Below are 122,091 nucleotides of genomic sequence, written 5' to 3'. Positions count from 1 at the left end.
CTCAACATTTAGTTTCCTCATTGAATTCATGATTAGTCATTATATATGTAAAAGCTTGAATTAAATGAAGAATAATGTAAGAGCCTTACTTGTTCCTTTCTTCACAGCCACTTGCTGAAACAAACTTTTAGTTTAAAACCCTTTTCAGAAGATGGTTTGTCTGTTTTGTCATTTTAAAGAGCATCCAAACACAAAGTACTGGTATAAGGGCTGAAGTGAATGCATCTTCCAAAAGGTGTTTGGGCAGTAGACTGTGTTTATATAGGAGGGAAACAAGTTTGTTTTTGTAGCCTTGAAATGCTGCCTCACCAAGGCTATGATACATGTTTTAGTCCATTTCAGTGTTTTCCTGTTTGTCAATGTGTCTGTAATGAAGACAGCACAAGGATAGTCAGTGCACTGACCCTCCCTATCACTCTCGTTTATTCTAAATCTCTGTTTAGACAGTTACCTAATTTTGTTAGTTTTCAACTTCATTCTAGCGATATCAGTAAATCATACAGTGGAACAAAATTGCATTTCTTAGGAACCATGTGCGATCACAGTTAAAAGACAATATTTAAAATAAGCAGCAGCTTTAAAAGATATGCAATGATTCAATCAAGTACCTGAGTCAAAATGATTTATGTAAATATGAAAATTTCAGAGAAATAAATGATGTATCTTCTAATCATGTGTGTAATGGAATATGTATATGTGGGACCCAGATGCAGAATAATACACAGCAGAGTTAGTTGGAATTGACCTTTAATGCAGCTTTCACTAGCATGGACCAGACCACAGCAGTGTATCATTTGAATGTGTTCTTGGTGGCTCCCTGTCCGAATCTGCTCCAGTGTGTAGACGTCTGTGGTGTGTAGCTGTGAGATTCAGTGTAGATTTTCATCTTATTTGAAGTGTGGCACACAGGTCGGTGAGTTCCTGGCTGTGGAAGGATTGATCCATCTCATCTGACCTTCTTCAATCAGCAGTTCAATGACAATATTCACCTATACATGTAACTGTAAAATGATCTAATGTCAATGCTGCTGCAAGAGCTGTAAGGTCCGGTTAGATGTACCGGAAGTTCCTTCATACTGGCCCATAGTATGTCTTAGTATGTCATGGTACGTCTTACAGGTAGCTGGAAAACAACATTAGTAATATGAGTTTATTATTAATAAACGGATAAAGCCGTGCTACATCACCGTTGGAAGATCAACAGTAGAAAGACACAATTACTTAACAGTTACTTACATACAATGTCGTCATTTTCCAAACTGTAAATCCGGACTTGCAGCTAGAGTCTTGGCCTAATGTGCAGTGACCACCTCCTTGTAGAGATGGCTCAGGCTGTAAAAACACAATGATGAAATGGATCAGATAATGTTAACGTAGAGAATGTATTTTATACAGCACAGTGCTTCTCTTCTTTTTATACTTGCTCCGGTTCATGGCGCTGGCTATTTGCCTCAGAGGTGTGAAGAGACGGGTAGTTTCCTATACAATACAACCGGACAAAAAGTCACGTTTATGAAAAAACTTAACAGGATAAACTCTTAAGTTTAAGCAGTTCGTACATTTTTAAACATGCACTAGTTCTGCTCAAGCACGCGATGCTGTCTTCTTTACGACTTTCCCGCTAATATCACAGTTGTTAACACGCTGACACAAGTGTGTTAATCCCTAGCGCGCCAGCGCTTGGCTGTTCACACCGGACGCGGAAGCAACGCCGAAGCGTGGCGTAAGCGCTAATACTATCACATTCTTTTGCTGTTATCAGCCTGCAGTAAAAACGGCATTTAATCATATTTTTCAAGCATATACTTACTTGTTGCTCCAAAATTAACTGCAACAGCGTCCCAACATGTGTCCTTTTTAGTGTTGTCTTTATAAAACATGTTCCGAGGATCAAACAACTCACTGTACTTCTCCACTTCAACCATGTTGAAGAACTTCGCTGTGCTCCGGTAAATGTCGGGTGTCGAGGGTAAATTACCTAGTCTCCACTCAAACCTATGTGGAGAATACGTAGCCCGCCCTCTCTCTCTCTCTTTTTATTTTATGACTGCTTGTGTGGCTGTAGTGGATGGGCAGAGGGGGACATTTAATAAAATGTGGTTGGTAAAAGTGGTAAAATTAAAACTCCTGGACAACAGAAGGTGAATACAAAGTGTGGGATGCATATTTGATAATTTATATCATATAAAATATGTCGTAAATATCGTTTAAAATCATTTTTTTGTGTGTTTCCTGTCGCGATGCGCTCGCGTCAAGCGGAAAAAATAGACTCGACACCGAAACGATCGCTGCACGGCGCTAGGCAGCCGCGGTGCAACGCTACGCTTCAGCGTCCGGTGTGTTCAGCACAACAATTTAACATGGGAATGGATGGGAGCCAGAGGCTTGGAGCTGCGCTTACACCTAGTTTCGGCGTCGCTTACGCATCCGGTGTGAACCCTGCGTTAGGTTAACTAGATTGATAGTTTGTACTGTTTGGTCTTACCTTGAATTGTATGAGCTAGGATTTTGTTTATAATTTCACTCAAGTGATTGAGAGTTAAAGGGGAACCAGCTAAGGTTATTCTGTTAAGGACTAGGCTCTTTCTTTCTTTCTGCCTTTTGATGTAAATAGAGTTTGTCTATTATTAGTTTTTGACAATTTAGGAGATTTTGTGAAACTCACCTGATCACTGAGTAAAGTGACAAGTTTCTCCTGTGCTGAGCTCTGCTGAGATTCTATTGCGCGGCTATTACCACCTTGTGCCTGATTGACTCATGAGAAGGGGGTGTGGTCAGCACAGCTGTAGCCAACCATCACCAACTCTGTTTTAAAAACCAGGAATCTTTTGAAGCATCAGCTTCAGCGTCTGTGAAGACTCTTCATCTTCATACGACTTTGAAGATAAAGACAAAGGAGACTTTCAAAGGTGGCTGAGTATTAAGCTGCTGTTTTTCCTTATATTTTAATATGTGTACAATTTCCGTGTGCATTTCTACTTGTAGATACTATAGGCCTTGCACTTGTTCACACCAATACTGAAACCTTTCCTCTCTTATCTATCCCGACTGTTCCACACATACCAAACATCTAGTCACAGGGGGCTTATAGAACGGCCAGTCAGCTACCTGCAAGACAGACTTCATCTCTGGCTTTGCTACCCAGCAATTAGAGACGCCTTCTTTGTGTGTGGCAGTCGCCGTCAACTGTTTATTTACATCGCACCTGCTTCTCCTCATTGCCTTTTTCTGGCAGACAAATCCGTCAGTCAGTGACAGGCTATACAAGTGGTCATACTTTCGTAACTCTTCCACCAAGGGTTGCAACGGACAGGTAACTCTGTACCTGTCCGTTGCAACATTCGTTCCCTCTCTCCCGCCTCTCTAGCCTCCTCTGTATTATCAGCTCTCCCTTCCACTGACTCTCTCTCACTCATGCATACTAACTCTGTCACGGACATTCTCCTTTCTACTTTGTCCTCCTCTCTTGACTCTCTCTGTCCTCTTACGTTATGATAGGTCAACAAGTCCTCCCAAGCGCCGTGGTTTTCTGACTCGGTGCGTGCCGAAAGAGCCACTATGCCAGCATCAGAAAGGAAATGGTCAAAGACTAAACACCCCCGGACTACCTGCTCACTTATCAGTCTCTTCTCTCCTCTTTCCGGGCGGCGGGGGCTTAGGCGTAGAGCGGTCAAATTGTACTTTCTTGACTCTTGTTGTTCTGGGTTTGTAACCTCATGATTGAATGCAGCTTATTGTGAGTGCAAAATATTTTTTTTCACCGTCAAACAGCACATCAATATTTTGGAAATTTCAGTGGCTAAACGATACGCCAGTCATCAGAACAATCGGTTGCAATTGGCTCAGCCTTTACACGTCAGAAGAGGGGCAGGCTCTTCCAACAAAAAGGTGCCTCGTCGGGTACTGCAGGCTGTGGACAGCCCATGCCAGCTCCGATTGCGTCAAGTTTAGATTGACAGCGCACTTGAACCAATAGGATATGGCCATCCACCATTTTGAGATCTTTGTTTACATGCAAAGAGAAATTACAAGTGGCATTCAAGATTCAAGATTTTTTATTGTCAAGTGCAGAACAATAACATTAAGCAGTCGCTGGCAGTGAAATGCTTGAGTCTCAGGCTCTCTTCTAACAATGCTCAAGTAATTACGACCTATACAATAAAATAAAATAGAAATAGTATAAAATAGAATAAAATAGAATATCAAAATTTAAAATAGAAAATAATGTATATATATCTATGTATATATAAACAGCTGAGGAGAAAATAAAACAACAAAAGTGCAAATATGCAAATATGTCACAGAGAGGAGTTTAAAAGTCTTATGGCCTGGGGGATGAAACTGTCTCTGAGCCTGGTGGTGCGGGCCGGGATGCTGCGGTATCGTCGGCCAGATGGCAGCAGGCAAAAATGTTTATGGCTGGGGTGAAAGGGGTCTTTAATAATTACGTCACAGTTTACACCAGTGGTTCTCAACCTTTTTCTGTAATGCCCCACTTTGGGTCTAGAATATTTTTCATGCCCCACCGAACCCCAGCCCCAACTAAATGGGCCAAGTTTAACATGTGTATTTACATAACATACACATGAACATTAAATCCACATTACTTTCAGGAATTTCTGATGGGCAAATAAAAAATAATTCTTGTGACCTTTGTCACTTTTTTCAAAGAATAGTGCCATAACTTTGCTGAAATTAAACTTAATTGAAGTACTTTTGGGGACATTTATCACTACATTCCTCCATCAGTCTGTAATTATTCATAATAGAGAAAACATGTATTCAATTCTAATCACTTTGTTACAAAGATGATAAAGCTCAACCAAAAAGAACATATGCATGAGACTGGTGTAATGTTTCTAAGTGTCTTGTTAATTTGTTGGCTCTCATAGAGTTTTCAGACATAAAATCCACACTGGTCTCTCCTCATGTCCTACCCTATTGACTGTGAACCCAAGAGCTAGACAGGCTTCCTCGTACTTTCTTTTCTACCTGGTTTTTGAACACCGTCTCTTGTTTTTCCCTGACAGGCTGCTTCACGTGAATCTCACTATGTGTGTCTCTGAGCATTGGAGTTGCTCGGGCCCTAATAATCCTTTCAATTTAATACTACTCGGCCCTAATAAGAATAATTATTTCAATTTCAATAGGGCCTCTCACTGTTGGTGCTCGGGCTCTAATAATAAGAATAATCCTTGTAATTTTAAAAGGGCCTCTCACCGTTGGTGCTCAGGCCCTTATAATCATTTTAATTTGAATAGGGCCTCCCGCCGATTTAGGTGCTCGGGCCCTAATAATCCCTACAATTTCAATAGGGCCTCTCACCTTTCGATGCTCTGGCCCTAATAAGAAAAATCCTTACAATTTCAAAAGGGCCTCCCACCGATTTCGGTGCTTGGGCCCTAATAAACGGGTCCTCAGTCACATACTCATCCCATATAAAAGTACAATTTAAAAGCTGTGATAACCGTTGCTTTAAGATGAAATGGACAGTTGTGAAGTTTTACTCTGAAAACCTCACGTCACTCGCTTGCGTCATCACCTGATGCGCTCGTCCAATCACAGCCTCGTGAATGAAGCGTCAATCTCTCGCGTGATGAAACTTCTGGCTCATGTTTAGCTTGGTCCGAACGAATGACTGTTTTCGGTGTAAATAACTTGCTGCAGTCGACATGACACTGTTTCCCTGGAGGAGAAGATGAGTGCATGCAAAGCCGCAGGCCCGGTGTGGACACGTCGAGATGGAGAAGAGGAGCACACAGTCCCTAACTTACGGTAAATGCTAAAAAGACATTGCTCTGAAAAGCGTGTTAACCACTGTGGAATTAGCGAGAAAGCTGCTAAAAGAAGAATAGAGCATCGAGTGCTTGAGCCGAACTAGTGCATTTAAAATACTTATGAACTACTTACATTTAACAGTTTGTTCTCGTCAATTTTTTTCATAAACCTGACTTTCTCCGATTGTATTTTTATAGAAAAATCTCTGTCTCTTCACACCTCTGATGCAAATGGCCGTTGTTCCAGTTTAGCTGGCGTGCATGGCAACTGGCGACATTCCAGATGTTGACGCTCTTTTTCAGAGCCGGTGGCAGATTCGTCATTTTCACAAAGCGCCTGTGTGGGAAGTGCGGTGATCTAATGAAGGTCTTGCTGAAATAAAAATCCTACAAAAACCCTTCACGAGTTCATGTGTCCATGTCAGCATCACGTTGAGACCACAATATACATTTAAATGGTAAAAAAAAGAAAAAAAAAAGTACAAAAACCTTGAACGGGATTCGAAGCTGTAGCACTATAAGCTTCTAGCCTGATAAATCAGATAAATCTCTCATATTTCCTTTGTCAGATGTATAACACCAGATGTGCTTTAAGGTAACGCCCATGTCATCTGGTGATAGTCCGAACACAGAATAAACGCTTTAAACGTAATACCAGGCTTTACAAATCTGACGCTCTTCTTCATAGGAGACACAGGGAGCATTGAAGAACACACAAACGTCACCAGCTCCACTCGAAGTGCTTTTGTTTGACGCTGGTGATTATTACAACGCGCACACACCAAACCAGTGCTACCTGTAAACATCCCTCACATCAACAAGGTGGAAGCTCGAGAGGTGTTTTCATGAGTTAAGTTGGTGAACGGGCTTCTAATGGACATGTAGAGCTTCACGTGTCCTCCTGTCGCTGCTGGTTAAAGTCAGCGGACGGGATTTTAAAAGATGTTCTCGTTGTTGTCGATGATAAGGTTCTGTCATCGGAGAATGAAAACAACCCAAACGCTCATCACAGAACGTGTGTGTTTGTTTTTCGTAGTTTCTGTAATGCAAGTGTTGTTTATCTGTGTGAAATCAACAGATGATCTGTCCGAAGTGTGTCGAGTGTGTTGTCAACATTTGTTGTCATACATCAGTTATATGTATAGGTGTATGTTGTCATTGAACTGTGATAATTGTGCTGAATGTGATTACAGCTGATTGAAGCGGGACAGATGACATGGATCCAGCATCTGGGTCACCCAACGTATGACCCAGAGGCTGGAAAGAGACATTTCAAGCTTCACCTTATTAGCTTTTCACTGGCTGGGCCAGTTGTGTTTGTACAATATTTGTGCTGTATGTAAATAAAGCTTTGACTCAACATATACCTTGTTCATGTTTTTTTCCCTGTACACATATTGTTATATGTTCACATATAACATAAAGCATCACATGAATGAATGTATAGTCTTAACTGCACTGCTTTTGATAAAGGCTTACTAATAAATTATATATATTAATATATACATTATTAGTAACAACTATATACATTTTATTATTAATATTGTTTGGGAGGGGTTTACCCACGTGCATACTGTAAAGACACATGGTGATCAATAGCACCACTTCTACCAGCCAATCACGAGTTGCTTTTCGTTTCAAGAGTCTGTGGTTTCCTCCAAAGGTGAATCGAGAGAGGCTCTTACCAGCAGCTTCACTCTGATTCATATGCTTATTCGACCCCCCCCCCCGGCTCTCCCGCTTTCTTCTCCAGACCCCCCCGCGGTATGTTTACTCCGCTTCCCTACGGTGTAACTCGCTCTATGAACCTATGGATGCTTCAAAACTGTGTTATCTAATTTATTTTAAAACTCATCCTTTTAAATTCCCCAAAAGCATTTTGATTGTGACAATGCCATCAAGAATTGATTAATTGATATTGAATGAATGAATCAGGTCTTTCAAGTTCAAGAGTTCTTCCAAGCTGTAGATCTGTTAAAAAAGAAGACTTGGAAGAAATTCCAAAACCACTGTTACATTACATGTCATTTAGCTGACGCCTTTATCCAAAGCGACTTACATTTTTTAGAACACTCATCATTTTATGAGGGGCCATCTAGGGGTTCAGTATCTTGCCAAGGATACTTAGGCATGCAGATGGGATAGAGTGGGATTCGAACCGGCGACCTTCATGTTGCAGAGCACCCGCTCTATCCCCTAGGCCACGCTCTCCCCATGTTCATGTTCATGTTCATCAACAAACATTTTATTTCTATTTTCAAAGGAAGTTTTCCATGTTATAACAAAAGCACTTCTTGTTAAGGAAGCCAGGGATCATGTTGAATATCCTTACTGAATTCCAGTTCATTAAGGATCTATGGCTCTAATAAAGTGATGAATAGACTTTGTTGATCCAACTGACTTTCATGTTATATGAATCATGTTTCATATAACATGTACATTTTAATTAAAACCTTTCAAAATTGTAATTAAGCAATATGCTCCTCACATTTGGAAGGGATAACATACATAATTACATAATGAATGGGATCAGTCACAGTAGTAGAAATCTCGTAAAAATGTTTTGATTTTATTGTTTTACATAGTGAACAGGCAATATTTATCAAAAAGTCAACAATTTCAACAAGGTACTATGACATTCTGAAAATCCTCATTGAGCTAATGTGCTGAGAAAACACCTAACAGATTATGCAGTGATTGAAAATTGTGAGCCTTCACTTGGTGGTTGGCAAGTGGAGTACAGCAGACATATGTGGGATCACAGATAAATGCCACAACCCACTGGTAAGATCTTAGAGCCTTGTTTGTCTGGGTTGCCCTTATAGAAAACCACAGACAGAAAGTTGAGACCGCAATTGGATTCAGCAGTGAAAAAAAGTGTCAATGTCGTTTTCAGCAACACTGCAGGGGATTCTCCGCTTAGATTAATTAACATAAAAACAAAGAAATCTCTGGAGTGTTCAGGTGAGGTATTGCACAGGATGAAGAGGCAGGACAAAACACATTCATTTCATTGCGAACATCATCACCTGACTCGTTGTTGCACAACAGCACTGGTTTCGGCCCCTGTCACCAAAAGCTCTCTTGATATCCTCATCGGTGTGTTCCCATATGTATGGCATAATCTGGAGATATTCGCTTTATTTATTTTTTTTTTTGTGGCAGTTTTGTGTCTGCTGCATGTCAAAATACTTTAGTGGATATCAAAATGTGTTTTCAAAATGGCAGCTTCATACATTCTCTGGAATTTTAACAAGGGGACTGGCCAGATAAACTGCAGAAAGTCTGGAGGCTCTCACTCAGGCATTTGGGCTCACACACAGCCCCTCTAGAGAAGGTCAAAAAGTTCTCCAGAGTTCCCAAATTTTGTAACTATACGATAAAGCTACGCAAGCCTCACACAGCCCGCAAGGCTGAGATTGGTCTGCTAAATACATTCTTTCCGGAGACACATTTCCGGTTTCATGCTCCATAATACCGGCAGAAGCCAAGGAAGATGTAAAGGAAAGGAAATTGGACCAAATAGAAGAGCATTTGGCTAAAGACATCCGAAAGTATGACCACTTGTATAACCTGTTGTATAATATGGAGAAAGATTCTCACTTGAGCCTAATTATAGGTTCCATTTTGTCTGATATATTTCTCAAATCCGATATATATATAGTTTTTTTCTCCATATACACATATACTATGTGTATCTTCTCTGGAAGTTGCACTTGAGATACTATGTGAGGCCTTCATAGTACTTCTTTTTAAGAGACTGCTTAGTGTAAAAGCCCTTATCGTCGAGCCTAGAGCCTGCTCTTCAGAGGTCAGCATCATTATGAAAAAGAAAGCTACATAGTCAAGAGAAAATATTAAATAAAAGAACCAAACTGTGATGGAAAATGAAAGATGCTTTCAATTGAAAGCACAATTTTATGGGAATGTGATTAGAGCCACTGTGTTAGGGTTTGTTGTTCTGTTGGACCCCAAAGCAGACACTGACTGTCAGTTTTGAACAAAAGGAGAGTTTATTTGAACAAATAACAAATGCAGGCTGTGGCGGCAGGGTGCTGGCTGGCTCGGATATCCGCGGGGGAAACGAAGATGAGGAAAAGCGGCAAGGCACACAGGAATTCTGGGTACGTGGAGGAAAAATACACAGGTTAGAAATTCTTTAACGTAAAGAACACGAGGGCCGAGAGAATCATGAGAGCATGCTTTACCAAACAAGACGGAATAATCTGGCAGCGTAGTGGGGGGATGACCAGGCTTTCATTGTGAGGTGATTAGATATGAGAGCAGGTGTGCCTCGTCAGCTGCAGCAAGGAAGCCCCCCCTATCCCCTGCCGCACACACAACCTGCGGAGGAAGAACAGAAAGGGGAGGGGGAGAGAGAGAACAAACCAACAGAATCATCACCCACTGAGCTTTCTCATTTCCTGCAGAATGAAATGGAATCCTTTGTATGCATTTCTTTTATTTCTCTGTCCTTTATGCAGAGGATCCAAGCCTTACACTTACATTTATTTCACCCCTTTCTTCGTTATATGTGATTGTGGCTAGCTTTGAGCAGCCTGTTAATAGTTCTCCTTTATCAGCTATCCGTACTGCTGGGCGCTGTCGTTTATATATTATTATTTTTTTTATTTTTTTACATATCTTTTTATTGTTTTTTTTCGTTCACATACAACAATAATTCACACATACAGTGCATACAAAAATTGTTATAGGTAGAAAATAGCAGTAGGATGTCCTACACGATGTATGATATTATCAAAGAGCTTAAACTGAGCCAGAACGGACTCTATGAACCACAATTAACCCTTGACCATTCCCACCCACTGACAAGAAAAAAGCAAAATAAATGCATAATTAAACTTATTTAGTTGTTGAGATAATAGAGAATAGTAAATAGTACAGAGTTGGGGGGGGGGTCATCTAGTCATTTTCAGGGTGAATAGTAGTTCTGTTTAAGTACTCTAAGAAAGGCTGCCAGGTTTTGTTAAAAGCGTTATCAGAACCCGACAGAGAGAATCTAACCTTCTCAAGTTTGATATGAATAAGGATCTCCCTAAGCCAGCTATTATGTGAAGGTGGAGCAACTTGTTTTCATTTAAACAAAATAAGGCGTCTGGCCAGTAGAGTAGTAAAGGCCAGTACCCGGCGCTTCGATGCAGGGAGGCAAAGTGTCATAAGTGGAGGCAGGCCAAACAGGGCCGTGTAAGGTTCAGGGTTAAGATCTACTTCAAGCACTGTTGAAAGTGTATCAAAAATTTGCCACCAAAAGCTGGTGAGGATCGAACAGGACCAAAACATATGTGTGTGATTAGCAGGCGACTGCTTACATCTATTACAACTGTCACTGGTGCCTGGGTAAATCCTCGCCAATCGGACGTTTGTGTAGTGCACTAATAAGCCGTGCCTAGCACATATAGAGGACATGTGAACTAGCTTAAGGATTTGGTCCCATTGGTCGTCTGAAACTGGAACTCCTATCTCCTGCTCCCAGGTCTGCTTCAGACGAGTCATTTGGTCGGGGTTGAGGGAGTCAATGGAATTGTAAATCACAGAAATGGAGCGCTTTTGAGCAGGATCAAGGGCGAGCAAAGAGTCAATCAGAGACCCGGGCGGGTTGTTGGGGAAGTGTGGATAGACAGTTTGGACAAAATGCCTGACTTGAAGGAAACGAAAAAAGTGAGAGTGAGGTAATTCAAACCTGGCTGCGAGCTCTGTAAAATCAGTAAATGTATTTTCTTTGTAAAGGTCTTTAACATATAATAAACCTTTGTTTCGCAAGATAATAAAGGTAGGGTCAGATGAGGAGGGAGGGAATAGATGGTGTGGTAAGGAGGGATGGTAAAGAAAACTTTGAGGACCGCAGTTCTGTCAGAGCCTATAATGGGCCTGCGACGGCTCCTCTGACAAGCCAATGACCGATTTTGTTAATATTGCATGCCCAATAGTATTGGATAGGATTGGGCAGTGTAAGACCGCCCTGCTTTTTGGGGAGCTGTAGAACAGCTTTTCTAGTAGGGGGCGGCTTATTCAACCACAGAAACGACGAAATTGTCTGGTCCAGTTGCTTAAAGAAGGACCGTCCAATAAAGATCGGAATGTGTTGGAACAAATAAAGAAATTTGGGGAGAATCACCATCTTAACCAGGTTAACTCTGCCAGTTAGAGAGAGAGGGAGGGTGGACCAACGAGTCAGATCTAGCTTGCACTTGTCAAGGAGAGGGCGAAATGTTTTATTAAAAAGGTCCTTGAAAGATGCAGTCACAAATATGCCAAGATATCGAAACCCCTCTGAAACAACTCTAAATGGGAAAGAGGATGGCGGCATCATCTTAGACAGTTCATTTATTGGAAGAAGTTCACTTTTATAAAAATTTAACTTGTAACCAGAGTATCTGCCAAATTGGGTTAAAATGTCTGAGATAACAGGGATGGAGGAGGCTGGGTTAGACACATATAATAACAAATCGTCGGCATAAAGGGACAGCTTATGGGTCACATCATTTCTGGTGATGCCCTCAACTCGCCCCTCCCACCGAAGCCAGATCGCCAACGGCTCGATAGCCAGAGCAAATAGGAGGGGGGAGAGGGGGCATCCCTGTCTGGTGCCCCGACAGAGTCCAATAGGGGGAAACCTCAAACCGTTTGTAAGGATATGGGCAGTTGGAGAGTCATAAAGCAGTCTAATCCATGCAATAAAGTCGGAGCCGAAACCAAATTTAGACAGGACGCAATACAGATACTTCCACTCAACCCTGTCAAACGCTTTCTCAGCGTCTAAAGAAATTACCACCCCAGGTGTGACAGGATTGGGGGAGCCAATAATGTTGAGAAGTCTCCTGGTGTTGGACGAAGAGTTCCTTCCGGCCATGAACCCAGTCTGGTCTATAGAAATTAGGGTAGGTAGGGCTTGCTGCAGACGAGTGGCTAGAACCTTGGCAAGAATCTTTTGGTCAACATTTAAAAGTGAGATGGGCCTATAGTTACTACATTCAAGGGGGTCCTTGTCTTTTTTTAATAAAAGAGAGATGTTGGCTTCTGATAGGGTTGGAGGCAATCTCCCACTATTAAAGGATTCCTTGTAGACATTAACCAAATGTGGGATTAATAGGGTTGAATATGTTTTGTAGAATTCTACTACAAACCCATCTGGGCCAGGGGATTTGCCGCTCTGTAGCTGCCCAATTGCCTCCCGCACTTCCGCCGCTGCAATCGGAGTGCCCAGTTTATCAGCCAGATTGCCATCAACTTTGGGATATGAGAGATCCTCAAGGGGATTGTGGTTCTTCCAGATTTCAGGCGATTACTCTTAAGTATACAGGTCAGAATAGAAATTCAAAAACGCATCATTTATCAATTTGGGGTCGGTGACTGCCGACCCCGATGGCAATTTTATCCTAGGGATCAGTCTCGAAAGAGCTGCGGTTCTAGCTTGATGGGCCAGAAGTTTGCCCGCCTTATCTCCCATTTCGAAATAGCGTTGCTTTGTTTTTAACAATTGTGTTTCAACCTTGGATGTTGACAGGAGGTCAAACTCAGCCTGGAGTTTAAGACTTTGGTCATAAAGGGAGGGAGTAGGGGTGGCGGCATGTTGTGTGTCGATACTAACTAGTTGCTCTGAGAGCCAGACCACCCTTTCCACGTCCGCTTTTTTCTGCCGAGAGGCAAACGAGATCGCCTGTCCCCTCAGATAAGCTTTACAAGCCTCCCAAAGAGTGCTTCTTGTGACGTCTGGGGTGTCGTTCGCCTGAAAAAAATTAGCTATTTCCTCCTGAAAAAATGTTTTAAAACGTGAGTTATTCAATAAAAAATGAGAGAGTTTCCACTGAGTATGTGGAGGACTGTGGTTTGGAAAGTTTATGACAGCGGACGTAGGAGCATGGTCCGAGATCACTTTACTGTGATACTCGCCAGAGTTGACCCAATGCAGTAGCCTGTTATCGGCAAGAAAAAAATTGATTCTAGAATATGTACCATGGACATGGGAGAAGAATGAAAAGGCCTTAGTGGTTGGATTAAGAGATCTCCAAGGATCACACAGACCAAGCTGGTTCATAAAATATTTCAATGTATTAGCTGAACTGGACAAAGTAAGGGGCCTAGCGGAGGACTTATCTAGAACAGGATCCTGAATAAGGTTGAAATCGCCACCTATAATAGGGTAATGACTGTCCATGTCCGGGAGAGAAGAGAAAAGATGGGTTATGAATTTGTCATCATCCCACACAGGGGCTTAGACACTCACTAAAATTACTGGGATGTCAAACAGCCTGCCTGAAACAGCCACAAAACCGCCATTTGGATCTTCAACTGATTTTGTTGGTTCAAATTTTATATTTTTACTTATAATGATGGCCGCACCTCTCGCCCTCGCAGAAAATTTGGAATGAAACACATGACTCATCCAAGGTCCTTTAATACGTGAAATCTCAGAGGTCTTAAGGTGAGTTTCTTGAAGGAAATAAATATCCCCTTGGAGCTGTTTCAAGTGTGAGAGCACTCTGCCCCTCTTGATTGTTCCATTGACTCCCCTAACGTTCCATGATACCAACCTGCAGCCATGATTTGGAGGAGTAGTTGTATTATGCATTACTCACCCTTTGTCAAGCGGAAATGTGCGGTGTTGATGCCCTTGGCGGGGGGGGGGACACACAAAAAACAAAACAAACAAACACAAAAAGAAAAATGAAAAGAAAAAAAAAAAAAAAAAAATACAAAACACCTGTATAGCTTCCAGTTTCTTTATACTCACTTATCCCCATAACTTCTCCACTCCCGCTGGATTAAAAGTAACCCAGATAATACAGAGGGTCCAACATTAACTGAAAAAAGTTTCAGTGCCTCCCATGTTATAAGGCATAAAACCAATTTACTCACACGTGGACACGAGCATTTTAGAAAAACAATCGTTTAGAGAAGGAGAGAGAGAGAGAGAGAAATAAACAACCACACAGTATTATAGAAAAAGCCGTGCAAGGTTTCCTGTTGTGTCGCCTCTACAGAACAGTAGGGGACAATATGACCCGGGAGGAAAAAACATGGTTAGCGAGGCTGCATCTTCATATAACCAAAGAGAAAAATAAACCACACATTTATCCGGACTCACACTGTGATATAACAGACAACTTCGTATTAAATGTTTAACTAATATTACCCCTACTGGAAAATGAAAAGTGTAATCAGTGACTAACGGTTGTAACATGGCTAATCAAAACAAACCGAGGTAGACTCCATACTCAGCGTCAGGTGGAGATTTACAAATGGTGAAAAAGTCCCAGTGTTCAGAAAGCATCCTAAGACACTAGAAAGAGTTCACAGTAAGTGTTTGTTGAATGTTATCGTGTCGAAACACTCTTACCGGCTGGGCAAGTCATCCCGAGGCCCGTGTTGGTAATGTTGTTAGCGTTAGCCGCTAGTGATTAGCCCGTTCAACGATTGCAGAGCCGATCCGGTGATGCAGCCTCAGGAGGCGGACTGGTTCCCCGCGAAGGCAACGGCCTCCTCGGCCGAGGAGAAACGTTTCTTAGAGCCATCTTTCTTGGTGATTTGAAGCTTTGCAGGGTAAAGTAGAGCCGGCCGGAGGCCCATGTTGTACAACTTGGCCATGACCTCTAAAAGCTCTAAAACGCCGGCGAGTCGCGGTACTTCAGTTCATTCCTCCGTTTGCAGGCCTCCCGGACTATAAGCTCCTTGGTCTGGTGCTGGTGAAGGCACACAATCACGGGTGTGGGCCGGTCTCCCTGTCGCGGCTTAACAGCTAGGGAGCGGTGGGCCCGGTCCAGCTCGGCTGGGGTTTGTAGCACCTGAATTAGGCACTTTAAAAGGTATCTACTATAACTGTTACGTAGACTTATCTTTTAAACAACAAAACATTGCTTAACTGTCAGTCTTAAATAACTGCCTGAATGCTATAAAGAACTAGCCTGGATGCCAGACGAACTTAGCCCCGCCCACAACATTTAAAGGTGGAGAAGTTCGGTCTGGAGTCGCTCCGTTGGGGAGAAATTATGCCCGCCCGGGCCAATGAGATTGTCAGGGCGGGCTTTAAACGATGATGGACAGATGATCAACGGTAACGTAATCAACCACGTCATCAAAGTGCGCTTGGGTTGAATTCGTTTTTAACAACCATCAACAAACATGCCTGCCGCTGGAGAACTGAGATGTGTAGATGCTGCATTTGAGTCTGTTTTAGAAGACATCGACAGCGCATTCATTTTGAAAGAGGAACAGAGAACGAAGAGGCGATGCCTAAGCGCCGCGCCGCGCTAATCCCTATCGTGCCGGCGCTTGGCCATCACACCGGACACTGAAGCGACGCTGAACCGCCGGGCAGCGCTAATAATATCACACGTTGATCCAGTAGTATAAAAGCATATACTTACTTGTTGCTCCAACATTAGGCAAAACAGCGTCCCAACATTTGTCTTTCTTGGTGTTGTCTTTATACAACATGTTCCGAGGATCATACAACTCACTGTACTTCTCCACTTCAATTATTAATTGAATGTCATCCATGTTGAAGCACTTCTCTGTTTGCTCTGGAGAGTCGAGGGTAAATTACATATTCTCAACTCAAGCCTATGTGGAGAATACGTAGCCCCCCTCTCTCTCTTTTTATATTTATCACTAATTGTGTGGCTGTAGTGGATGGGCAGAGGGGGACATTTAATAATGTCATTGGTCAAATTAAAACTCCAGGAAAACAGAAGGGGAATTCAAAGGATGGGATGCATATTTGATCATTTATATCATATAAAATATGTCATCAATATTGTTTAAAATAATTTTTCAGTGTGTTTCCTGGCGCGATACGCTTGTGTCAAGCGAAAAAAATAGACTTGACGCCGAAACTATCGCTGCATGGCGCGATGCAGCCTTGGCGCAGCGAGGTGCTTCAGCATCCGGTGTGACCAGCACAAAGGTTTAACATGGGAGTGGATGGGAGCCAGCTGTTATTTAAGGCTTGACGCATCACTTCAGCGTCCGGTGTGAACCTGGCGTTAGTAAATAACTCATAATGCATCGCTTAACATACGTCACATACTACGTTGCTCTGATTGGTTATAGATCTATCCAATTGAGACAAGATGCATTTTTTTTCCTGGTTCAGTTGAAACACGCCCCATAATCACAACCCAATGGAGCGGTATCAGACTCACATTCTGACTAGAATTGTGAGTATGACAACGTCACGCTAATAAAGAACTGGATGACAGATAATTTCTTGCAGATAAAACAGAAGATCTTATTTCTGCGCCTCCTAGTCTTTTCCCAAAAATAAGGGATGGACTTGACTCTTGGGTCTCTTACCTCGATGGTTAAACAATTCATAAGAAATCTAGGTGTCACTATGGAGCAGGCCTGACTCTGGACCAACATGTCAAATGTCTGATTTACTCCTGTTTTAACCAGCTGAGAAATACAATTTACATAATGTGATATACAGGAAACAAACTTAAGCAACTAGCTTTGCAGCTAAGTCCACCGCTCAGTGTCCAGGCGTCTCTCTAGTGTCTGAGCTCCAGAGTCATTCCCGTGAGACAGCGCAGAAGCTGCCTTTTAAGCTCGAGGACCAATCAGCTAACAGCTCTCATCTTCGCTGATAGATCCTCTGTGTTGCAGGTGAGGGAGCTCTCCCAGCCCCCTCACCTGCACAGACAGATAACCAGTGACTGATAACACTGATAAAAAAAACTATGATTTAGAGCCAACATCCTAACCAGGAAAGAGGTGTGAAAACCACCACTCGAACAGGCAGTGAACAAATACAATCTGAAGGTCTGAAGGTCAGTCTTTAGTTAGGCTCGAGAGCCTGCTCGGGTTTGTTGCTTGTGAAAGAATAAATTCTTCTGTATTGAACTCTGACCATCTTTTTTTCTTTTGATCAACAATTGAAGGCACCAGTAGCAATAGAATATACGTGTTGGATAAGAGCTCAAGTCTTAACATCTGGCCCAGTCTTAGACATTTTACCTCCAACAGGTGATAGAACCTTCTACTGCACGATAGTCACATGTTTTTAAATAATTTCATGTCGCATTTCCCCGCCCACCCGTGTTTACTTTAGTAACTGCAAACAATAGCATTGGTTGATTTAAAATCTCAACAATGTTAAAACAATGATATCCCCGGCAAAACTGTCTCGTCTGTTTAAATCAACGACTACTGATGAGGTAAAGTTTCGCTTGGAGTCAACAATAGTCCCCAGATATTTATATCTTTCCACACATTCCAGTTAGGGAATATTGACAGGGTTGTTCCACAAAAGAGCAGAGGAGAAATCCGATAGCAGAGGATTCACAAGCGCGCAGTATGCAGCCAGAGTGCGGCTGAAGCATTGAGCACAGGAAAATTCATGTGACCAACAATATATGTGAGTGCAAGCACATGGTTTGAGCAGGAGCAAAGCAAATTTAAGTGCAAACAGGGGTTATTTGAGTGCAAGGGCAGGGTTTTTATGGAAAGTCATACACAATCTGAACATAAATTCAACAACTCATGCGCACAAACTTAAAGACCACGCTCTTGAAATAAAGATAGGAAAAAAGTTCCAAAGAGGAATTACAACAACAGGTCCGTGGCTGTTTTAATTTGCCTGAAGCAGAATAACAATCACAGATGCATCTGCATACTTTAAAATGTAATTAAAAGATCTTAACTTTAAAAAAGCTCTGACAAATATTTTTATAAAAAGCAAAGGAGAGAGCACACACCCTTGTAGTGAGCCAGTGGAAGAGCAAACCTTATCTGACTAAAACATTCACTCCCACTCTCTGATGTGAACCAAGATATTGACATGGCCTTTCCATTTTCAGTCAGGAACAGGGATACATCTTGCTTCGCTCAAGAACAACATTTAAGATATCGGGTTATATTTTATGATGTTACTTTGTGATATGACAGTGGAACCTTTTCCCCCTCGATCAGATTTTGGATGATTAAGGTGGATTGAGAAAATCATCCGTTGAGTGTAATTTGGGTACCAAATTCAGGTGCCTCCAGGGAAGGCGCTGCTAGTTCCTCCTCCCTGTCTGCAGTGTTGGACAACCTCGCTTCACCGCTGATTGCAGCGCACAAGTAATTTATCCCTGTCCATCTTAACGCACCACCAGACACTGCCCAATTATTTATAAATCCGCGGGTTCCAGGTCAGTTGGCTGGGATGTCGACCGATGCAACGGTGTCAGGGCTGGCAGAATGGCAAGCGTGAACCCAAAAGCATGACAATGAAGCAGAGTTAGAATAAACAAAGTTCTTGCTTTAATAAAGAAAGCAGGGGTCAGAAGCCCGGCAGACAGTCAGGTAACAAACAAATCCAGTAAGGAGCAGGCCAGAGGGAATCAAGTAACGAGAAGGGAGTTCAATCCGAAAAGGAGCAGGCAAGAGGGAATCCAGGGACGAGAAGGCAGGTCAACACGAAAAGGAGCAGGCAAGAGGGAATCCAGTAACGAGAAGGGAGTTCAATCTGAAAAGGTGCAGGCAAGAGGGAATCCAGGGATGAAAAGGCTGGTCAAGGTGAAGATCAGGCAAAACAGGGATATGCTGGAAAGCTAGGTAGAAACACACTAAACGTTCTGGCAGAGGACTAAGGAAACAGGCAGGTACATAATGGGCTGACTAATGAGTTGATGTAAGACAGGTGCGTCTGAGGGTGGGGCCGGTTAAGGGATCTATGGAACGAGGAAGTGCAGAGCAGGAGGGAGTGGCTGAATACTGAAAGGACATATGGATTAGTATTTACAAAATATAAGATAATAACTAAAAATATTAGTAGGAGGGTGAATTTCTGACAAATGGACTCCACACCGACTCTTGCTCCAGTGTCCATCCCACTTCCTGTTTAGGGTTCTTTGTTGGTGGTGAAGTAAAATCCGGCAGCACCCCTGGGTTTTGGTCCTTCATCTGCGGTGGGACAGATGCCAGCAGGCCCTGTTCATATTGACCGATATTCCAGGTGTTCACTACATATCTTGTTTTGATAACCACAAATCATTATTTTTATTTTTCCTTTCTTACTTTACGAACAAACATACATTTGATATTTCAACATAAATTTTACACACATCGTCAAAAATAACCCTTACAGTATGGATATTTACCACGGAACACCTGCCATTAATTTCTTCCGCCTATACCAGTGGTTCTCAAACTTTTTGATGCAAAAACAGAGAAAAAAGTTTTTGCTAATATAACTAAATTAATTTAAATTCAAGTTGACCCTTTTCCTGTGAACCAAGAACATTTGCTGATACAAAAAACAAATAAAAAATCAAGTATCCATTTTTTCTTTTAACAAAAGAAAAGAAAAAGTATCAGCAATAAAAACATGAACAAACAAAACTATAGTCTTCTTTGGACTGCATAATTGTGATTAAAAAAAGACGTTTGTCAGGCAATAGGATAACATTACGCTTTTAAATACATTAAAAAAAAGATTCTAGAATCCTGTGCACAGGTATATACATTTATATAGCAAGCTAGATAACAGGCTATCTTACCGAGGCGAGTCTGCATCGTCTACGTTACGATATCAAACATGGCTCCTCTTAAAATGCTTGTGTCCTGCTTCCATGCAAAGCAGGTCCTCCTTTAGTTCAGCTGCACGGCACGAAAAAACACGCGCTATGACGTAACCAACGAATTATCTACGATTAAATTCGTCTGCGATTATTTTTGTCATCATTTTTTGTCGAAAACGCAGATTAATTGTTGCACCCCTCGTTCCCTCACGGGTTGCCAACCCCTAGCTACGGAAAAGGAACGATTTGTTTACTGTTTCGCCTCACATTTCCCCCTCCCGGTCGCATGCCCCACCTGTATGGAGGACCATACATGACATAAGTAAAAATAAATAAATAAATAAATGTATAAATAAATACAGAAATAAATGAATAAATAAAAATGGAAATAAATAAATAAATACAGAAATAAATAAATAAATATGTTAATACCAAAAGAAATGTCAAAAGAAATGTCTTAAATATATTTTAACATTTATTTTTTCCCTGATACATTTCCTTTGCATTTGCAGTGTCCTTATGCTAATGAGAAAGGCGGGCCTAGCCGCAGTCTCATGCAGGATTGGTCACAGGAGTGTAATGATCCAGCCCTACTACTTCTGCCTTTCAATGCTGGTGTCCAGTAGCTGTTTGGGACGTTGAGCCAGTTCACACTTAAAATGAACTAGTTCAAGTTCAGAGGGTTAGTTAAGGTTATTTTTTATTGGGATGATTTAGCTGTCAGTAGTCCTGACTGTGAGCGTCACGTCTCGTGTTGTACTGAGCACAAGGAGCGAGCCGAGAGGAGGAGGAGGAAACAGAAACTCCAGCTCGGTACAAACCACCTGCCGCCTCTGCTCTGAACATGAAGCCGCTGATCTCTGAGCAGATGTGACCAGAGAAGCTCTGTGTTTCCACTGTTTCCACTGTTCCACAGAGTCACTAACTGCCTGCTTCACGGTGAAGAGCTCAATCTCAGTCACTGCCCGTGTCTCTGAGCGAGTGTGTGGCAGAGCGCAGGGGCTGTGTGTGTGTAGCTCAGTTGACCAATCCTGCTGGAGACTGAGGTTAGGCCCGCCTTTCTCATTAGCATAAGGACACTGAAATCGAAAAATAAAAGTTGGAATAAATGTGGAAATAAATAAATAAATATGGAAATAAATGCAGAATTAAATAAATCAATGTCTTAAACTTATTTCCACATTTATTTATTTATTTCCACTTTTATTGCAACTTTTATTTATTTCCACATTTATTTATTTCCACATTTCAGTGTCCTTATGCTAATGAGAAAGGCGGGCCTAACCTCAGTCTCGAGCAGGATTGGTCAACTGAGCTACACACACACAGCCCCTGCGCTCCGCCACACACTCGCTCAGAGACACGGGCAGTGACTGAGATTGAGCTCTTCACCGTGAAGCAGGCAGTTAGTGACTCTGGAACAGTGGAAACAGTGAAAACACAGAGCTTCTCTGGTCACATCTGCTCAGAGATCAGCGGCTTCATGTTCAGAGCAGAGGCGGCAGGTGGTTTGTACCGAGCTGGAGTTTCTGTTTCCTCCTCCTCCTCTCGGCTCGCTCCTTGTGCTCAGTACAACACGAGACGTGACGCTCACAGTCAGGACTACTGACAGCTAAATCATCCCAATAAAAAATAACCTTAACTAACCCTCTGAACTTGAACTAGTTCATTTTAAGTGTGAACTGGCTCAACGCTGCAAACAGCTACTGGACACCAGCATTGAAAGGCAGAAGTAGTAGGGCTGGATCATTACACTCCTGTGACCAATCCTGCATGAGACTGCGGCTAGGCCCGCCTTTCTCATTAGCATAAGGACACTGCAAATGAAAAGGAAATGTATCAGGGAAAAAATAAATGTTAAAATATATTTAAGACATTTCTTTTGACATTTCTTTTGGTATTAACATATTTATTTATTTATTTCTGTATTTATTTATTTATTTCCATTTTTATTTATTCATTTATTTATTTATTTCTGTATTTATTTATACATTTATTTATTTATTTATTTTTACTTATGTCATGTATGGTCCTCCATACACCTGTTGTGACTCGGCGCGCCAAACAGTTTGAGAATCACTGTGTTAGTGCAAGAGTGCATGAGCTACACCATTAGAATATTAACATAACTCAAATAAACAAAATGTGGGAGACTATATATGAGAAAGTACATGCTATGGGTAAAACAAAAGAACAACGTACGAAATTAAGAGAAGCTGGCAGGACATAAAAAGGAGAATACAAGAAAAGATTGCTATAAAACTTCTGCAAATAAAACAGGTGGAGGGCTGGTGGAAGAGATGCCTCTGACCAATATTGAGCAGCAGGTGCAGCTCACTTTCTGAAAAAAACTGACTTCTTCCATGCAATCTCCTCCTCCCCAAAATAACTGCAGCCATCTGTGCACAACGCTATCCCGATTAGCAGCTACCTTTCAAACGTATTAAATATAGGGGTGGAGTGTAACGTTTGACCATGTCCTGGATGTAGACTGGACCGGATCCGTTCACAGCATGGTAAGCAAGTACTAGTGTTTTGAACCGGATGCGAGCAGCCACTGGTAACCAGTGAAGGGAGCGGAGGAGAGGAGTAGTGTGAGTGAATTTAGGTTGGTTAAAAACCAGTCGAGCTGCTGCATTCTGGATGAGCTGCAAAGGTCGGATGGCAGTAGCTGGTAGACCTGCCAGGAGGGAGTTACAGTAATCTAGACGTGAGATGACCAGAGCTTGGACCAGAACCTGCACCGCCTTCTGAGTGAGAAGGGGGCGTATTCTCCTGATGTTGTACAGCATGAATCTACAGGACCGTGTTGTTGCAGTAATGTTGGCAGTAAGGGAGAGTTGGCTGTCGAGTGTTTTACGCCCAGGTTCCTAGCCGTCTGAGTGGGGGTTAACACAGAGTTGTCAAAGTTAATAGTCAGGTCGTGGATGGGAGAGTCTTTCCCTGGAAGGAAAAGAAGTTCAGTTTTGTCGAGGTTAATCTTCAGGTGGTGTTGAGACATCCACTGAGAGATGTCGGTCAGCTAGGCAGTGATTCGTGCTGCTACCTGTGTTTCTGATCGGGGAAAAGACAGTTGGCGGTTACCAAGGTCAGAACTTGATTGGGAGACAGGGGGGTGAAAGAGGAGAGCGAAGGGGATGAAGATGAAGTAGTTGGAAGTGTGGTTATAGAAGGAGGATCAGAAAATGAAGAGCGTATGTCATCTATCTTTTTGGTAAAGTAGTTGACAAAGTGGCTTGGTAGAAGAGAGGAAGGAGGAGGGGGACTGGGAGGGTTGAGGAGGTTGGAAAAGATGGAGAAGAGTTTTTTGGGATTAGAAAATGAGGCTTGAATTGCAGTTTGGTAAAAAGTGCTTTTGGCTGTGGAAATAGAGGCAGAAAAAGAGGAGAGAAGAGACTGATAAGCTAGCAGGTCGTCCAGGTGTTTAGATTTCCGCCATTTCCTTTCTGATGCTCGCATAGTGGCTCTGACGGCACGCACCGAGTCAGACAAACACGGAGCTGGGAGGGACTTGCGGACCTGTCATGACGTAAGAGGACAAAGAGAGTCGAGAGAGGAGGACAGAGTAGAAAGGAGAATGTCAGTGGCAGAGTTAGGATGCATGAGTGAGAGAGTCAGTGGAAGGGAGGGCTGATAGAACAGAGGAGGCTAGAGAGGAAGGAGAGAGGGAACGAATGTTGCGACGGAGACGTACAGACTCTGTTGATGTGTTAAGGTTGTCAGTTTGAGATAATGGGAGAGAGTAAGAGATAAAGAAGTGGTCGGAGACATGAAGTGGGGTTACAGTGAGGTTAGATGTTGAGCAGTTTCTGGTGAAAATATAGTCCAGGTGGTTACCGGCTTTGTGAGTAGGAGGGGAAGGACTGAGTGAGAGAGCGAAAGAAGACAGTAAGAGTAAAAGGTCATATGACTTGTCTGTCTGGATGTTAAAGTCACCCAGAACGATAAGTGCAGGGCCATTTTCTGGGAAGTTTGACAGGAGGACGTCTAATTCCTCCAGAAAATCTCCCAAAGAACCTGGTGGACGGTAGAGGACAACAATAGTTAATTGTACCGGTTGAGTAACAGTTCAAAAGATGTTGGGGTAAAGATTGGAAGCGAGTAGAGAGAAAAACTCCATTTGTGTGAAATGAGTTAACCTGTCCCACCACACCTACCAGTGGGTCTAGGTGTGTGGGTGAAGGAAAAGGCAGTGGAGAGGGCAGCTGGGGTGGATGTGTTGTCCGGTGTAATCCAGGTCTCAGTGAGAGCAAGGAAGTCAAGTGATTGCTCTGTAGCAAAGCCAGAGATGAAGTCTGCCTTGCGGGTTAGCTGACTGGCAGCTCCATAGGCCCCCTGTGACAAGGTGTTGGGTATGTGTGGAGCGGGTTGGATAGATAAGACAGGAAAGGTTACGGTGTTGGTGTGAGCGAGTACAAGGCCTATAGCAACTACGATGAGAAATGCGCACAGAAATTATACACATATTGAAAATAAAAATGCAGCTTTATACTCAGTTTCCCCCGAAGACTCCAACGAAAGACTCCTTTGTCTTTATCCTCCTGAGTCCAACGAAAGACTCCTTTGTCTTTATCCTCCTGAGTCCAACGAAAGACTCCTTTGTCTTTATCCTCCGAGTCCAACGAAAGACTCCTTTGTCTTTATCCTCCGAGTCTTCATACGATGAGTTTTCACAGACGCTGAAGTTGACGCTCCAAACAATTCCTGGTTTTAAACCAGAGTTGACGATGGCTGGCTTCAGCTGTGCTGACCACTCCCCATGCTCATGAGCCAATCAGGCACCACGTGGTGTTAATGGCCCAGCAGCAGATAATCAACAGAGTTAAAATAACAAGAGAGACTTGTCCCTTTAATCAGTGACTTTAGCTAAGTGTCCTATTTGGCCAGAAACTGTTTCTGGACAAAGGCTATTTACCTCAGCAGGTAGAAAGTAAAGTAGAATTATGCTTTTTAACAGAATTGGAATAAAAAGAAAGCAATTTTAACCTTTAGCTGGTTCCTATTTAACTCTCAGTCACCTGAGTGAAACTACAAGCAGTAGACAGAATTAAAAAACAAAGAAGCACTCGTCTCATACAATTCCAGGTGAGACCAAACAGTTGAAACTATCAATCTAGTTAACCTAAGACAGCAGATACAATAGTAATTTAATAGAGAAGCTTAATAAAGAATATACTTAACTGAATCTAAGAAGTCCAGTAGTATGAAGGCCCCAGAAGTCAAAATGCACACTGCATGCAATGGATGGATATAAGGTGTAGATTAGAATATTATTTAATGGGATGTTATATTTACCGAAAAGACAGAGAAGTTTCAGAATATTGTTGAATATTTAGTATATATAGAGCCTGCATTATGATTCAGAAATATGTCTTTTAGCATTGGTGGCATTCTAATGAAACTTGAATTAATCATCAGAGCTACTTGAAGAGTATATTCATTGAATCAGTGAGAAAAAGATTAACTTTGGTCTACATAAAGTACATACTGGGAAGATATCTGCTTTAAATGAATGTAATTCATTAAAAGATCAGCATTGTTCTGTGTTATGCATAAATGTGGAGAAAAATACATTTAAAAGCAGCTTCAAAAGAGTTTTTCACAACTAGTGAGCTTGAGGGTTAAGAATATTGCAATAATTTATGAGTATATGTTTTACATGATTTCCTTCAACTAAGCACCTAGTTAAAATCTGATCATTTTGTTCAACCTGTCTGTCAATTCCATTGAAACTAACAGTATAGTCAAGTATGCCCTCTGCTGTTGTGCTGGTGAATTACAATGTTCCAATTCCAACGCAACATCTTCACATTGTATTTTTCAATGATCTGTAAGATTAACATCTAAATCAAAATGAACGATTCAGCTGTTGAATGATTGAAGCCAGCATATCTACTTATGTGTTTCCTTCTTGGAGGAGCAACGGGTGGCAATATTTTATCGAGTTATTAAAGTGCAATCCAAATATTACATTTTTATCAGCTGCACAAAATAGGGAAGAAAGTTCAAAGAAATAAAAGATAAATGAGGCAGTTTGAGATATGGTATCTTGCCCAAGGACACTTTTGCATTTGGAATGAGTAAGATTGGGATAGAAACACCAACCTTCTGGTAAGAAGACAACCGCTCTCTTGGTCCAAAAAAATCTAAGAAACACATTGTCAACGTGTTGTGTATGTATAGTTTGTGCGTAAAGCAGATTATTAATTTTTATTATTTTTGGTTTAGGAGTAAGGCTCATGTTATGGGAACACAATAGAAGTGCTCTACTGTAATCTAAGCATGCTTTGTTGAACAGTGCCTTAAACTGTGTGGGTAACTCCTAATGGTTTCTCTGAAATGTCCGCACTACCTCTATTTAATGAAATCAATATCTGGATGTTTGGTTAATCTATAAAGAATATTAGTTGTGTGTGATCCCTGAAGAGGCCGAGCTACTCTAAATTCACATTATAAACTGACAAAAAGCTAAAATCTCTTTGGCTGTCTGAATTTTGCACAGTGCTCTCTCTTTTCACTCGTACAAAAAATAGTAAAATAAACAATTCGCTACTCTTGCTTAAAATGTTGAAAAATACATAAATTATAGGGCATTGGAAAATCAGTTCATATCCTACTCACATAACTAACTGTAAGAGATTCACAAGCTTTTGTATGGCACTGTAATTTTCCCTTACTTACTGTTTATTTTTCCTCAATTAAGGTTGATATTATGTGTTTTATTCTAATCATTGTTTTTATTTTCTATATAGTTAAACAGAAGATTTTGAGGACAGGGTTAAAAAAAATGATTACAACAAGAAGGCTACAAGCCATTGCGAAAGCACTAATTCTTTATTCCTAATTGAAACTCAAACCAATAAACTACCTTAAACTGTGTCCTGCAACGCCATGCCACTAAGAAAAGGAAACTGAACATATAGTATTCTGTGATAGAAAAATAAATACACTGGTAGCATAACATTTAACAGCTTTATAAAAAAAAGTATGTTTAAATATATATATATATATGTTTGTATATATTTATTTTTATTTACATTTATTTACATTTGTTTGTTTTTTAGTTTTTTTTCTTATAATGCTGGAAGCCATGGAAGAGGTGGTTCCCCGAGTATGTCAAATTGGTGGCGCATGCTCACGTCTGAAACGGAGGAGGCTTTGTAGGTCGAAGTACTCTACGCATGCGCTAAATCCCACAACCTCGGTGCGCAACCAGTTCACCATACGCTGAGAACCGTACGCCTCCAAGGGTGCAAAAACTATTACATATATGCCACGTCGTGTTGTTTGTGAAGGGCGGGAGCAGCATGTTGAGGAGGAAACACAGAACAGCTGCAGAGGGATCGGCTGGAAGGTGCTCTTCCTGGCTCATCGTTCAGATGAGATGCAGCGGTAAATAATGATCATCCATCTCCAGTGAAGGCAGCCGAACAGTCCCGGTAGTCTATCGCTTCACAGTTGAAAGTAAGCATACCGACAGGAATATGTGAACAAGTCAGTGAATGCTCACTCTGAGACGTTTGTAAAGCAACAACAAGCATTAGCAAAAATGTACTGTGTGTTGGTGTGTGTGTGTGTATCAGGTTTCAGTTGATGTGTAGGCCTGAAAACTGTCTAATCACTAAATTATTACTTTATCTAGCCTAAGACAAGGATATGAGGGGCCGTGAGGGATATTATTCAGAATATCCTCTCACACACACATCTGAAATGCTCTCACACACACTACTGAAAAGCTCTCATACATACTAGTGAAAAGCTCTCACACGCACATATGAAATGCTCTCACACACACATATGAAAAGCTCTCACACGCACATATGAAATGCTCTCACACACACATATGAAAAGCTCTCACACGCACATATGAAATGCTCTCACACACACATATGGAAAGCTCTCATACACACATGAAAATGTCAGTTGAAACGGAAGGTGTTTCAGTTGAAACGGAAGGCATTTCAGTTGAAACGGAAGGTGATCAAGGATAGTTATGTTAGGAGAGGGGGGCTTGTGAGCGCCGCGTAGCAGTGATTTGGTTGCTGTGAGGAAGGACACACGGTCCGAAGAGTGACCCGGCTCTGCCCGGTCCTGATGCGGCTACGAGCGCTGGGGCGGGTCCCCTGCTGCTCCTCCGGTACCGGAGCGACGGGGACCCGCTGCCCGGCCGGCCCCCTCTGGGAGCCGGTCGACCCTCACGCGGTGCTGGCCGGTCGCGTCACTCCGGTGCCGGAGGACCAGCCGGAGGACCAGCGGGGGCCCCAGCACTCGTAGCTTTATCAGGACCGGGCGGAGCAGGGTCACTCCGCCTCGGACAGGCTCTCACCGTGTGTCCCTCCTCTCCGCACCCGAAACACTGCTCTGCGGCGCCCACAAGCATTTCAGTTGACCACGCCGCGCTGCCGAGGGGAGGCTGGTAAGCTCCACAGGCTTCACAGTCAACATCTCCGCAGAGCAGGCACGTGCACAGACATGTTGGGGGGCAGCGGCCCAAACCCCCCAAAAAGGGCACCCATCGGCCAAAATTATTTATGAAATTAAAAATAATAATAATAATAATAAATAAAAAACACAGTAGGATATTTTCAACTGATATATTTATTTTTGTTAACAAACTAACTCAAATTATCAAATTGAATGAATAACAGGCAAAAACAGACAAAACAAGGCCATACAAATAGTTTTTCAGTACTGTGTGTGAGAGCATTTCATATGTGTTTGTGAGAGCTTTTCAGTAGTGTGTGTGAGAGGATATTCTGAATATTGTCCCTCACGGCCCCTCATACAAGGATGCCTGCTTACCTCGCAACAATGACAAAAGTAAGATATGTATAGGATGTCTTATGCATACGATTTTAATGTAGACCGGAAGGTGAAACAATATACAAACGCCAACAGAGTAACATAAGCAATTGTCTGACAATGTCTCCCATAGCATCCACATACTGTATCTTCCTCTAATTGCTTCACCCATTCCAACAGCACATTCATGTTTGGCTAAAATTACTGTCACTCTCTATTTTAACTGTAGGTGTTCTCTCCCTATTGGATAGTTTAGTCAAAAGCATGCATTCCTAAATCACATTGTGTCCTTAAATCTTGCCACTGGTGGAATACGCAAAAGAGGTGAGGTTGTTGAGAGTGGATGTTGGTGCCTCTCTGTCTGGCGCATCTGAATTAGATACGAAAATCCCTAAACGTAGACACTACAATGCACTGTTGCTTGGTCCATTATCTATAACATGACCTTGGGCACTTCTTGTAGAGAAGGGAGTGTGTGTGGAATGGACAGGATTGTAAAACATTCCTCAACATAAAGTCTCCAGAACCTCAGGAGGAGCCGATGTGAGTAAACAGCAGGAGATCCAGCGCAGGATTCTCCCTGAGTGAGTAGGGAGGTTGATGATGGTAAAAAATAAATTGAAAAAAGAGAAAGCAATTATATCAGGGTTCTGCAGCAGAATTAATACATTACTTACTGTATCTGTCTGTTGCACCACCCCTTACCTGAAAAGTCCTGTAGAGGATCTCCAGCTCTTTTGTGCATGTGTGAAAGGCAACAAGCAGAGAAAGACTGGAGGCCTGCAGGCAGGGCCGGCCCTAGCACATTTGGCGCTCTTCACTCCTGGCGCCCCCCCCCCCCAACACACACACGAAAACTTATTATAAAATAATTTCTTTCTTCGTCGAAGTTGCTTGGACACACACACACTAACCATAAGCCTCAATGTGCTAGCATGTTCTGACAACACCAAGGAGGTTCGTACCTCAATTTTTGCCTCATTTTACCCTAATGTTAGATACATTTTTTTAATGTCAAAGTATTGGTTGGAGATATATGTTATGGGTCCCAAAATTGATACCACAGCAACAAAGTATATCTGTAGAATACAGCATGCATGCAGCAGCAGTAGTGACACAGAGCCTTCAGTTCATCATCCAGACTGCATCTTATTCAAATTAAACACAATTTCAAGTACAAGCATTTCTTTGAGTGTAACTGCATTTTTAAGTGCATAAAACATACATTCAATTATTATGGTGTCTCTTTCCTCCAAACATCTTAATATACATTATCACTCATAAAGAAATATAAACATTTACAATATAGACCTATTGAACATTAGCTTATAACTGGTCTTTATAAGGCACAATAACAATACATGAATTACAGAGTCTGTGTGTGTCGGAGCTGAACTACACACTGTAAAGTAAACAATATACTACCGCGACCCGCCTGCAAGACGACGTGCAGGTAAAATAAACACCTATACATGCGAATGTAGCCCCGCCCACCTAGTGCGCGAGTGTCTCTCCTCACTGCCCAGATGAGTTTCTAAGTTTTACCAGTCAACACGTCTCAATGACACCCGTGGTGATCAAGCGAGGCTTTAGGAGCTAACGTAGGTGACTCACCCACTACTACCCTGTAGAATACAGGATGGAAGCAGCAGCAGGGAACGACACGGAGCATTCAGTTCCTCATCCAGACTGCATCTGACAGTACGGGGTGCAACTGCTCCCGTGCCAAACGTTCCACCTGAGTGCTGCTGTCATTTACTGATTTCTCTAATGAAACTACTTAAATTACTGTCAGAGTAATTAAATACTATATTTTTGGCCATACCACATAGAGAAGGGGGCGCAAAAAACTCTGCCTAGCAAGAAAAGAATATATTTTATTTTATTTTATTTTTTGCTCGGCGCAGTTTTTGGCGCCCCCCTCTGAGTGGCGCCCTAGGCAACCGCCTATGTCGCCTGTAGGAAAGACCTGCCCTGCCTGCAGGTGTGTTCTGAAAATGGAATTAGAGTTGCAGGGATGATTGAGATTTCGTATACTTATTGCTCAATGGGAGAAAGTTTAATTAGTGAGTTTACATGGACATGTTTTTATGATAGAACAGGAATTATTAATCTGTGTATCTTTGGACCGTGGGGGGATGCCAGAATACAGAGAGAGGACCCACACAGTCATGGGGAGAACATTATTATACTGTATACAAATAGATTTTTCATATATTCATCTCTTTTTTCAATTAATTTTCTGTCAAAAAAGTGCCCATCACAATTTTTCTAAATCCCAACTTAATATCATCAAATGCGTATTCAACAGTTACAATGCTAAATTTATTCAGTAAATTCTCACTGTTAAGAAGCTGTTACTACGGAATCTTACATGTTTGATTATCAAAAGGGCTGATTATTGATCATGCGTCAATAGATTAAACGATTCATTGTTTCAGTTTTGTAGCATCTTTCATTTGTGTCTATTGCTAGTATGTGTTTTTTGTATAATACATCAAACAGTAGCAAATTTTTAATCCCTCAGATTTAATAGAACCAATGCATGTGGATTAATAATATATTTTTTCCCCCTTAGAAATTCACGAGAGACACAAATTGTAGACCCTCCTGCTCTTCGCCATCAGCATGCGGTGACTGGGGTCTGAAGACCCACTGTGTCCGGCAGCAGAAGGCAGCTTAGATGAAGGATGAAGAGCCCAGTGCACAGATACAGGGACGTAGAGCATGGGCGTGGTCATTCCGGGGATAAGGCAGGAGTAAACTGCCTACAGGCTGGGCAGCAAATCCCCATTTCCAAAGATGTTATCACTTCCTCCTCTGCCTCTGCCATGTGGTTCATCTGGGATGCCTGCGGCATAGTGTGTGGGGTCATCACCTGGCTGCTGGTGTTGTATGCCGAGTTTGTGGTGCTGTTTGTAATGCTGCTGCCCTCCAAGAGTCTAACTTACTGCATTATGAATGGGACTTTGTTCAACACACTTGCCTTCCTTGCCCTCTCCTCACACCTCAGAGCCATGTGCACTGATCCTGTAAGCTGAGCTTTTTCGGGGTTAATTTCTGGGGCTGTACCCTAATCAGTTGGATATTCATTGATTCTTGTTATGTGTCATGTAACACCATTTTTTTGTTGAAGGTTTTGGCGAGATGTTCAGGGTTACTGCGATCATTTACTCACCCTCTGAGCTATTATGGTTGGGCAATTGGCCGAATATAACGTCTCTAATATAACGTCTATAAAGACTGAGTCCATTGTCATTTGTTATTTTATTCATAGCTGGGTAAAAACAACATAATTTGTCTTTAATTATTATTACAAACGTGTTGTGTTAGAATCTTTTGCTGCACTGCACGTTTGCAAAGATACAACGGTTAAATGGTTTGTATTTATATAGGGCTTTTCTAGTCTTTACGGTACAGTTTGCCATTCACACACACATTCATACAGTGCATCTATTAGCAGCACTTATTTTCTATGAGGGACAATTCAGAGTAGGGCTACACGATATTAGGAAAACATGTCATATGTGATTACGTTGTTTAATATTGCAATGACGAATTGACTTGCAGTCCCTGGCTACGGATGCAGACACCACGGACAGCTCCATAGCCGGGAGAATGTGCACAGCCCGGCTGCAGCGCCACCGGGTCCGGGTCAGACACCACAGAGCCATGCACAGCTCCACAAAGTCCACCTATGGCTTTAATTTGGGTCTTTTCATACACGTTTTTTGTATCTTTTAGCGTCTCTGTCATTGTCCACTGCGCCGACTGCATCAAACACAATAAAGCGCCACCAGCTCCTCCAGCGCCACATACATTTACTAAGTTTACAAAGTCTGTTGTTTTTACCCAGACTGCATTTACTCGTGTGTCCAGAGAGAGAGAGAGAGAAACAAACTGAACTGAACTTTCTTCAGAGTTAATTATTTGGATACTTAAATACAGCAAAAGATGAAATTGAAACTGCGAAGAAATGCAAAGACTTTATAGAGGTCTCTGTGTGATAACAACCACAAGAGCAAATGTTCAAGAATGTGTATGGATAGGCAATGCAAAGTCTCAATACAAAAGTATGTTTAGCCTTATTTGCTAATTATTTTGACTAATTACGCTCAAGTCTTCTCTGTGGTGATGTTTCCTGGAAGGGGGCCGTACCTAAAGGGAATGCTACTAAGGAATACATAGAAAGCCTTCAGTTGAAACCAGGGCAGGTGGTCTACAAATGTCCAAAGTGCAGCAGCATCAAGCCTGACCGAGCACACCACTGCAGGTAGGGCAAATGTTTTGTAATATGCTCATTGCAGTATTTGATGTTCACACACCTTGTCCTATGTTTACAGCTGCACTGTTTTTGTACAGTGCACACTGTTATCAGAAATTTCAACCTAAGAAAATTGCTCCTGCCACAATCTTGTTCCTTTCACTCTCTACTAACATTGTAATTCACAGTTTGCCTTTTATTTAGATCAGGGGTCTTCAACGTTTTTCAGGCCAAGGACCCCCAAACTGGGCAAGAGATGGAGCAGGGACCCCCTACTATATATATATATATATACAGTAAGGGAGAGCGGCGTAATGTGGGACATTTTTTACACTTAACTGATATATCAGTAAAATGTACACATTTCCCATTAATTCAGGATGTTTTCTAGCAATGGAAATGATCAGCATGTCTTCAGGACAAAGGGTACTGAAAATATGATTGTTTAAAAAAAGTGGTCTTGTGTCCCACTTTACCCCGCCTACGGGGTAAACGGGGTAAAGTTTTTTTCACCCCAATTTTTTGGGGTGAAAAAACATACTTTACACAGAACCAGCACCAACTCCTCCTTCGTGGCAAGGGGGGAATGGGAGGGGCTTGAAAACATATTGGTCAAATGACCACAAATGTGTTCCGTTGCCTAGATACAGGGCGTTCCTCACATTACCTGATGTCCCACATTACCCCACTCTCCCCTATAAAATAGTGTTTCATATTTTACTGGGCCTAGTGCCTTGTATAAACATAGCTTCCCTGTTATTGTGCATCAATACTAAGCTTATCAAATATTACAAGGGTTAATTTATTCATGTTGTTAATTTAAACATGTGCAAGGTACAGGGTGGCCATGCCACTGCCATTTATAAACATACTTCTTGCATACAACACAGAGCTATTTAAGTAATTCACAGATTCATGTTTTATTTTAAACATGCATGTAGAAGAGACAGTGAATCCTCAAGCCATCTGTGGATGCCACACATAAATTACATTACATTACATTACATGTCATTTAGCTGACGCTTTTATCCAAAGCGACTTACATTTTAAGAACACTCAACATTTTTGAGGGGCCATTTAGGGGTTCAGTATCTTGCCAAGGACACTTAGGCATGCAGATGGGACAGAGTGGGATTCGAACCGGCAACCTTCTTGTTGCAGAGCACCCGCTCTATCCCCTAGGCCACGCTCTCCCCCGGCCACATTAGTGAGATGTCGGACCCTGATGGGTAGCACAGAACCTATCTAATCTTGGACGGATGGAGGTTGACAGGCAGAGAGTCATATCAGCCTCACAATATATTGGATGAATGTAAATGTGTATTCAAAGACATTTATGATGTGGGGAAAAAATTGGTTCGAAAAAAAAAAAAAAATTATAAAAATTTTAAAAAATTGTCTAATCAATCAAAGATTTCGCGACCCCCCTGCAGTTCCTTCGCGGACCCCCTAGGGGTCGCGGACCCCCTGTTGAAGACCTCTGATTTAGATCAATTACTGTTTCCCCTTTACGTGTAATTCTCTTTCAGTGTTTGCAAACGCTGTATACGGAAGATGGACCATCACTGCCCCTGGGTCAATAACTGTGTTGGGGAGAGCAACCAAAAGTACTTTGTGCTTTTCACAGTAAGTTCACGCTGACAAGGAGTCTCAATCAGTGAAAGACCAACTTTGAGCATCTAAAGTTGGAAGATAAGATAAGCTTTATTCATCATGTAAGCAATTATACATGGTACAATGTGCAGTGAAATTTGTTATTTTGCCTGCATCCAGTTTTTAAAATAGTAAAATAAAAGACACAATATAAAAATAACAGACAGTAGTATTACAAGGTAAGATATATTATAATATATACATGTAAAGTGAGGAACTGTATAAGTGTCCGGTTTAACGCTCAGAGATTACCAATTTGTCAGATTGTAGCTGAAAACACATCTTACTAGCTTTTTTAAGGGGTTACATTGGAAATCAGTAGAAGTTGCTGTTGTAATGCCATACAGACGAAGAACAGAGGGATTCCTCAGTGGTTACCACTTTGTATGCAGTGTATATGAGGAAATGTCCTTCATTGTGTCTTTTCTTGTCTTTTAACCCAGATGTATATTGCACTCATCTCTCTCCATGCTCTGGTCATGGTGGTCTTCCATTTCCTCTATTGCTTTGAAGATGATTGGACAAGTGAGTGTTTTTAAAGCTCTATAACCTATAACTTCCTTCCCTATGAAAAAAGATCTGTCAGAATTTTGAGTCCTGGATTGATATTGTATTTCACTGTAACTATTCTCTGACACTTTTATTGTAATACAAATTAATTTAAGAATGATTCACATTCTTAACATTTAAAATTATTTAAGGATGGACATTGGCAAGGTTTATTTTAGTTTGAGATATCTTAAAAACTAAAGAATGTTTTACACCTACATTTGGCAGAACAGGTGCGTAGGAGAGGGACAAGTAGATCAAAAACTGTGAAAAGAGATCCAACGTGAAATCAGTAATTTATTATGATGCATCATTTTGGTACTAGACCTTAACAGGTCAGCCACCCAATCAAATTTTTTCAGGTTAAGTTTTCAGGTGAACCTGAATTGATTCATTCATGGCAAGTTCAAAATTACCAGTAAATGAAGATATAAAGTATCATTATCATAATGATTATGATCAGGCCTCACAAAATGATATATACAATAACCATTGTCATAGAAAAAACTATATATCATAGAAAAATAAACGTTTATACATCAAACCAGAATCTTCCTCCAAGTCCAACTCAACATGTAAATGCAACCAAAATCCAAACACAATCAATCAAAATCATGTCTGACACATTTTAAAAACTTTTTCGGTTCAGAAAGTTATCGATTCACCCTGCCTTCCCTTTGAAAGTAGAATGGAAAACCCATATTTGTTTTAAGAGGTGAATCAACGTCATTATTATTATTACTTACTTAGACAAAAAGAAAGACGAGAATGGCAGAGAACATACTGTACCTCCGCTAAAGCCATGACATGTGACATGACATGTCTGTCCTGTCTTAGAAGTTAGAGCATGAAGGAAAAACACGTCTGTCTAATAATCTGCACCAATAATTTCACCCAAGAAAACTAAATGACCATCAGTTAACATCAGGCTTTTCAAGCTAAGTCACAGTATTTCTCTCTTTCTATCCATAATGATGATGAATATTTATTGATAAATCTCCATCAGGCTTTATCTAGACTGACAATACTTAATATATAAATAATAGCATTCTTATACAATTAATGTAAGGTGCCTGTAGTTAATGTAAGAAAACCTTAAGAATTGGACATTTTCCTTTTGTAGTAGTTGGAAATAAAAAAATTGCAAATATTTGCGTTCCTTCGGGACTCCAGACAGTGTTCCTTCCTCAAATTCCTTACCAAAACCCATGATTGGCTTCATGCCGGGTATAATCGGTAACGGTGGTGTTGTCACAAGTTTTTAACCCTGGTGGGAAATTCTCTACACAGTGGCATCTCTACTGTCTAGTTGTTACTATTGTAAATGGGTTGAAGATAGAAAGAAAATTATCGACTCATACAGCAGCACCCTTAGACTTTCATTCTGGTTTCATTGCAATTGGCTGTTTGACTGACTGCCCTTTATTAGATCTCGGTTTTTTATTTGTATTACGATTAATATTTGGTTTACAACGTCTTATCTACAATTAAGCCTGATTCCACTTTGGTTGATCCCAAAGTCAGAAAATACAGCATTAACTGTATTGATCTTATAAAAACTTTGTGAAATGTCATGATTGACAGCTGTCACTGATTTAGGATTAGTTGAGCATGATTTGTCAAGGTGGGAGCTTAGTACCATGGCTCCATTTCCCAAACATTACTGTTAGTGTTGGAAACAAAATCTTCTTGCGATAATCTTTTTCGTCACAATATACCACTATATAAATCAAGTCAGCATCACTTCACTTAGGCACATTATTCTGCACAGGTCAACAAGGGAGACAAGTTTGTGTGTGTGTCTGCTCATCTCTGTCCCTCTTCACACAGAAACAGATAATCGCAGTAGCAGGTTTAAATGTGCGTATCCTAAACACTTGAGCAATTCAAAGAAACACCAAGTAAACGTCTGAACTGTACGTGTCCTAATAACTTCTGATCAATGATGGTGTTTATTGGTGAAGTATAAAGTGAGCACAGGTCAGTGGGGAGTGAGGAGGAAGCAGACTCCGACAGTACAGGATGACAGGATCTTTAATTTGAGTGTCCTGTCTACGTCCTTGTAGTGATGCATCTAAGAATCAGAAATGTCCACATCTCTCTGCAGGAGCCCAAACATTAGCACATGTGCTGCTGCCGGCTGCAACTACTACACTCTGCTGTGTGCGTCAACCTAACCAGCGACGTGGCTGTAACTCTATTCCAGCTACAAGATCAGTTCGGTGCTGCTCACTTCTCATTAACATTGGCTCCGCGGGTATTCTGTCAAAACATGGACGGAATGACTTATGGATCATGTCTTATATTTCTATCTCGAAAAAGAAATATTGTGATAATTATCTTTATCATTTTATTGCTACAGCCCTTACTACTTCATTTCTTGGGAGAGGGAAGAAGAGGATACCTTTCCTCCATCTTTATATACAGTCCATGGTCAGGATTAAAACTTTAATTAGTTAATTGGATGTTTCTGTTACGCACTGTCAAGCAGTGTGAGCAGCAGTTCAAATTTTGAGTGACCTCATCATAAATATACTATCCTCTACTTTGTTCGTAATGAAATAAGACAGCAGGTCACTTTGAAAATCAGGTGTTTGTTGATTTTTTATGATGAGTCGATAAATTTACAAAACTTACCACTTAACAAAAATGTATGTGTATTAGGGACTTGCACAATGCAGCGGTGAATGACTGTAAAGTGGTGATAAAATGTAGTATTCCTAGTTTTCCTATCTGCTTAAAAATTCACCCTAAATCTCCATACTCAGTACATCACTGCCTGTTTGTGGACTGAATAGTGTATAAGCTTCATTTAACGAAACATGGTTCAACATTAAACCATGTTTTTTTTTTATCTTAGTGTAGCGGTTTTTCATATGATCCTCTTCTTTGCCCTTTCACTTCTCTTTCTCCTTGTCCTTCCGTCCCCCCAGAGTGCAGCTCCTTCTCTCCCCCTGCAACAGTCATCCTCCTCATAGTCTTGTGCTTTGAGGGTCTCCTCTTCCTCATCTTCACCTCTGTGATGTTTGGCACCCAAGTCCATTCCATCTGTACCGATGAGACCGTAAGTGCCCTGTTTAGTGTCAAACACACCCCTTCTAACCATTTTTTCTACAACATCCTGCTACTTTTCAGATGTTCTCCATGCTATTTTCACCCTCTGTTGTTTAAAGATTAATATTGTTGACCTTCCAAATCTAATCTAGACCGTTGCAGCCAAGTGACGTTTCTCCCTCTGTAGCCTGAGGGTACATCCACACAACTACGTATTTGTTTCAAAACACATCATTGTTGCTATGCGTATGCCTGTCATCCAAACTATAATGGAGAAGTTTGAAATAGAGTTGGCCCTGGTTTAGTTTGAAAATTCCAGTATTGTAATGTAGTCACTGTTAGCCGACTACTAACGGTGAGGGCAAAACTTTAATACCTACAGGTCCATCTTGTCATCAATCCAGAAGAAACAATCTCTATTGCACTATAGCTGCTCCTTATCCACAGTGACCATCTGCCTCTTGTTAACACCAACTCACACTTGCCTAATGTACATGAATAGTCAGCTGATTCACATTTTCAGGTGTGTTAGTATGTACAGGGATTATTACGGCTGGTACGACACAGAGGAGACCTGTCAATTCTGCATATCCCAGAACCTGAGCTTGCAGCACATCCTGTCTGGCTACAAGGATACACTTACACAGGGCCAGTATGAAGCTCCCTGAAATCCTTGAGATATGCAAACTGGAAGCCAGCCTCTCAACAGTTCAGAATCAGAATTCTTTTGTTGGCCAAGTATATTTTCACATACAGGAAATGTATATGTTGTAGCTGGTGCATAAGAAATAAAACAACAATATATACAAGTAGACAAAGAAAGCACTAAGTGAAATTGGCAAAAGAGCAAATATTATGTTAACAAATAGTGAAAACTACAAATAAAAAATACAAATAAGAGACCAATATTTTGGCATGTGCGGAACTAAGGTGCAGTGATTTATTTTTGGTGTAGTTTGTTAGACAAGTGGGCAAGATTCACAGCAGCAGGACAAGGGAGTGGTCTCTCCCGTCTCCAGGAGTGGAGTGGAACATGAGACCTGACCTCGACCACCAGTGGAAACTTCCCTTCCCTTTCCACTGAAAAGGGAAGGGAAGTTGCCTTCTTCTTCTTGAAGGCAACTTCAGTGGAAGTTGCCTTCAAGAGGAAGAAGTATACAGAGCTGGAAACTGTATGCTCAACAGCAGGATGGAAGGCATACACTTATCCAGTGGAAATCTGCTGTACAGGATACACTGTCTCATCCACCCAGCAGTTCCTTATTTCTATTGGGGTCAGAGGCTACAAGCTGAAGCAGGGTCTCAACGACCTTGCAAAGGAGGCAGAACATGGGGCTCCAAAGGAAGGATATAGTTTGGTGCAGAGAAGGATTCTAGGGCCAGCTGCAGTGAGTGGTAGTGAGACATACCTGCAGCTGCGCTTTCACCTTGAGATTTTCCGAGATTAAAGGAGCAAGTGAATAGTGGCTCCCACTTGACAACCCTGCAGTAGGCGCAATGGCACCATCTTAGATGCGTCAAGCAGAGTTGCCCAGCAGGTGGACCCACTTGTGCTTACATTTACATTGGATTCAAAGCCAAATCGTTTGTTTTGGACAGACATTAGTATGGATCTAGCCTGAGACAATACTTTTTTAATTTGATTTAAAATCTTTGAATAGAAACTTGAAGGTTGAATGTGTGGTTTGGAATGGTAAGACCAGTGATACAGGTATATATGGTTACAGGAACATGGAGCTCTTCCACACTTAGCTGTTTGCATCCATTAGAGCAGAAAATAAAAATTGAATGCAGTGCTGGACTTCCGTGTGCTTCTCATACAGCTTGTTATACTGTATTGGAATCATGATATGCAGTTATTGTGGTAAGGAGGAGATTGCATGGAAAAAGACTGTGAGAATGGTTTTTCAGAAAGTGGAACTGCACCTGCTGCTTCAAATTGGTCAGGTGCATCTCTTCCACCGGCCCTCAACCTGTTTTATTTGAAGAGGTTTTATTATGAGACATAATGTCCTGCCATTTTCTCTTAATTTTATCGGTTGTTCTGTTTGTTATAACCACAGCATTTACCTTCTCACAGATACTCTCCCATATCGCGTTATATCAGTTATATCGATGTTGCTGTAGCTTAAATACATGTTTTTTGCCTCTTCCACTAACACCTCCGATTCCATGACATTAAATTTCCCTTTGTCCTTGCTGTCACTCTGCTTTCTGTAATGCTCATTGGCAGAAACCAGTAACGCACGCAAAACACTGAAATTCAAATATTACTTTCTATGTTTGCACCTGTTATCAATTACGCAATTATTTTTAGAAGATCACCCGCAAAATGTCCACCAACTAAATGTGAAATCTGTTATAATGCATACACAATTTAGCACTCTTTATTCAGGCTCTTAGTAGATCAGGCCTATGCAGTATTCCAACCTTAGTCACATTATGTAAACATGTATAAGTGCGACTAAAATGCTACTTGGTTGCACCAGTGCACCTAATAGTTAGCTGTCTATTTGTACCAGTGTGTTTCATCTAAACTGTACTTCTTGTTGTTTTCTTTACCGTAGAATGGTACCTTTATATTTAAAAACCAGACTGGACAAAGTAAACACCTTTTGAGTTTTTATAACAACTGAAGGATACCACAGGTTCTTTTTCACGTTTGGAGGTGAGAGGCATTCAGGTGCAACATGCAACCACTAGATATCACTAAATTCTACAGACTGAACCTTTATTATTTTTAATAATGCAGGAAGTTAGAGGTTTCCCTGCACAATTTACATCTGTCCTATCCAAGCAAAATTGGTATTTCACAATGAAGTATCCTGAACTGAATCGATATATTGAACGAATTGAAAATCAAATCAAATCAATATCTTGTGAATAGGAATTGAATCGGTTTGGCAAATCACTGCCGATACCCAGCCTTAGTCGAGAAATTACTAATGTATTTGGGAACTGTCAAGAAAAGGTATAATAGGTGTATTGTTGCGGTGCCAAAAGGATCAGTGAAAAATCATAGTTGCACTTAACTAATGTGCTGGTGCACCAGTGCAATCAGAGTAAAATTTTAGTCTGGAGCCCTTATCTTAATCGCAATATAATGGCCTTTTGGAGTTTTCACAGCAGTCTGTGACATCGACATATGGCAGCTATCAACTACTTGATAATACATCTCCTGGGTTCCAATGTAATTACTGAGATATGATGACCTGAGTCGTAACCAACCAGAATTTAAATTAAGTATTCTGTGAATATCGTGTGAAGACTATGTCCACTTTGTCACAAATGGTAATGGGAAATGGTCTGTATTTTTGTGGCTCTTTTATAGTCATGACCACTCAAAGCTCTTTACATTACAGTTTTGACATCAACCCAATTAAACACATTCACACAGTGCATATATGTGCAGAACTATCAAACAATTATACACTCCCAGTACAGCCGTTACAGACAATTTGAGGTTCAGAAGCTAGCCCAAGGCACACGGAATGGGGGATACAGGGATCTTCTGGTTAGTGGATGACCTGCTAAACCTCCTGAGCAACAACCACCCCCTTCAGACAACAGAAGTAGATCAATATATCACTAGAAGCCTGAATTACTTGGCTTTTGGCACAGTGGTTTCCCTTCCCTCATATTTAGCAGTTTGAATGAAGTGATATTTTCATTTCGATTTATTGACAGGGTCTCAAAAGCACACCTACTGAAGTTTGGTTATCTTTCGTTTTCAGGGTATAGAGCAGTTGAAAAAGGAAGAGAGAAGATGGGCTAAAAAAACTAAATGGATGAACATGAGGGCGGTCTTCGGACACCCTTTCTCCTTATTGTGGTTTAGTCCCTTCTCCACCCCTGACCATGGGAAGGCTGAGACATACCAGTATGTGGTGTGAGAGCTCAGCGCAGGGGACGAGGCAGCCGGGTCGGAAACAAATTGTGAGGCCTGGTCCAACCCCACAGAGCAAACGTTTGCCATTTTGTTGCTCCCAATGCTGAACACGATTTACACACTGTATCATGGACAGCTTCTCATCTCTTTTTTTGTTGCCAAACCAAGTGCGCTATACATTCAATTTTGTGATAAGTCGCAGAGAAAAGGAAATTTTCAGTTTGTGTATCCTGTATATAACTATGATGACTCTGTTTTTATCTGACCTTCTCTGTGTTGTATCAGAAAACCATTTTCTCATTCTGTCTTGTCTTGCTTTCCTTAAGATTTTATTTCAGCTAATTTACAAGAGGTAATTTAACCACCTTTCCCAATTGATTTCTTGTCAGTCAAATAGTTTTAGATTTAGGTACTGAAGTTTTAAGACATACACTCTGATATTTCCACTGCCATCCCAGTAAAATCGAAAAGAACAATTTAGCTTTTTTTCAGGTTTAGAAACATCCCAAAGTAATGCATATTTCAAAGCAACAATTAAATGCAACAATTTTACAATACAAAAACAGCTTGAAATCATCTTGATGTTGTGCCTCTCTCGTTTTCATTCTGGCCCTCTTCAGAAATGTTATCAACATCTGATCTGTGATCTGATCACATGTGGTAAGAGTTAAGCGCAGGTCTGAACGCACCCAAATGCGTCCTGAGATCTGATCACTCAAGCCAAATGCGGAGGTGGAAGCATGTAATCAGATTTTCGCTAAGTGAATGCAAATGCAATCTGGGCCACAAAGGAAGGGCTGCATACTCATCTTACCTACCACAGTTTCACAATGATTTAAACATTTAATAAAGAATCTAACATGTTTACACATCTCAGTGCCCATATTTTGTTTGTAGCCACAGCACAAATATCAACCCTTATCACAACATAATGATTGATGTTCTCCTTAAATTGATAAACTCCTCAGCTACATGACATTAATTCAAACCCTCTCCGGACTCCTCTCTCCCTCCCTTCCTTGCTAGCTCACACCAACTCAAAAAAAATAGCACACTGTCACATCTGCATATTCAGTCTGGATAAAAACATGAACTGAAAACAAATTTAATATGTAATTATTTGCATTAAGAGTGGGAAAGTGAGATCTGATTGCAAGTGGTGTCAGGAGAAATATTTAGGATGCATTTTTATGTAAATTGTGACACATACTTAATGCTCTCTACTTGTGATTGAATGCCTCAGGATGGGTGTTAATACTAGGTGTGAACAGGGCCTCTCTGCCCAGAAAACCCATTCTCAAGGCCTCAGTATGCTTCTCCGAGTCCGTTGCGGACTGACGGACGGACGGATCGGACGGACCCTTTTTGATTTATAGTTCTACAAGCCTTTTTGTTGTGAAAACAATTCACCGCCAGAACAGTAGATGGCGCAACTGAAGTCGAGCTTAGAGAAGCCTACCTCATGAGGTATATAGAAGAAGTCCACGCTGGTTTATTTACGTCCTCCCGGCTCCTCACACACAGTGAACGATGACAACTAACAGAAAAAGGATGTTGATGACGCGACAGTTTTTGCTAAATAAAGTGACACCCAGCGGGTCATAATGCTTGTGTTATTGTGTCTTAACGCAGCGGTTCCCCGGTCTTGTTTCCAAACTGGGTTGCTAATTCAACAGCTGCAACAGCTTGAAGCTACACGGAGGTAGCTAGCTTCCCCCAGCTTCCACACACAGTCAGCAGGGACACCCGATGCTAACTACTACCAAGTGTTTGCTTCTAACCTGAGAAACAGTGTCATGACAGCCTTGGGATTAAAGTCAGCGGGTTTTTGCGCTGTTCCCACCGCAGTTAGCATGGTGGCTAGCCCGCTAGCCCCGTTATGAAAGTTCGTTATAACCGTATGTGACCGTACACACATGCCGTAAGTGCTCTAACCAGCCACCGTCAGCCGGACAACGCCGCTGGCTTAACACACTTGTCACATTAATCATAGAGTCGTAGTTGTGAATTTGGTTTATTGTTTTGTAGGGAATGGAACAGGAAGTTTCCAATCCGAAATGCTAGCGTTAGTGGACCAATCACAGCCAAGGGCTATCCGTGGGTGGGCTCTCCGCCATTTCGACGTGTTGTTAGAAAAATGAAGCCTGAAACATGCTTCTGCGTTTTCACGGGCCCGTAAGCGCAAGAGCCCTTCCGGGTCCCTTACGTGCTTATGTATCCCTCCTTACGTGCTGACGGGTGTCGACCCCCTTTTCTAAAATTTATGGCAAAGCTCCGCAAGCTCACTCAGCCCGCAAAGGCTGTGATTGGTCTGCTCTACATCCCTTCTGGAGCTGCATTTCCGGTTTCATGCCCCATAATACCGGCAGAAATGACGGAAGATTTAGAAGAACGAATATGGACCAAATAGAAGAGCACTTGGCAGAAGATATCCGATAGTATGATCACTTGTATAACCTGTCACTGACTGGCAGATTTGTCCGTCAGAAAAAGGCTACGAGGAGCCGCAGTGGCTATGTAAATAAACAATCGACGAAGAAGAAAGAAGGCGTCTCTAAGGTCGTCTTCGACAAAAAGCATTACTCCGCCTAGTGTTCTGGCGCGGAATTGCTTTGTAAGACGCGCAACGGTTGGGGAAGCATGAATGAAAACGAGTCTTGCGCCACAGCGGCGTGAAAAGACGCAGACGCAGTCGCAGAAGCATGTTTCAGGCTTTTAAGCCTGAAACATGCTTCTGCGTTTTCACGGGCCCGTAAGCGCAAGAGCCCTTCCGGGTCCCTTACGTGCTTATGTATCCCTCCTTACGTGCTGACGGGTGTCGACCCCCTTTTCTAAAATTTACGGCAAAGCTCCGCAAGCTCACTCAGCCCGCAAGGCTGTGATTGGTCTGCTCTACATCCCTTCTGGAGCTGCATTTCCGGTTTCATGCCCCATAATACCGGCAGAAATCATGGAAGATTTAGAAGAACGAATATGGACCAAATAGAAGAGCACTTGGCAGAAGATATCCGATAGTATGATCACTTGTATAACCTGTCACTGACTGGCGGATTTGTCCGCCAGAAAAAGGCTACAAGGAGCCGCAGTGGCTATGTAAATAAACAATCGACGAAGAAGAAAGAAGGCGTCTCTAAGGTCGTCTCGACAAAAAGCATTACTCCGCCTAGTGTTCTGGCGCAGAATTGCTTTGTAAGACGCGCAACGGTTGGGGAAGCATGAATGAAAACGAGTCTTGCGCCACAGCGGCGTGAAAAGACGCAGACGCAGTCGCAGAAGCATGTTTCAGGCTTAAGAGCTGCACGAAAAGCTCTCCGAGGAGCCGCGGAGAGGCCCGGAGAGGGCGTTCCACGTTGGAGAAGGCGATCCTATCTGTCCGTGTCCGTCAAAACGGAGAAGCATACATTGGCCTTTACACTAAATGAGCGTTTACAATGTTCAAAAAACAGTGTTCAACTACAGCTATTATTAGGTAAAGAAACTTAAAATATCAGGAGTTTGCTGTATTTGTTTCAGGGACTGCACTTCCTGTTCAGGCCTTGTTTCAGTTAAATGAGTGTGGCTACGCAATGAGAGATTGAAGGGCTGTGTTCTCTGTACATGGAAAAACTGCATAACGTCAACAACTCAGAGCTGTTACTCAGCACAAGTTACATAAGTAGTTTTTAAGCCAATTTGGGGCTCCTTTCAAACATGCACATCACAGCTGGAGACTCTCTGCTTAAACACGTTCACAACAGGAACCAATCGTTTTCATGATACAGGTGAGGGGTGGTACAGCAATGAATTCTGCTGCAGAGATCACATGCCTTTGTTTACACATCAACACCAGCTTTGACTGACATTGCCAAAAACTGTCTTGGCATTTTCATCGGTGTCTACATGTTTCAATCTGTTGTGTGTCAGAAAGATCATTAACAGAGGTTTACAAAACGTTATTTAATATATAAATAGGTCACCACTGCATAAATGATCATCAGAATGATCTCTGAATTTTATCAATCATCCAATTTTATTTGTATAGCCCATATTCTCAAATGACAATTTGTCTCATAGGGCTCTAACATGGTTTGACATCCTCTGTCCTTAACCCTCAACAAGAGTAAGGAAAAACTACTAAAAACCCTTTCAACAGGGTAAAAATAAGTAGAAACCTCAGAGAGAGCCACATGTGAAGGATCCCTCTCCTAGGACGGACAGAAGTGCAATAGATGTCGTGTGTAGAGGAAAACATAATCAGGATAAAGGTTTTAGCAGCATTGATGAGGGTAGACATTTGAAGGATAAATGAAGGTCAGATACTTGAAGGTCAAGTATCTGAGGAGAAATACTATATTTCAGGCAGACCTACTGCAATCTATGGTCTAAGTCTATGGTCAGCAGCCAGCAAGATCATGATCCACCATCAAGATCGGATCCACTATAGTCCAAAGTCATTGTCCACTGCCACCAATAAAGATTCATCATCAGATGCCACCTCGGTCGTGATCCATCACCATTATCTGATGTCAACGCGATAAAGGATTCGCCATTATTATTACGACCAGCCCGTGATTTTATGCCACACTTCAGATGGATGCATCTCAATCTAGAATACACAGCAATTACAAAATAAGGTCATACTCTGCTAATGAAAAAAAAAACATAACATAGAAGGCTTAAAGATCTCTTTAATGATGGACACATACGTTTACTATCCCCCCCCCTGCTTTTCTGTGGGGCTATTCGCTCTGTTCTTTTGGCTTTCAGAGGACCATGATCCTGTGTGCAGCATTCCTGTCTCCCTCTGTCACAGTTGTAAAATACCCACCAGGCACAGCTGGAGGTGTCACTGATCCACCTCCTCAGCCACAGCTGTCAATCATTTTGATTGAAGATAAAAACTTTTTTTTTCCTCCAAAGAAAATCTGTTAGCCAGCTTGCTTTGCTTTGCCTTGTTTTGTTGAGAAATTTTTGCATTGTTAATCTGGGAAATTTAATGGCTATGTGTGGGCAAAATTCCAATGTCAATTTATAGTATCTGTAATCTCCCCTTTTTTGTATTTTCGTAGAAAAGCTTATCTTCCTGCATCAACACAGATTTTCTCTGTCTTGTCCTTTTTTTTTGAGAAAAGCTTGGCCTACTGCAGTAACACCAATTCTTTTTAATGAATGATAAAAAAATTGTCTTGGCTATACAATTATCTCGACTGGAGAAAAGTTTAAAATCCTGTTAAAGAGAACCTATGTAAAAAAAAATTGAACTTCTGCATAGATAGAGCATATTTAGCAGCATCTGGATTGTAATGGCCCTCAAAGCCTTCAAAAATGCCTTTGTAACCTGTTGGAAAAATAAACCCAACTGTTACTAAATATGTTGGAAGAAAGTGTTACAAATATGAGAAATATGTTAGAAATATGTTCTTTCATTGAGAATTATTTTTATTTAATTCATACATTTATTATTTAATTCATAACTACATTCTTTATTTTATTCTTCATTTCATTGATCATTTCATTTGATCTCAGAGGTCTTTTTGATTCAGTAGATGGTCCTGTGAAGAAAAACTTTTCAAATTGATTTCATTGGTTCATTTCAGTTTAGCTGAGTTGCTATTGGTTAAGGCAACGCATGTCCCGCCTCCTTCAGGTTAGAGACGCTGCGGTAGTGTGTGAAAAATACACAGAGAGCAGCAGGACGATAATTGAGACACAGAGGTTTTGGAGTGATGAAACTTTAAAAAATACACTTTATATTGTTAAAAGGAGGAACTGTGTAAACAGAGAAAAGTCCGGTGAACCACTGAAGCGACCCTGGGAACATCTTGTGTTTGTTTTATTATTTTATTGTCCCGGTGAGTACTATCTGTATTAGCAAATAGCTCTGTGAATTAGCTTAGCCTCGTGGTGGGTTAGCTACCGAGTGGGTACATAAAGTCACAGTGTTGTGGTATTTTTCTAATGATAGTAAAGGAAAAAGGGAATATGTGTGTAAAATGAGTATGCGTGCATGTTATTTACATTGTATGAACAGAGAAAGACATCATTTAGCTGAGTTTTATGGGTTATGAAGCTATATATTCTGTATATTACTGTGCTGTGGTGTGTATAGGTACGAGGTATCAGTAATCTGAGCATTTAATGGTGAACTGTGAGTGGTCTTATATTAATGGTTTTCTCACTACAAAACAGTGAAGTGGACATTTCATGTGTTAATATTGCGATGCAGCAGTTATCTTTTACCAAGTTAACAGTGAAAAGTTGCATTATACATTGATATTGATAAAATTAAACTGTACAGTTAAGAAAGGTTGAATAGATTTATATCAGTCTGTTATATTATACAGGCTGGGTTTTTTGGATACCCTGAGATCCTGGACCGTGGATTTGGAGTGATTCTCTCCCTGACGAGGGGGATGGCGAGCTACCCGCGTGAGCATTTGGATTGAGGAGGAACCTTTCCATTCTTCATTCTCTGTCCTGCCAGAGTGGTAGGGTTGTGGGGAAGGACTTCAAAGAACTTTCGAATTGAACTATTTCTTTTGGGTAAAACATTTTATTTTATTTAGGGTGCACCCGGTAAAAAAGACATTTCAAATAAGAACAAAAGTAACTGTCGGCAGTGTATGTAAACTGTTTATTTTCTATATATGTTAATACAGTGTTTTGCTTAAATCTACCTGTGTGTTCCTTTTACTCATTGCGGTGTCCAATCTCTTCTTATTACTTTGCCCTGCGAACCTAGTGTGTACTTACCTGTCAAGTGGGTTACACAGTAAAACTTGGCGAGCTAGCCAGGAGAAATTTATGAATTCACATTCATAATCAAATTAAATGGACATCTTTTGAGTAACTGGACTGTGACCGAGTGTATTTGGAAGAGAATTCAACATTTGAGGTATTTTGGTTGTATTAACCCATATCATTTTCAAGTTTATTGACATTTCAGTTTTACCTTGGTTAAACATGGATATTATTTTGACAGAGAGTGTGAAAATCCCAAATGCTGTTTTAGTCAGTGGGTTAACCAACACTGAGGTTGACAATGAAATCTTTGATTTACTCAAGCAATATGGATCTATCGCTAGGATAATCAGAGTACCTAGTGCAGACTCTGAGACCCAGGCAATTGCAGAGTTTGAACATGGCACCGCTGTGAAAGACCTTGAAGCCAACGTCTTACCTTACCGAAGACCATGCACTGACAATCCTGAAGTTATCCATCATGTTCAGAGTCTTGCCAGCGTTTACACAAGTGATGCAGGCACCAGTGCAACAAATACTTACCTTTCTGGGTTGAAAGATTTAGCTAAGTTGAGCGGCAGGGAGTTTGTAGACATCCTTCGTGAGGAGCTGGCTAGGATCAGTAAATCCATTAGAACTCAAACCCCACTTGAGGTCAGTGAAGAGCCTGTGGAAATTGAGCCACCCCTTACACAAAGTGATATCCAAGCTGCAGGCCCTAGCTTTGTCAGTGTCCCCAATGAAGTGAGTCAGGACTCTTACAAACCCCAGACTGGCATCGAGGTCAGAGATTTTCTCTCTCCAAGAGGAGAAAGAACCAGCACTTTCCACTTGCCTTCAGATCAACTCAGCACACCAGAAGTACAGCGTGTTGTGGTTGAGCACATTGTCAAGAGCAGTGAAGTTTCATCTCACATTCAATTTCCTTGTAAACTGAAACAGTTTTCTGGGCGACATCCTCAGCCAAACTTTGAAGTCGACTATGACACGTGGCGCAACAGTGTGGAGTTCTGTTTGCATGACCCATCTATCCCTGACTCCCAAATGGTGAGGAAAATTGTTGAAAGTCTTTTGGCCCCTGCTGCAAACATAGTCAAGTCATTAGGGCCTCAAGCTTCTCCAAAAGAGTACCTGAACTTACTTGATTCTGCTTATGCCACTGTCGAAGATGGGGATGAGCTTTTTGCACGATTCTTGAACATCAATCAAAATGCTGGGGAGAAAGCGTCTGATTACCTGCAGCGACTTCATACAGCATTGAGATATGTGGTAAATAAAGGAGGAATCGCTGCCGGCGACTCTGACAAACAACGTCTCAAGCAATTCTGTCGTGGATGTTGGAATAGTATTCTGATCACCAGTCTTCAGCTTGAACAGCTCAGGAGTAAGCCACCATCTTTTGCAGAGCTCCTGCTCTTACTGCGAACTGAGGAGGACAAACAGGCTAACAAAACCAGCAGAATGAAGCAGCACCTTGGGTTCACAAAGCCAAAAGTCATGTCAAACATGCACGCTGCACACATGTCCTACGACGAGGATATTGTCATGCCACAGAATACAGAGGATGCCTTCTTAAACATGACCAAAGACATACAGAAACAGATTGCTGAACTTCAGGTTCAGGTGGCAAAACTCAGTGCATGTAGTTCAGAGAAACCTGTGAAAAAGAAAACAACAGTAAGTGTAAGACAGAAACAGAAGACAAAAAATACCCAGCCGGAAGGACAACTCCAGCAAATGACTGTGACAGTGAAACCGAAGCCATGGTATTGCTTCAAATGTGGTGAAGATGGGCACATTGCATCTACATGTGATAACATACCCAATCCCAACCTTGTGCAGGCCAAGAGAGCAGAGCTCCGGGAGAAGCAGCGTGCATGGGAAGCTCAGAATGGTTCACTCACCACTCGCCAGTCAAACTAGAACAGGCTTCTGTTGAGGGGAAAATGGAAGCCAAGAAACCACTATATCCCCCATCTACAGGCGAACAAAAACCCATGACTCACAGCCACAGAGTCAAACGACAAAAGGAATTGCCAAAACGTCTTGTAGGCAGCAAGTGTACAGCCAATGTAAATGTGGATGGGGTGGACTGTAGTTGTTTACTAGACACAGGGTCACAGGTCACCACGGTGGGCCAGTCCTTTTATCAGACCCATCTATCTGATCATCCTATCAAGCCCATCAGCAACATCCTTGAAGTAGAGGGAGCAAACGGCCAACCTGTTCCTTACCTGGGTTATATAGAGGTTGACCTCAAGTTCCCTAGAGCCCTTCTTGAGTCAGAGCCTGAAATTTCAACCTTGGCTTTAATCGTTCCTGACCTCCGGTCAAACAGTGGTGTCCCATTGTTGATCGGCACCAACACTTTAGATCCCCTTTATGATCAGTGTTGTGATGAATTTTCACTTTCCCATAATTCATCCTGCTATGGCTACAGCCAGGTCCTTCGCACACTACAACTGAGGAGAAAACAAGCAACAAGCGGAGAACTCGGCTTTGTGAAGCTCAGAGGAAGGGAACAAGCAGTTCTCCCAGCAAAACAAAGAGTGCTGCTTGAAGGCTATATGTGTGTCAACCTAGTCAACACAGAGAAATGTGCTCTGATTGAACAACCATCAAGATCAACTCTGCCAGGTGGCGTGTTTGTAGACTGTTGTCTCATTTCCTTGCCAGAGCATGGCTCCAACAAATTGCCTGTTCTCCTTAGAAATGAAACTGAACATGACATCATTCTACCTACCAACTGTGTCATTGCAGACCTGACTGTTGCAGATGCTGTAGTGGAGAATCACCTAATTGATGGGGATGGTCAGAAGCATGTTGTTGACTGCTCCACTCATCAAACGGAGACGTGTCCTGGAAAAAGCTTTGACTTTGGGCCCTCTCTACCTGAGAAGTGGAAGGAAAGAGTCACTCTGAAGCTCAACACCTTCTCTGATGTGTTTGCCCAGCATGACCTCGATTTTGGTCATGCGACGAAAATCCAACACCACATCAAGTTGAAAGACGAGACACCCATCAAACAGAGACCCCGTCCAATTCACCCTCGTGATTATGAAGCAGTCAAAAAGCACCTCCAAACCCTTCTTGATGCAGGCGTAATCCGAGAATCAGAGTCCCCATTTTCATCGCCAATTGTGGTGGTGAGAAAGAAGAATGGCGATGTACGCCTATGTGTGGACTATAGAAAGTTAAACTTGCAAACGATAAAAGACTCTTATGCCTTACCAAACTTGGAGGAGTCATTTTCTGCTCTCGCTGGATCCAAGTGGTTTTCAGTGATGGACTTGAAGTCTGGGTACTACCAAATTGAGATGAATGAAAGTGACAAGCCAAAAACTGCCTTTGTGTGCCCCTTTGGATTCTGGGAATTCAACCGGATGCCTCAGGGAGTCACCAATGCACCGAGCACATTTCAACGGCTCATGGAAAAGTGCATGAGTGACATTCATCTGAGGGAGGTCCTGGTCTTCCTTGATGACCTAATAGTGTTTTCGGACACTCTGGAGGAGCATGAGTCTAGGCTCACCCACGTGCTCAACCGTCTCAGGGAATATGGCTTGAGGCTTTCACCTGATAAATGTAAGTTCTTTCAGACTTCAGTGCGTTATTTGGGGCATATTGTGTCCAGCGATGGAGTGAAGACCGACCCTGAAAAGGTTCAAGCCTTGAAAACCTGGCCGGGACCACAGAACTTAAAGGAACTCCAATCCTTCCTCGGATTTTCCGGTTACTACCGGAGATTTGTGAAGGATTATTCAAGGATAGTCAGGCCCTTGACCAAACTCACTGCTGGCTACCCACCACGGCGGAAAGGAGTCAAGATAGGCCTCAGTGATGGGAAATACCTCAACCCAAAAGAGCCTTTTGGTGAACGCTGGGGCACTGAGTGTCAACAAGCCTTTGAGGCGATCATACACAAACTGACATCATCTCCAGTCCTTGGTTACGCAGATCCTAAACTTCCTTACGTGCTCCACACTGATGCCAGCACGACAGGATTAGGAGCTGCTCTATATCAAGAGCAAAACGGGAAACTGCGTGTAATTGCTTATGCCAGTAGAGGACTCTCCTGCAGTGAAGCAAGATATCCAGCGCACAAGCTTGAGTTCTTGGCCCTTAAATGGGCCATCACAGAGAAGTTTCATGACTATCTGTATGGAAACTCTTTCACTGTTATCACAGATAACAATCCCTTGACATACCTACTTACCACAGCCAAGCTTGATGCTGCAAGCTACCGTTGGTTAGCTGCGCTCTCAACATTCACTTTTGACATCAAGTATCGAGCTGGCAAGCAGAACATGGATGCTGATGGTCTGTCAAGGAGACATCATGGTGCGCTGGAAAATGATGCCACATCACAAGAGGAAAGCCAAAGGATTGACCAGTTCACTTCTCAGCTACTGACATCAATAAACAAGTTTGAACTGGTGACTCCAGAAATTGTCGAAGCTACTTGTCAAAGGCATACTGTGAAGCAAGATCAAGAGCTCTCACCTTTCCCTGGCTATGTTGACTCACTTGCCATTCATGCAGATGCAATTCCTGCTGTCCTTGAGGAGGATGAGTCACAGGATGGGATCCTAACAGTGCCTAAATACAGTGAGTCTGATCTCATGAAACTGCAAAGAGAAGACCCTGGCATCAGCAGTGTTATCAGTTTGGTGGAATCCGACAACTTACCTGCAGATCACACGGCAGATTCTCCTGAAGAACGGTTGATCCTGAGAGAGTGGAAACGGCTTCAACTGAAGTCAGGCCTTTTGTACAGGACACGGGAGTGTGAGGGACAAACCCTATTTCAGCTGGTACTCCCAGATGTCCTACGGCCTATTGTACTCAGGAATCTCCATGATGACATGGGACATTTAGGGATTGAACGTACCCTTGAACTCACCAGATCACGATTCTACTGGCCAAAGATGGCTGCTGATGTAGAGAGAAAAGTGAAAACATGTGAGCGATGTGTTCGAAGGAAGACCCAACCGGACAAGGCTGCCCCACTCGTGAACATCAAAACAACTAGACCAATGGAGTTGGTCTGTATGGATTTCCTTTCACTAGAGCCAGACAGCCACAACACTAAGGACATCCTCGTTATTACGGATCATTTCACTAAATATGCCGTAGCCATCCCTACCAGAGATCAGAAAGCTAGTACCGTCGCTAAAACCTTATGGGAACACTTCTTGGGCCATTATGGTTTTCCTGAACGCCTTCACAGCGACCAGGGTAGGGACTTTGAGTCTCATACCATCAAGGAGCTATGTGCATTGGCAGGTATTCGTAAGGTGAGGACAAGCCCTTACCATCCCAGGGGAAACCCTGTTGAACGGTATAACCGAACACTCCTCAGCATGCTAGGCACTCTGAAAGACAAAGAGAAGATACAGTGGCGAGACCATGTCAAACCTCTCACTCATGCTTACAATTGCACCCGAAATGATGTGACCGGGTTCTCCCCATATGAGTTAATGTTTGGGAGACAACCCCGGTTACCCATAGACTTAGCCTTTGGATTGCCAGTCAAGGGAAAAGAGTCCAGTTCACATTCTCAGTATGTAAGGAACCTGAAATCTCACCTGGAAGAAAGTTATCAGGTTGCCATCGAAAACTCTCGCAAGGTTGCAGAGAAAAACAAGAGGCGATTCGATAAAGTTGTCAGAGAATCTACATTGGCTGTCGGGGATAGAGTCCTGGTCCGTAACCTCCGCCTCCGGAACAAACATAAACTGGCCGATCGTTGGGAGCCAATGATCTATGTGGTTACCAAGCAGATGGGAGACTTACCTGTCTACTCTGTGAAACCAGAAAAGGAGGAAGGTCCCCTACGTACGCTACACAGAGACCTTTTACTTCCATGTGGATTTCTTCCTGAAACTGAGAGAGAGGAACAAAAGATGAAAAGCAGTCCAAAGAGACCTCGAACAAGGCAGCAAAGTGCCATCCAACAAGATGAAGAACCCTTTGCTTCAGACGATGATGACAAGTTTGAAAGCTGGAATGCAACTGCTGCCTTACCAGATGTCAAAGACAGGAGGTTTGTCAAAGTGTATGATATACCAAGACACAATCCATCACCCGCCCTGGGTAATCATAGTCAAAGCCCTGTAACACCTCACCCATATCAGGTCAATGCGGATTCAGACCCAGGAGCTGTAAGGCCAAGTGCTGTCCTTCAGTCTGAAAAGGAAACAGAAAACTCACCTGAAAAGGAAACAGAAAATCCATCTGAGAAGGAAAAAGCAAACTTACCTGGGATGGAAAATCAAAATGTACCTGAAAAGGAAACTCATAACTTACCTGGAGACCTACCTGATACTAGTTCAGAACCTGTGGAAGAAAGTCTTATGGAACCGGAAGCTAAAGATCATACAGAGGCAGAGATACCAACTCAAGAAGAGACAGAGGAACAAACAGAAGCAGACATTACTGTTAGAAGATCACTCAGACAACTTGAGCCATCACGTAGGTTCCATTACCCTGAGTTGGGGAATCCCCTAGTTTCTGTTGTTACTTCCTTGTTTCAAGGATTGAGTACCGCCTTCACCAATTCTCTTAATAACAATACCAGTAGAGATTGGTTAACAAACATTCCTTTGGAAGTGGCAGAATCAGTAGTTACCCAGCAGCCCTTTGTGCATGCAACGGGACGTGCATACATTTAAGGGGGGAGTGTGTAACCTGTTGGAAAAATAAACCCAACTGTTACTAAATATGTTGGAAGAAAGTGTTACAAATATGAGAAATATGTTAGAAATATGTTCTTTCATTGAGAATTATTTTTATTTAATTCATACATTTATTATTTAATTCATAACTACATTCTTTATTTTATTCTTCATTTCATTGATCATTTCATTTGATCTCAGAGGTCTTTTTGATTCAGTAGATGGTCCTGTGAAGAAAAACTTTTCAAATTGATTTCATTGGTTCATTTCAGTTTAGCTGAGTTGCTATTGGTTAAGGCAACGCATGTCCCGCCTCCTTCAGGTTAGAGACGCTGCGGTAGTGTGTGAAAAATACACAGAGAGCAGCAGGACGATAATTGAGACACAGAGGTTTTGGAGTGATGAAACTTTAAAAAATACACTTTATATTGTTAAAAGGAGGAACTGTGTAAACAGAGAAAAGTCCGGTGAACCACTGAAGCGACCCTGGGAACATCTTGTGTTTGTTTTATTATTTTATTGTCCCGGTGAGTACTATCTGTATTAGCAAATAGCTCTGTGAATTAGCTTAGCCTCGTGGTGGGTTAGCTACCGAGTGGGTACATAAAGTCACAGTGTTGTGGTATTTTTCTAATGATAGTAAAGGAAAAAGGGAATATGTGTGTAAAATGAGTATGCGTGCATGTTATTTACATTGTATGAACAGAGAAAGACATCATTTAGCTGAGTTTTATGGGTTATGAAGCTATATATTCTGTATATTACTGTGCTGTGGTGTGTATAGGTACGAGGTATCAGTAATCTGAGCATTTAATGGTGAACTGTGAGTGGTCTTATATTAATGGTTTTCTCACTACAAAACAGTGAAGTGGACATTTCATGTGTTAATATTGCGATGCAGCAGTTATCTTTTACCAAGTTAACAGTGAAAAGTTGCATTATACATTGATATTGATAAAATTAAACTGTACAGTTAAGAAAGGTTGAATAGATTTATATCAGTCTGTTATATTATACAGGCTGGGTTTTTTGGATACCCTGAGATCCTGGACCGTGGATTTGGAGTGATTCTCTCCCTGACGAGGGGGATGGCGAGCTACCCGCGTGAGCATTTGGATTGAGGAGGAACCTTTCCATTCTTCATTCTCTGTCCTGCCAGAGTGGTAGGGTTGTGGGGAAGGACTTCAAAGAACTTTCGAATTGAACTATTTCTTTTGGGTAAAACATTTTATTTTATTTAGGGTGCACCCGGTAAAAAAGACATTTCAAATAAGAACAAAAGTAACTGTCGGCAGTGTATGTAAACTGTTTATTTTCTATATATGTTAATACAGTGTTTTGCTTAAATCTACCTGTGTGTTCCTTTTACTCATTGCGGTGTCCAATCTCTTCTTATTACTTTGCCCTGCGAACCTAGTGTGTACTTACCTGTCAAGTGGGTTACACCTTCAAAAATGTATTAACTTGACACTTACAGTTCACATTTACACTAATACTTACATCGGCACACTGTATCATTTAAATTGTGAACTGCTCTCTGTATTTTATACCTCTGTTCTTTTCCAATTTTCTTTAGAAATTTGAATTCTGTCCAAATATTCTGGAGATATTTTCAGCACAGGCACAGGGAATCAATGTTTCTCAATTGCAATAAAATAACTATGTTTGCCCACTTTATTTGTAATAGTTTCACTTTGACTCTGGACAACTGTGTTTTTCAATATTTAAATAATGTTTAAACATTTTGTTTTTACTTTCCCCTCACACACTCCTAGACTCAATCACCCTTTCATTGTTAAATTTCACTTTTGTCTTATATCCTTCTCCCACTTTACTGTTTGTAATCTGACCCTTTTCTCCCAATGTTCTCTCAACTCTCATGCATTTGCTTTGGTTGATAACGCACTCTGCCAAAAGCTTTCTGAAGCAGACGGCTCTTTAAACATTGATAGAGGTAAGCTTGGATAAGAGATCATGTTAGATATCCAATCAAGCTAAACACATCATAAGCGTGCTGATTTCAATCATGAGGTCAAAGTGCACTTCTTATTTCTTTTCTTTTTTTTTTCCAGTTTTAGATTCAACTAAACATATGTATGAATGAGTGACCTCTGTATCGCTTCTGATGTTTTTTTTTATATTTTGTAGGGTTTCTTATTCCAATTATTAATCCATTTCAAGTTGCATGTGAGCAATTTTGTGATTAAAATGAATCTTGGGCATGTTTCTGGGCATGTGAATTCAGTCTGGTAAAATAATTCTCGATAGAGATTTTAGGAAAGTCAGACATTTGTATTCCCTTAATTGCAAAATCTGTAATGATTCCTTCACCCACCATCTAGCACCCCTATTAGATCAAAAATATTTTTTTAATTATTTTTTGTATTGCATACTTTTAGTGGACCCGGAAAAAAATTAAGAGGACTACAGATTTTGTTCGTCAATTTTTGCAGTATAGTCACTCTAGGACAGGATTGCTGATGGCAAAAATGGAAAGAAGGAAAATAAACTCAGCAACAATTACTTTTAAACATACCTACAGCAAATGAGTATTATTGCCTGTTCAATAATTTAATTATCAATGATATTTTTAGTCTGGTTCGTTTCACGTGTGTCTGAGAAGCTAGCCCACGAAGATAAACCATGATTTTTTGCTGCAGTTTTTTTAGTACCGTCATCTGTGTCCCATGTGTGATTGATTATATGTAGAAGGTTTACAGTTAGTCCTTGTGACTCAGCTCCTTTCACCATCAGACTCATTGTGTTTTCTCCAGGCAATCAAGCCTTTAAAGGGGGAGACAGGGAAGTGGGTGAAGGTGCCGTGCTGGGAGGCCATGCAAATGGCCTTTGGAGGCCCGTTCTCCTTTTCCTGGTGCAGCCCCTTCACAGGGCTGAGTTGCAAGAAGAATCCTCTAGAGCACAACATCGCCACACAAGGGGAAATAATCAAGGAGAACATCATGGAGATATCGCTCAACTAGCACTGGAGAAAAAATAATCTTAGTCTGAAAGAGCTGCTCCATTGGCACATGAAGATCTCTTGGTTTCCAACGTTTTCTAATGTCGAAACCACCTTTCTGGAATTTAACATTTACATATCCATGTATATAAATATATATTAGAATATATTAATTCTAATATAATTTGTTTAATATAAATCGTGTATGAACTTTTCAAAATGCACTGTACCTTCACACACTGTAAGAGCGAATCCAATGATCAGTAAATTCCTGCTGCCAGACCTGCAGTCTCTGATAAAATAAAGGCAGAGAGGCTGCAGACCCGATTGAGATGTCTCAGGAGAACATCACTCACCCAGTAAAGCTGTACTCAACTCCAGTATGTGAACGCAAATGTCAAAGTGAGAGCGTCTGGAGTTTCTGCAGACTTTCTATATCTGGCCACCTTGTATAAAGTTGGAGCACGTCGGGAGACCAATACATTACATTACATTACATTTCATTTAGCTGACGCTTTTATCCAAAGCGACTTACAATAAGTGCATTCAACCCTGAGGGTACAGACCCAGAACAACAAGAATCAAGAAAGTACAATTTCTTCAAAATAAAACAAAACTACAAAGTGCTATAAGTAAGTGCCATTTAAGTGCTACTAAAAGTATTAGTTTCAAAGAGTTGTTAGTGTTTTTTTATTTTTATTTTTTTTTTCCATTCATTCAGGTAAAGTCGGAAGAGGTGTGTTTTTAGTTTTCGGCGGAAAATGTGTATACTTTCAGATGTCCGGATGTCGATGGGGAGCTCATGGACAGCAAACAATCGTGTTTAGCTTGCAGTGAGGGAGCAACGAGCCGATTAGCCGAAGCAGAGCGGAGTGAACGAGTTGGGGTGTAACGTTTGACCATGTCCTGGATGTAGACTGGACCTGATCCGTTCACAGCATGGTACGCAAGTACTAGTTTTTTGAACCGGATGCGAGCGGCCACTGGTAACCAGTGAAGGGAGCGGAGGAGCGGAGTAGTGTGAGTGAATTTCGGTTGGTTAAAAACCAGTCGAGCTGCTCCATTCTGGATGAGCTGCAAAGGTCGAATGGCAGTAGCAGGTAGACCTGCCAGGAGGGAGTTGCAGTAATCGAGGTGTGAGATGACCAGAGCCTGGACCAGAACCTGCACTGCCTTCTGAGTGAGAAGGGGGCGTATTCTCCTGATGTTGTACAGCATGAATCTACAGGACCGTGTTGTTGCAGTAATGTTGGCAGTAAGGGAGAGTTGGCTATCGAGTGTCACGCCCAGGTTCCTAGCAGTCTGAGTGGGGGTTAACACAGAGTTAATAGTCAGGTCGTGGATGGGAGAGTCTTTCACTGGAAGGAAAAGTATTTCAGTCTTGTCAAGGTTAATCTTTAGATGGCGTGCAGACATCCACTGAGAGATGTCAGTCAGACAGGCAGAGATTCGTGCTGCTACCTGTGTTTCAGATCGGGGAAAAGACTAAATTAGTTGGGTGTCATCACCATAGCTATGGTAGGAAAAGCCATGTGAGTGAATGACAAAGCCGAGAGAGTTGGTGTACAAGGAGAAGAGGAGAGGACCAAGGACTGAACCTTGAGGGACCCCAGTAGTGAGAGGACAAGGTTCAGACATAGATCCTCTCCAAGTTACCCTATAAGTGCGTTCATTGAGGTAGGAAGAGAGCAGGGAGAGAGTGGAGCCTGACACACCCAGGTCCTGAAGGGAGGAAATAAGGATCTGGTGGTTCACTGTGTTAAATGCAGCAGAGAGGTCTAGAAGGATGAGGACAGAGGAGAGAGAGGCTGCTCTAGCAGTGTGAAGCTGCTCAGAGACAGCAAGGAGGGCAGTCTCAGTTGAGTGACCTGCCTTGAAACCAGACTGGTTAGGTTCAAGAAGATTATTGTGGTTAAGATAGGAGGAGAGTTGATAGCGCGCTCAAGAGTTTTGGAAACAAAGGGAAGAAGAGAGACAGGTCTGTAGTTATTTACTTCAGACGGGTCGAGGGTGGGTTTCTTCAGGAGAGGATTTAATCTTGCCTCCTTCAGAGAATTAGGGAAACAGCGAGTTGACAGGGAAGTGTTGATAAGATGGGTAAGAAAAGGAAGAAGGTCAGGGGCAATAGACTGGAGAATGTGAGAAGGGATGGGGTCAAGGGGGCAGGTGGTCGGGCGGGCGGAGGTTACCAAGGTCAGAACTTGATTGGGAGACAGGGGGTGAAAGAGGAAAGCGAAGGTGATGAAGATGAAGTTGATGGAAGTGCGGTTATAGAAGGAGGATCCGAAAATGAAGAGCGTATGTCATCTATCTTTTTTGTAAAGTAGTTGACAAAGTGGCTTGGTAGAAGGGAGGAAGGAGGAGAGGGACTGGGGGTGTCAAGGAGGTTGGAAAAGATGGAGAACAGTTTTTTGGGGTTAGAAAATGACGATTGAATTGCAGTTTGGTAAAAAGTGTGTTTGGCTGTGGAAATCGAGGCAGAAAAAGAGGAGAGAAGAGACTGATAAGCAAGCAGGTCGTCCAGGTGTTTAGATTTCCGCCATTTCCTTTCTGATGCTCGCATAGTGGCTCTGTCGGCATGCACCGAGTCAGACAACCAAGGAGCTGGGGAGGACTTGCGGACCTGTCGTGACGTAAGAGGACAGAGAGAGTCAAGAGAGGAGGACAGAGTTGAAAGGAGAATGTCTGTGGCAGAGTTAGGATGCATGAGTGAGTAAGAGTCAGTGGAAGGGAGGGCTGATTAAACAGAGGAGGCTAGAGAGGCAGGAGAGAGGGAACGAATGCTGCGACGGACAGGTGCAGACTCCTTGGATGTGGTAGGGTTGTCGGTTTGAGATAGTGGGAGAGAGTAAGAGATGAAGAAGTGGTCGGAGACATGAAGTGGGGTTACATTGAGGTAAGATGTTGAGCAGTTTCTGGTGAAATATAGTCCAGGTGGTTACCGGCTTTGTGAGTAGGAGGGGAAGGACTGAGTGAGAGAGCAAAAGAAGACAGTAAAAGTAAAAGGTCAGATGACTTGTCTGTGTGGATGTTAAAGTCACCCAGAAGGATAAGTGCAGGGCCATTTTCTGGGAAGTTTGACAGGAGGACGTCTAATTCCTCCAAAAAATCTCCCAAAGAACCTGGTGGACGGTAGAGAACAACAATAGTTAGTTGTACCGGTTGAGTAACTGTCACAGCATGAAATTCAAAAGTTGTTGGGGTAAATAGTGGAAGCGAGAAGAGAGAAAAACATTTGTGTGAAATGAGTAAACCTGTACCGCCACCCCTACCAGTGGGTCTTGGTGTGTGGGTGAAAGAGAAGGCAGTGGAGAGAGCAGCTGGGGTGGATGTGTTGTCCGGTGTAATCCAGGTCTCAGTGAGAGCAAGGAAGTCAAGCGATTGCTGTGAAGCAAAGCCAGAGATGAAGTCTGCCTTGCGGGTAGCTGACTGGCAGTTCCATAGGCCCCCTGTGACAAGGTGTTCGGTATGTGTGGACTACATACATAATACAAAAGCGACTGAGAGGTTGATGATGCTTCTAACACGTGACAGATGTGACAAAAAGGGAAAAAAAGGATATATCTCAGCATGACAAAGTGGAGCCATACACATAGAACACACAAATTAAGTGGTCAAGAGAGTTATTGGTGATATGGGCCGATGCTGGTGTTGATTCTACCTCCGCAGCAGAATTATTTTTACTTCCTGCCTGCTGCACCCCCCCAAATCTGAACACTCCATGGAATTTGTTGCTGTTGTGAACGCACCTGAGCAGAGAATCTCCTGCAGTGTTGTGCATTTTTAATAAGAAACCTCTTGAGCAAGACCCAATTATCCAGAGTTCCTTCAGAGGTCATGTCTGAAAATATCTTTTCACAACTCTGCTTCATTGTCTGAGGATTTGTATTCACCTTATGCCTTATCGGTCTTTCATGAGAAAATGTTTAATTGTGACATACTTTGCATATTGATCAACTTCTGATCTATACTATGGCATATGTGTCTGAGTTTCCATTGTCCTTTTTATCACTCCTTTGCAAAATGGAGGGTAATTGTCTTCAGTTTGAAGTGATTCCTCTGTAATTGAGTGAGCTAGAAAGAGGCTGCTGGCTAAGAGCGCTTACATTTTTAATGGGTGCTTGATGTTTGATAATGTTTACATTATTTTACCTTCCTGTGTTGTATGACTTTGTGGGTTTAATCACATATTTGTCTTGATTGAAAGTTCATATTAAGTCTGTATTTTACAAATTACCATAGGTGTGTTTGTCTTAAAATCAAATGTGGTCAGACACCTTGTTTGTGCATTTCTATTTTTAGGCAGCAGCAATTATAATATTTCCACAATTGACCAAACAATTCTTATCCAGATCCACATTTTTTAAATATCAATATATAGTGGCATAGCCAGAAACACATTGTGTGCCATGCACACTCTGCTTGTTACACACACACACACACATACATAAGCTGTGCACAAATTGAACCCTAGCTGAATAAAAATATATGACAGATAAAAGATATTAAAAGTGAAGTAAAAAGTGAAATGCAAAATGCAAAACAGTAAACTGTGCATAAGCAGTACTGTGCTACCTGTATGTATATCAAAACCATTGATTGAATCAAACTAAATTCTGTTCAGATACTACTCAATTATGCAGGGGTGTCCTAGTGGGGGAAAGAGTGGAACTGACCTCCCATGGCCCCAAAGGGGAGAGAGGTCCTTAAAAACCCTGTGTTTGTTTCTGTTCTTTTATTATTTATTTTGTATTATTCTATTCATTAAATTTAAGTACTTAATGAAAGTGGCTGAATCACTGAAATTTGTATCCAAATAATTTTATTAAACTGACATTGCTAATGTATTTTCTAATTTGTATATTTAGCCATCATCTTCCAATGTATGTGTATTATTTAAAAATCTTTTAAATGGTGGTCTCATTCCGTTGATAGTGTGAATAATCAAGGAACTATTCAAGCAGCTTAAAACCTTAGAATCATATCTCTAGCAAAATTACCAAATGAGCTGGGGTTAAGCCACAAATACCACGCAGCTCTTCTAGATATTCAAGGTCTCGCCTATTTCCTGCTTATGTGTGCAGATTACAGCAGAATACATAGTGGAAATTATCTTAACAACAATTAAATGTTGGTGTAAGTATGGCGGAAAACTATTTTGTAGTTGAAAAGTAAGTTCAATGTACTTGCCATCTTCGGCTGCTCTCGGTTCATGTTCCACCTTTCTATAGCTACAATGCCTTTGAAAAGGCAGTTGACTCTTGAACCGCAGTTTGTTGGTGAATTTTTTTTTGCTGAGATAATAAGTGCTGAGTGTAAATTAGCCGCCAACCTCTGAGCCGTAGCCGTCCGTTCTTGAGTTGACTGCTTGCTAGCATAGTTAGCATGCTTCGTAGCAAAGTGTTATACTCCTTGAAAACTGCGACAGTTTCTCAGCATATCATGCATACAGCTTTCGATTGGACTTCAGTGAAAAAGTATTTTGTTTTCCACTGTATGTTAAACACTCGGAACTCATTGTCCACTTTTCATTTCCTTGATCCGCTCATTTTACAGAAGGGCTCACAGGGCATAGCAAAAAAGTGAAGGGAGATCATGTGCCCTTTCAAATTCCAGGCGAGATTTTATGAGCTTTTTTCAACAGTGGCTTTCTCTTTGCCACTCTCCCATACAGCCTCTACTGGTGAAGAACCGGGGCAACAGCTGTTGTATGCAGTCTCTCCCATCTGAGCAACTGAAGCTTTTAACTCCTTCAGAGTGGTCCTAGGTGTCTTGGTGACCTCCCTCACCAGTCTACTTCTCGCCTGGTCACCCAGTTTGTGAGGACGGCCAGCTCTAGTCAGATTTAAACAAGTGCCATACTCCTTCCATTTCTTAAAGATGGATTTAACTGAACTCTGTGGGATGTCTAGTGAGTTGGAAATATTTTTTGTAGCCATCTCCTGACTCATACTTTTCAATGATCATTTCTTTGAGTTGCTTGGAGTGTTCTTTTGTCTTCATGTTGCAATTGTAGCAAGAATACTGATGAACAAGTGACTGGACCTCCCAGACAGTTGTTTTTGTACTACAATCACTTGACACACATCTACTGCACTCAGGCGATCTCCATTTCACTAATTGTGACACTGCTGGCATCAACTAGCTGGACCTCTGTTGAATTAGGTCAGTCACTTTAAAGGGGGTGAATATTTATGCAAACAATTATTTTACACTAAGTATTTTGTATTAATTGAAATTAATTCTGTTTTTCACTTTGATATGAAAGAAGCTTTTTTTGCAAATTCTTGTCAAAAAATCCAAATTATATTGACCATGATCACATGTATAAAAGTAACAAAAGGGTGAAACATCCAAGGGGGGTGAATACTTTTCATAGGCATTGTATGCAACAATACTAGTTTTGAAGGAAGGAAGGAAGGAAATTCAATGTCCTCTCCTTTCCTCCAAGTATGGATGTAGGAAGTATGAAATCCTATCTGCCAGCCATCTGTTGTTTTGTTATTTAGATTTAATTTAATATTTTATTCCTTTGTGTTACGTATGTTTTCCATGTTTAAATGTTAAAGTCTGTCAACTGTCTGTTTGATGTTTTTGTCACCAACCCCAAAAAAGCTTTAAAATAAAATATAAAAAAATGTAAACTTGAAAAGAAAACCAGAAGGCCCCCAAATGTTCTCCCTTGCCTACATATACTGTTAACTCACATGCAGAACCTCTTTATAGAGATTAGGTACACAGTGACTTCTGTTGTGATGATAATAAAGAGTCAGAGAATATATTACTAGTTTAAAAATGACAATTATTTGTATTAATTCAAAACCTGCTTTAATCTCAATTCAGTGACAAAGTCAGATCTATGAGCTAACAATATATTCCAACAGGGGGAAGAGGTGTCTGGGACTGCTGGTACTGTCAGATCTGTGCAACAGTTTTTACCTGCTCTTATATTAAAACACTGAGTTGCTTCTTTTCATGGGTGAGTGTCTAAGATATTCCATTATCCAGTCTCAGTTTGTCAATGAAGACATCCTGGCTGACCAAAGTTTGTTGTGGCCATGAATGAAGAGCAGAGGCCACACAATTGGGACAAGTTAAATTACTGTCATTACTCTTTCTTTTTTCCCTCCTCCTGATGAGGAGACTGAGGCGTGGATACATGAAGCACCAAAAGTCCACACAGAGTGACAGAGATGCCTGTCCACCATAGAACAGCATGCGTCTCTCCAAAAATCAGCCTTCCCAGGAGGGCCTGAAGACACAAAGCAAAGAGAATTATGACATGGCGATGAGGCAAAAACCTAAACACTTTCACTAAAACTTTATGTATTATATTTAGTGCTGTCAGTTAAATGCGTTATTAACGGCGTTAACGCAAACCCATTTAAACGACGTCAATATTTTCTCATAAGATTAACGCAGAGCTGCCAACTCTCACACTTTCGCCGCGTGACAAACGCTTTTGGTTGGTGGTTGACTAAGTTACAATAATTTTTAAATCATCAATCGTATCAGGCCGTCATGAAGTACCAGGAGCGGGCAAGTCTGTGTGTCTGTGTGTGTCCTCTCAGATAGCGCACCGGCCCTGGGGCTCCGCCCACTGCCCCCGCTCACTCGCTCAGAGAGACACAGTGAGATCATAGCTCGTTCATGTGAAGCCGCCGCTCAGTGACTGACTGACTGCTTTTTAACTATGGAAACAGTGAAAACACAGTTTCTCTGGTCTCAGCTGCTCAGAGATCATCGCCTCAGCTTCTTGATCAGACCAGAAGCTGCAGTTGGTTTCTATCGAGCTTCAGTATCTATGTCCGCCTCCAGTCTGACCTGCTCTCGCTTTTTGTTTTAATATTTCGCCAACTCAAATATATATTTTTAAGCTATTAGGCTGCAGCTATATGTTTTTGTTTATTTTAAAATAGGGTACTTCTTATTTCATACATTTTCTACAAATATGGGGAGGACTCAAATAGCCCTACAAAGTTCTGTGTTTAATTTATTTCAAAGTAGGCCGACACTTACCTGTGTATTTTGTCTGTTTGTTTATTGTTGCTTGTCTGTTTGAGTAGCTGGCTGAAAGCAAAGAAGTAGTAGCCTTACCTTTTATTGGTAACCGTAACCGTAACTGTTATGGTTCATTGTTTCTGAAATAAGAGGCCTGACTGTTCACAGCAAACTTGAAAAAAATAAAATATTAAGCCATGGTTTACCTGCAATATAGGTCCTTGTTTACCTGAAATGTGCACTTTATAATTTTATTTTCTACCCACGTTTGGCAATGTTGTTTTTCAATAAAAGAAAACATTTGCATAAAGCAAGCCAATCCACTTTTCCATGTTGATAAGAGCATTAAAAGGAAAAAAAAATGCTGAAAAAAAATATATGAAAGGACATATAGAATAGATACAAATTTGCGAATATTCGCGATTTATTTTGAGTTTACTGTGACATAAATGCGATTAATCGCGATTAAATATTTTAATAGTTTGACAGCACTAATTATATTATAAGAAAGCTTACTGAGGAGATGAAATTGGACGCAGTGGTAATCACTGTAGCTCTGGCTGTAGAGGAGCAGTGTCGGAGAGCCTTAGAGAAGAACGTCCACATGACAGTGTTGCAGGTGAACAGCAGAGCTCCACACAGCAGCCGCAGGGGGGCGTGGAGCTGGAAAAACACAAACATAGAAAAGTCAGCTACAGATGTTCACTGTGGTTCAGGTCTTTGGGATGTTTCCTTTTTTATTTGTGACTAGACGACATGTACTGTATTGTTTGTATGTCATTCTTTTTTCTCCATTGAACTATTTCTAATAACTTGATTGATATAGTAATTCTGTTTAGATTCAAGCCATGTACATGTGGTGCCATTCATGCAGACAGGATTAGTGTGAAAAGCAGCAGGGAGACTAATAAACTTGAGTAAAAAATGTCTCTTCCTGTATCAACATATCAAAATAGCTGCTGTAATCAATCTGTGCCCACTTCTCTGAATTTATTTGTTCCAAAGGTACTGAAAGATATGTAAGATGAAATTTAAAAAATAACTAAAAGATATTCATGTACAGAGGAAAACCAAAGAATAAACATCTACAATGAGGTACTGACATAAAAAATAAAAGGCAAAACGTTATAATTATTATGTGTGTTGGAAGGTTTTACAGGACACAAACCAATTTTCTTGTTCAATGCTCTTCCTGGTTTGAAGCTATATTGGCTACTCATCTATGATGCCGGAAAATGTAGTTATTCCATATTGAATCCTTTATGAAAAATCTCAGAAAAGATGCAACCTGCAGGACCTTAAGACAGAGGATGAAGGTGTACTTTCTGATTGGTTAGATGTTTTTACAGAGTTTGTACAGTGTTTCCCTGTTGGTGTCTACCTGAAATGAGGGATGGTTTCTGTCTTTAATGGCCCTGATGTTATTCCTTCAGAGTTACAATGTGCTGTGACAGAACTAACTATGTAAACTTGACATTTTTCCATAAAGCGGGGAAATAGAATGAACATCATCAGTACTTTAAAATAAAAACTAAAATGTCAGATTTATCTTACATGTGAGTTCTTGGATGTGTTATAACTGGCCCTGATGTTATTCCTTTAGAGGTACAATGTGCTGTGATGGAACTAGCTATGTTAATGTGAATTAACATCCTCATTAATATTTTTAGAAACTCTAGGCTTTGTTATGGCATTTTGTACCTTGAACATTCCAGAAAATTGAAACCCATTTTTGCAATGTCAAAAACTTCCCTATTCCTAGATGGAATCTAAATAAATAAGTGCACCTGTTCAGATAATACAGGGTACATAGAAAGTAGTGCAGCAAACTCTGTAACCATTCAGTGGAGCGAGAATTGTGATTCCGTTCTTCAGTTTACCATTCTCATCTACATTGTGAAGCCATGGCCAGATACTCACACCACTTTATGAGGACGAACATGCCTTTTTAAGCCTCCTCAAACAGATGCTACAAATAGATTTAGAATAGAAATTACTATTAGGTAATGACGAAGGTATCTATAAAATTGAAAACATTTCACTCTTATTCTAACCGAATGATCACAATTAAGGTCATAAAGTTAATTGCATAGTCAAAATGGTGATTGTAGACCACACTGTAGTATTGTCTACCATGTTTACATATTTGCTATGTCTAATATCCATGTCTACGCAATATTTGTAAACTTCAAGGTAAATAACCAGATTTAAGGATGGGTCACATAAAATTAAGATTTTATCTTTTTTACCATAATCCTTATGGATCTGCATTATTTATGCCTGCTCTGGGCTCAAGTTAATAGCCAATCATCTCTGTAGGAGGAGAGTTGGATGTCTGGAATCCCCTTTTTTTAATATATAGTTTTCCTCTTGATAAAAAGTAGATCCTGGCTTTTAACTTCTGCTTTAACATGGCTCTATTTCATTAATTCGGGTTAAATGACAGATTATAGCTCATCCAGTCCTTTTAACTTTCAAAAGTACTTTTTAGACATGTAGTTCTTTTGAACTGGGGCTGCATATTAACAGCAATTTGAAGAAAGTAATTTTTGTCCTTTCCTAGTTTTATTGGTTTGTGTTCTTTTCCAGTTATGACATTCATTATATGTATTTGTTTTTCAAAAGGTTTAAAACAGAGCCAGGCCATACATACATTTAATTACATCATGTTTGTCTCAGTAACCTTCTGATATCAATTTAACATGCATTGACTATTCCTCATATTTTCAGTCTTCTCTAAAATAAAGTACAATGTTGAGACAGGGACAAAAGATGGAACTGTTTCTTACCCAGTCACAATCTGTAGTTCCACCGTATTTTTCCATCGTTAAGTTACACACATCTCTTATGTAGTCCGCACCAAGGGAAAGCTTTGCAGACAGAGACGCGGCCGCACTCAAAAACCCCGCTAACAACGCGCAAACAGACCACGAAAGCATACTTGACGTGGGTATAATGAGTTTCTCTTTTGAATTGGAGGCTGCTAAATGAACGTCAACAGTTACCATTTTAAGCAAGCAAGCAACCCAGTGACGACAAAACCCAAACCTTCAATCACTAGGACCGTTTTCCATTAAGCTCGGCCCTCGTAACGCCGTAGGAAAACGTCTTCAGATTGGACTGTTCTATGTGTCCGACACAGTAAAAACTACAGCTTTCACTACTGTTGGTATACGGAAGGGCCATCTTGGATTTCGAAGTTGGGGGTGGGGGGGTTCCTCAGACCTTCGGAGCCGACTTGATGGGGCGTTCCAGTTGCAACTGCCGTCTCGTGGATCGTAAAATTCCGAGCTCTGAGGTTTATGAAACGGGGCATTATGACCAATTCACGCTTCAGCCTCGAAGCTACGCCGTAGGTACGCATAAGGGGCCGATAATCCATAGTTGTGGCTAGGAATGTGAGTCGCTCTGCAATTACACCGCCGAAACGCTTTTGGCGGTAGAGTTTCTGTGTTTAGTGACTTCCGTGCCTCACGGACAGTCAAAGCGACGTCCACTACACGACAGGCCAATGTATGCTTCTCCGTTTTGACGGACACGGACAGATAGGACCGCCTTCTCCAACGTGGAACGCCCTCTCCGTGCCTCTCCGCGGCTCCTCGGAGAGCTTTTCGTGCAGCTCTCCTGTTTCTAACTACACGTCGAAATGGCGGAGAGCCCAAGGATAGCCCTTGGCTGTGATTGGTCCGCTAACGCCAGCATTTCGGAATGGAAACTTCCTGTTCCATTCCCTACATCACAATAAACCAAAATCACAACTACGACTCTATGATTAATGTGACAAGTGTGTTAAGCCAGCGGCGTTGTCCGGCTGACGGTGGCTGGTTAGAGCACTTACGGCATGTGTGTACGGTCACATACTGTTATAACGAACTTTCATAACGTGGCTAGCGGGCTAACCACCATGCTAACTGTGGTGGGAACAGCGCAAAAACCCGCTGACTTTAATCCCACGGCTCATGACGATGAATGATGAAGCAAACACTTTAGATCGATACTAACTAACGGTAGTAGTTAGTATCGGGCGTCCCTGCTGACTGTGTGTGGAAGCTGGGGGGAAGCTAGCTGCCTCCGTGTAGCTTCAAGCTGTTGCAGCTGTTGAATTAGAAACGCAGTTTGGAAACAAGACCGGGGAACTGCTGCGTTAAGACACGATAACATAAGCATTATGACCCGCTGGGTGTCACTTTATTCAGCAAAAACTGTCGCGTCATCAACATCCTTTTCCTATTAGCTGCCATCGTTCACTGTGTGTGAGGAGCCGGGAGGACGTAAATAAACCAGCGTGGACATCTTCTATATACCTCATGAGGTAGGCTTCTCTAAGCTCGACTTCAGTTGCGCCATCTACTGTTCTGGCGGTGAATTGTTTTCACAACAAAAAGGCTCGTAGAACTATAAATCATAAAGGGTCCGTCCGCTCCGTCCGTCCGTCAGTCCGCAACGGACTCGGAGTAGCATACATTGGCCAAAAATAAAAGTCTGGGAGGAAAATAGAGTTTAATTCAGATTCATTTGCTTTCACTGCCAACGATGTTAGCTTACCTGTATGCTTGATATGTGGCGAGGAATAAGCAAGCATTGGTGTTTACCTTTTTGTAACAGGTAAAAATAGCAGTTAATGTCAGTTTTTTGGGTCGTTCTATAGTTTAATAAATGCAACAAAGTATAGTTTTTATATATATTGTATAACTATATATATAACTTTATAACCTGTGTTATCAAATATGTTTTGCAGCTCCAGACAGATTTAATTTGGGGGAAGAGGGGCCAAAATGGCTCTTTCGATAGTAAAGGTTGTCTACCCCTGTCTTAGCAGGTCCTTCTGTTGTACTCAGACCAGCCCCTAGTACAGCTGAGCCACCGCAGAGTAAGATGTTTCCATAAGTCTGTTTTTAAACCTTTAATATGTAACGTTTCAACATTAAAAAGTGTAATAATTACTACATCTACATATATTTGTTGTTGATTTGTATATCTACATTATCTGAATTTTTCCAACAAATCTCAAACCAAGAGAAGTTAGAGAAATCCAAAATTGTATTCAACTAACAGGGCTTTTGCAGGCACCTGTTGCTATAACATTTAAGTTTGATATGCGAGAAAGGAAGTCGTTGAACGTAGTTAAACATAATGTAAATAAAATGTTTACTAGTTTGTGATGACTTCTGCTTGAGGCACTTAAGCTAGATTTACAACAAAGACACAAATACCATTTCCACCCACAAAAACTAGACACTTCATAATGCCATCATCCTATTTCTTCTGTTTTCATTGTTTTGATTCAAAGATTCCTAGCAGCAGAAGTAATATATTGTGCATTTAATTATTAGTTAAACATAAAAAATTGTCTTTTATTATACAGTCTATAATAAGGACAATAAATGTTATTACACTCAGACCAGTCTCTCTACCCCTGAGATGTTTTCATAAGGTCCCCTGTTACGCCCCTGGTCTAGGGGACCCCAGAGACATAACATGTGGTGCTTCTCCCATTCTCCCACTCCCAAGCAGGCCAGTGTCACAAGGTATTTTAGTTTACGGGTAGCTTTATTTACACTTCAGAGGGAGAACAGGCCAAAACAACAAACAAAACAATCCATTTCCCTACCTTCCCTCTACAAACCAAAAATGTTAACAAAAAGACAAAAGCTTACCTAACTCTTCTTTTTCCAACACAGGAGAAAAAAAGGGTAAAATAAAATGGCTTCTCCCTCCTACAGGGCTACCACACACACTTTTTCTATTTTCATACATATGAGACACAACAATAATTCAGCCTGACACTGGTCCCAGTTGGATCTGGAAGAATTGGTGGAGAGAGGAAGACTGCGGTCAGTCAGTGGCTCAAGTAGGCTCCTCTCTTCACCCTGGCCAATCCTGGAGCATCAATCAGGCGGATCACGCCAATCAGCAGGTCCAACCTGCTAGCAATCAGGCACCCACACACACACATTCACTCACTCAAGAAGACTGCTCACACACTAGGAGGAGGAACAGAACAGTAACATATATAGACAGAAACACATATAGACAGTAACACATATAGACACCCAGGGTCGTAACACCCCAAAGATGTTAATCTTACTCCAAAATGTTTTCATCTATTATGCAATCTACATGTCTATACGACTTAGTGTTGTCACGATACCATAATTATGACTTTGATACTATACCTGCCAAAATATCACGATACCCAATACTTCCGATACGATACCACAAATACGATACTATCCCACAAATATGATACGATACTGGTTTATCTGATAGCAATAAATAAAACATCTGTAAGGTTCCCTTTTTTACCAGCTTGTTCATGCCCAGCTTTTTGGACACTTAACAAATGGTATTCATATTAGCATTAGCCTACAGGCCTGCATAAGTGAAATTATAGGTTATTTTGCATGTATAGCGTTTTCTTAATTTTTTTCTTAATTGAGTTTAATTTTGACAATGAACTGAGCTACGTTCTTGCAGCCAAATTGAAAGCTAGATCAACGTCTTAAACGATAATACATGCAATAGGGCAAGAACATATTCAAGTGACTGGGGTGTAATTTTTCGAAGTGCGCAAAAACACACACGCTTAACGTGAGGAAAGTCACTTTAATTTGTCAAATCAGCATCGTACCAGGCCAGCATGATAAAACCAAGAGCCGTGACAAATTAACGTGACGTTCCCTCACGTTACATATGAACACTGTACAGGGGGCCGCTGCAGAGGGGCTGAAGAGCCGCTTGTTGCGGCCCCTGGCTCCGGAGAAAGAATGACTTTTTTTACTGCTCCGCCATTAAAGAGATGCGGACGTCAAAGCATGCGCCGCACATTCACCGCTCCCGTTCAAGCGCCCCACTTGTCTCCGTCCGGTCGCGCCAGATAATTTCCAGACAGGGCCGGTCTTTCCTACAGGCGACATAGGCGGTTGCCTAGGGCGCCACTCAGAGGGGGGCGCCAAAAACTGCGCCCAGCAAAAAAAAAAAAGTTTTTTGCGCCCCCTTCTATATGTGTTATGCCCCAAAACATTGTGTTTAATTACTTTAACAGTAATTTAAGATTATTCCTAATAATATACGTGATAGTCACTCGGGTTTACGTTTCATTAGAGAAATCAGTAAATGACAGCAGCACTCAAGAGGAACGTTTGGCACGGGAGCAGTTTCACCCCGTCCTGTCTCTTTGGGGGTAACGTCCACTCACATGCCAGGTGCAGTCTGGATGGGGAACTGAATGCTCCGTGTCTTTACTGCTGCTGCATCCATCCTGCATTCTACAGGTTAGTAGTGGGTGAGGGTCACCTACGTTAGCTCCTAAAGCTTCGCTTGATCACCACGAGTCATTAAGACGTGTTGACTGGTAAAAACTGAGAAACTCCGCTGGGCAGTGAGCACTCGCACCACTAGGTGGGCGGGGCTACATTCGCCTGTATAGGTGTTTATTTACCTGCACGTCGTCTTGCAGGCGGGTCGCGATAGTATATTGTTTACTTTACAGTGTGTAGTTCAGCTCTGACACACACAGACTCTGTAATTAAGTCATGTATTGTTATTGTGCATTATAAAGACCAGTTATAAGCTAATGTTCAATAGGTCTTTATTGTAAATGTTTATATTTCTTTATGAGTGATAATGTATGTTAAGATGTTTGAAGTAAAGAGACACCATAATAATTGAATGTATGTTTTATGCACCTTAAAATGCAGTTCCACTCAGAGAAATGCTTGTGCTTGAAATTGTGTTTAAATTGAATAAGATGCAGACTGGATGAGGAACTGAAGGCTCTGTCGTTATTGCTGCTGCATTCCTGCTGTATTCTACAGATATACTTTGTTGCTGTGGTATCAATCTTGGGACCCGTAACATATATCTCCAACCAATATTTTGACATCAAAAAAATAAATCAAACATTAGGGTAAAATGAGCCGAAAACGGAAGGGTTACGTACCTCCTTGGTGTTTTCAGAACATGCTAGCACATTGAGGCTTATGGTTAGTGTGTGTGTCCAAACAATTTCGACGAAGGAAGAAATAATTGTATACATTTTCGTGGAAAATCGTTTTGAAAAAATAATATAATAAAAATAATCGGGGGGGGGGGGGGGGGGGGGCGCCAGGAGTGAAGCTTGCCTAGAGCGCCAAATGTGCTATGGCCGGCCCTGTTTCCAGATTTCACTCCGCGCATCTTTCTTTTGAGTAAGCCCAGGACGGTCGGCAAGAGCCATGTCTCCCCTGAGATCACTCGCTGTGAGTGAGGGCCGCCTGCATGTGTGAGAGCTGGCAGCCCCGCCCCTCGCAGCCTGCATGCAGAGTGACTGGGAGCGGAGCAGCGAGTGCGCTCTGATTGCTGCTATTTGAATGAAGTACCGGTACTAAAAATATGCCTAACCGTATCGTTTTTAACGTAAGGGTACCGCGGTACCTTTCTAGTACCGGTACACCGTGCAACACTAATCTAGTTATACAGCTGACAAAGTAAAATACGCCTCATTCGAGTCAAGCGCACTGTACATCTCAGCGGCTTGGGGATGTAACCATAGATGTAACAAGATCGTCATCAGGCCAGAACCTAATACTGCTTCCGGTCGTCGTTTCAAAACCCGTTCATGATTTTGACACCATCTTTATTTTTTACCCATGTGATTTATATTGTCTCAACTTGATGATGCTTCAGACACTTTACATTAATTTCCGAAGGGTTTCAGTTTGATGTTTATTTCAATGACACATTCATTTGATCACTGTCATACACTGGCGTTTTGTGAAACTGACGAATCTGCGACTGAGTCGCAACCGACCAGCAATCAGAATCAGAATCAGAAGTATTTTATTGCCAAGTAGGTTTACACCTACAAGGAATTTGCTCTGGTTGTTGGTGCATACAATGAACATGAACATAAAAACATAAAACGCAATAAATACAACATACATAGGAAAAGCAATAAAACATATAAAACCAGTATATATTTACTCTCTGTTTACTTCTTATTTACTCACTTTTTTCCAATATTTATACAAAGTAATTTATTTTGACATAAAAATATATAAAGATGTAAAAAGTGAAGTAAAAAGTGAAATGCAAAATGCAAAACAGTGTCAGATTGCAATATGCAATGTAATGCAGTATAATATAATATGATATAATGTGTTAATTTAACAAATCCTTGAGGTGTGGGGGCGGAATAAAAGTCTGAGTCAGGTGGGGGTCCCGGGCCTTGTTGATAAGGCAAACTGCAGCCGGGACGAAGCTGGTCTTGTGGCGGGAGGTTTTGGTCCTGATGGACCACAGCCTCCTTCCCGAGGGAAGAACCTCAAAGAGTTTGTGACCCGGGTGGGAAAGATCAGCCACAATCTTGCCTGCACGCCTCAGGGACCTAGAGGCAAACAGGTCCTGTAGAGATGGCAGATTACAGTCGATCACCTTCTCAGCAGAATGGATGATACGCTGCAGCCTCCTTTTGTCGTTAGTTGTGGAAGCAAAGAACCAGATGGTGATAGAGGAGGTGAGGATGGACTCGATGAAGCAGGTGTAGACGTGCACCATCATTGTCTTTGACAGGTTTAATTTTGTTTTTTTCCAGCTGCGGCAGGAAGTACATCCGGAACATCTGGAATAAAGACAATATATCACCAGTTGCCAAGGTATTTTGTTGACTCTCCATGTGCGGTTACATCGATGTCATTACAGTAAGCGTGCTGCATAATTTCCTGTTTTCTTGCTGCTGGTGGTGGTCGCTCTCTGAATTAGCTCCTCTGCTAAACACAGCTGTTTCTCTGTAGCACTACGGCTAAAATCACCGGTCTGTAGATAAACACCCACACATAACAACCCATACTCTATCGTGCTAAGTGATTCTGTGTTCTGTTTGAGCTCACCCTCATAGCTCTATAGCAACGTTGTCTTCTCTCTCTCCCTGTTGCTCCACTGCTCTCTCTTGCTCCGAGTGTCTCACGGAGCCACCTAGTTTAGCACGTAGTCTAGCCTTAACTAGCAGTCCCTCAACTTGTTCCGTGCATCCAGGAGCCCAGGGCAGCTGGGTGACGGTCCGGAGGGGGCATAGTCCTAGCATTAAAAAGCCCACGATTAAAGAGCCTCCAACTCACATTTCAAATAGATTCGCTCCACTCAGCAAGGCACCTGCTGATAAACAAACTCTGATTATTGGCGACTCGGTTCTGAGAAACGTCAGGTTAACGACACCAGGGACCATAGTAAATTGTATCCCAGAGGCTAGAGCCGGCGACATCGCATCTAAACTGAAGTTGCTGGCTAAAACTAACGTAAATACAATAAAATCGTAATTCACGTCGGCAGCAATTACTCCCGTTTTCGCATGTCGGAGATCACTAAAGTTAATGTTGAGTCGGTGTGTGCTTTTGCAAAAACGATATCGGACACAGTAGTTTTCTCTGGCCCTCTCTCTAATACAACAGGTAATGGTCTTTTTTAGCCGCATGTTATCTTTTAACCGCTGGCTGTTGACGTGGTGTCCTGTAAATGGTGTGGGCTTTGTTGATAATTGGCAAACTTTTTTGAGAAAACCTGGTGTTGTTAGGAGAGACGGTGTTCATCCCACTTGGGATGGAGCAGCTCTCTAATCTATGAATATTACTCAGTCTATAACATGACAACCCAAAGTTGGGACCAGGAAGCAGAGCTGCAGTGCTCCCCCCAGTCATATAAATTCACAGGTTTCCCAGAGAATTTGGGTGAGGAGGTGGAGTTGCTGCTATTTTTAACTCCAGTCTATCAATTAATCCTAAACCTAAACTCTGTAGTTTACTGTAGTTTACCATGCTCTGGGGCCTTATACCGAATTTTGAAAGGAATTCCCTGAGTTTTTATCAAACCTAGTCCTAAAGACCAATAAAATTATTATTGTTGGTGACTTTAATATTCATGTTGACAAAAATAAAGATTGCCTTAGCGTAGCATTTATTTCCATGCTAGACTCAATGGTTTTCAGTCAGTGTGTACACCAACCTACTCATTGTTGTAACCATACACTTGACCTGGGATTATCGTACGGTGTCGGAATTGAACATTTAACAGTGCTTCCGCGCAATCCAGTTCTATCAGACCATAATTTAATAACCTTCGATTTTTCAATAACTGAATATATATGCCACTAATAAAAAACTAATTTTCTAGATGTCTTCCTGATAGTGTTGTAGCTAAATTAAAGGAAATAATTCCAATTACATTTAAACCCGTATTATCCGTAGATATAAACATCAAATTCTCATTACGATCAACATTAGACTCAATAGAGCCTCTAAAAAAGAAAAATGTCAACCAAAGTAAATTATCTCTGTGGTATAATTCCCAGACAAATGAGTTAAAAAAATTATCAAGAAAACTAGAAAGGAAGTGGCACTCCAGCAACCATGTTAAAAACCTCATAGACTGGAAGAATAGCGTTAAAGAATATAAAAAGGCTCTCCACAACGAAAGAGCTGCCTACTATTCAAAACTAATAGAAGAGAATAAAAACAACCCCAGGTTTCTCTTCAGCACTGTAGCCAGGCTGACAGAGAGTCACACCTTCACCGAACCTAGTATTCCTCGATCCCTAAATAGCAATATCTTTATGACCTTTTTTAATGGTAAAATTCTAACTATTAGAAATAAAATCAACCATCTCCTGCCCTCAATTGGCACCATTACCCTCCCAACAACAGAGATCTCAGAAACGGCTCAGAATCCTTCCCATTACTTAGACAGCTTCGCTCTGATCACCCGTGATCAGTTTAGCAAAATAATCTCAGGTTCTAAACCAACAACCTGTATCTTAGATCCCATTACTACAAAATTACTTAAAGAAATTCTGCCCCTAATTGATAGTTCGTTACTTAACACAATCAATAAGTCATTATCATCAGGTTATGTACCACAGTCTTTTTACAGACCAATATCTAATCTCCCCTTCATGTCTAAAATCTTAGAAAAAGTTGTAGCCAATCAGCTGTGTGAGTTACCCCAGGATGATAATATATATGAAGACTTTCAGTCTGGGTTTAGGTCCAATCACAGTACAGAGACAGCCTTGGCAAAAGTCACTAAGGACCTTTTAATAGCCTCAGATCAGGGACTTGTGTCTGTCCTCGTTCTGTTAGATCTCATTGCAGCATTAGACACAATTGACTATCAAATTTTATTACAAAGACTCAAACAGTTAATTAACATTAATGGAACCACCCTTAACTGGTTTAAATCATTTTTTTCTGATCGCTTTCAACTCGTGCAAATTAATGATTAGTCTTCTGTGCGCACCAAAGTTAACCATGTTGTTCCACAGGGCTCTGTGCTCGGCCCAATTTTATTCTCATAATATATGCTTCCACTAGGAAACATAGGACACACTCGGTAAATTTCCACTGCTATGCGGATGACACCTAGCTATACTTGTCATTAAAACCTGAACAAAGTAATCAATTAACTAAACTTCGAGCATGTCTCAAGGACATAAAAACCTGGATGACCTGCAATTTTCTCTTATTAAACACAGATAAAACAGAGGTTATAATACTTGGCCCTAAAAACCTTAGAGATACATTATGTCATGATATAGCTGCGCTAGACGACATTGCCCTTGCTTCCAATGAAACAGTCAGGAACTTATGAGTGATCTTTGATCCAGATTTATCCTTTAATAGTCACTTAAAACCAATTTCTAGGACTGCCTTTTTCCACTTGCATAATATCTAAAAAATCAGACATGTCCTTTCGCAAAAAGATGCAGAAAAACTAGTTCACTCCTATCATTATTATTAGGCTCCAGCAGTAAGTCGTTAAAGACGCTACAGCTTGTCCAAAATGCCACAGCACGTGTCCTGACGAGAACCCAGAAAAGAGAGTACATTTCTCCAGTATTAGCATCGCTACACTGGCTTCCAGTTAAATCTAGAATAGAATTTAAAATTCTCCTCCTCACCTTTAAGGCCCTTAATAATATAGCTTAAAGAGCTGTTAGTACCTTATCAACCCAATAGAGCACTCCGCTCCCAAAATTCAGCCTACTTGTCGTCCCTAAAGTCTCCAAAAGTAGAGTATGAGCCAGAGCTTTTAGCCATCAAGCCCCTCTGCTGTGGAATAATCTACCACTTTCAGTAAAAGTGGTAGATTAAATCTGTTTGTTTAAGAGTAGGCTCAACTCCTTCCTTTTTGATAAAGCTTATAGTTAGAGCTAATTAGTGCGGCATAACGTAACTTGTTCTATTTTCTAAAATAGGAAGCGTTTAGTCTTAAAAGGCATAGAGGTATTGATGGCTGATCTACTGAGTGGGCCACATGGTTTTCATCATACAAACCAGTAGCCAGTCAGATTTGCCTTGAGCCTCAGTGTAGCCCCAAGTTTGGCCTTTATCATTGTATCATTGATTGCAAGGCAAAAACCCTTGATGACGCTAAGACGTGGGCGGTCATGGACGGTGACTGAGGACTGGAGTGGCGTCAGGTCTGGATGGTTGATCGTGGTCCTGCTGGTTGCTGACCATGGACTGTGATTGCAGCGGGACTTCTTGGCATGTCATGATGGGGTTGTCCTTCGGGATGTTTACCCTCATCAAATGCTGCTAAAAACTTTAATCTTGATGATGTTTTCCTACACGTGGCATGTATTGCACATCTGTCCGTCCTGGGAGAGGGCGAAGTAGTTTTTCTTACTCTTACTGAGGGTTAAGGACAGAGGATGACACACCCTGTTAAAGCCCTATGAGACGAATTGTAATTTGTGAATATGGGCTATACAAATAAAATTTGATTGATTGATTGATTGATGATCACCAGTTAAACTGGAACACTGGCTTGGTGGTACGTCATCATTCTGCGACAATAATGGCTGGCACGGATTAAGTGCTTCGAGTAGTAAAAGCATAGAGTAAAAGGCCTGAAAGCTTTTTTCCTTTTGCAGATGAGCTCTCTAGTGAAGTAGTGGTTAGTAAATCAGTCAGGGAGTTTGAACACAGCATCTGTTATTAGTGATGTCGAGATCAAGCATCATGCAGCATTGACGCTTTCCATCTTATTGGTTCACTCATGGGCCATGCTTCATGGTGTTTAATTTGCTCTACTGCGCCACCAAGTGGACAATAAATGTAAAACAAGCAGAGTGATTATAATGACACCATGGGTTCGAATTTAATAAATGAATGACTGATGTTTGTGTTGCCAATACATAAATTATGAACTCATTAATATGGTGTCTGTCTTTATGATACAATGGCGGGGTCAAAAGGGAAAGTGAAAACAAATTGGACAGAGGGTTGTGATGTGACTGTTCTTGTGTTACTAGGGACAACAAATAACACGTAAAAGATGGACGTGTTATTTGTCCCAAGTCCACAAAATGTGTGTGTGGGGGGGGGGGGGGGTACGGCCGGCTCGCGAGGCTTTGCACGTCACCACATACGTCATCAGCACGCGCCTCGATACGCGCTTCACACAAATCTTCTTGGATTACTCGACACACGCTTTGAAGCCTCGACTCGGAAGGACACAGATATATATTTTATCGCATTTGTTGCCGTGCAATTAACGGTTTTCCAATGAATAAAAAAAAGGTCAGTGGAGTGTCGTGGGTGAAACCAGCTGAACCCTCCTTTCTGAGGAAGTTTAAAAATGATGTTGGATACAGAGACGGACCGACCGTTGATACAAAGGTATGTGGTGGTTTGGTTTCTTTAGCTGACTGTTTGTGTGTCAGCTAGCAGTTGGCTGCCGAAAATGTTAGCCTATTGTTGTTAATGAGATCTAAATATAAGCTGCTGATGAAATAGTGCTGATGAAACATATTTAGCATTCGACATGTTAAGCATCTGTTTCTCGTTCAGTAAAGCTAAGGTGGCTGAACCGGTTTTTAACGAGTCTATAGAAAAAACATTCACACTTTATTCACACCATAAACAGGGATCAATATAAGTGAGAGAGATAACGCAATGTAATTTATCATATGGACAATTATAACATTTTTGTAATTTCCCTGGGAATAAATTATGGAGTGCTACCTGGGAGGCTGTGGCTGGGGGGGTAAAGTGGTCGTCATCCAACCTGAAGGTCGGCAGTTCTATCCTCAGTCTGACCCATCTGCATGCTGAAGTGTCCTTGGACAAGATGCTGAACCCCCGAATGGCCCCCTCAGAATAACAAAGTGCGGCTAATAGATGCACTGTATGAATGTGTGCGTGGATGGGTGAATGTAAAACTTACTACTTACTGTAAACCGCTTTGAGTGGTCATCAGGACTAGAAAAGCGCTATATGAATACAAACCATTTACTTGGTTGAGGGAACTGTTTATGCTGACCTCCCATAAAGCCACATTGCATAGAACAAATAATTTATTCTAAACATAATTTGTTTTGCTTGTAGCATACAATGCTGCCAGAAATGTATAGTTTGACTCGAGCATGAGGCTAATTTACAAATAAAAAAAGATTATTCAATGCATATGTGAGTGATATCATGCTGTGTTTCATAGACAAAGTTAATTTATTAAACTGTGTGTCATTCGTATTTTTCATTTAAAACAAGTCATTATTTCGTTATTCATTCATGAATCTGATACCAAAAAGCAAAAAGGGTTTGTGTTTTCGTAGTTTGGATTGTTTACTCGGATCAAAAATAGGAAATGAAAAACCAGGTCACAGGTCAAACTTCGTTTTAATATTTGTATTATTTGTTTGACCCGTAAAATGTACTGCCTTGTTAGCTTCAGCGCTAGTTAAACTGATTCAGTTTCGCTAGCCTTGATGATCGATCAATCATGGAGAGTTTAATCTTGTTCAGGGGAACTAAAAAGCAATCTATCAAGCATGATGAGTGATGACCAAAAAATCTGCAGGATCTTCCGAGTATTGTAGTTTCCTCTAAAGCGACGTCAAATTGATTATCTAAAATTGCACAAAGGTACGTTATTTTACGAAAAGGTACATGTTACCAGTCCCTTACAGTAATGTAGCCATATTTCCATGGAGTGACGGCCACTTTAGATCTCATAGTAAGTGGGCATTATGAGGTGCATAGCTAGAGGATCAGTGTTGTTAACTCATCTAGCCTGCCAGCAACACACCCGACCCGCTTGCCTTCCACTGTGCAGTCAGTGCTGCTGCGCGGTGGAAGGCAAAGCGGGTCATTTGTGTCATTCATAATCCGATTGTCGATTAATTATTTCAATAATCAATAGACTAATCGACAGAATAGTCATTAGTTGCAGCCCTACTCTTGCCATTGCTGCTGATGGTTGTAAGGAGAGACACTGATGCATCCTCATTTCGGGCTCATACAAATCATCCTGAGAAAATAAGAGAGGAAGAGAAATCATACACTAATCACATCCACTGAAACACCATGGGTATCAAGCAATAACACACTGGCACTTTTATAGAAATTTATTAATTTGTAGATCTAAATAAATACAAATAAAATAAAAATGTGTTCCCATTGCACTAAGTGTGTGAAAAGCTGTCAACATGGAGGCATGGTTACTCTTGAAAAGTGGCAGTATCTAAATTAAATTGTCCTGGTGGTGAAATAAGCTGAACATAACTCAGTGTCAAGTCATATCAGGGGCAGCAACCTGAAAACACAATGAAGAACAACTTTATTTATTTAAAGATTAACTTATCTTTTTATAGATCTGTCAATCAACTTATTTTTACAGGCCACCTCAAGTAAAAGTAATAGGCAAACTCAATGTAGAACGACAGGCCTGAGAGCAGCAGCTATGCTCACTGTGTGGACATGTACAGGTAGGCCGCGTGTCCTGTAGGACATTATTGTAGTAAAACTATTGGAAATTTTCATTCTGTCTGTGTGTGATCAAATTCGTGAATGTGTAAAATAATCTCCAAATGTGTATCTTTCTGAGTATTTCATCTCCATATACACACTTTAAAATCTGATTACACACACACATACTCTGAATACCTTTTTGTAGATTATTTGTACATATTTGCAAATCTGATTTAAGCACAGATTTCAATACAGATTTGAAGATATTTTTAAGACATTGTCAAATCTGTTTACACACACATATTCTAAAGACAGATTTGCAGATCCATGTACACCAAGTCTATTCAACTAGCGACTCCAGGGCTGGATACAGCCGTTTGAATTTAGCCATGGCCTGCAAGACTGCCTGCAAATCAGTATAGCTTGGTTAGAAAAAATCAAACTAACGGCTTGTATACTTTGAGACATGTAACTCAGAGCCATTGAGTTTTGCTGTTGCCTCTAACAAACCTGTATGGTTACGTCTTTATGTTATGCACCTTTGTCGGTTGCTGCAACCCACTTATCACTTGCGCATTGGTCTGGCTGCCCATTGAAACTCCTGCGCTAGCTGCGAAATATCTTTTTCAAAGCCAAAATCACGTAAAATTGATGGTGAAGCCTGGACACTAATCAGACAGAAGAGGCCCTTCACCGAGTCGGAAGGATACATCACTAGTCATCATATGTCACGAACAACCTCAAGATAAATTCCAAAGCTTATTGCTAAATAAGATCAGTTGAGAATTTGTGTGATTCATAATCCGATTAGTCGATTAATCGTTTCAATCAGAATTGTTGTTAGTTGCAGCCCTAATTATTATGAGACAGTATCTCATTATTATGACTTACCATCTCATTAGGAATTATTATCTCAACTCAAACAAACACAAAGTAAACTGTACCGGTCCTAATTACTTGTGATCAGTGCTGGTGTTTGTTGTTAATGTGTAAAGTTAGCGCAGATCAAGGGGAAGTGAGGTGGAAACTGTGACACCGACACATACAGGATGATCTGACTTTATGAGCGTCTGTTCTGATCCTGGAGCAACTCTGGTTATTATTATGCAGCGGCAGCACATCTCTACGACAATGAACGTAGCAGAAAAAATGAATCAATTATGTTATGTCTCTGTATCGATGCATAGTCGCTAGGACTGCCGTGATTAGTCAACGTCATCGATGACGTCGACGCTGAAAATGCGTCGACATCATCACGAAGATGCGTCGATTTACATTAAATCGACGCATCTTTTTTTGTTTTATGAATTTACCTTTTCAATTTCTAAAACTTTTCATTTCAATTCATTATAACAAATGTTCTTCAATATCACTACGTGAGGCCTGGTTTACACCAGAACCCGAAGCACCGTGCTGCGCAGCACAGCGCTGTTCTCAAGCGCGCTGGCGCCTGGCTGTTCACACGGGACACGCATTTCTCAGGACCGGTCAGCCTGCGATTCTGCTTTATTCGCTTGTTGTTGTATGTCACCCGTTCAATGTACTGGTTTGGGAGTAAGAGATGATGGTCTTCATAGCCTCCCCCCACCCCTCTCTTTGTCTATTTGCTTGTGTGCTTGTAGTGGATGTGCAGAGGGGGACGTTTAATTATGGGATTGGGAAAATTGGGGAAATCAAAACTCCAATGCCAAAATAAGGGGAATACAAATTTATATCATATAAAATATGTCATTAATATCGTTTAAAATCATTTTTCAGTTTGTTTCCTGGCGCGATACGCTCGCGGCGCATGGACAAAATATACCGTAGTATCGTTTAATGTTATTCACAACATTTGATTGACATGTAGGTTTAGCTAATAGGAAGCCCCTATGTTGGTATGTTGTGGACCAATAGGATGAGGCAATGAATGTGGGGGGCGGGGCAGACACGGAAGTGAGGACCCGAATAAAGATGTCAACATTAGTACAAAGTACGTCTCACTCACATTATTAAGCGATCTCGACAGACTTGACGCCGAAACCATCGGTGCAGGGAGCATCACAGCCCATGTGAACTGCACAAAGGTTTGACAGAGGGGTGGATAAGAGGCGCCTGGCTTTCCTTTGCGCTGTGCGGCGCGGCGCTTCGGAAATGAAATGAAAGGGGCAATTTGTTTTGTTTTTTTAGGAAAATGTGTCTAGATTAATCGAATAATCAATAAAATAGTCGACATATTAATCGATTGAAAAAATTGTTGTTAGTGCCCGCCCTAGTCGCCCACTTCAATGACACAGGCGGCTATCCTGACCAAAGCCTCTCAACCACGACTTCCCTGCTCTGTTGAGCCCTGCCCACAGTCAGTATAAAAGACACTATTTTCAATAAATAGACAATAAACATAGCACAGAAAGGATAATGATAACATTGGTTCTGAATGTATTCACCTATAAACTTCCTCAAAAATTACAAGGTTTGTTTTTCACTGGAATGTTGGCATTGGCAATAATTATGCTGCTGTAGCCATCCACTGCCAAGACGTGTGTCACTCCAGACATCATAAGCTTCTCATTTTGATCAAGGTGAAGTTTATGGCCCACGTATTCTGCATGATAAGGTACCGGATTTAGATTATGAGCACCCTGAAGAAAATGTTTAAATTATTATAAATGCATGCGATAAATATTTGTTACTATATTCGCAAAATGTTTTTACCAAAAGGAAATTCTTATATGCATGGACTGATTATAATAATCAATTGTTTTAAGTTCAACTCCTAAATAGAGGTTTCTATAGTTGATGTACATAAGCATTGCTACTATTGTTTTCATATTATTATTAGCCTACAATATACTTTCTTTACCTTAATACTGAGCCGACATTGGAATTCATTGTATTTAATTCATTCGTTGTATTCATTCTCCTGCATGTACTCCCATTGAAGAAAGGGGTGCAACGATTAATCGATGTAGTCAACAAAAATTGATGACTAAAATAGTCGCCGACGAATTTAATCGTTGATGATTCGTTGGTTACGTCATAGCGCTTTCTATGAAAGTTGCACATGTGCAATAGCGACAAAACATCAATGGCGGCGTACGTTCCATTGCTTACCACAATTATACAGTCCAAAGAAGACTAGTTTCGTTTGTATTGCTGATACTTTACCTGTCCTTTTGTTAACAGAAAAAATGGATACTCGATTTTTTATTTATTTTAAGTATCACCACTTGGCCTGTTCTTGGTTCACAGAAAAAGGGAAACTGCACGTCACACTGTGAAAATTACATGTAAATTGAATGATAGTTGAAAAACCAAATTTACTTCCTGTTGCCAGTAGGTGGCGCCATCACTATTATTACACACAGACCTGATCTGTTCAAGTATCGGTCTGATGTAGCGTGTCCAATTTTGTGTAAATTGGACAATTTTACCACAACATAATTTTCACACTGATCAGTAGGTGGCACCTCTTTGTAGATGTCATCAGGTTGCAACTCTTGTCTTACATGTCTAGTTTGGACTCGATTGGACCAAATGTGTCCAAGTTACAGATGCTCGTGTTTTGATGGCGTGTGATCAGACTTTGACGCCAGGCCACTGTCAGACGGTATGACGAAAAGTTGATTTTTTTTTTGATAACTTGATGTCTTCTACTAAATCATGCTCGTGTTGGCATCTGTTCCTTGTTCCAAGTGGTTGGGGGCAATCGGTTTCATTTGCAGGCAGCTAATTTTCGTCTGTAATAGACAAATGACAATAACGGTCGTTCAATAAATGCAGTGTTTTAAGCAGTGTTGTTGCGCTCATATTCATCGTATGGCATCGTTGGTGATGGTGAGTCCTAATGTTGTCAATAGATCTAACAACAAACAATGATGTTAGATGTTGGATCGTGAACATGTGACGCCTGATGCTGGTTGCATCTGCTTCAGTGGCGATTTTGGCCTGAAATACCAGGAGCGGCTGAATGTGTGTGGGTGCACGCTCCCAGATTGTGGACACACACACAGAGCCGGGGCTCCGCCTCTCTGCCCTGAGCCCACACTCACTCGCGCAGAGATAAACAGTGAGATCAGAGCTCGTTCACGTGGAGCAGCCTCTCAGTGACTGACCGGCTGCTTCTAAACAGTAGAAACAGTGAAAACAACGAGTTTCTCTGGTCTCAGCTGATCAGAGATCATCGCCTAAGCTTCTTGATCAGAGCAGAAGCTGCAGGTGGTTTACCGATCTGCAGTTTCTGTGTCGGTCTCCAGTCTGACCTGCGCTCACGTTTGTTTTAATATTTCATCTATCTATCTATAGTTCCGACCCGCGGCCTCAGTAAACTAATCATGGATAAATCCGAGAAAAGAAAAGTCTGGGAGGAAAATAGAGTTTAATTCTGCGTGGACAGATTAATTTGCTTTCACTGCCACCAATGCTGTCTTACAAGTATGCTTGATATGTGGCGAGGAATTAGCAAACGATAAGAAATGTAATGTTGAAAGATATTTCCAGAGAAAGCTCACAGCATCTGCTGAAAAGTACCAAGCTGGAGATGAGCAAAAAAAGCTGAGTTCTGTGTTTAATTTATTCCAAACTAGGCCCACACATGTATTTTGTTCTCCAATTCATAAGAGTTTGGTGTTTTCCTATTTGGTAACAGGTAAAAATAGCAGTTAAATTTAAACTTGTTTAAACATTTTTAGGGCCCGAGCACCGAAATCGGTGGGAGGCCCTATTGAAATGATTATTAGGGCCCGAGCACCGAATGGTGAGAGGGCCTATTGAAATTGAAAGGATTATTATTATTTCTTCCGACAGTGAATTGGCTTTTTGAGGGCTTTATCATGCTGAAAAAGTTGTAAAAGTTTGCAGTTGGTTAGAAAGTCGTGAAAATTTACGTATTCTGGGGTATTTGGAAATGGGCGTGGCAAAATGGCTCAACAGCGCCACCAACGGAGCATCCCCACATTTACGGGGAAGCACCTCATTTAGCATTCACGGATCCTCACGAAATTAAAGACGGTTGTGTATCATCACCAGATGCACAAAAAACGTGCTCGGAGCTATATGAAAAACGCAACAGGAAGCCCGCCATTTTGGATTAGTGCTTATTTTAGTCATATTCCATAATTTTTTCTTTGATGTACTTGTCGTACAGCTTTCATCAGATCAGCTTAAAATGTAAATGACTGTCATAACAATATGGAGATTGAAAGTTATCAAAAAAATCAACTTTTCGTCATACCGTGTGCCTGTGGCGTGGCGGCAAAGTGTGAAAACGCCATCAAAACACGAGCTTCTGTATCTAAGACATATTTTGTACAATCGAGTCCAAACTAGACACATACGACAAGAGTCGCGACCAGAAGACATCGGTGCAGAAATTGTGACTTACAATCACAGCGCCCCCTGGTGGCAACAGGAAATGTCTTGTTTTTGGTACGTTTTATATTTTTATGTACTTCTCGGAGAGCTTTCATCAGCTCAACTCAAAATTTAGATGAGTGCCATCACAACAAGATGGAGATAAAAAGTTATCAAAGAAACAACTTTCTGACACACCGTCTGACCGTGGCATGGCATTAAAGTGTGACAAAACGCCATCAAAACACAATCTTCTATATCTCTGACATATTTGGTCCCATCGACTCCAAACTAGACATGTAAGACAAAAGTTGCGATCTGAAGACATCTGTGCAGAAATCGTGACTTACAATCACAGCGCCCCCTGGTAACAACAGGAAATTTGTTGTTTTTGTTAGTGTAGCAGTTTGATTTACTTCTCGTAGGGCCTTCATCAAATCAACGTAAAAATTTGATGCATGTGTTCAAAACAAGATGAAGATCTAAAGTTATCGAAATTGCAACTTTTCATAATACCGTGTGACCGTGGTGAGGCTTAAAAGCTTGATGTGCAAAATGAAAAGACTTGTTTTCATTTCAACCATGTTTGTGTTTCATGGTCTTATACTGACCTCTAGTGGCTTCATATTGCCGGCACACCTACTTGTACTGTAATATTTAGTCACTAGATGGCAGTGTCAGACCACGGTTTGTACTGGCAGATGTGCTGCAATATTTAGTCACTAGATGGCAGTGTAACCCCATGTATTGCTCTCACACCAAAACCTCCTTCCCAAGGCTTAACAATGTCATTCACACACTTCCATATGATTGCCTGAACTTTACAATATACAGCTCAAATAAACACACTCAACTCATTGAATCAAAGTCATATTTACGCCATTTCTTCAAACCATGTAACCAATTAGATTTGCCCATGGATCATCATTCACCAGACAAACATTGTTTACATAAGTCCACAATGCATTATCCTATCACTACCAAAATTCTGTCACATCATTACATTACACGCCTGAACAGCTCTATGTGCCAATAAAACAAAAAATAATTTGTTATTCCACTGTGCCTAATCCAACAACCTCCAAACTACTGGTCTCTAATCATAATCATCACCTGAACAGATCCATATCAACATACTACAGTTCAACTCACAGCACCGCCAATTACTCAGTGTAAACATTACATTGTGGTAACATTTACAATTATCCGCAAAATTACTCACGCTACAAAAGAGCGCCTACATTAACACATCACATCTGTGTAATAATCATAATTCCAAGACCTACTGCCAACATAACATACAATTACTTACTTATTTGTGGATTATTCATATATTATCCCAATACATTTCCTTACATCAAACTAACCATCTCGCTAGACTCAATAAATGCATTTAACTGACAGGTAATTCAACACTACATGTAAGGTCAACAATAGGTGTGAAACAGTTGAACAACATGTCTTTATTAGGGACTCCACATGTAGATGGCGCTGTTGTGCAGAACGTTCATTACATCTGTCCTTTGTGTACTAATATATTTGATTTGCTTTTATATGCAAAGTACCATGAATGTTTGTTCGCATAACCTTGCCTCACAAGCATTATACTCTTGATTTGAAGTCACTTGATTTTCATGCATTTCTATCTGTGTTCTTGCTCTATGAAACACGCCTCTCTCTTGCCATCCGTCTCTGCTCTGTCCCTCTCTACTCTGGGCTCAACTGCCCAAGCTTATACTGTTCACATGGACACACCACTTGCAAGTCACATTTGCATTTTACAAACAGCTGTTTCCAGTAGCACTAAGTCTCCTAAACGTCTTTATTCACAGTATTGATGTTGACATTGATGTGAAGCTTTGTGTCTGTCTAATCTTTTCACTTTGTTGCAATCATTTTACTTTAATGCTGTATTATAGACAACATCTTTGTGTTGCGCCGACTCTAAAACATGTGCAGTGTCAATAACATTGGATTTTTGCTCCCTGCTGGCACTCAAAATGCAGCCCATAGTATATCTGACTGGTCTATATAGGCCTACTGCTTATAATAATCAGCTACTTCTATTTTTCTGATAGTGACATAATATCATACAAAATTCCCACACCCGAAATTCCAGGGCAAAATCGCCACTGAAGCAAATGCAACCAGCATCACGCGTCACATGTTCACAATCCAACATCTGAAATCATTGTTTGTTGTTACATCTATTGACAACAATAGGACTCACCATCACAAACACTGCGATACAATGAATATGAGCGCAACAACACTGCTGTAATACATCACTGCTTAAAACACTGCACTTATTGAACGACCAAAAACATCACATGATACAGCTTGTCACACAAATTCAGCTTTAGAAGTTATTGTCATTTGTCTATTACAGACGAAAATGTGCTATCTGCAAATGAAACTGATTGCCCCCAACCACTTGCCAACACAAGCATGATTTAATACATGACATCAAGTTATCAAAAAAATCCCCTTTTCGTCATACTGTCTCACCCTGGCGTGGCTTCAAAGTCTGATCACACGCCATCAATCACAACAACTGTATCTTGGACATATTTGGTCCAACCAACTGTAAGACAATACTTGCGACCTGATGACATCTACAAAGACACCATGACTTAAAATCATAGCGCCACCTGCTGGCTACAGGAAGTGACGCGTTTATTCTTGCTGCACAGCTTAAAACGCACGCAAGGCAAAGACATGCGCTTGTTCATCAATCGCTCTCTCTTCCTCGACCGCAACAGACTTGAAATTGCCTGTGCTCGGGCCCGTTAGTGCTACAACGTAGCCCTAGTTATTATTATTATTATTTTTATTTTTTTTCTCCAGGCCTAATAAATTGGCTTTTTGAGGGCTTTAACATGCTCAAAAAGTTTTAAAAGTTTGCAGTAAGTTAGAAAGTCGTGAAAATTTAAGTATTCTGGGGTATTTGGAAGTGGGCGTGCCAAAATGGCTCAACAGCGCCACCAACAGAGCTTCCCCACATTTACGGACAGCCCCTCATTTAGCATTCACTGATCCTCATGAAAACGAAGACAGTTGTGTATCATGACCAGATGCACAAAAAAGCCTCAAGGAGCATTATGAAAAGCTAAACAGGAAGCCCGCCTTTTTTGATTTAGTGGCCATTTTGGGCATATTACATGTTTTTTACTTTGATATACTTCTTGTACAGCTTGCATCAGATCAACTAAAAATTTAGACGAGTGTCATCACAACAAGATGATCTAAAGTTATCAAAGAATTAACTTTTAGACACACCGTCTGAACGTGGCGTGGCATCAAAGTGTGACGAAACGCCATGAAAACACGAGCGTCCCGACCTGAAGACATCAACACAGCAGTCGTGACATAAAATCACAGCGCCCCCTGGTGGCAACAGGAAATGTCTTGTTTTTGGTAGGTGTTATATTTGTATGTACTACTCGGAGAGCTTTCATCAGATCAACTTAAAAATTAGATGAGACTCTACAAAACAAGATGAAGATCTAAAGTTATCAAAATTTAAACTTTTCATCATACCGTGTGACCGTGGTGAGGCTTATAAGATTGATAAACAAAATGAAAACACCATGTCTGTATTTCATTGTGTTACACTGCTCTCTAGTGACTTAATATTGAATTACACCTGTAGCGCCAATATTATGCCACCAGAGGGCATCATAAGACCATAGTTTGATCAAGGCTTGATCAATCATGTTTTGATGGCGTTTCATCAAACTTTGACGCCATGCCACGGTCAGATGGTATGACGAAAAGTTTATCTTTCAATAACTTTTGATCTCAATTTTTTTGTGATGACACTCGCAAAATTTTAGGTTGATATGGTGAAAACTCTACGAGAAGTACATCAAAGTAAAAATATGGAATATGACCAAAATGGCCACTTAATCCAAAATGGCGGGCTTCCTGTTGATTTTTTTCACAATGGTCCTTGAGGCTTTTTTGTGCATCTGGTCATGATACACAACTGTCTTCATTTTCGTGAGGATCGGTGAATGCTAAATGAGGGCCTTTTCCGTAGGTGGCGCTGTTGAGCCATTTTGCCGCACCCATTTCCAAATACTCCAGAATACCTATATTTACACCACTTTCTAATTTACTGCAAACTTTTAAACTTTTTGAGCATGTTTAAAAATTCTCAGAATAATCCTTTCAATTTCAATAGGGCCTCCCACCGGAGGTGCTCGGGCCCTAATAATAATCATTTCAATTTCAATAGGGCCTCCCACCGATTTCGGTGCTCGGGCCCTAATAATAATAATCATTTCAATTTCAATAGGGCCTCCCACCGATTTCGGTGCTCGGGCGCTGAAAATCCTTACAAATTCAATAGGGCCTATCACCGATTTCGGTGCTCGGGCCCTAATAAATGTTTTTATATTAGCACTTTGCCTGAAATTTTTTAATGAAGTATCTATTAGGGATGGGCATTCGATTAAAAAGTCTTCATCGATCGTCGGTAGAATTAATGACGAATTTTCGATTAATCAATAATAGTTTTATATTAAAAAAAATCACTATTTATAGGCTATATTAAAATGCAGTGAAAATAGAAAAAACAAAGCGCTTTTCCTCAATGAGATCTTTATAACAATGAACAAAATATGTGCTGCTGTAATCTTAAGCAGCGTAGCCGACAGCTAGAAGCCCGTGCTACTAAACACAACTGACCCTCGTTTTTGTTTTTTTTCTCCCCGAAATAAAATAATAATATAATATAAAAAACAATCATGTTAAACAATATCTTAACCACAAAAATATAATTCTTAGGTCTGTCAGGTTTTGCCAAATGTAACTCGAAACTATCAAACAAGGCACCGAGTCGAGAAAGCTTCATTAAAAATAACCAGTAACTCACATACAACTTCAGCACCAGCCTTCGGATTTCTGTTGAGAAAGATGAGCATGGTAACATCCTCTGGGGTCAGACGCGGACTAAGCCTGGTGACCGTCAGTCCAGCCGCCGAAAAAACTTGCTCTGAGGGGACTGACGTCCCTGTGATATGCAGGTAGCTCCGTGCTAACTTGGCTAGCCCGGCCGCGGCTCCGGTTTTTGCGCTCCCCTCGTCCGTGTCAGACAACGCAGGCTCCTCGTCTCCCGCAGTCTCGAGGATAGCTTTGCAGTATTGGCAGTGAGCCAAGTCATTTTTTAACTCAAAATGATCCCACTCTACACTTCGCCATGACCTCTTAATGTTTACTTGGAAATGGAAATACACGGTAACTCGATCCAGTCGCAGGTAACTGAGTAGGCCTGCAGCGTTTTTTTCAAACACTGCCCCCCGTGGTCAAATGTGTAATTAGTGAAAATATAATTTCCTCGACGAAATTCTTAATGATCAATTAATCGATCGTTGATTAACTATGCCCAACCCTAGTAGGTGTACACACTGACTGAAACCAATTTTGTCTAGTATCAAAATAAATGCTACGCTAAGGCTATCTTTATTATTGTCAACATGAATATTAAAGTCACCAACAATAATTGTATTGGTCTTTAAGACTAGGTTTGATAAAAACTCAGGGAATTCCGTAAAAAATTCGGTATAAGCCCCCGGAGCACGGCAAACTACAGCAAATATGATTGGCTGTTGGTGCTTCCTGGATTGGCATGGAAGACTAAGAACAAAACATTCAAATGAGTTATAGCTGAGTTTAGGTTTAGGATTAATTGATAGACTGGAGTTAAAAATAGCAACTCCACCTCCTCGCCCAAATTCTCTGGGGATCAGTGAATTTATATGACTGGGGGGATTAGATTCTTTAAGACTGACATATTCATCAGGATGCCGCCACGTCTCAGTGAGGGACAATAAATCTGTTGTAATTGGAGACTAGTTCATTAACTAAAATAGCCTTAGTTGACAGTGATCTAATGTTCAAAAGCCCACATTTAAAAGTCGTAGTGTGTGTTATTTCAGACGTTGTTTTAATTTGTATTAGATTTTTGTGTGGAGTTCTCATTCTGTTATTGTTTATTTTCAATAATTTAATTGGATGGTGGACAGACACAATCTCTATGGGGTTGTGTGTCTGATCCAGAGAGAGGGCAGAGAAGTGTTTAGCACGGCAGCTCTGCCTCCTTGTCCCAACTCTGGTTTGTCATTTTATAGACTTAGTGATATTGCTAGATAAGAGAGCTGCTCCATCCCAAGTGGGATGAACGCCGTCTCTCCTAACAAGACCAGGTTTTCTCCAAAAAGTTTGCCAATTATCTACAAAGCCCACACCATTTACAGGACACCACTTCGACAGCCAGCGGTTAAAAGACAACATGCGCCTAAACGTGTCATCACCTGTTGTGTTAGGTAGAGGGCCAGAGAAAACTACTGTTGTCCGACATCATTTTTGGGAAGGCACAAACCGACTTAACATTCACTTTAGTGACCTCCGACATGCGAAGCCAGGAGTCATTGCTGCGACGTGAATTATGATTTTACTGTATTTACGTTTAGCTTTAGACAGCAACTTCAGTTTAGATTCTATGTCGCCAGCTCTGGCTCCTGGAATACAACAATTAATATTGTCGCTGGTGTCGCTAACCTGACGTTTCTCAGAACCGAGTCGCCTATACTCAGAGTTTGTTTATCAGCGGGTGCGTCGCTGATTGGAGTGAATTTATTTGAAACGTGAACTGGTGGCTCTTTAATCATGGGCTCTTTAAGACTAGCACTATGCCCCCTCTGGAACGTCACCCATCAACCCTGGGCTCCCTGCTGCACAGGACAAGTCAGGGGACTGCTAGTTAAGGCTAAGCTATGTGCTAAGCTAGGTGGCTCCGCTGCTAGCGGGAGCCGGCTAACTACAGCTAGCGGAGGTTCTAAGCTGCGGAGCCGAGCTTCTAAGTCGCTAAGCCTCGCCTCCATCGCTTCCAACACACTACATTTATAACAAGTACCACTACTGTTAAGGGAGGCAGAGGAGTAAGTAAACATAAAACACTCGGAGCAAGAAAGAGCAGTGGAGCAACAGGGAGAGAGAGAGGACATCGCTGCTAAAGAGCTACGAGGGTGTGCTCAAACAGAACACAGAATCACTAAGCACGAAAGAATAAGGGTTGGTATGTAAGGGTGACTAACTACAGATCGGTGATTTTAGCCATAGTAATACAGAGAAACAGCTGTGTTTAGCAGAGGAGCTAGTACAGAGAGCGACCTCCACCAGCGGCAAGAAAACAGGAAATGACGCGGCACGCGTACTGTAACGCCGCAAATCGAAGTTCCTCCTCATCCACTTTGCGAAACCATTTCAAACTGTGTCAAATAGGTCTCAAGACCTTGATAATGTAGCCATAAGATTACTGTGACTTTTCATCATGCGGATTATTAATTGCGTGGCATCAAAGTTCATCAGGTCGCCATGACACACGAAATCGCTGTAACTTCTGTGTTAATGGGTCTATCTGCCTCAAACTACAGCCATGGCCAAACGTTTTGAGAATGACACAAGTATTGGTTTTCAGAAAACTTTCTTGCTTCAGTGTTTTTAGATCTTTTTGTAGGATGTTACTATGGTACACTGAAGTATAATTACAGGCATTTCTTAAGTGTCAAAATATTGTATTGACAATAACATTGAGTTCATGCAAAGAATCAATATTTGCAGTGTTGACCCTTCTTTTTCAAGACCTACAATTCTCCCTGGCATGCTGTCAATTAACTTTTGGGCCACTTCCTGACTGATGGCAGATCATTCTTGCATAATCAATGCTTGGAGTTTGTGGGTTTTTGTTTGTCCTCCCGCCTCTTCAGGATTGACCACAAGTCCTCAGTGGGATTAAGGTCTGGGGAGTTTCCTGGCAATGGACCCAAAATGTTGATGTTTTGTTCCCTGAGCCACTTAGTTATCACTTTTGCCTTATGGCAAGGTGCTCCATCATGCTGGAAAAGGCATTGTTAGTCTTGGATGGTTGAGAGAAGTTGCTCTCGGAGGAAGTTTTGGTACCATTCTTTATTCATGGCGGTGAGCCCACTCTCTTGGCTGAGAAGCAACCCCACACATGATTGGTCTCAGGATGCTTCGCTGTTTGCAAGACACAGGAATGATGGTAATGCTCACCTTTTCTTTTCCGGATAAGCTTTCGTCCAGATGCCCAAAACAATCTGAAAGGGGATTCATCAGAGAAAATGACTTTACCCCAGTCCTCAGCAGTCCATTCCCTTAAAGGGGACATATTATGCCCATTTCACCTCATTTAATATGGTTCCTTGGGGTCTTATTGAAATGTCTGTAACATTTTTTGGTAAAAATACCACAAGGATCATTTAAAACAGCACCGTTTTTACTCTGTCTAAAACAGACCTCCTCAGACCACCCCGTTTTGAGGGCCCCGCCCCCCTCTTACCCCACCCCCTTTCACCCCTCTCATCCCTCCCCCTTCTCACCCCTCCCCCCTCTCATGGAGGTGTAGGACATAACGTTTTTACCTCGATTAATTAGCCTGTGTTTGAATGTGTTCTCACTACAGAATGTATAGGGCATATTATTGGCCTTTATGTCTAAGAAGAATAGAGCAGTAAGTTTTGTTTTTTTTTATGCATGAGATATCAGTCATTTCTGCAATACAGATATGACTGTATAACTTCCTGCTTGTCAGGTTTCTCATACTTGGCCGAGAGATCGTCAGGTTTTGAGATCTTCAGCACCTCATTCACAAATGGGGCCGGGTTCTGAAAAACCTCTTGAAAGATGAAGTCCAACAGGTTATCCACGTAATCTGTAATACAAATTGGGGGGAAAAGTTGGACATTTTGCAATTTTTTATATTTATTATTTTCTTTTTATAATTATATCATTCTATTTATCGTGAAGACGATAAATAAATGGTCTTTAAATGTTGAAGACCATTTAAAGACAGCAGTTAATTGATATGTTATTTATGTTTCACATACTGTTTGTACATTGTTTGGCTTTTGAATAGAGCCTGTGATAATCATGGAAGATTGCATCTGCTTTCACCGGCTTTGCTGTGCACTCGCCCTTCTTATATGTTACATCTGTCCCCTGCCGACACACAGGACACACCTCAAACAGCTACAGGAGGCAGTTTTCATAGACAATATATGTGGGTGTCTTATGAAAAGGGTTGGAAGATTCCATTCTATTAGAAAGACAAAGATTTCACCAAAAGGCTGCGACAGCTAAAAGAGTGTAGGATGGTAATCCATCTGATTATTGAAATGTTTAGATTAAATATTGAGTCACTCACGTCACATCTGCTGACTCAGTCAAGACTGTGATCGAGTCATCAGGATCATAGGTAGCATCCTGTGGCTCTCCGAAGTCCATACTTGAACAACTTGGGTTGTCCTCTCCCTCCTCCAAGTGAGGCCTCTTACAGCTGAGGTCCCAACACCGACATCAGTGCAGCACAGTTTTCCGTGTGCCTATGATAAAACAGACACAGTATCCATGGAGTCACAAAAAATGAGATGCTGTTACAACTTTAACATGGAGACACAATCAATGGCATGACGAAGTAACTGAGGGTAAACCAACCTGTACTTTTGTAGTGAGGTCGCAGTGTTTTCATAGAAAGCTGCGTTCCATGTGTGCTCATCTGTGGTGGGTCCTTCTGGCATGCTATGTGATGTAGCCTAGCACCGTGAACAGATGTGCTTGCCTGAACACCAAAAGCAGCAGTGTTATTCATGTTTGTACTACTGTCATGCATACAAGGATACAAGGACACATTTCCCCAAACTAGGGCTGGTAATGAATATTCGTTCTAGTCCCGCACATTATGCCAACAACATACTCCGGTATCTTGAACGAGCGCCCGTAGCAGCAGCTGTAGCTCGCGTGTCCTCCCGTTAGTACTGTGCCGCTGTTTTTTTTCCCACGGCAGCACTGGGCTGGAAGTTCCCTACGGCCGACGTTTGTAGCAGCTACTACAAGCATCCGTAGCTAACTTCAAGCTTCAGCAGCTACAACCGCAGCTCATAGCAGCTGCTACAAGCATTCGTAGCTAACTTCAAGCTACAGCAGCTACAACCGGAGCTTGTAGCAGCTGCTACAAACATCCGTAGCTAACTTCAAGCTACAGCAGCTACAACCGGAGCTCGTAGCAGCTGCTACAAGCATCCATAGATAACTTCAAGCTACAGCAGCTACTACCGACGCTCATAGCAGCTACTACCGTGTCGTAGTAGCTGCTACGGGACTCGTAGTAGCTGCTACGGGACTCGTAGTAGCTGCTGTAGCTTGAAATTATCTATGGATGCTTGTTAGCACAACACTCACGAAACCTGCTGTGCGATCACCGTTCACCGTGGACTCCGACGCGTCTTCTCGCTAAGACTGGCCAGCCGTCCTCGATTAATGAAAACTCCTGTAGAGTCTCTACCTATCCCCCACCACTACATACTAGCCCCCACCCCCTCACACACAGGGCACAACATGCTAACGGCACTAGCCTCCACACAAAATGTCTAAAGGAAGCAAATACCAGAATAATAAAAAAATAATGCCTACATTTCCCTCGTCTTCAGTGTTGCAACGGAAAGATGGCACCGACCCCTCTTTCAATAACAACCTTTTTAGAGAATCCGGCGTTATATTGGCCCAGGTTGATAAAACAGTCTGATTCAAAGTGGTGGCAGGAACATTGCAATCATATATGAACTCAATCCATCTCAGTCTTGTGTCTTCTGAAGCTGGAGTCACATGAAGACATTTGTGCAGCCGACCACTGAGCATCTCGGTTGTCGAATTCGATTCATGCTGCTAGTTAGCTTATCCAAGTGTTTCCAAGGCTTGCAAGAATGAAATGGCTGCCGGACACCGATAGACTGTCTAAAAAGTGGGTGGGTTCTTTGCCTCCCTTCTTGACAGCAAACCATCCTCCAAAAGTCTTTGCCTCACTGTGCGTGCAGATGCACTCACATCTGCCTGCTGCCATTCCTGAGCAAGCTCTGCACAAGTGGTGCCCCGATCCCGCAGCTGGATCAACTTTAGGAGATGGTCCTTGCATTTGCTGGACTTTCTTGGGCGCCCTGACGCCTTCTTCACAACAATTGAACCGCTCTCCTTAAAGTTTTTGATGATCCGAAAAATGATAGATTTAGGTGCAATCTTACTTGCAGCAATATCCTTGCCTGTGAAGCCCTTTTTAGTGCAAAAGAATGAAGACTGCACGTGTTTCCTTGCAGGTAACCATGGTTAACAGAGGAAGAACAATGATTCACTTTCACCCTCAGTTTAAAGCTTCCATCTGCAATTCTGTCTTAATCAACATGACAGTGATATCCAGACTTTTCTGGTCAACACTCTCCCCTGTGTTAACAAGAGAATCACTGACATGATGTCAGCTGGTCCTTTTGTGGCAGGGCTGAAATGCAGTGGAAATGGCTTTTTGGAGATAAAGTTAATTTTCATGGCAAAGAGGGACTTTGCAATTCATCTGATCACTCTTCAAAACATTCTGGAGTATATGTAAATAGCTATCATAAAAACTGAGGCAGCAGACTTTGTGAAAAGTAATATTTGTGCCATTCTCAAAACTTTTGGCCAAGGCTGTACATGTGTGTATATTTCCTCAGTGTCATTGAGCCACCTATTGATTCGCCATGAAACAGGAAGTACTTTGTTAATCTCCTCTGCATTATCCAAACAGCTCCAAACTACTGACTTATGATCACAACCGTGATCTTAACAGCTCCATATATAAATATTAGGTAAGGGACATAGTGCGACCTACTGATCAGTGTGAAAATTATGTTTTGGTAACATTGTCCAATTGATTCAAAATTGCTCACGCTACATCAGAGCGCCTACTTAAACAGATCTATATGTCTGTGCGTAATGATAGTGATGGCCGCCACCTATTGGCAACAGGAAGTAAGCTTTGTTTTACAACTATCATTCGATTTACATAAAATTTTCAGTTTGATTTAAAATTGATAGCGTGGACTGTAATGAGCAATTAGCAGGCAAGGATGGACAGGAAGTGAAGCGTTTATCCTTGCCGCAGTGCGCAAAACGCATGCAATGCAGAGACTTGAGCTTGGTCATCGATCGCTCTCTCAAACGACTGCAACAGGCTTCAACGGGCGGTTATTCGGGCCTGCCAGTGCTACAACGTAGCCCTAGTTGTCTTTATTTTCAGTCATAACATGCCGCAACCAACCTCCAGCTAAATTAAAAAGCTGTTGGCTCAATTAGAGCAATTGAGAATTTGTGTGATAATCCAATTAATGGTTTCAATAATCAATAGATTAATCGTCCATCAGAATAATCTTTAGTTGCAGCCCTAATTGAAGGCAGATAGCCAGTTATTCATTTGCGGCAATATTATGTGCCTGTCTGTTAAGAAAACAAGACTAAGTCAAAACCTAGTATTTTTGTTTTCCATATCAGTGGTTTTCAACTGGTCTGGCTTCGGGACCCACCATCCCCTTAATGACAAGCCGCGAACCAAAATCTAGGAACATTTTCAACTTCTCGGATTTATTTAATAAGAAGATGGTGCAGTTTTGAACCTGAGATAGTACAGTTGGGGTGCAACGATAGGTCAACGTCGTCGACTAAATTCGATGAAAAAAATAGTCGCCGACGGATATACTCGTCGATGATTCGTTGGTTACGTCATAGCGCGGGCTGTTCGTGCCGTGCACGAACAGCACGCGCTATACACTGGTCCACTCGTCGGAACTGCGTACAGCCAGGCCGGACGAGCGGGCTGGACTCGCTTTACGCTGGACACGCGTATGTGAGGAGGTTTGACATCGTAACGGGTGCTCGCCGCGGTAAGATAGCCTGTTAGCTAGCTTGCTACATACACTAATATACCAAGAGGCAACATCCTGGACTGAGCGATGAGGCCGATACGGAAGTGTAAAAAGCTGCAGTTCACTGGGTGGCCACTAGAGGCTGGCTCCAAGAAACAGAAAGTCCCATTGACTCCAATGTTAAAATGCCCAACTTTACAGCAGAATTAAACCTGTTTACAGCATGGTTCAACCTTTGGTTTTAGTCTCAATCGCGAGGTTCTTTATTCATGACAACTCTGAGGGGGGTGAATTTTTTTCTAACTCCCCTGTTTAAGCGATATTGAGGTTTAAAATTATGCATAATTAGGGGCGTGGTCTATTGATTGACACCTGGGCACAGGCTCCGATGCAGCCACAGCCTTGTCACTAGCCGCTCGTTAGCTCCCCTCAAGCCACCTGCAAGCTGCTCGGTCCACTCGTAGCTTCATGTCGGCGGAACCCCGTCGATTCACTCGACACAAACCATGGCTGGCTGTGCAGTTCATTAAACTAACAGACAGTCTCACAGCTCTGTTGTCAAGTTCTTCCGGTGAGTGAAAATCGATTTTTATTTAATTCATATATTAGAAGCGTAGCAATGATTAGCAGGTAATGTTGCTCACGATGCATGGCTCGTTAGCTTATGTCGAGATTAAGCTAATGTTGTTTAAGCTTGTGTTCACCGCATAGCCTGTAGGTTCCTCTCTGAGCAGCACAGCCCGATGCGGTCCTCATGCTACATTATGGAGCGTGAATGCTAGTCACAGTAAACCGGTGCGTACTTTAGACATAGTGGAGAAGTGTTTCAATGTAGACATGGGGATTATTAGTTACAGCGATCAATGTTGGTGCGTCATATAAAACTACTGCGCACATATGTAAGCCTGGTCACAGGAATGAAAGCTTAAATGATGTTATATTATCTTTTTAGCATGAGTTTGATTATCGAGACTAACCCTATTTGTTAATGTTAAGGCTATATACATCTGGCAAGGGTAGTTGATAATAATAATAGTAATTATATTTATATATATTTGTTTCACTAGATGATGTCATCTGTGGTTACAGTGAATACTAAGTTTGTGTTCCTTAATTGTTCACTTTCAAACTCTATTAAACCTATCTCACTTGTGTTAGAAACGTGAATATGGCATGAAATAGTTACTATATGAATATGAAATAACTTAAAGTATAAGTGTAACAAATAGGCCCATAATAACACAAAGAGGCAATGCAACAGATGGATTATGTGAACTGGGATATCTAAAAAGACTGAAGTTATTGACATTCTATTTTTGCATATACATAAGTATGAAGATGGTAACCTGACAGATATTGTTTTTTACGTATTTTTTTTATTCGTTTAGTTTTCCTCTTGGTGATCCAGAAAGGCTAGACCTGTGGGTGATCAACATGAAGAGACAGAACTGGATTCCGAGCCTCTGCAGTCAACACTTGAGAGACAACACTTGAGCAATGACAAAAGGGTAAACAGAAATGCTTTAATAACTTCTGAGAAATCAAGCAACTTGATTGTTACATAGCAACTACAATTTTACCATAAACTGTGTACTGTACATTTCTACTCTATATACAATGAATTTTGTAAAATCAGCGTATCACATATCGGTGTGTTTTCGAGTTTTCCTCCAGGTGACTCAGACAGCCTGCACCAGTGGATGTCCAACATGAGGAGACAGAACAGGACTCCAACGAGACTGAACACTAAGTTTCATCACCTATGCACTGACTCCAGGTACAGACCTGTTTTCATACCTTACAAACAATCGAAGCAAAGATAATGTGGAAGAACTCCATACTGCATTGTCTTGGTAGTGCACTGTTTAATTCAAATACAGAGTTGAATATCCACAGAATTGTTTGGACAGAAACTTTGTTCATAAGTAACACTTCCTATACAATAATGCCATTCTTTTATGTCTCCTGTCATTTTATTAGGGACGGACAAGCCTGAAGGACTCAGCTGTGCTGACGGTGTTCTGTCTCTTATGGGGAATTAGAAAAATAAAGCACTGGGTTTTCATCTAAAGTGTATCAAATCAGATTGTAAAAGATAATAATTTTTTTAACCAACCATAATGAATATAGAAATTAAATCTATTATCCATGATACATAGCAATGATTGCCAACTCAAGACAGTTGCAGGCCATCTTTAGTTGAGGGAGAAAACGTGAAGTGTTGGGCCGATGAAGCTTGTGCAGGTCGTCCTCGTGATGACCAGCCTGAAGCTGCCGATCTCCATCATGTTGCTGCTGAGGACAGATCCGGTGCTGCAGTGCTTCATCTAATGAAAAGAAGAAACTCATTATAAAATAATGTCTTATGTTGTGTATGTTCCAGCAAAGACTGGTTCTTACAGTTTATTCTGTGTTCAGCACCACAGATTTCAGACAGAACCGATGTACTGGGCTCTGGGTTTGTACCCTCATAGTTGAACCACATATTGTAAGTAAGTTTGGATCAAAGTGTCAGCCAAATGAAATGTAATGTACTGACAGAAATAAAACATAGTACAAGTAGATAAAATGTATTTCTACCTCATCTGTAATATTCAAGGTGATAATCTCCCACAGAGTTGTTAAACAGTCCACATAAAGTCTCTCCACTTCCCTCTGTGGAAAAATAATTATATAATTAATGAGAACTGTTTACAACACTGGTGTGGAGATTTTAATCATATCTAATCTGTCCAATTCACTCTAAAATCCCATAAAAGGCTAAATAAACGAGGTGGGAATGTAGGATATACCAGCCTGTATCAGCACATTTGTGAAACATAGTTACTATCACATGCAACTTACACATGTAGTGTCCTGATATTAACTTATTAAAATCAAGTCACAACTAAACAAACAACTCTCTAGTTAACTTGCTTCAATCTTTTCATTAGATGTGTTAAATAAACGGTAATTTTTATAACAATAACATTAAAAACCACTTGAGGCATGTAAGCATATGATTATAATGATAGATAAAGCATAGGTTTTGTTGTTGTAGTTTCAAGGTTACTTACCTCTAGTGAGTTTGTAAAGATCGCGACCAGCTACAGCACAGCGCTAACCGGTTAGCAGCGTCGGGTAGCATGTAGCCTAGCTCCTTAGCACTGAGCTAACCTGGACACGCTGAGCTGCGCGAGCATCGCTCGGCTGTCAGTCTTCACTCGCGCTCCTCCTCTTGCCCATTGATTCGTTAACCAGGACCGAGGAGGAGTAAGCACCGGCAAGATGGCGCCGGGGGAACGCCTCCTACTAGCCTCATTCTCACTATGCAGAAACCAATGGGTGACGTCACGGACCCTCCGTCCATCTATATATACAGTCTATGGTATATACCTGTGTGCAGGATTCTAGAATCCATCACAAAATTTTTTTTTACGAGTTTAAAAGCGTAATGTTATACTAGTGCCTGACAAACGTCTTTCTTAATTACAATTATTTAGTCCAAAGAAGACTGTAATTTGTACGTTTTTATTGCTGCTACTTTCCCTGTCCTTTTTGTTAACAGGAAAAAAGAATACTTGAAATTTAATATATTTTTAGTATCAGCACTTTGCCTGTTCTTGGTTCACAGGAAAAAGGGAAACTTAAATTTGATTTTTCTTTGTTGCTATTATCACTTTACCTGTCCTTGGTTTAAAATGGACAAAGACTAGATTTGGCTTTGCTTTTGTGTCAGCAGTACACTAATATGCAGCAAGGTTTATTAAAATACATTTTAGTATCGATCTTGATTATCTTTTTTTTCAGTCAACACATGCCTCTAACAACGCCAAGCTAAATTTAAAAGCTGTTGGCTAAATAAGAACAATTGAGAATTTGTGCCATTCATAATCCGATTAGTCGATTAATCGTTTCAATAATCGATGACTAATCGACTATTAGAATAGTCGTTAGTTGCAGCCCTATATTACAGAATATCACAGTTTTCCAACACACAAAAAAAAGTTTAATGATGAGCCAAAACGACCAGCAGGTGGCAATGCTAGAGAGGGAAATATTCCCTTTTCACTCAATTAGCTGCATTTTAATTAAAAACCCAAAAGTGCATCTCATGGACACAAGGTAATATAGCTTACATAGCAATTCAGTAACTTTAGCCTTTTTTAACAGACTCAAACGTGAAATAAAAATGTATCGACTGAGAAGTAGTTTTAAAAAGACCCAAATTATGTAGCTTTAGCTTAGAATACTCACTGAATTTATGACAACTAACAAAACTTATCCTATTCAAACTCCTTAACATATACTGTTAAAGAGTGAATAGACGTCACTCTGGCGCATAAAAAAATTCTCTTCAAAATAAAAGCACAGGATTTCTTACCTTTTATTTTTTGCCCAGGCAAAAGCCTGCGACCCATTGAAAACGGGTCCGGGTCACGACCAACAAGTTGAGAATCACTGTTTCTATATGTTTTAAATATTATTTAACTTTAAATACATTAACTATTAAGTTAATAATTAAATCTAAGTGTAAATGACTCCACAATAATGTTTCATGTGTGTACATTTTTTTGGGATAGATGTATTTGTTATAGGATATTGCTTTTGCTTTATTTACCATTAACACAGACGTGCTTTATTTTGGAAAGACAATATGCGTGAATGTGTGTAAATTTACAGTTTACACTAGTCTGGTGAAGGCGCACAGATCATTTCTTCAGACGTTATTTTGTGAACCTAAATATTATTTTTTTTGCTTGAAAAAAATCCTGTTGCGGTCAATCCAAATATAGCCAGGATAGGCAGGAAATGACATTTTAAAACGTGAATCAAAACTTACCTCATCAATGGATCCGATCACAGCCCGCTCCAGTTAGGTGTACTCCAGTTATGTCTTTTCGCCTAAAGTCGTGCTTAGCACATAATCTTCTAACACTCATTTCAGAGCATTGCTGGATAACCATCTGCTGCAGTGTGGTGAAATTCCTGAATGCGTCTTGCCAGTTTCCAACCATTCCATTATTAAATCAGCAAATGGTTGAATTGCGACCATTGTGTTGACGCAAATTAGAGAGTGAATCTCACACTGCATATTTGTATATGTTCAGTTTATCTCGTACAGTTAAAGTTAAATATCCAAATCAAGTTCGGCCCATGACCCGCTTTAGAATTTTCCTATTTTTGATCTGAATGAAAAGATCTAAACTACGAAAAATAAAACCGTTATTAATTTTCTGGTATTAGATTCAAAAATCTCAATTTATAATTGAATATGAAAAGAAAAATGACACACTGATTTACACTGATTCTTATTATTTGTTTCTACTTAATACCATATCAGGACCACAGTTATTATGCAACCAGCATCTTTGTAATAATATATTGTAGTTTTTCCTATGAACTAGAAACTTCTGAGATTTCTGGTAGAAATGGTTTAAGAAAAACGTATATGTCCCTTTTCCCATTTCCCCTTCTAAGCGTGACATGATGCCAGTCCTGGATAATGACAGTGGGAGCGATCGAGAGGATGAGCTACCTCAAGTTGTGGTCCTTAAGGGTGGAGACCTGACGGCAGAGGAGGTGAAGAAGATCAACGCTGAAATGCATACTGGTGGTGGTAGTGCAGATAAGGGTAAGAATGAAGGAGCAAGAGCACATGAAAAATCATGTAATCGGATTATATTTTCTTTTATTATATCACTGCTGACCAAACTTAAGGGGAGAAGTTTTAACCAAAATAAAAACTACCTTCTCCACTCAAACCTGTTCTGGTCAGTGTTGCATTACATATGAAGAGAGTTCCTGACAACATCAAACATGAACACAGTGTGGGAGGTTATGATAATGTTTCTTTAGACAGAGGAAAAAGCAGCGGCATTGTACAATGTTATTGTGACTGAACAAAGTCTCATTATATAGATGCATAGTTTCTGACCATCTTGCAAACTATTCTCAAAAGTTGCCATTGTGGAAATACCTTCCTTGTGTACTATGGTCTGTAACATAACAATATGTATTCATATATATGTATGTGTTCAAAAGTTTAGGTCACTTAGAATTTTCCTTATTTTTCAAAGAAAAGCACTGTTTTTTTTCAATGAAGATAACATTAAATTAATCAGAAATACACTCTATACATTGGTAATGTGGTAAATGACTATTCTAGGTGGAAACATCTGGTTTTTAATGAAATGTCTACATAGGTGTATAGAGGCCCTTTCCAGCAACTATCACGCCAATGATACATTGTGTTTGCTAATCGCCTAAGAAGACTAATGGATGATTAGAAAACCCTTGTGCAGTTATGTGAGCACAGCTGAAAACTGTTTAGCTGGTGAGAGAAGCTATAAAACTGGCCTTCCTTTGAGCTAGTTGAGTATCTGGAGCATCACATTTGTGGGTCTATTCCCTGCGAGAAATTGCAAAGAAACTGAAAATTTTCTACAATGGTGTGAACTACTCCCTTCTGAGAACAGCGCAAACGGGCTTTAACCAGAGTGGAAAAAGAAGTGGGAGGCCCCGGTGCAAAACTCAGCAAGAAGACAATATTAGAGTCTCTAGTTTGAGTAATAGATGACTCACAGGGCCTCAACTGGCAGCTTCTTTAAATGGTACCCACAAAACACCAGTGTCAACGTCTACAGTGATGAGGCGACTACGGGATGCTCGCCTTCTAGGCAGAGTGGCAAAGAAAAAGCCATATCTGAGACTGGCCAATAAAAAGAAAAGATTGATATGGGCAAAAGAACACAAATATTGGACAAAGGAAGATTGGAAAAAAGTTTTATGGACAAACAAATCAAAGTTTGAGGTGTTTGGATCTAACAGAAGAACATTTGTTAGACGCAGAACAGGTGAAAAGATGCTGGAAGAGTCCTGACGCCATCTGTCCAGCATGGTGGAGGTCATGTGATGGTCTGTGGCTGCTTTGGTGCTGGTAAAGTGGGAGATTTGTACAAGGTAAAGGTGATTTTAAATAAGGAAGGCTATCACTCCATTTTGCAACGCCATGCCATACCCCGTGGACAGCGCTTGATTGGAGCCAATTTCCTTCTACAACAGGACAATGACCCAAAGCATACCTCCACATTATGCAAGAACTATTTAGGGAAGAAGCAGGCAGCTGGTAAGCTGTCTGTAATGGAGTGGCCAGCGCAGTCACCAGATCTCAACCCTATTGAGCTGTTGTGGGAGCAGCTTGACCGTATGGTACGCAAGAAGTACCCATCAAGCCAATCCAATTTATGGGAGGTGCTTTAGGAAGCGTGGGGGGAAGTTTCTACAGATTACCTCAACAAATGAACAGCTAGAATGCCAAAGGTCTACAATGCTGTAATTTCTGCAAATGGAGCATTCTTTGACGAAATCAAAGTTTGAATGACAACATTTATATTTCAAATAAAAATCATTATTTCTAACCTTGTCAATTATTATTATTATAAATATTTCATGGAAAACACATTGTCTGGGTGACCCCAAACTTTTGAACGGTAGTGTATATACAGAGACTTGATTAAAGATAGAACGCTTGATTGCTTTTGAAAAAAAGGGTAGAAAATAAACAGGTCTTTAGTTGTTTACTTCGAACGGGTTGAGGGTGGGTTTCTTCAGGAAAGGGTTTACGCTTGCCTCCTTCAGAGAGTAAGGGAAACAGCCAGTTGACAGGGAAGAGTTGATAAGATCGGGAGCTATAGAATGGAGAATGTTAGATGTGATCTGTTTAATGGGCAGGTGGTTAGGCAGGCAGAGATTTCCAAGGTAAGAACTTGATTGGGAGACAGGGGGGTGAAAGAGGAAAGCGAAGGGGATGAAGAGGAAGTTGATGGACATGTAATTAAATAAGACGGCGGGGTCAGGAGGTTGGAAAAGATGGAGAACAGTTTTTTGGGGTTATGAATCTCTTTTTCTTTTCTGCAGACGATGGACCTCCTCCCGGCGGTAAAATATTTTTCAAGAAACCAGCCAAGCGCTCGTCCTCGGACAAATTCCAGGGGCTCACTGCCAGCTCCAACAAGAAGAAAAAGAGTGATGAGGGAGAGAAGGAGATGAAGCCTGGAAAGAAAGTAAAGAATAACAGTCTTCTCTCATTTGGAGGGGATGAGGAGAAAGATGAGGACTGAAAGACTTGTCAATACAACAGATTAGTCAAGGAGGTATAGGGCCTGACCAATGAGGATTTTTGGGGTCAATGTCAGAATATAAACAGATGTCTGTATCATTCCTAGATGTCATTTTTCAACTCTTATGACAAAGAAATGGATTTTGTGTTTTACATTTTCACCATAAATTTGATAAAAGACAAATGTGATCATAAATGCAACATTTTCCCGCATTAATCAGTAAAACACTGATAAGTATGTGAAAGGCTAATTTGTATTGGTCCACTGATAAATCGGTCGGGCTCAACTTAAGTGAAAATGTATTGTTTACTTAAAGCATCGAGAGCAGAGTTGACATCTCTGGAGTTCATCCACAGTATGCAGCTATTTCTCAGTACTGGGAAAACAACTGGTGTGGTGTGTCTGTTGTCGTTTTTATGAGCAACTTTCAGAGACATAAATGACTAAATGTAAACAATTTCACATAAGGAAGAATTTCTTGCCCTTTGTTTTTGAATCAGTCATGTTATTGTTGTTTGAGAATATAGTTTTGTGCAAGATTCTTCCAACTGAACTTGGTGCAATCAGGGACCCTCGGACATCCACATATTGCCATCTGGTAGGGTCTCTCCATAGTTGTTTTCAAATGATGCAGGATAATTTGAAAAGAGGGAACCAGGTGACACTTGGTAGATTACCTGGTTGATAACTGGTAATTAAATATATTTAATGAAATTAAAAAAAATCCACTTTTATATGTTTGGTAAAAATGTAGCATTAAATTGGGCAACCTTCTGGTAGAGTCCAAACATTTGATGTTTTTTCTGTGTTTGACTTTGAGAGAGTAAAGTGACAGGACATCTTGTCATGTGGATCTGACGGAGCAATATAATCTCCTGCTGTGCATATCCAATGTTTGTGGCTGTAATGTTTTAAATATGAAATAATAATAATTTGTACTTGTAAACAATAATTTCCATTTGAATACATCCCAAATCAGAGTCAGAATTCTTTTTATTGCCATGTATATTTGCACATACAGGAAATTGCCTTGGTGTGGTTGGTGCACTTTACAAACAAATTAAAAACAACAATATCGAACAATATAACAATATAAAAAAAACAATATATACAGTAGAAGAGTTACGTGCGGTTTTAAGGTGCAGAGATTGGTGATAGTGCCAGTAATATAAAGTTATAAATTATGTATTAATTAAACCAGGTATTAGTACTTTTGGGAATGTGGGCAGGTGCCAAGTCCTGCTTGAAAATGAAATCAGCATATCCATAAACCTTGTCAGCTGAGGGAAACATGAAGTGCTCTAAAATGTCCTTGTAGATGGCTGCGTTGACTTTGGACTTGATACACACAGTGGACGAACACCAGCAGATGACATGGCTCCCCAAATCATCACCGACTGTGGAAACTTCACACTGGATTTCAAACAACAGAGTGGGACATCGTGAGTCTACAATATTGAACTTTCTCACGATATTCAAATTTTCGGAGAAACTGAATTTTTTGTTTTCATTAGCTGTAAGCCATAATAATCTAAATTAAAAGAAATAAGTGCTTGAAATATATCACTCTGTGAGTAATGAATCTATATAATATGAGTTTTACTTTTTGAATAGAATTATTGAAACAAACAAACCATTCCATGATATTCTAATTTATTGAGATGCACCTGTACACACCACAAACCTTCTACATAAAATCAGTCTTAATGATGCTATTTTACTGTATTTACAAGCCTGTTTACCCTCACTTAAATCAACCTTTACACTCATTAACACCTTCTCTAAAATCTCTAATTACACATTTAACTGGAACTAATCCATTATACGCCCATTTTTCGAAGATTCTTGGAATATTTATTGTAAATCTCACAATCAAATAGAGTTGTTGACAGTCAGTCGTTTTTGTCTCATTGTCAAGCACTGTTGTATACAGCATTATCAGGTGTTGCATTGCACAATGAAAGAAACATAGGACAAAGAACTAGAGATAGGGCCGGGAATCTGCAGGGACCTCTCGATATGATACAATCAGGAAACATAGATTTTATATTGCGATTTCTTGCAATTTCTTTGGGTTTTTTAATTTTTTTAAATACTGGAACATGGAAAACAGTTGAATCATACCTTCAAATACAACACAGTCAAATTCACTTAGAGGTTTACAAATTTGATTTCAAATATTAACATTAACTTAATGACTGCCGGGCATTCAATTGAGAAAATAAATAAAAATGTGCCCTATTATTGTATAGCCCCTGTCAACTGCACACAAACTGACCGATTATGAAATGTATGCCACTTAGGCTACTTTTAAACAATAAATAAAAGGTAAATTAAATAGAATGAATAAAAGTTTACTTAAAATATAAACTTTGAAATAAACAAAAAGTAGGCAATGCTTAACTGTTGATTGCAATATGCTCTGGGGTGAGGTTGCACCTCCCCCCCATATATCAACCCCCCGATAAATATATGTTTAAAATAAAAAACTGAATAGATTTTTTCCCCCATCCCTAGCTAGAGAAGGATAAAAGCCTCAGTAAAAGACAAGCGGTGACAGTATAAAAATATATAAATTCTATTGAGAACAAGTTACAAGATAAAGATCGAAGAACTATGCTCACAAATGTATTTCTTTTTCCCCAACCCCATGACATTTAGACAATCTCTCGTTAGTGTAATAAAGTCTGTGTATGAGTTTGCATTGAATCCACCCATGCTGGGCACAGATTGAGAAGTTATGGACTAGCTCAAGAATCTTGGCCCACTGGCCATCCTCTATCTTTAGCCCCAGATCTTGTTCCCATGCATCCCTACTTTGAGGGGGACTGAAATGATAGTTCATGGTGCCGCAAATAAAGGTAATAGTGCCTCTCTGGTTGTGATCCACTGTGAAAAGATTGTCAATTAATGTTTTTGGGAGGAGATTCGGATTTTGAACAAAATATCTAATTTGAAAACAAAGAGGTGGGATGTTGGTAGCTGAAATTTAGGCTGATCGGCAGTAGATTCGTCCATCCAGTATAAGAGTTTTGAATATTAGCTGCCCAGTTATAGAGTAAAAGATTGGGGAGGGCGATGCCCCCCACATGTTTTGGAAGCTGCAAGATCTTTTTCTGCATGTGCACAGGTTTATTAACAAATTTGTTATAGATTTGTCTTATTTGGCAAATCACTTTTGTAATAAATTTAGAAATATGTTGGAAAAGGAACTTGGGCTATTTGACCTTTTATGAAATGTACCCTGCCTACCCATAACAGTGGCAGGGTAGGCCATATGGCAAAATCCTCTTCAAATGTCTATAACATGACAACCCATAGTTGGGACCAGGAAGCAGAGCTGCAGTGCTAAACACTTCTCTGCGCTCCCTCTGGATCAGTCACAAAACCCCATAGAGATTGTGTCTGTTCACCGTCCGATTAAATTATTGAAATTAAACAATAATAGAGCGAGAACTCCACACAAAAATTTAATACAAATTAAAACAACCTCTGAAACAATACAGGAAACCCAGACTTTTAAATGTGGTCTTTTAAACATTAGATCACTGGAAAAAAAGGCTCTTTTAGTTAATGAAATAGTCTCTGATTACAACATAGATTTATTGTCCCTCACTGAGACGTGGCTGCATCCTGATGATTATGTCAGTCTAAATGAATCTACTCCCCCCAGTCATATCAATTCACAGGTTCCTAGAGAAATTGGGCGAGGAGGTGGAGTTGCTGCTATTTTTAACTCCAGTCTATCAATTAATCCTAAACCTAAACTCAGCTACAAGTCATTTGAATGTCTGGTTCTTAGTCTTCCACGCCAATCCAGGAACCACCAACAGCCAATCATATTTGCCGTAGTTTACCGTGCTCCCAGGGCTTATACTGAATTTTTAAAGGAATTCCCTGAGTTTTTATCAAACTTAGTCCTAAAGACCGATAAAATTATTATTGTTGGTGACTTTAATATTCATGTTGATAATAATAAAGATTGCCTTAGCGTAGCATTTATTTCAATACTAGACTCTATTGGTTTCAGTCAGTGTGTGCACAAACCTACTCATTGTGGTAACCACACACTTGACCTTGTATTATCGTACGGTGTCGCAATTGAAAATTTAACAGTACTTCCGCGCAATCCAGTTCTATCAGACCATAATTTAATAACCTTTGATTTTTCAATAACTGAATATATGCCACTAATAAAAAATTCATTTTCTAGATGTCTACCTGATAGTGCTGTAGCTAAATTTAAGGAAATAATCCCAATTACATTTAAACCCGTATTAGCAGTAGATATAAACAACAAATTCTTTAAAACCCTGAGCTCCATTGAGATCGACCACCTCGTCGATAGCTCTGCAGACTCATTACGATTAACATTAGACTCAATAGCGCCTCTAAAAAAGAAAAATGTCAAACATAGTAAATTAGCTCCGTGGTATAATTCCCAGACAAATGAGTTAAAACAATTATCAAGAAAACTAGAAAAGAAGTGGCGCTCCAGCAACAATGTTGAAAACCTCATAGACTGGAAGAAAAGTGTTAAAGAATATAAAAAGGCTCTCCACAAAGTAAGAGCCGCCTACTATTCAAAACTAATAGAAGAGAATAAAAATAACCCCAGGTTTCTCTTCTGCACTGTAGCCAGGCTGACAGAGAGTCACACCTCCACCGAACCCAGTATTCCTCCATCCCTAAATAGCAATATCTTTATGACCTTTTTTAATGATAAAATTCAAACTATTAGAAATAAAATCAACCATCTCCTGCCCTCAATTGGCACTAATACCCTCCCAACAACAGAGATCTCAGAAACGGCTGAGAATCCTACCCATTACTTAGACAGCTTCTCTCTGATCACCCGTGATCAGTTTACCAAATTAATCTCAGGTTCTAAACCAACAACCTGTATCTTAGATCCCATTCCTACCAACTTACTTAAAGACATTCTGCCCCTAATTGATAGTTCGTTACTTAACATTATCAATCTGTCATTATCATCAGGTTATGTACCACAGTCTTTTAAAATAGCTGTCATCAAACCCCTACTCAAAAAACCCACCCTAGACCCAGAGGTTTTAGCCAATTACAGACCAATATCTAACCTCTCCTTCATTTCTAAAATCTTAGAAAAAGTGGTAGCCAATCAGCTGTGTGAGTTTCTCCAGGAAAATAATATATATGAAGACTTTCAATCGGGGTTTAGAGCCAATCACAGTACAGAGACAGCCTTGGCAAAAGTCACTAATGACCTTTTAATAGCCTCAGATCAGGGACTTGTGTCTGTCCTCGTTCTGTTAGATCTCAGTGCAGCATTCGACACAATTGACCATCAAATTTTATTACAAAGACTAAAACAGTTAATTAACATTAATGGAAACGCCCTTAACTGGTTTAAATCGTATTTTTCTGATCGCTCCCAATTTGTGCAAATTAATGATGAGTCATCTGTGCGCACCAAAGTTAATCATGGTGTTCCACAGGGCTCTGTGCTCGGCCCAATTTTATTCTCATTATATATGCTTCCACTAGGAAACATTATCAGGACACACTCGGTAAATTTCCACTGCTATGCGGATGACACCCAGTTATATTTGTCAATAAAACCTGAACAAAGTAATCAATTAACTAAACTTCGAACATGTCTCAAGGACATAAAAACCTGGATGACCCGCAATTTTCTCTTATTAAACTCAGACAAAACAGAGGTTATAATACTTGGCCCCAAACACCTTAGAGATGCATTATCTAATGATATAGCTGCGCTAGACGACATTGCCCTTGCTTCCAATGAAACAGTCAGGAACTTGGGAGTGATCTTCGATCCTGATTTATCCTTTAATAGTCACTTAAAACAAATTTCTAGGACCGCTTTTTTCCACTTGCGTAATATTTCAAAAATTAGACATGTCCTTTCACAAAAAGATGCAGAAAAACTAGTCCACGCCTTTGTTACATCGAGACTGGACTATTGTAATTCATTATTATCAGGCTCCAGCAGGAAGTCGTTAAAGACTCTACAGCTTGTCCAAAATGCTGCAGCACGTGTCCTGACGAGAACAAAGAGAAGAGAGCACATTTCTCCAATATTAGCATCGCTACACTGGCTTCCAGTTAAATCTAGAATAGAATTTAAAATTCTCCTCCTCACCTTCAAGGCCCTTAATAATATAGCGCCTTTATACCTTAAAGAGCTGTTAATACCTTATAAACCCACTAGAGCACTCCGCTCCCAGAATTCAAGCCTACTTGTCGTCCCTAAATTCTCTAAAAGTAGAGTAGGAGCCAGAGCTTTTAGCCATCAAGCCCCTCGGCTGTGGAATAATCTACCACTTTCAGTTCGGGAGGCAGTCACCATCTGTTCGTTTAAAAGTAGGCTCAAAACCTTCCTTTTTGATAAAGCTTATAGTTAGAGCTAATTAGTGCGCCAGAACGTTACTTGTTCTATTTTATGACACATGACACACGGAGCTTCTCTTTCCAGCTTCTCCTTCCTCTTCTCCATCCCTATCCCCCTTCCCCGGAATCCCTTTGCTTTATCACCCGCAGATCCAGGGCCTCTGTGGCCGCACCATGGATTACGGTTTGTGGATCGCGCACCGGGGGTCGCGGTGTTGGATCCAGTGTGGCGGATTCTGAGTCATGTGGGCTGATCGTGGTGCTGGTGGCGGACCCTGTGTCGCGTTGGCATTGGGCACGGGCGGTGGACCAGGACCGCAGTGGTGGCTTGTGATGGGTCCTCCTGGTGGGCGGCGGTGGACGGTGACTGAGGACTGAAGTGGCGTCTGGTCTGGATGGTGGATCGTGGTCTAGATGGTTGCTGAGCATGGACTGTGCTTCATCAATGCTGCTAGAGACTTTGATTATTGATGATGTTCTCCTGCACGTGGCATCTATTGCACTTCTGTCCGTCCTGGGAGAGGGATCCCTCACATGTGGCTCTCTCTGAGGTTTCTACATATTTTTACCCTGTTAAAAGGGTTTTTTGTAGTTTTTCCTTACTCTTGCTGAGGGTTAAGGACAGAGGATGTCACACCCTGTTAAAGCCCTATGAGATGAATTGTAATTTGTGAATATGGGCTATACAAATAAAATTTGATTGATTGATTGAAATTGTTTGAGTAGAGGGACAAAATTACTTACTAAAGTATCAGCCAGAGATTTTGTATTTAAATTACCTGAATATTTAAAGACTTTATCCATCCACTTAAAACGGAAATGATGCACACTCTTAAGTATGCCTTAGAAGATTCCCATAAGGTTCCTCTTGACAAATTTAGTGTATCATTTATCTCCAAAAGATATGTTATATTAGATCTTAAGGAGTATATGAATGAGCCGTTCGCAAGTAAATGTGATTTAAATTTAAATCTAGCAAAGTAGGGGCATCATTGTCTAATGTTTATCAAAAAGTAATCTGCGAATTCTCCCCAGTGATTATGTGAAAGGGCTCATTATTGGGAATAGAGGTAAAGAACCTGGAGATAAATTGCTTGTCATCCAAGTTAGGTGCATAGATGCTTGCCAAAACAAACTGAGTATTGCACTGTTTGGAGTCAGTTAAAGTGTTTTCTGGTTCAAATGAAATGCTACTACTAATTAGAATTGCAGCACCCCAAGGTCTAGCACCAAAGTTTGAGTGATATTAATGATCAGATTAAATCTGCCCCTTTTAGTATGCAAAACTCATAACTGTGGAGATATTTATCCTGCAAAAACACTGTCTCCTCTCAGATCCTGAAGGTGTGACATAATCTAATTTATCTTAGATGCCCGATTTTCCCCTTTAACATTCCAAGATATGAAACAAATGATTTCATTGATAACATGTTCTTATCTATCATACATATGGCACTGAGTCAGCTTTGTGATTGTGCAATTTAATATCTATCTGTTGAGTTATAAGAAGAAAAAAAAGGGAGAAAGCAGCAATAACCAATACAGAGCCCACCTGAGTGGCCCCTATCCCCCACTTCCAACACAGCAACTAATGTGTCTGTGACACAAAAGTGCCATGAAGCATCTTTCAAAATTCTTCAGAGGTTGCTGCCCTTAGTTTAACATTCCTCCCATCACACAGTCATCAAAACATAAGAAAATAGACTAAACTTTAAAAAACTGCCATCTTTTTAGCATTAGTTCACCCTACAGCGGTGCCCATCATTCTGAATCAAGCTCCAAGGAGGGCCTTGGCATGCTACAAATCAATGACGTGAAACGATGATGGAATTTCCCCATCTTTAATTATCTACTTAATCCATACTTTTGTCAGTTCAATCAATCAATCAAATTGAGCCATTTTGTGACGCCCATTGAAAATTCCTCCAGAATACGTACATTTTCACCACTTTCTAATTTTCTGCAAATTTTGAGCATATTAAAGCCATCAAAAATCCAATTAATTTGCCTGAAAATGTATAATAATAACAATTAAAAATAATATATCTACAAAAGTTGCTACTACTATATTCATAGTAAAATCCAGTAACTTCCAAGTCTTCCGGCTGCAGGTGTCTAGAGACGCCTCCAGCCGACCGTGACTCCGTCCAACACCCTGCTTGATTAAAGTCCAGCGCAGGTGTCATGTCTGTCCGCAGGACGTCTAACTCAAGACTGGTTAAAGGAACGGCTCGGAGATCAAACACAATGCACCACAGAGAACTTTGCATTTTGTGTAAGGGGGTTTCTTACAGTATATTGTGCAGGACACACACACAGAGCACACACACACAGACTGTATAGAAAAAGAAGAAAGAGACGAATGCACTACTCCGTTCACTGTTCAGGGGTCAGGCACTACAATACTGAGGAAAGTAATAGTAGTAGTAGTAGCTTTATTGTAAATTTCTTCACATGTTCAAGACATACAAGGAACCGATAGGACGCTTCCCACTCTCCCACGGGATTTCAGCTTCCTGTCAGACTGGAGGATATGGCTGGGGGGAGTGAGGGGAGAGAATTTAGCTTCCTGACAGCTTGGTGTATGAAGCTATTTTTGAGTCTGGTGGTGCGGCAACGGAGGCTCCTATACCTTCTTCCAGAGGGTAGGAGGCTGAACAGACTGTGTGCAGGGTGGCTGGTGTCACTCGCAATCAAGGTAGCTTTCCGGGTGAGGCGGGTGGTGTATGTGTCTTGCAAGGAAGGGAGTAGTGCACCAATGATGCAGTGGTTTCCTGCTGTGTTCAGTGCAGCTACGGTCGTAAAGTCTGATGTGGGCGAGGGGGGAGACCTTGTATGCTCCTTCGTGTGAGGTTTAGACCAAGTCCAAGGGGTTATTCTCCCTTGTTGGGAAATTGACATGCTGATGAAGTTTTGGTAGGACAGTTTTAAGATCAGCATGATTAAAATCTGCTGCGATGATAGTAAATCCGTCTGGGTGTGCTGTCTGTTGTTAGCTGATATAGTTCACAAAGTGCTCCATTCCTGTCACTGCTGCTGGAGGTTGGAGGGATATATGCCGCGATTAGCAAAACTGCAGTAAATTCCCTGGGCAGATAGCAAGGACAGCACTTTATGATCATAAATCCCGCCAGTGGTGAACAGTGTCTGCATACTACCACAGCGTCCTGGCACCACACATCACGTATGTAAACATAAACTCCTCAACCGCGTTCTTTACCTCCGTTAACGTGGGCTCTGTCCGGTCGATAGCATGGAAGCTGCTCAAGATGTACAGCGGAGTCTGGGAAGTTGTCATAAAGCCATGTTTCAGTGAAAACAAGCACACAGCAGTTACTCACTGACTGATTCGCTGACCTCAGCAGTCGTATATGATCCATTTTGTTGTCCAAGGATCGTACGTTAGGCATGATGATGGATGGTATGGCTGGACAAGTTTATGATTAAGATCAAGATGCATTTATTAGTCCTAAACACATGCACAGACATGCACTGGCACACTCATGCAGGTAGGGAAATTTAACCTCTGCTTTTGACCCATCTGGTGCAGGACACACAGAGTGTCTAATTTATTTTTAAAAGAGGCTTACCTCGTTTTGGCAGTAGGTGGGGCTATCGCTATCACTATAGTAGACTTATAGGTCTGTTTAGGTCAGAAACACTAATTTGTCTATTCAGATCGTATAAATCATTCATCATTGCATCTAAGACATCAATGATTCTAACATCACTGACACTGTGACATTAAAGCAAACTGACAACAAAGAATTATTTGCTAAATAAATCCTTTGAAGTGTTCTTTTATGCACTGAGATCTAACAGAACGAGGACAGACACAAGTCCCTGATCTGAGGCTATTACAAGGTGATTAGTGACTTTTGCCAAGGCTGTCTCTGTACTGTGATTGGATCTAAACCCCGACTGAAAGTCTTCATATATATTATTTTCCTGGAGAAACTCACACAGCTGATTGGCTACAACTTTTTCTAAGACTTTAGACATGAAGGGGAGATTAGATATTGGTCTGTAATTGGCTAAAACCTCTGGGTCTAGGGTGGGTTTTTTGAGAAGGGGTTTGATTACTGCTATTTTAAAAGACTGTGGTACATAACCTGATGATAATGACAGATTGATTGTTAAGTAACAAACTATCAATTAGGGGCAGAATTTCTTTAAGTAATTTTGTAGGAATGGGATCTAAGATACAGGTTGTTGGTTTAAAACATGAGATTATTTTGGTAAACTCATCACAGGTGATCAGAGAGAAGCTGTCTAAGTAATGGGTAGGATTCTCAGCCGTTTCTGAGATCTCTGTTGTTGGAAGGGTATTAGTGCCAATTGAGGGCAGGAAATGGTTGATTTTATTTTTAATAGTCAGAATTTGATCATTAAAAAAGGTCATAAAGATATTGCTATTTAGGGATCGAGGAATACTGGGTTCGATGGAGGTGTGACTCTCTGTCTGCCTGGCTACAGTGCTGAAGAGAAACCTGGAGCTAATTTACTATGTTTGACATTTTTCTATTTTCGAGAGGCTATTTAATCTAATGTTAATCGTAATGAGTCTGCAGAGCTATCGACGAGGTGGTCGATCTCAATGGAGCTCGGGTTTTAAAGAATCTGTCCTTTATATCTACAGATAATGCGGGTTTAAATGTAATTGGAATTATTTCCTTAAATTTAACTACAGCACTATTAGGTAGACATCTAGAAAATTAGTTTTTTATTATTGGCATATATTCAGTTATTGAAAAATCGAAGGTTATTAAATTATGGTCTGATAGAACTGGATTGTGTGGAAGAACTGTTAAATGTTCAATTCCGTCACCGTACGATAATACAAGGTCAAGTTTGTGGTTACAACAATGAGTAGGTTGGTGTACACACTGACTGAAACCAATTGAGTCTAGTATTGAAATAAATGCTAGGCTAAGGCAATCTTTATTATTGTCAACATGAATATTAAAGTCACCAACAATAATAATGTTATCGGTCTTTAGGACTAAGTTTGATAAGCCCTGGGAGCACGGTAAACTACAGCCAATATGATTGGCTGTTGGTGTTTCCTGGATTGGCGTGGAAGACTAAGACATTCAAATGATTTGTAGCTGAGTTTTGGTTTAGGATTAATTGATAGACTGGAGTTAAAATAGCAGCCAATCCAACTCCTCGCCCAAATTCTCTGGGAACCTGTGAATTTATATGACTGGGGGGTGTAGATTAATTTAGACTGACATATTCATCAGGATGCAGCCAAGTCTCAGTGAGGGATAATAAATCTATGTTGTAATTGGAGAGTAGTTCATTAACTAAAATAGCCTTAGTTGAAAGTGATCTAATGTTTAAAAGACCACATTTAAAAGTCTTAGTTCCCTGTGTTGTTTCAGAGGTTGTTTTAATTTGTATTAGATTATTGTGTGGAGTTCTCGCTCTGTTTTTTTTTTAATTTCAATAATTGAATCGCACGTTGGACTGACGCAATCTCTATGGGGTTGTGTGACTGATCCAAGAGGGAGCGCAGATAAGTGTTTAGCACTGCAGCTCTGCTACCTGGTCCAAACTATGGGTTGTCATGCTATAGACTTAGTAATATTCCTAGATAAGAGAGCTGCTCCATCCCAAGTGGGATGAACGCTGTTTCTCCTAACAAGACCAGGTTTTCTCAAAAATGTTGCCAATTATCTACAAAGCCCACACCATTTGCAGGACACCACTTCGACAGCCAGCGGTTAAAAGATAACATGCGGCTACACATGTCATCACCTGTTGTATAAGGGAGCGGGCCAGAGAAAACTAGTGTGTCCGACATCGTTTTTGCGAAAGCACACACCGACTCAACATTCACTTTAGTAAACTCCGACATGCGAAGCCGGGAGTCATTGCTGCCGACGTGAACTACGATTTTATTGTACTTACGTTAAGTTT

General features: G+C 41.0%; 3 protein-coding genes across 11 annotated transcripts; 2 read left to right on the top strand and 1 right to left on the bottom strand.

Moving 5' to 3' along the window:
- The first annotated feature begins 27,498 nt into the window (after positions 1 to 27,498).
- Positions 27,499 to 64,646, top strand: LOC133964378 (palmitoyltransferase ZDHHC3-like). 8 transcript variants are annotated; one of them, XR_009923771.1, is made up of 8 exons: positions 27,499 to 27,763; positions 31,680 to 32,133; positions 33,250 to 33,374; positions 34,895 to 34,991; positions 35,462 to 35,543; positions 37,675 to 37,784; positions 38,501 to 38,631; positions 64,541 to 64,646. XR_009923771.1 is itself a non-coding variant. In XM_062398415.1 (7 exons), exons 2-7 carry the CDS (start codon positions 31,792 to 31,794, stop codon positions 64,631 to 64,633), a joined length of 870 nt encoding a protein of 289 aa, XP_062254399.1. In that variant the 5' UTR covers positions 27,499 to 27,763; positions 31,680 to 31,791; the 3' UTR covers positions 64,634 to 64,646. The 8 variants fall into 8 exon arrangements, 4 of the variants coding, with proteins under 4 accessions (XP_062254399.1, XP_062254398.1, XP_062254396.1 ...); XR_009923770.1 differs by lacking the exon at positions 64,541 to 64,646 and adding an exon at positions 48,834 to 49,161; XR_009923769.1 differs by lacking the exon at positions 64,541 to 64,646 and adding an exon at positions 42,356 to 42,497.
- Positions 64,647 to 65,651: 1,005 nt separating this feature from the next.
- On the bottom strand, positions 65,652 to 70,503 carry LOC133964382 (transmembrane protein 42-like). The gene is made up of 3 exons (XM_062398422.1): positions 69,657 to 70,503; positions 67,384 to 67,530; positions 65,652 to 66,118 (listed from the first exon to the last, which is right to left on the bottom strand). Exons 1-3 carry the CDS (start codon positions 69,873 to 69,875, stop codon positions 65,975 to 65,977), a joined length of 510 nt encoding a protein of 169 aa, XP_062254406.1. The 5' UTR covers positions 69,876 to 70,503; the 3' UTR covers positions 65,652 to 65,974.
- A 3,465-nt stretch (positions 70,504 to 73,968) lies between these two features.
- Positions 73,969 to 110,753, top strand: kiaa1143 (KIAA1143 ortholog). 2 transcript variants are annotated; one of them, XM_062398420.1, is made up of 4 exons: positions 73,969 to 74,141; positions 76,442 to 76,502; positions 107,132 to 107,285; positions 109,571 to 110,753. In XM_062398420.1, the coding sequence occupies exons 1-4, from the start codon at positions 73,984 to 73,986 to the stop codon at positions 109,771 to 109,773; spliced, it is 576 nt and encodes a 191-aa protein (XP_062254404.1). In that variant the 5' UTR covers positions 73,969 to 73,983; the 3' UTR covers positions 109,774 to 110,753. The 2 variants fall into 2 exon arrangements, with proteins under 2 accessions (XP_062254404.1, XP_062254405.1); XM_062398421.1 differs by lacking the exons at positions 73,969 to 74,141; positions 76,442 to 76,502 and adding an exon at positions 81,286 to 81,521.
- Positions 110,754 to 122,091: the final 11,338 nt, after the last annotated feature.

This window comes from Platichthys flesus, chromosome 11 (genome assembly GCF_949316205.1).
Source record: "Platichthys flesus chromosome 11, fPlaFle2.1, whole genome shotgun sequence".
NCBI lineage: Eukaryota > Metazoa > Chordata > Actinopteri > Pleuronectiformes > Pleuronectidae > Platichthys > Platichthys flesus.
This window is presented reverse-complemented; position numbering and strand designations above follow the sequence as displayed.

Coding starts and splice junctions, on each gene's coding strand:
- LOC133964378 (XM_062398412.1), top strand. CDS start 31,792: ATGAAGAGCCCAGTGCACAGATACAGGGACGTAGAGCATGGGCGTGGT. Junction 32,134..33,249: donor GAGCCATGTGCACTGATCCT/GTAAGCTGAGCT, acceptor GTTTCCTGGAAG/GGGGCCGTACCTAAAGGGAA. Junction 34,992..35,461: donor AGTACTTTGTGCTTTTCACA/GTAAGTTCACGC, acceptor CTTTTAACCCAG/ATGTATATTGCACTCATCTC.
- LOC133964382 (XM_062398422.1), bottom strand. CDS start 69,875: ATGGTAACTGTTGACGTTCATTTAGCAGCCTCCAATTCAAAAGAGAAA. Junction 67,531..69,656: donor GAACTACAGATTGTGACTGG/GTAAGAAACAGT, acceptor GTGTTTTTCCAG/CTCCACGCCCCCCTGCGGCT. Junction 66,119..67,383: donor CGTCCAATTTCATCTCCTCA/GTAAGCTTTCTT, acceptor TTGTGTCTTCAG/GCCCTCCTGGGAAGGCTGAT.
- kiaa1143 (XM_062398420.1), top strand. CDS start 73,984: ATGACAGCAGCACTCAAGAGGAACGTTTGGCACGGGAGCAGTTTCACC. Junction 76,503..107,131: donor ATATATCACCAGTTGCCAAG/GTATTTTGTTGA, acceptor TCCCCTTCTAAG/CGTGACATGATGCCAGTCCT. Junction 107,286..109,570: donor TGGTGGTAGTGCAGATAAGG/GTAAGAATGAAG, acceptor TCTTTTCTGCAG/ACGATGGACCTCCTCCCGGC.